This window comes from Pristiophorus japonicus, chromosome 4 (genome assembly GCF_044704955.1).
Source record: "Pristiophorus japonicus isolate sPriJap1 chromosome 4, sPriJap1.hap1, whole genome shotgun sequence".
Taxonomy (NCBI): domain Eukaryota; kingdom Metazoa; phylum Chordata; class Chondrichthyes; family Pristiophoridae; genus Pristiophorus; species Pristiophorus japonicus.
In genome coordinates, this window is record NC_091980.1 from 86,160,036 (window position 1) to 86,304,214 (window position 144,179).

Genomic DNA, 144,179 nt, shown 5'->3' on the forward strand with positions numbered 1-144,179 from the left:
CCTGTAGACCATGAGCTTGGTGGCAGATTTGAGGGCCTGGTCTTCAAATACTCTTTCCCTCAGGCAGCCGAAGGCACTGGAGGCGGTGCTGAATCTTGTCGTCAATGTCTGCTCTTGTTGATAAGAGGCTCCCGGGGTATGGGAAATGGTCCATGTTGTCCAGGGCCGTGCCGTAGATCTTGATGACTGGGGGGCAGTGCTGTGCGGCAAGGACAGGCTGGTGGAGGACCTTTGACTTACGGATGTTTAGCGTAAGGCCCATGCTTTCGTACGTCTCAGTAAATACGTTGACTATGACTTGGAGTTCAGCCTCTGTATGTGCGCAGCTAAGCCCGTGTGGTAGCTGGTGTGTAACGACCATCCCATGTTAAAAGAACTCATGCACAGGCATCTCCCCCTCCTTTAACATAGTGTAGCAGTCATCTGCTGAATGCAAATATGTGTTGCATGTTGAGAAATGGCGCACGCATCCCCAGTTGTAGTTTGGAATGATCCAGATGCATAGAATGAAAGTGCAGCTGTAACCTTCACTTCAACTGACAAAGCAGTCCTTCTGATGCTTCTAGGTTGCAGGTCTTCTTTTACTAACTCACAGATCTCAGTTACAACTTCTTTGCGTAAACGCAGCCTTCTGACACAGTCTGCATCACACAGGTGCAGGTATGAATGCCTGTCTCAATATACATGCCACAACCGAACGTTTCCAAAGCAGGCTCGAGAGTTGGATATATCCTGCCCATCACCCTACAGGCTCTGAGGTTCCTCATGAGATGATGCTGAATCAATTGTCTCCTCCGCAGCACCATCATGCAGAAGGCTTGCACAAGATATGGCATTGTCAGTATTACCCGCATGATTAAATTGTACCTTTTGCAAGAAGCTCAAAACGGCAGGCAGGACAAAATCCTTTGTTCTCTCTCCCCAAGGTTGATGCCCTTGTATGGACCACACCCAGGTCTGAGCAGGCACAATGATCGGGCTTCATTTAATGTGTGGTGTAGGCTTCTTATGTCTTCCATTCGCCTTCCACAGCCCTCCACACCCACCGCCCCCCCCCCCCCACCCCGCCCCCCTGAGCTTCATTTGATGCATAGTGTAAGGCTTCTCATGCCTTCCGTTCACCTTCCACAGCCCCTCAACTCCCCCAGGCTTCTTTTCAAGCCGAGCCCCGAGCCCGTGTGTCCGGGCGGGGACCGATTCTGCCGGCCGACACTCCGACCCTCAAGCCCGATTTGGAGAAGTTCGGCGGTGGCGTCTCAGTTTAAAAAAAATGAAAACTTCAAGAATTCCATTAAACTTCCATGTCCTGCGTTTTAAGTTTTAAAAATTTAAGCTTGATTATGGAAATTTATGTGTTCTTGATTCCCTCCAAAACTTTGCATAAAAACAATGGCATCTTTCTTCACCGATTTTTTTTTTAATGTGCACTGGTTTCTCTTAAGTGCCCAGAAAGTTTTTTGGGAGTGGTCACATACGCTGACCTAGGAGAAATTTAAATTGGCCAAACTTCCATCATTGTGAAAAACTGGCGCAGACATCAGGTTTTGCCCCCTATGATGCAAAACAAAACTAACCTAGAATAATCATAACTAACTGAGTTACGCTGGCGCACAAAGATTGGGGAAACTTGCAATTTTAAACTTAGGCCAAAAAAAGCAGCGCACGCCAAAAAAAACCAGTACGAATCACTGGGGAAAATTGAGCACCATATGGTTTTATTTCGTGTTAGATAAAAGTGCTGGTATGATAATGTTTGATGCAGGGACTCACATGGTTAACTCACAATAATCCAATAAGGTTGTGGCCTGCTACAGAGGAGGGAAGGAAGGTGGACCTTTGGTGACGGCAAGATCAGGCTTGGCTGTGATGTCCACCTCAGTTAATTAGCCTGCTGACACTCATATTGACTGACTGACTCACAATTAGACCATGGGCTGAGTCTCAAAAAAATTTTTTCCCGTAGAACCCTCATACTCACACCAAAATTAGTTTAGGAACCACTTATCACAAAAATCAATGTTCCCATTTTCAAAAAGTGAGCATTTTGAAGAAATTTTCATTAGAAAATAGGCAGAAATCTCGTCAAAACCCAGAGTGCGAGTTTCTTAAATGACCAATCACAACTGCTGTATTTGCCAGTGCTGTGAAATCAGCCAATCACGATTTCTGTGCTAGATCGATTAGAGTCAGTGATTGCATGCACTGAAACAATGGCGTGCTGCATGCACGTGGTTGCAGGAGGCAAAGGCAACATCATTTATTTTTCGACTCTAGCTGGGTAAAATTTTTCACGAGTGTTCATCAGTGGAAATTTACTGGAACGAGAGAAGCTAAAATTGCAGAGAATGCCATCGAAAGTTTAGATCTGGAGCTGGTTATTGCACCAGAAAGACTCGCAACAATCCCACATTCGATTGGAGAACATCGCAGTGCTGCATGCGTTTCACTGATAAATCCAAGATCGACAGAGCCAAGAACAAGCAAGAAAGTGAAAATCAGGACTATGAACGCGGGAACATGTGATTTTACAGTATTTCCGATAAAAACTGTGTCAGCCTACAAATGCTTATATCCAACTTTTGTTCCTTAGTTCAAAAGTTATGCCGTTTGACACGTTGTATTTCGTGGGCCTGCAATGGCCCCATTTATTTATTTCTGTGTAGACTGACTGGGGCCGAAATTGCCCCCGCCGGAAACACGGTGCACCTACCGTGTTTGCACCGTTTTCACCGCCGCGATGGATGTGGTGGCCTCTCTTTGGCTTTTTTTTTCGAGTGGGCCAGAAGTCGGTCATAATATGGACGGATGGGCGGCGGAGAGCGGAAGTTCGGTCACTAGAGTGGTGGAAGTGGGGTGGCCAGACTCTCCACTGCTGTCACTCATCAGTGTAGCGTTGATGATGTCATCATGCTGGCACATCACCACGGCTCTCCCCTTCACTTAAAGGGGAGAGCCGCTGTGAGCTCTGCATCTTTTTCAGTTAGGTCCACTGGGCCACCAGTGAGGGTTTTGGCCGGGCCAGCGGCCTGGCATCCAAGAGGAGGTGCCAGACTGCCTGTTAGCTGCCCGGCTGAACCCGGGGCCATAATTGTCGCGCCGACCTGGCAGTCAGCCGGAAAAAAAATAAGATGGCGGCCACAGCAGTGCATCCTCCCCTTTAATGGCGGCTGCATCACCATTTTACAAACACTGCAAGCACAGTGCATTGGCAGAAAAAGCTGTTGATGGCACCGAGCGGCGGCAGCAAGATTTTCTCGACGGAATTTCGCATTCAGGGGGCAACATCGGCGGTTCTCGCTCTGATGACGCATTTAGGATGAATCGTCAGAAGTGGGGGGAGCAGGCCACCACCGGGATACCACAGGAGGACAATTTTCAAAATGGCGGCCATTCCACGAAAATTCGGTGGCCCCGCAGTCGACACTTTCCAGCGGTAATGAAAGGGGCAATTACGGCCCCACTGACTCTAAACTTCTCCCTCTGGTCATAACATGCACAAACACAGCAAAAAACAGATTTATTGACCAAGGGTCATTGTCAGTGGGATTGATTAGAATATCCATTTTATCATTCCTTCGCAGCCATTGCAGAACCTGTACAGAAAGAAGAGGAGAGGAGTGAAGCCGCCAAAAAGATTAGACTGCTTCACTCAAAGATGATGGCTTCCCATCTTCTTCCAGTGCAGTGCCTTCTCTGCAAGAAGGACAAGAACATTGTGGAGAGACACAGTGGAAAGAGATGAAAAGAGAGGCTGGTACAATGTGAGACTAAAACTGCAGATAAGTTGTTCCTTGCAGCAGAAACCCACAAAGATGAAGCAATCCTGCTGCATATCCATGTACGAGATCTTGTTGCCTGCGCACATTAAGAAGCTGAACTCCAAGCCATTGTCAATATCTTCACCGAGGCATACGAAAGCATGGGCCTTACACTAAACATCAGTAAGACAAAGACTTTCCACCAATCTGACCCCACCACACAGCACTGCCTCCGGTCATCAAAATCCATGGCGCACCTTGGACAACACGGGCCACTTTCCATACCTCGGGAGCCTACTATCTCGGGAGCCTACTATCAGCAAGGGCAGACATCAACGACGAGGTCCAACACTGCCTCCAGTGCGCCAACACTGCCTTCGGTCACCTGAGGAAGAGAGTGTTCAAAGACCAGGCCCTCAAATCTGGCACCAAACTTATGGTGTGCAGGACTGTAGTGATAGCCGCCCTCCTGTATGGCTCAGAGACAAGGATCATATACAGTAGACACCTCAAATCGCTGGAGAAATACCACCAACAATGTCTCCGCAAGATCCTGCAAATCCCCTGGGAGGATAGATGCACCAACGTCTGTTCTCAGTCAGGCCAACATCCTGAGCATTGAAGGACTGAGCACACTCGACCAGCTTCATTGGGCGGGTCACATTGTTCACATGCCCAACACAAGACTCCCAAAGCAAGCGATCTACTCGAAACTCCTACACGGCAAGTGATCCCCACGTTTCAAGGACACCCTCAAAGCCTCCTTGATAAAGTGCAACATTCCCACCGGCACCTGGGAATCCCTGGACAAAGACTGCCCAAAATGGAGGAAGAACATCCGGAAGGGTGCTGAGCACCTCGAGTCTCGTCACCAAGAGCATGCGGAAATCAAGCGTAGACAATGGAAGGAGCGTACGGCAAACCAGGCTCCCCACCCACCCTTTCCTTCAATCACTGTCTGTTCTACCTGTGACAGAGACTGTAATTCCTGTATTGGACTGTACAGTCACCTGAGAACTCACTTTTAGAGTGGAGGCAAGTCTTCCTCAATTTCAAGGAACTGCCACCACGTCAGTGAGACCCCAACACTGCACGAGGTAAAAAAAGCCATAAGACAGCTTAAGAACAAAAAAGCTACGGGAGTGGATGGAATCCCTGCTGAGGCACTGAAGTATGGCGGAGAGGTACTGTTGGCACGGATACGTGACCTCATCTCTCTCATCTGCAGAGAGGAGAGCATGCTGGGAGATCTCGTGACCATCTTTAAAAAAGGGGACTTCCGACTGCGGCAACTACAGAGGAATCTCCCTGCTATCAGTCACTGGGAAAGTCGTCGCTAGTGTCCTTCTCAACCGTCTTCTCCCTATGGCCGAGTAGCTCCTCCCGGAGTCACAGTGTGGATTTCATCCCCTATGGGGCACAACGGACATGATTTTTGCACGCGACAGCTGCAGGAAAAATGCAGGGAACAAAGCCAGCCCTTATACATGGCCTTCTTCGAGCTTACAAAGGCCTTTGACACTTTCAACCGTGAGGGTCTATGGAGCATCCTCCTCTGTTTCGGATTCCCCCTAATGTCCGCCTGCTCGACGACAACATGCAGGCCGTGATCCTTACCAACAGATCCATTACAGACCCAATCCATGTGCGGACTGGGATCAAACAGGGCTGCATCATCACCCCAACCCTCTTCTCAATCTTCCTCGCTGCCATGCTCCAACTCACAGTCAACAAGTTGGAATGGAACTAAACTACAGAATCAGTGGGAACGTGTTCAACCTTCGCCGTCTCCAGGCCAGGTCCAAGACCACCCCAACCTCTGTCATCGAGCTACAGTTCACTGACGACACCTGCGTCTGCGCACATACAGAGGCTGACCTCCAGGACATAGTCAACGCCAGGACATGGGTCTTTACTCGTTGGAGTTCAGAAGGATGAGGGGTGATCTTATGGAAACATTTAAAATAATGAAAGGGATAGACAAGATAGAGACAGAGAGGTTGTTTCCACTGGTCGGGGAGACTAGAACTAGGGGGCACAGCCTCAAAATACGGGGGAGCCAATTTAAAACCGAGTTGAGAAGGAATTTCTTCTCCCAGAGCGTTGTGAATCTGTGGAATTCTCTGCCCAAGGAAGCAGTTGAGGCTAGCTCATTGAATGTATTCAAATCACAGATAGATAGATTTTTAACCAATAAGGGAATTAAGGGTTATGGAGAGCGGGCGGGTAAGTGGAACTGAGTCCACGGCCAGATCAGCCATGATCTTGTTTAATGGAGGAGCAGGCTCGAGGGGCTAGATGGCCTATTCCTGTTCCTAATTCTTATGTTCTTATGTTCTTATGTTATTTACTGATTCGTACAAAAGTATGGGTCTTACGTTAAACATCGGTAAGACAAAGGGCCTCCATCAGCCTGCCCTCACCGCACAGCATTGCCGCCTAGTCATCAAGATTCACGGCCCGACCCTGGACAACTTGGACCATTTGCCATAACTCGGGAGCCTCTTATCAACAAGAGCAGAAATTGATGCCGAAATTCAACCCCGCCTCCAGTGTGCCAGTGCATCCTTCAGCCGCCTGAGGAAAAGGGTGTTTGAAGGCCAGGCCCTCAACTCTGCCACCAAGCTCATGGTCTACAGGGCTGTAGTAATACCCGCCCTCCTGTATGGCACCTCAAGCCACTGAAGAACTACCACCAACGATGTCTCCGCAAGATCCTACAAATCCCCTGGGAGGACAGATGCAACAACATTAGCATCCTCGACCAGGCCAACATCCCCTGCATTGAAGCATTGACCACACTTGATCAGCTTCGCTGGGCAGGCCAATTGTTCGCATGATTGACACGAGACTTCCAAAGCAAGCACTCTACTCGGAACTACTTCACGGCAAATGAGCCAAAGCTGGACAGAAGAAACGTTACAAGGACACCCTCAATGCCTCCATGATGAAGTGCAACATCCCCACCGACACCTGGGAGTCCCTGGCCAAAGTCCGCCCTGAGTGGAGGAAATGCATCCGGGAGGACGCTGAGCACCTCGAGTCTCATCGCCGAGAGCATGCAGAAATCATGCGCAGGCAACGGAAAGAGCATGCGGCAAACCTGTCCCACCCACCCTTTCCCTCAACGACTATCTGTCCCACCTCTGACAGGGACTGTGGTTCTCATATCGGACTGTTCAGCCGCCTAACGACTCATAGTAAGAGTGGAAGCAAGTCTTCCTCGATTCCGAGGGACTGCCTATGATGATGGTGGTTATACATAACAAAAGATATGGACTTATTTTGCCATATTTACTGCAGTGTCCTTACACACAACTATAAACTCACAAGAAGCATATTCTGCAGACAAGGTCACTCTGTGACCTGAACCTTTATTCACAGGACCAAGAAGTGATGACCCTGCGTGGAACCTCCCTTGCAATACCTGGATGACCAGGTGAGGAGTGTCTCCCACAAGTTCACCCCCTGTGGTCAAGGTGTGCATTTCTTATGTGTATACAGTATACAGTGTTGTTATGAAGGTTACAGTTACATGAAGGTTACATACATGACATCACCTCCCCCCCAACGTTGTATGGGGTCAAAGATTAAGTCTTTCAGGTGGTCGGCGCTCTCTCGTGGACGCCGCAGTTGGGGCTCTGGTTGTTGAGCCGTGGCATGTGTCTCTGTGGTGATTCCGGCTTGTCCGGGCTGACCGCAGGGACTGTGCATGCTGCTGAATGTTCTTATTGCTCGTTCACTGGCGGTGGTGTGGGCAACATCTCATGATCTTCCTCAGGTTCCTCAGTGTCCATGCTGAACCTTTTTTTTTAACTTGGTCCAGATGCTTACAGCATATCTGTCCATTGTTAAGTCTGACCACTATGACCTTATTCCCCTCTTTGCCAATTACAGTACCCTCAAGCCACTTGGGCCCCAAAGCGTGATTAAGAACAAATACACGGTCATCGATTTCTATACATCTCGCCTTTGAGTTACGGTCATAGCACTCATTTTGGGACTGGCACTTGCCCTCAACAATGTCTGACAGGACAGGATGAATGAGGGACAGCTGAGTTTTAAGTGTACGTTTCTTGAGTAGTTCCGCGGGCAGGACTCCCGTGAGCGAATGCGGTTGGGACCTATAGGCCAGCAGGAGGCATGATAGGCGGCATTGAAGGGCGGGTCCTTGAATCCGGAGCATGCCCTGTTTTATGATTTGGACCGCATGTTCCGTCTGGCCATTGGAAGCTGGCTTGAACGGTGCCGTCCTGACATGTTTGATGCCATTACCCGACATGAACTCCTGGAATTCATAGCTAGTGAAACATGGGCCGTTGTCGCTAACCAGGATGTCCGGCAAGCTGTGGGTCGCAAAGACCACACACAGACTCTCCACAGTGGTGGATGTCGTGCACGAATTCAAAATGATGCACTCGATCCATTTCGAGCACGCATCAACAACAATGAGGAACATTTTTCCCATGAATGGGCTCGCGTAGTTTACGTGAATACGTGACCATGGCCTGGTGTGCCAGGGCCATGGGCTGAGTGGGGCCTCCCTGGGGTTATTGCTCAGCTGGACACACGTCGTGTACCTGCAAACACAGTGTTCCAGGTCTGAGTCAATTCCCGGCCACCATACATGTGACCGGGCAATGGCCTTCATTAGCACAATGCCTGGGTGCTCGCTGTGGAGTTCACTGATGAATGTTTCCCTTCCGTTCTGGGGCATAACTACCCAGATGTCCCATAGTAGAGCTCATCCATCCATCTGTGAAACGGTCTGACCTCCTCGGGGCATGCTCCATGTACGGGCGCTCAATCTCCAGTCAGGACACATTTCTTAATCAAGGATAGGAGGGGATCTCTGTTGGTCCAGATTTTGATCTGGTGGGCTGTGATGGGGGAGCCTGCGCTGTCAAAGGCATCGACAGCCATGACCATCTCAGCGTTTTGCTCCGCTGCCCCCTCAGTGGTGGCCAGTAGAAGCCTGCTGAGCGCGTTAGCGCAATTTTCGGTGCCTGGCCGGTACCGTATGGTGTAGTCATACGCAGCCAGCGTGAGAGCCCATCGCTGTATGCGAGCTGACGCATTGGCATTGACAGCTTTGCTGTCTGACAACAGGGATGTTAACGGCTTGTGGTCCGTTTCTAACACGAACCTTCTGCCAAACAGATACTGATGCATCTTTTTCACCCCGTAGACACATGCGAGTGCTTCCTTTTCAACCATCCCATATCCCCGTTCTGCTTGGGAGAGCGACCTGGAGGCATAAGCCACAGGTTGGAGTTGGCCCTCATCTTTACTCTGCTGCAACACGCACCCAACCCCATAGGATGCTGCATCACATGTCAAAACCAATTTCTTACAGGGGTTGTACAGAGTCATCAGCTTATTAGAACAAAGCAGGTTCCGCGCCTGATTGAAAGCCCATTCCTGACAGTCCCCCCAAAACCAATCGCAACCCTTACGCAGGAGCACATGTCACGGCTCCAACAATGTGCTTAAGTTCGGCAGAAAGTCCCAGAAATGTACGCAACTCCGAGGTGTTGCCGGGCCTGGGCGCATGCCGAATCGCCTCCGTTTTGGATTCGGTGGGCCGGATCCTATCTGCGGCAACCCTCCTACCCAAAAACTTGACTTCTGGGGCCAAAAACACACACTTGGACTTCTTTAGTAGCAGGCCTACCCGGTCCAGTCTGCGTAGCACCTCCTCCAGGTTGTGGAGGTGTTCCTCGGTGTCTCGACCCGTGATAAGGATGTCGTTCTGAAATACGATTGTTCCAGGGATGGATTTGAGCAGGTTTTCCATGTTCCTTTGAAAGATAGCGGCTGCTGATCGAATGCCAAACGGACACCTGTTGTAGACAAACAGCCCCTTGTGTGTGGTGATGGTGGCCAGTAGCTTGGATTCTTCAGCCAGTTCCTGGGTCATGCAGGCTGAAGTGTGGTCCAACTTGGTGAACAGCTTGCCGCCTGGCAAAAAGATCCTCCGCTCTCGGAAGCGGGTATTGGTCTTGTAGTGACACTCGGTTGATAGTGGCCTTGTAGTCGCCACAGATCCTGACCGAGCCATCTATTTTTAGGACAGGGACGATGGGGCTTGCCCAGTCGCTGAATTCAACGGGCGAAATTCTACCCTCTCTTAGCAACCTGTCCAACTCACTCTCAGTTTTCTCCCACATCACATACAGCACAGCTCTGGCTTTGTGGTGCATAGTCTGGCGTCCAGGGTGATGCGTATCACACTTTGGTACCTTTGAAAGTCCCGACACCAGGTTGAAATAGTGACTCAAATTTCTGTAGGACCTGTGAGCATGAACTTCGCTTCACAGCTGAAATGGCGTGCACATCCCCCCCATTTCCAGTTCATCTCGGCTAGCCAGCTCCTCCCCAAAAGCGCGGGACCATTTCCCGGGACAATTCAGAGTGGCAATCGTTTCTCTGATTCATTATGTGTGACCACCAACATTGTACTGCCTAGCACTGGGATGATCTATTTGGTGTACGTCCGTAATTGCGTGTCAATGTGTTCTAGTTTGGGTCTGCTAGCTCTGAGTGGCCATAGTTTCTCGAATTGTTGGACACTCATAAGAGACTGGCTGGCCCCTGTGTCCAGCTCCATGCGTACCGGGATGCCGTTTAATAGGACTTTCATCATCATAGGTGGCGTTTTGGTATATGAGCTGTGGATGTTTGCCACATGAATCCGCTGAACTTCAGCGTCCATAGCTTTGTTCTAAGCATCAACCTGCCTTGCAGACCCCTCTTCTGGTTCATCTGCCTCGTAAATTAGCCTCGCTGCAGGCTTCCTGCACATTCTGACTAAATGTCCACTGAAGTTACAATTTCTACAGATAAATTGTTGAAACCTACAGGTTTTTGCAGCATGTCTGCCCCCGCACCTCCAGCATGAGCTGTGACCGTTGTGAACAAAAGGGCTGTTATCAGGCATTCCTCTCTGATTGTCTCTTTGATTACTCTTGAGCACTCTGTTAATGGGTGTCAGTGGCCCCTCCCGGGACGCATTGTCCACCGTGATGGCGTAAATGTCCGTTCAACCTGCCATTGTCTCTGTTGAGGACCCACTCTAGGGTCTGTTGCTGCCTGGGTGGTGTCGAATTGCCCTTGACTGTCTGCGGGGTTCTGAGTCGCATTTACAATGTTAACTCCCTGATCCATCGCCACATTGGAAGCAGAGTTGCGCGCGTATATTATCTTGGTTTCCTCCTCCCCCGCCATGAAGGTCTGAGCCATCAACGCCGCCACTTCCAAGGTCAAGTCCTTGGTCTCAATTAGCTTTCTGAAAATCCCTGCATGACCAATGCCCTCAATAAAGAAATCCCTTAACATCTCCCCCCTGCAGGCGTCTGTGAACTTACAGAGGCTGTCCAAGCGCCGAAGGTCCGCAACGATGTTTGCCACAACGCAACTGCTTTGTCCTTCCCGACGTCGGTGTGTATAGAATCGGTGTCGGGACATGTATATACTGTTTGCCGGTTTGAGGTGCTCACTGATCAGTTTGCTGAGCTCTTCAAAGGTTTTGTCCGCCGTCTTCCCGGGTGCGAGCAGGTCTTTCATCAGCACGTACGTCTTAGGTCCACAGCTGGTCAGTAGATGCGCCCTTCGCTTGTCGGCCGCTGCCTCTCCCAGCCAGTCCTTCGTGACAAAGCTCTGCTGGAGCCTCTCAACGAAATCGTCCCAGTCCTCACCAACACAGTACCGTTCCTCTGTGCTACCGGTGGCCATTCTCATGAGTCGTTAATTCCCATTTCTCGTCACCAAATGTAGTGTCCTTACACACTACTATAAATTCACACGAGGCACATTCTGCAGACAAAGTCACTCTGTGACCTGAACCTTTATTCACAGGACCAAGGAGTGATGACCCTGCGTGGGACCTCCCTTTATATACCTGGATGACCAGGTGAGGAGTGTCTCCCACAAGTTCACCCCCTGTGGTCAAGGCGTGCATTTCTTAGGTGTATACAGTATGCAGTGTTGTTATGAAGGTTACAGTTACATGAAGGTTACATACATGACATTTACAAATCAAACTTAATCACTGGTTTTCTGTTTCGAAGAAGAAACTTTTATTCTTGAACAGAACCTTCCAAACATGGTTTCGAACTTAGACTCATTCTAGGCTGATCCTGAGGAGAGTTTCCTTCAAGGGATGTCCTTGATTTACATTTGAACCGTCTACAACTTCAGACTGTTTGTCTGCCTGACTCAGACTCGGACTTAAATTCTGACTTTCTCTTCGACTTGTTTCAAGTACATTTGATGTAGGATATGCTACTGGTCCTTCACTTGTAATAAGACTATCTGATGAGTCAGAAATAATCGAATCATTCCACCTTTCATCTCCTTCCACATTTGTAGGTAAAATACGATCAATGTGAACAAACCTAACCTGTCCATGATCAAACATCTTGACCAAATATGTGCGAGGACCACATATCTTCACCACTCTTCCTGGTAACCACTTTAAACATTTATGGTGATTGTTCTTCACTCTCACCTTCTGATTTAATTTCTCACTTCTCTCTTACCCTACCTCTCAAGATTCTCTTTAGATACGTCATAGTGAACTGACATGGTGCTCTCTACCAATTGGCTTTTACAGTCCTTGAATGCTGCATCACATTCTTCTGACCACTTCCAATGGATCTGGTTTTTCAGTGGGTGTAACACTGTCGCTAAATTTGGAAGGAACTTCCCATAATAGTTCAAAAGACCTAAAAGTGATCGAAGTTCAGTGACATTCTTGGGAGTGGGTGCCTTTCTGATTGCATACAGCTTTTACTTGGTTGGATGGAAACAATATTTGTCTACTCTGTGCCTTAAGTACTAGAGTGAGTTTTGAAATAACTCACACTTGCAAGCAATCACTCATACTCTGCTTCTCTAGCCATTTGAGCACTTCATTCAATATACTATTATGGATTTGCCTATTTGGTGCTGAAATTAGAATGTCATCTAAATAACATACTACCCCTTCAATGCCTTGCAAAATCTGGTTCACCACCCCTTGAAATATGGCAGGGGTGGAAGACACTCCAAATGGTAGCCTATTAAATTGATATAGGCCGAGATGAGTATTTATAGTCAAGCATGACTTAGACTCATGAGGCCTGTCAGTGAGCAGTCCGGGGAGTTCAAGGAGGCGGGAGTTCGGGAGGGGAGCGGCCTACAAGAGGCCCATCAGTGAGCAGTCCGGGGAGTTCGAGGAGGCGGGAGTTAGGGAGGGGAGCGGCCTACAAGAGGCCCGTCAGTGAGCAGTCCGGGGAGTTCGAGGAGGCGGGAGTTCGGGAGGGGAGCGGCCTACAAGAGGCCCGTCAGTGAGCAGTCCGGGGAGTTCGAGGAGGCGGGAGTTCGGGAGGGGAGCGGCCTACAAGAGGCCCGTCAGTGAGCAGTCCGGGGAGTTCGAGGAGGCGGGAGTTAGGGAGGGGAGCGGCCTACAAGAGGCTCGTCAGTGAGCAGTCCGGGGAGTTTGAGGAGGCGGGAGTTCGGGAGGCGAGCGGCTTACAAGAGGTCCATCAGTGAGCAGTCCGGGGAGTTCACTGGAGTTCGGGAGTTTGGGAGGCGAGCGGCCTACAAGAGGTCTGTCAGTGAGCAATCCGGGGAGTTCCAGGAGGCGGGAGTTCGGGACGGGTGCGGCCTGCAAGAGGTCCGTCAGTGAGCAGTCTGGGGAGTTCACTGGAGTTCGGGAGGCGAGCGGCCTACAAGAGGCCAGCCGGTGCAGTTGCAGCAGGGAGGCAAAAAAGAAGTAGAAAGAAATCAAAAGATGACGTCACAGCCAAGGGGGTAAGTGATTGGCTGGTGATTGGTAAGTAGTTTTTCTTATTCTTTTCTTTATCAGTAAGTAACATTTAGCATTGTTATTGCCAAATTAAGTTTATCTAGGGGTTATGTCATGACAGAGAGCTTGTGTTATGCTTCTCCTGTACTATGTGGGAAGTTAGGGATGCTTCCGGTGTCCCTGACGACTATGTGTGCAGGAAGTGCATCCGCCTGCAGCTCCTGACGGACCGCATTGCAGCACTGGAGCTGAGGGTGGATTCACTCTGGAGCATCAACGGCACTGAGAATGACGTGAATAGCATGTTTAGTGAGTTGGTCTTACCGCAGGTAAAGGGTACACAGCCAGATAGGGAATAGGTGATCAACAGGAAGAGCAGTGCAAGGAAGATAGTGCAGGAGTCCCCTGCGGTCATCCCCCTGCAAAACAGATACACCGCTTTGGGTACTGTTGGGGGGATGACTCATCTGGGGAGGGCAGCAGCAGCCAAGTTCATGGCGCCGTAGGTGGTTCTGCTGCACAGGAAAAAGAGTGGGAGAGCTATAGTGATAGGGGATCCTATTGTAAGGGGAATAGATAGATGTTTCTGCGGCCGCAACCGAGACTCCAGGATGGTATGGTGCAAGGGTCAGGGATGTCTCGGAGTGGGTGCAGGGCATTCTGAAAAGGGAGGGTGAACAGCCAGTTGTCGTGGTGCATATATATTTACCAACGATATAGGTAAAAAATGGGATGAGGTCCTACAAGATGAATTTAGGGAGCTAGGAGCTAAATTAAAAAGTGGGACCTCAAAAGTAGTTATCTCAGGATTGCTACCAGTGCCACGTGTTAGTCAGAGTAGGAATCGCAGGATAGCTCAGATGAATACGCGGCTTGAGGAGTGGTGCAGAAGGGAGGGATTCAAATTCCTGGGACATTGGAACTGGGACATCTGGGGGAGGTGGGACCAGTACAAACCGGACGGTCTGCACCTGGGCAGGACCGCAACCAATGTCCTAGGGGATGTGTTTGTTAGTGCTGTTGGGGAGGAGTTAAATTTATATAGCAGGGGGATGGGAACCTATGCGGGGAGACAGAGGGAAGTAGACTGGGGGCAGAAGCAAAAGATAGAAAGAAGAAAAATAAAAGTGGAGGGCAGAGAAACCTAAGGCAAAAAGCAAAAAGGGCCACATTACAGCAAAATTCTAAAGGGACAAAGTGTGTTAGAAAGACAAGCCTGAAGGGTCTGTGCCTCAAAGCGAGGAGTATTCGGAATAAGATGGACAAATTAACTGCACAGATAGCAGTTAATGGGTATGATGTAATTGGCATCATGGAGATATGGCTCCAGGGTGACCAAGGCTGGGAACTCAACATCCAGAGGTATTCAACATTTACGAAGGATAGACAGAAAGGAAAAGGAGACGGGGTGGCATTGCTGGTTAAAGAGGAAATTAATGCAATAGTAAGAAAGGATATTAGCTTGGATGATGTGGAATCGGTATGGGTGGAGCTACGGAATACCAAAGGGCAGAAAACGCTAGTGGGAGTTGTGTACAGGCCACCAAACAGTAGTAGTGAGGTTGGGGACAGCATCAAACAAGAAATTAGGGATGCTTGCAATAAAGGTACAGCAGTTATCATGGGTGACTTTAATCTGCATATTGATTGGGCTAACCAAACTGGTAGCAATGCTGTGGAGGAGGATTTCCTGGAGTGTATTAGGGATGGCTTTCTAGACCAATATGGTGAGGAACCAACTAGGGAGCTGGCCATCCTTGACTGGGTGATTTGTAATGAGAAAGGACTAATTAGCAATCTTCTTGTGCGAGGCCCCTTCGGGAAGAGTGACCATAACATGGTAGAATTCTTTATTAAGATGGAGAGTGACACAGTTAATTAGGATCCTGAACTTAAGGAAAGGTAACTTCGACGGTTTGAGGCGTGAATTGGCTTGAATAGACTGGCAAATGATACTTAAAGGGTTGATGGTGGATAGGCAATGGCAAACATTTAAAGATCACATGGATGAATTTCAAGAATTGTACATCGCGGTCTGGAGTAAAAATAAAATGGGGAAGGTGGCTCAACCATGGCTAACAAGGGAAATTAAGGATAGTGTTAAATCCAAGGAAGAGGCATATAAATTGGCCAGAAAAAGCAGCAAACCTGAGGACTGGGACAAATTTAGAATTCAGCAGAGGAGGACAAAGGGTTTAATTAAGAGGCGGAAAATAGAGTACGAGAAGAAGCTTGCCGGGAACATAAAAATTGATTGCAAAATTTTCTATAGATATGTGAAGAGAAAAAGATTAGTGAAGACAAACGTAGGTCCCTTGCAGTCGGATTCAGGTGAATTTATAATGGGGAACAAAGAAATGGCAGACCAATTGAACAAATACTTTGGTTCTGTCTTCACGAAGGAAGACACAAATAACCTTCCGGATGTACTAGGGGACCGAGGGTCTAGTGAGAAGGATGAACTGAAGGATATCTTTATTAGGCAGGAAATTGTGTTTGGGAAATTGATGGGATTGAAGGCTGATAAATCCCCGGGGTCTGATAGTCTGCATCCCAGAGTACTTATGGAAGTGGCCCTAGAAATAGTGGATGCATTGTGATCATTTTCCAACAGTCTATCGACTCTGGATCAGTTCCTATGGACTACGGGGTAGCTAATGTAACACCACTTTTTAAAAAGGGAGTGAGAGAGAAAGCAGGTAATTATAGACCGGTTAGCCTGACATCAGTAGTGGGGAAAATGTTGGAATCAATTATTAAGGATGAAATAGCATCGTATTTGGAAAGCAGTGACAGGATCGGTCCAAGTCAGCATGGATTTATGAAGTTGAAATCATGCTTGACAAATCTTCTGGAATTTTTTGAGGATGTAACTAGCAGAGTGGACAAGGGAGAACCAGTGGATGTGGTGTATTTGGACTTCAAAAGGCTTTTGACAAGGTCCCACACAAGAGATTGGTGTGTAAAATCAAAGCACATGCTATTGGGGGTAATATACTGACGTGGATAGAGAACTGGTTGGCAGACAGGAAGCAGAGAGTCGGGATAAACGGGTCCCTTTCAGAATGGCAGACAGTGACTAGTGGAGTGCCGCAGGGCTCAGTGCTGGGACTCCAGCTCATTACAATATACATCAATGATTTAGTTGAAGGAATTGAGTGTATTATCTCCAAGTTTGCAGATGACACTAAACTGAGTCGCGGTATGAGCTGTGAGGGGAACGCTAAGAGGCTGCAGGGTGACTTGGACAGGTTAGGGGAGTGGGTAAATGCATGGCAGATGCAGTATAATGTGGATAAATGTGAGGTTATGCACTTTGGGGACAAAAACGCAAAGGCAGAATATTATCTGAATGGCGGCAGATTAGGAAAGGAGGAGGTGCAACGAGACCTGGGTGTCATGGTTCATCAGTCATTGAAAGTTGGCATGCAGGTACAGCAGGCGGTGAAGAAGGCAAATGATATGTTGGCCTTCATAGCTAGGGGATTTGAGTATAGGAGCAGGGAGGTCTTACTGCTGTTGTACAGGGCCTTGGTGAGGCCTGACCTGGAATACTGTGTTCAGTTTTGGTCCCCCAATCTGAGGAAGGATGTTCTTGTTATTGAGGGAGTGCAGCGAAGGTTCACCAGACTGATTCACGGGATGGCTGGACTGACATACGAGGAGAGACTGGATCAACTGGCCTTTATACATTGGAGTTTCGAAGGATGAGAGAGGATCTCATAGAAACATATAAGATTCTGACGGGACGGGACAGGTTAGATGCGGGTAGAATATTCCCGATGTTGGGGAAGTCCAGAACCAGGGGACACAGTCTTAGGATAAGGGGTAGACCATTTAGGACTGAGATGAGGAAAAACTTCTTCACTCAGAGAGTTGTTAACCTGTGGAATTCCCTGTTGCAGAGAGTTGTTGATGCCAGTTCGTTGGATATATTCAAGAGGGAGTTAGATATGGCCCTTACGGCTAAGGGGATCAAGGGGTAGGGAGAGAAAGCAGGAAAGGGGTACTGAGGGAATGATCAGCCATGATCTTATTGAATGGTGGTGCAGGCTCGAAGGGCCGAATGGCCTACTCCTGCACCTATTTTCTATGTTTCTATGTTTCTATGATTCCTCATCTAGTTGAAGTTATAAGTAGGCATTTGTGAGATCTAATTTTGAGAAGATCTGTCCATTTGTCAGCATTGTGAACAAATCTTCTACATTTGGCAATGTATTGGGGAGATAACCTTCTAGAACTTAGTTTACGGTTACTTTATAATCACCACACAACCTTACCTTATCATCTGACTTATGGGTGTAGCCCAATTACATAGATCTATCTTAGAGATAATGTTCTCAGTCTCTAGTCTTTTGAGTTCTTACTCAACTTTCTCCTTGATTGCATATGGTACGTGACGTGGCTTGCAGTAAACTAGTCTAGCGTCCTTCTGTACCCTGCCACTCACCTTGAAGCCCTGGATCAGACTGCCTGTTTCACAGAATACCTTTGGATACTTCTTGATGACATCATCCTTCGATGCAAATCTCGTTTCAACATGAAAAATCTCATTGCAATCCAGCTTCAGTGATCCCAACCAATTTCTACCTAGTAAGGCAAGCTTGTCTCCTGCCACTACTAAGAGAGGCAGGCTCTGAAATTGATCCTTGTATTTCACCGGTATGGAGATATGACCTACCACAGGAATTTGCTCTCCTGAGTAGCCTCGCAGCTCTACTTTGGATTTCTCCAGTGGAAAATCCTGCAATTTGTCAAAATATAGCGATTCAGTATTACGCTCATGGATGTACCAGTGTCAATTTCCATAGGTATCTTGGTTTCTGCAACATCTACTTGGATGATGATACTTTTCAAATCACTGTTAGATACCTTCATGCTCCTGATGACGTGTATCTCTTCATCCTGTTGCTTTTCTTCCATGCTGTGTACTCTCTGGGGATTTCTACTTCTAGCCTTGAAAGTTGGTTTACTCTTCAGTCAGCATGCCTTCACAAGATGCCCAATTTCTATGCAGAAGAAACACTCTGCCTTCACATATGGACAACTTTGAGCTGTCCCAGACACCGATAGCATGACTTCAATGCTCAGTTACCATTGCCAGTTGCTGAGACCTTGGGGCTCAACTGCCTTTTACTTTTAACCTGCAGGCGATTCACCTCGGTTGTCTGACGACTGGAAATGGTATGAAATTCTCGGGAATATTGGTCGGCCATGTCCATCGACATAGCTGTCTGACAAGCTAAATCAAAAGTCAAGTTAGGAGTTGTCAACAACTTTCTTCTGATCGCTTCATTTTTCATCCCACAAACAAAGTGGTCACACAATGCTCGGTCCTGAAAGTTTCTGAAAGGACAGTGAATTTAATGCTACAATGTACTCACTTATACTTTTGTCAATTAACTGATCTTGTGTCCCAAAACTATAACTTCCAGCAATTTCCAGGGGCTCAAGTTTGTAGTGCTGTTCTAACTTCCTTAGAATTTCCATGTGATGTATCCTTTGGCTTGACGGAAACAAGCACATTTTTCAGGGTTTCATACACCTCGGGGCATGCTTCAGTGAGGAAAATAGCCCATTTTCTCTCCAATACCACCCAGTTACGATTTTCATCATTGGGGACTTTGATGATACTATTCGTGGTTTCTAGCCGCTCCACATACGCTCTGAAAGTTTAACGATCGCGATGGAATTCACCCAAGCACCCTATTATTCTCATAGGTGCGGCAATCTGGACTCTAGCTTGTAATTTACCTTGGATTTTTAGCTGTTCTGCAAACAAAGAATCTCTTTACTCTCTCTGTTGTTTGGCAGGAATCATCCACCAACAAAAATTTCAGCTCGGGAATCTGTTTATCCCATCCTTCATTACCAATGTGATATATTCTTTATGCCCTCACAAAAAGGCAGGACTTCACAAGATGGCTTCAACATAGGAACTTATCAGGTGACCTGTCACCTAATGCTTTTATTCTTGTAAACAGCAATGGTTACATTACCACAGTAGTCCACTTTGTGGAGCAATAGTCCATAAGGTGGAACTATATTACAGCCCTTGAAGCAAGGTATCATCTTAGCTGCTACCAGAACTACACCAGATTTCTGAGTAGAAAGGAGCAGGAAGACCCTCCAGAAGGCAACCTCTACCAGACAGGATATAGACACTTCTGTGATACAATGATAGAGGGCAGGATTGTAAAGAACCATAAAGTTCTTAGAATGACAAAGCTGAACAGTTTGTTTAAGAAATGCATTTGTGAGAAAGAGGGTATCGATGCTTCTTTTTATAAAACGTATAATCTTAAACGTAGAAATCTTATCCTTTCCTGAAATTTGTCAGATCATCACATAGTAATGAGAGTGGATTTGCAACAGATTAAGTTGTTGTGGAGGCAGTCAGAGATTTGCTTTCAGAAACAAGCACAAGTGAGAGCGACACAGACATGGATACCAGCATGGATCCTGGAGCCAAAGTTCCCATCAGAGACCTATACAACGTGTAAATTACCAGTCTGCAATTCACAAGCGATATCTTGAGAACATGCCAGAAATCCCATCTCCAAAGGACCATGGGTGGAAACTTGAAGATGATGTACTTGTCACAGACTGGATGACACTTCCTCCAGCACCAGCCAGTGTAGTGGAGCTTGCACATTGTTCATGCAAAAAGACCCAGTGTGCACAGGGAAGGTGCTCTTGTCTTCTCAACAAGCTACCTTGCACCGACATCTGCTCGTGTGTAGCTTGTGAAAATGTTGGTATCTTTGCCCGAGACTTCTAGTGCTGGTAACCAGATACCCTTGATTCTGACGATGATTCATAGATATATATTCCTTTTCAGCCTCTAACCTTTTTAAAAGATCTATTTTGTTTTTTCAGTACTTCTATCTTTAAAAGAAATCAACACAATTACTTTTGCTGCTATTATAATTATAATTATATCATCATCATCATCATAGGCAGTCCCTCAAAATCGAGGAAGACTTGCTTCCACTCTAAAAGTGAGTTCTCAGGTGACTGTACAGTCCAGTACGGGAATTACAGTCTCTGTCACAGGTGGGACAGACAGTCATTGAAGGAAAGGGTGGGTAGGGAGTCTGGTTTTCCACACGCTTCTTCCACTATCTGCGTTTGATTTCTGCATGCTCTCGGCAACGAGACTCGAGGTACTCAGCACCCTTCCGGATGCTCCTCCTCCACTTAGGGCGGTCTTGGGCCAGGGATTCCCAGGTGCCAGTGGGGATGTTGCACTTTATCAAGGAGGCTTTGAGGGTGTCCTTGAAACGTTTCCTCTGCCCACCTGGGGCCTGCTTGCCGTGTAGGAGTTCTGAGTAGAGCGCTTGCTTTGGGAGACATATATGGTTGACAAATGAGTGTGGGTGTCCGCCTGAAATGTGTATGAAGTAATGGTTGCTATGGTAGATTTCTTTGTTAGCAACGGATTTGAAAACAAAATTAGATTTATGTATAACTGCACCATTTGATGTGTCCAGACCGCAGGGGGTAGAAATTGCCCCCCCCCTCCACCCACCTGAAATGGGGTGCTCCCCCCCCCCCCCGTTGCGATGTTTTTTTACCTCAGCTGCGGTTCAGGTCGACTCTTTCGGGAAATTCCGCTCTTTGTTTTTTTTTGTTTTGATCCAGAAGTCGGTCATAATAGGGGCAGTGACAACAACTGAGGGGTGGAAGTTGGGGGCGGTGTGTATTCACCTCTGCGATGACCTCATCACGGCGCTGAATCACCACAGCTTTCCTCTTCACCTAAGAGGGGGTGCCAGGCTGCCTGTTGGTGGCCCGCTGAACTCGGGGGCATAATTGTTGGGTGGACACGGCAATCGGCCGACAAAAAAAACATGGCAGCAGTGGCAGTGCGCCCGCCCCTTTCAGGGAAGCTGCATCACCGCTGCAAAAGGCCACAGCCTCACTGGACCACCGGGGAAAAAGCTGTTTTGGCACCACCAGACGGGCCGAAAATTTTCCAAGGGAATGTCACCGTCAGGGGGGTAGATCGGTGGTGTGCACGGTGATGGCGTGCTTAACACCGATCGGCAGCAGCGGAGTGATAAGTGGGGGACCGGGGCACCACCGTGAAAACTCGGGAGGGCAACTGGGGCTACCAGTGGCCATTCCACCAAAAGTCGGCGGCCACTCCAGTCTGCAGCGTGACCACCGATTTGCGGTGGTAACAGGCCTTAAGAAAAGGGGCAATTTCGGCCCTGGGATATCCTCAGTAATACTTCTTTTTATCAATTCTTACCCTATCCATGCTTAAAATTTAGCAGTAGCATTGACATGTTACCATTGCTAGGGAAAAGAAAGTCCATGGCGAGAAAGCAGGAATGGGGTACTGAAGTTGCAGGTTCAGCCATGAACCCATTGAATGGCGGTGCAGGCTAGAAGGGCCGAATGGCCTACTCCTGCACCTATTTCCTATGTTTCTATGTTTCTATAACAACCATTTTTATGTTTTTCTTTGTTTTTGGCCATTTCTCGGTAACACTCAATTTTCAGACTTGGGAACATTTGGTTTTTGCTTCAGATACATATGTTTAATGTAGTTAGCATGATTCTAGGTACTTCCCACATGGAGACTATGGAACAAAAAATCTAGGCAAGAAAACAGGCTTCGGCCCACGGTCTAAATGGCCTCTCATTTGGGTGAGATATCAAAGGGCTAACCGATGTCTGTGGAACCACACAGTTTCAGGAAAAAAAGGCGAAAGAGGGGAAATAAACGAGCATTGCAATATTGGTTTGATTGGGGCAAAGAAAGTAGTGTGTTGAAAGTAGTGCTTTTGTACGAAGGATGTTATAATGCCAAATGAATAGTTTAGTGACAAAATATTTGATAAATAGGTCCAGTCTTTATCATGTGTTTTTCTTCTGCTCATGTCTATTGTTGTGAGCTGGAATATTTTCACACTTGAGAGAAAGAAGTAAAGTGGTGGATAGTAGCCAACTGGGCAAGGAGAGAGGGGATGAAATTGGACAGTGCCAACCCTGCTGACACGAATGAGCACAGGAAATGATCCTTGCACCAGAACGGGCAGCCCAAGGCACACTCAAGCCTCATTTAAATTAGACAAGAGAGCTACAGACACCTGCTGCGTGTCCCCAGACAGCTGGTCGGCGGAGTGGAAAGGGGTAGGGGGCAATCTGGAAGGAGGGGGTGTGATCGAGAGGGAGGGGCAATCTGGAAGGAGGGGGTGTGATCGAGAGGGAGGGGCAATCTGGAAGGATAGGGTGTGATCGATAGGGAGGGGGCAATTTGGAAGGAGAGGGTGTGATCGAAAGGGAGGGAGTGGGTGATCGGGGGGGAAGGGGGTGATTTGGGGGGTGTTCTGGAGGGTAGAGGGCGGTTGAGAGGGAGGGAGGCAGTCGGGAGGGTAGGGGGTGGTTAGGAGAGGACCGAGCGGGGGCTAGTGACGGTCTTCGGTACTTCGGTAGAGGCAGGACTCCTGGCTCTACATTCACGTAAATATATATTTTTTAACTTACCTTTTTGGTGGCGGGCTCCACCAGTTAGCTTGAACACAGCTGGCGTTATTTGTAAAATAAATGTGTGTGTAAACCAGACTAGAATAGAATCAAACTTATTTATAATAGCTAAGCAATTATGATATCTATCAACATTCAATGTCCAAGCGAAATAACCAAGGACTCATGCAAACTGATTATAGGTGCTAAAAAGTGCATTTTAATGTTGTTCTATCTCCTGTAAAAAAAACTCAGTGCTCTGCTGAGTATATTCCAAATTCATATCTGCAAATCTGCTCGGCTCTTGTGCTGGTTCCTAGCCAAGGTGGCAGACTGGTACATGAGCAAAATATTAAGCTATTTTCAACCTCCAGCTGTCTTGCTGCCTGGTGCAATTTGTTTTTATTTTGACAGCTATCGCCTGTTGTAATAAATGGCACAAACAAAGAAAATCTCTGGATGAGACCAAAATAATGCATTAAAAAAATTAAAGCTAAATGACTATTATATCAACCCAGTATTCTACGTACTTGTTCTTCATCAATTTCCTTCTTGCATCATGCATTGTGTAATGAAATTCCCTGGAGGAGGTAGAAATGACAGGAATGGTCTGCGGATGTGACATCCATGTTATTATCCAGTCCTTGCGATATTCAGCAGAGACGTATCTGTGGAATACACAAGTCAGTGGAATGGAGCATAAAAGACAAATTTTACAGAAATCTACATGGTTCTTGGAAAATTCAGCGCAAGAGCTTCTGGACTTTTACGATGACGATCTGGGAAAGCCCAGAGAACATTTTTTTTGTGTATTAGTGGCATCAGAAATGTTATAATTTTGTTTTTTTTATAGAGCTGTTTTCTTCCTGCGAGGCAGACTGTGAGGTATGGTGTATAATAAACACAGATCAGACTTTACATGCTACACTTATTTAAAGTCAAATAGAAATATCATTGATGAGAGGTCTACAAAGGTAAACAAAAAAATGCATAGATTAAGAAAAGCCTGTAAATGGGTTAATTTCCCTTCATAAGCATTATTTCTTGAGAAATGTGAGTCTTTTCCATTTTGAACAGCAAAATCCTGGTTATTGGCAGAGCAAATTCAGTAGTTTTATTTTCAAGTCTCTCTTTCAGTATCAGTACACTGTAATAGTCTCACTTAAATAGGGATTTTAAAGATTCTATCTGCTCAAATGTCAGAATTCATCAAGAATATGTGGTTTCAGTGTCTTGTTTTTGAGCATGCAATTCTCATGAAGTCATGGCTCCTGGATAACTCAACAAACCTACGAATCATCAATGTAAAAGCAACTATTATATAAATTGTTTACATGCAAAGGCCACAAGCAACAGTTTGAATAAATGCATATGCAAATAAAGCTTGAGTGGATTCACAGATACGATCAGGAGGAAATACATTTGTGTCTGCCAGAATCACTCAATAAACAGGTTTTTAGACAATCAGAATGGAGTGCCCAATAGTTCATTCAGGAAACAGAAAATTCTGTCACTTACGTCAATGTAACTATTAGAAATTTAATTTATTTTGCTGGCCTTACGGGCGCATATGAGGTACGCGCGTGCCCATAGGGAGCTGTGCAAATTCTGGGTTTAGGAAGTGCATGTGCTAAAATCCAGAACTTGCGATGTGTCAAGAATCTTCTTGACAGATCGTACGAATCCCCGGGAGAAGGGCCTCTGCGGGTGGAGAGCTGGGCTATTTGCTCAACTTCTGCTCAGCGAATGCCCGTGAAATTCTTACACCTGCTAAAAGCAGACCTTTATCAGTGCGAGACTTTTAAAGGACATAAAAATACTTTTTTTTCATTTAAACATTAAAACACATGTAAAATAGGGTAAGTTTATTTTTAGACCCATTAAAATATGTACATTTATTTTTCAAAAAATAAAACTTTTGTTTTAAATATTGAATCAAATGCCATTGTGATTCATTTTAGATATGTGATTTAAAAATATATATATATTTTAAGTGTATGTGTATTTTCGGGGGTATTCCCATTCATACTTATGGGGTTCCATACATACGGAATCCCCATAAGTATGAATGGGGATCCCCATTTTTCATTGGTTGGGCTGGCCCATGTGATCCCAAGGGCACTTGCGAACCGCATGCACCCCTGGAATATGTGGGCCTCTATGCAGGTCTACGCATAGACATCCAGGAGCACTATTGTCTGAACCTCCGGGACCATCAGGTAGGTTCGTAGATTTTTTGCAGGTCGGAGGCATCCGCTCGCCGAATGCCTCCGACGGCAATCTTAGGCATACTGAGTCCCTCTTGATCGAGGAGAGACCCTGATTTTAACTCCAAGTAGGTTTTGGTCAGATGGGGGTTGAATGGGTCGGAGGTGAATGGGTAGCAGCTGCTGGCCTGTGGAAAATCACCACCCTGCCATCATGCAGGTGGGTATGGGGGTTTCTAGGAGGGTCTCGCAGGAAGGAAGTTGGGAGTTCAGGACAGAGGAGGCCTAAACTTTCCTTCTGGGATCCAGAGGAGCACTGCGCCAAGAAAAACTTTACGTCGTGGGAAAGCCATAGTATCCAGAAGCCTGAGATAAAATTGCGGACGGCGGAATTCGGGTGGCTCTGGGTCCGGTAATTAAACCAGGGCATTTTAACTGACCAATTTCTGCCAGGTGGGTGGGGATAAAATCGTCAGACATGTTTTATATTTTGAACAGCAGTCACCTGGTGGACTTGAACTCAATCCAATATTTGTAACAAGGACATAAGAACATAAACATTACCACATCCAGTTTAGTCTGTACAACTAGATGTGTCTATAAAAAGACAGATGTCTCTTGAATTTGACCCTGGTGGTTAATGGCAGCAGAGAAAGACTATCCATGAGTGAGTTCTCATGGTTTCTCATTCCGCAGCAACCCTAGTTCATTGAATCATGGTTAACTCTCCAGATAACAGCTTCTCTATTGTCCTAGTGGTTCTGTGCCATACAGACCAGAAGATTCCAAGTTCCATCCTCGATACGTGTTCAATTAGCTTATCTCAACCGATACAGCTATTGGAGTGCTGCAATTGGCCTCAGTCTAGGGAAAGGAATAGGTCTAGGGAAAGGAAAAATCATCCAATTTTCCCACTCCTATCTAGTGATCCATGCTGGAAAATGTGGATGTGTGAAGACTGGGTGAGAACAAGTTTAAGCTAACCTGTGATGCCCTCTAATGGTTATATAGCCTGCCAACACTCACTGTCTGGATTCACACATCAAAGACAGCCATTTGGCAAAATACTGGAGGGTTGTTTGACCCTGTGGAAACGTATCCAGCAAGAGACAACTGGAAAACAAAAAGCGCTCCATCTAATCTTCCACATATGATGGATAGAGTCTCCAGGCAGGGAAAGCAACATGTAGAACTTCACTGCTGTTTTTCAATGCAGCCTTCATGGATTAATACAGAATTAGGCGCTGCAGCTGAAGCAGCTGTTGTGTGTTTTTGGCATAAACATAAAACACTGCCGTAAGCGTGAGCAGCTCTTGCAGTGCTGTTCTGATCAAAATCTAACACAAAACTAACAAGCATCGATATTTCTTAAGTACTGTAGAAGATGAATAATGACAAAGATTAGGCCATCCTCATGCAGTCTGTTAATCTGCTCTGAGCTGTATCTAGTCCAGGAGCAAGAGCTGAGCTTTATGCAGCCTGGCAAACAGAGTTATAATATTTACTCTTGAGTTAGGTATAGTCTTTGCATGATGATAAATTAATGAGACAAAACTTTCTGGAAGATCCCATTCTTCTAGATCTTTCAACGATTTTTCAACCATTTTTAACCATTTCAGCTCATTTGCTCTAGCATTGCTTACCAAGCCAAGAAGCTGAATGTGTGTAAAAGAGAACTTCAGGCCGAAAATGCAATGATCCATGACTCTGGCTAAAGTCCCAGGATGTGCCCGCTGGTAACCTCCGCTGCTGCGTCTGCTGGACTTTCCGGGGTAAGGATCTGAATTTTACAGGCATCATTGAGAGCTTGAGAACTATGGAAACATGTTATCACATTTTAATGTTCTCCACCCAAAAAAATTGGAATATTATTTGCCAGCAAAATGTGCAGAGCATTTTTTGAGTAGATGTTATAAGATGAAAATTGTACACCTTTAATAAACTGCAAAGGTATTGGGTGCCAATGGTGTTATACAGCATAAAAACAGAAAATGTCAGAAATACTCAGCAGATATTTGACGAAAGGTCATCATTTGATGAAAGGCAACTACTTTCTCAACCTGCCCTGCCACCTTCAGCGATTTATACAATGGAGGCAGCGGCAGCAGCATAAAGGGAGCTGAGTAGCGATCCAAAACAAAAACACAAGGAGTGACGTCACATGATAGCTGCTAACTGATTGGTTGGTAAAGGTCACACCGTTTTTTTTAACTTCAAGTTAGGGGTTGGGGTTAAATAGCTGGTTAGTAATAAAGAAGAAGCTTAGAAATTAGTAACTGTTAATAATGGCCCTGAAATTCTGGCCTCCCCGGGTCTGTACAGAGTTCCTACGGACCCGGGAAGGCATTGGAAATGCCAGTTTCCAGCGCGCAATGCGCATGCGCTGGAAACCGACATTTCCGATCTGTCAAGTCTGTGGCTTGACAGATGGCCGCATCTTGGGAGTGAGGACACTTGTAAGTGGAAATTTCCGATATTTACACTTACAAATGTCCTCAAAAATCTTGCACCTGAAAAAGCAAGCGCATAGCCTACTTTTACAGGCGCAAGTATTTTAAAAAACACAAAAACATATAAAAATAAAGTTATTAAAACATATTTTATCATTAAAAACCCTCCCCATAATGGTAAGTTTATTTTTAAAAACATTTTAAAAAATCGGGAAATTATTTTTTTTTAGACATTAAGAACTTTAATTTAAATGAATGTAGTGTAATCATTTTCTATTTTTTATTAGTGTTTTGGGTGTTTCGGGCTCTATCACAATCATAGTAATAGGAGTTCAGGACCCTGTGGAACTTCTATTACTATGATACTTTACCTGATTGGCTGCCCAGAGCCATGTGGCTCCAGCTCGAGGCCTGTGCACGCGTCGATGTGCACGCACTGCGAATCGCAGTCAAAGGAGGCCTCAGCATCGGAAAGTCGAACATGGGCAGCAACTTAAGGTAGGTGCATATTTTTTCTCTAAAGTGTCTGTGGGAAGGCCAAAATGGAATTTCAGGGCCACCATATTAAATTAGTAATTGTTAATATTAAATTATATTAATAACTGTTAATATTATATTAAATTAGTACCTGTAATACTATATTATATTAATAACTTGAATTAGATACATCGTAGTGTTAAGTTTCTGTAAAGTTAGTTAATAGTCGAATAAATAAAGGCATGGCAGGGCAGCTTGGTCTCGTGGACTGCACATCCTGTGCCACGTGGGAAATCGAGGACGCTTCCCGTGTCCTGGCCAACCACGTGTGCAGGAAGTGTCGTCAGCTGGAGGAGCTCGAGCTCCTGTTTCAGAGCTTGAACAGCAGCTGGCATCACTGCAGTGCATCCGCAACGCTGAGAGCTTCGTGGATAGCACGTTTCAGGAGATGGTCATCCTGCAGATAAGGAGTGTACAAGTAGAGGGAATAGATGACTGACAGACAGAAATCGAGGACCAGGCAAGTAGTGCAAGAGTCCCCTGAATGCATCTCGCTCTCTGCTCTCAGCTCTCTGCTCGCCCTCTGACTCAATTTTATCTTTCAAAAGGGAATGCAGGACATTCTGAGGGGGGAGGGTGAATATCTAGAGGTTGTGGTCCATATCAGCATCAATGACATAGGAAGAAAGAGGGATGAGGTCCTGCGAGGCTGGAGAGTTGGTCAGGATGGAGGGCTTTAAATTCCTGAGGCATTGGGACCATTTCTGGGGGAGATGGAACCTGTACAAGCTGGACGGGTTGCACTTTAACAGAGCTGGAACTAATATTCTTGCTGGGGGGTTTGCTAGTGTTGTTGGGGAGGATTTAAACTAGCTTAGCAGGGGGATGGGAACCCAAAAGCATTGTCAGAGAGGAGAGAATCCAAGCTGGAATGGGAGGCAGAATATTAGTAAGCAAGTTTGGAAGGGAGAGGAAACAAAGGCTAGAAAATGGACAACAAGGCAGTTTGGCAATGCTAGATCATATATACTTTAATGCAAGGAGTCTAGGAAATAAGGCAGATAAGCTAAGGGCATAGAAAGACACGGGATTATGATATTATAGCCATTACTGAGACATGGCTGAAAGAAGGGCAGAAATGGCAGCTCAACATTCCTGATTACAGGATTTTCAGGCGAGATAGAGAGGGGGTTAAAAAAGGAGTGGGGGGGTTTGCAATGTTGATTAATGAAGCAATTACAGCAGTAAGGAGGGATGATATGTTAGAAAGATCATCAGATGAAGCTATATTGGTGGAACTAAAGAACAAAAAGGGGCAATCACACTGCTGGGAATGTATTATAGACCACCAAACAGTCCAAGGGAGATAGAAAAGCAAATTTGTAGGCAAATTACTGACAAGTGCAAAAACAATAGGGCAGTAATAGTGGGGGATTTTAATTACCTTGATATTACCTGGGAAACTATCAGTGTAAAAGGTATAGAGGGCACAGAATTCCTAAATTGCATTCAGGAGAACTTTCTTAGCCAATATGTAGCAAGCCCAAGAAGAGGGGAGGCAGTTCTGGATTTAGTGTTCAGGAATGAAGCTGGGCAGGTGGAAGGAGTAGCAGTGGGAGAGGATTTTTGTGATCATAATTCAGTTAGTTTTAGCATAATTATGGATAAGGACAATGAAAAAATGGGAGTAAGGGTTCTAAATTGGGGGAAGGCCAATTTTACTAGGCTGAGAAGTGATTTCGCAAAAGTGGACTGGAAACAGTTACTTGAAGGTAAATCAATGCCAGAGCAATGGGAGGCATTCGAGAGGGAGGTACATAGAGTTCAGGGTAAACATGTTCCCACAAAGTAAAATGGTAGAATTGCCAAAGATAGAACCCCCTGGATGACAAGATGCATACAGGGTAAGATAAGCAAAAAAGGGAAGCCTATATCCGATATCGAGAGCTCAAAACTGCAGAAAGCCTAGAAGAGTATAGAAAGTGCAGGGGTGAAATTAAGAAGGAACTTAGGAAAGCAAAAAGAGGGCATGAAAAAATAATAGTAAGTAGAATCAAAGAAAACCCAAAGATGTTTTATAATTACATAAAGAGCAAGAGGATAACTAAGGAAAGAGAAGGGCCTATTAGGGAACAAAATGGTGATCTATGTGTGGCGGCGGAGAATGTGGGTAAGGTACTTAATGAATACTTGGCATCTATCTTCACAAAAGAGGGGGATGATGCCGACGTTGAAGTTCAAGAGGAAGTAGTGAAATATTGGACGGGATAAACATAGCAAGGATCCTTGAAAGTAGATAAATTGCCTGGACTGGATGAAATATATCCAAGGCTACTAAAAGAAGCAAGGGAGGAAATTGCGAAGGCTCTGACCATCATTTTTCAATCCTCCCTGGCTACAGGAGTTGTGCCAGAGGATTAGAGAACTGCTAATGTTGTACCATAGTTTAAAAAGGGAGGAAGGGATAAACCGGGCAATTACAGACTAGTTTGTTTAACCTCGGTGGCAGGCAAATTATTCTAATAAATTCTGAGGGACAGTATAAAGCGTCATTTAGAAAGATACAGATTAATCAAGGTCAGTCAACATGGATTTGTTAAGGGAAGGTCGTGTCTGACTAACTTGATTGCATTCTTTGAGGAGGTAACAAGGAGAGTCGATGAGGGCAATGCATTTGATGTTGTTTACATGGATTTTAGCAAGGCTTTTGACAAAGTCCCACATGGTATGCTGATCAAAAAAGTATAAGTCCATGAGATCCAAGGGAGAGTGGCAAATTGGATCCAAAATTGGCTCAGTGGCAGGAAGCAAATGGTAATGTTTGAGGGGAGCTTTTGTGACTGGAAGGCTGTTTCTAGTTCCACAGAACTCAGTACTCGGTCCCTTAGTTTTTGTAATATATAGTAATGATTTAAATTTAAATGTAGGGGACATGATAAAGAAATTTGCAGATGATACAAAAATTGGCCATGTGGTTGACAGTGAGGAGGAAAGCTCCAGATGAACTGGTCAGTTGGGCAGAAAAGTGGCAAATGGAATTCAATCTGGAAAAGTGTGAGGTAATGCATTTGGGGAGGGGCAACAAGGCAAGGAAATGCACAATAAATGGGAGGATACTAAGAGGTGTGGAGGAGCAGAGGAACCTTGGAGTATATGTCCACAGATCCTTAAAGTAGCAGGACAGGTCAATAAGGTAGTTAAAAAGGCATACGGAATGCTTTCCTTTATTCGTCGAGGCATAGAATACAAGAGTAGGGAAGTTATGTTAGAACTGTATACAACACTAGTTAGGCCACAGCTTGAGTACTGCATGCAATTCTGGTCACCACATTATAGGAAGAATGCGATTGCACTAGAAAGGGGGCAGAGGAGATTTACGAGGATGTTACCAGGACTGGAAAACTTTAGCTATGAGGAATGATTGGATAGGCTGGGTTGTTTTCCTTGGAACAAAGGAGGCTGAGGGGAGATTTAATTGAGGTGTATAAAATTCTGAGGGGCCTAGATAGAATAGATAGGAAGGATCTATTTCTCTTAGCAGAGGGGTTAATAACTAGGGGGCATAGATTTAAAGTAGTTGGTGGAAGGATTAGAGGGGAGATGAGGAAACATTTCTCCACCCAGAGGGTGTTGGGAGTCTGGAACTCACTGCCTGAAAGGGTGGTAGAGGCAGAAACCCTCATCACATTTAAAAGGTACTTGGATGTGCATTTAAAGAGCAATAGCCGACAGGGCCATGGACCTAGTACTGGAAGGTGGGATTAAGCTAGGTAACTCTTTATCAACCGGCACAGACACAATGGGCCAAATGGCCTCCTTCTGTGTCATGATTTTCTATGATCCTATGAGTTGGATAAGTATCTGAAGGAAAAAAAATTGCAAGGCCACAGGGAAAGGGCAGGGAAGTGAGACTGGCTGAGAGTCAGCATGGGCTCGACGGGCCAAATGGCTTTCTTCCATGCTGTGACCATTCTATTTTTCTATGACCTGAAATGTTAACTCTGTTTCTCTCGCCACATATGCTGCCTGACCTGCTGAGTATTTTCAGTTTTTTCTGTTTTTATTTCAGATTTCCAGCATCCGCAGTATTTTGCTTTTATTAAATGGCATTTCTTCCCCTTAATGCCGATGACTGTCAGATATTTTTTGTGTAAGAATGCCTTGTGATAACTGGAAGTGCTTCACAAACAAATTAATACCAGAGGGACTTGCTGAAAGATTCTGAAGCAAAAGACTGATAAAGAAACCAAATCCCTGATTGAACCAGGTTGCACAAGAGGTACAAAACACTGATTGTTTTTGCAGCTGTACTGATATAAAGGTTAGCAGCGAAACTCAGGGCTGAGATTCAGCTAAACCCCTGAGTGAAAGATACAACAATAAAAATGCAGAATCGTGCCAAGACACAGCAGTAGCTTCAGTTTGTCATTAAAGTTAAGACTTTAAATTTAAACAATGTATTATGTGAGAATTATTTTGTATGTGTGCACTGCCACTTATGGCAGATCATTATTGGTCACTTATGACAATGAGTGCACAGTGGAGGAATTCTAAATTCATCCAATATTTCATGCCAGTTACCAATGCAGGGGTGTTAACTTTTGTACCTTACCAAGGAATTCCAACATCCATTCTTCATCATTTAACTGTTACAAACCAAGAGCAACTATGTTAATTCCACCTTACTGGAGAAGGTCGACATTCTAGGCTTTTGAGTTATGGCAAAAATCCACGAATCTCTCAATGTGAAGAGTGGAAATTAACTACTTTGGTTACTACTTGTACTTCATCAGATAGTTTTTCTTTTCTTCCTTCAATAAATGTGTTTTCTTGTTAAACCGAGTTTAGTTAGTTGTGGAGAATAAAGAGATTTCAAATTCCTCAATTCTGTGTGGTCAGCAGTATATGTGATAATTTCCATCCATAACCAATTCTTCAGTGCATGTGCAGTGTTCCCCATACATAGAATGATATGGAACATATACATCTGCAGTAGTTGACATTTCCCCCCATTGTCTGTGAAAAGCAGGCTGGGGTGGGAGGGGTTCCATTTCAAATATTTTCTTCAAATTCTCCCATATTTTCTTTTAATGAGTAAACCATTTGGAAACAGGATCCTCCAGTGACCTTGTGGTTTAGTAGTAAGCTGTATATAGAAACATAGAACATAGAAAATAGGTGCAGGAGCAGGCCATTCGGCCCTTCGAGCATGCACCACCATTCAATAAGATCATGGCATTGATCACGTTCAATCAGCTCCGATGGACAGGCCACATTGTCCGCATGCCTGATACAAGACTCCAGAAGCAAGCACTCTACTCTGAGCTCTGCCACAGCAAGCGAGCCCCAAGAGGGCAGAGAAAACGCTTCAAAGACACCCTCAAAGCCTCCTTGAAAAAATGGAACATCCCCACCAACTCTTGGGAATCCTGGCCCAAGACCGCTCAAAGTGGGGGAGAAGCATCCGAGAACACGCCGAATACTTCAAGTCTCTTCGTCGGGAGCATGCCGAAGCCAAGTACAAACAGCCGAACGAGCGTACGACAAACCAAGCACCCCACCCACCCCCACACCCCTTCAACCACCACCTGCCCACCTGTGACATCTGTCACCTTAGAACCTATATTAGTGTGGAAGCAAGTCATCCTAAGAAGAAGAGGATGTAAAAGATCCCACGGCATTATTGGAAGAAGAGCAGGGGAGTTCTGCCTGGTGCCCTGGCTAATATTTATCTCTCAACCAACATCACTAAAAAAAAAAAAATTGTTTGGTCACTATCACAATGCTGTTTGTGAGAGCTTGCTCTGCACAAATTGGTTGCTGCGTTTCCTACATTACAACAGTGACTACACTTTTTTAAAAAAAGTACTTAATTGGCTGCGAAATGCTACGGGACATCCTGAGGACGTGAAAGGCGCAATATAAATGCAAGTCTTTCTTTCTTAAAAGATATCAGTGACCAATCTGCCCCTTGAGAGTGGATTGGTCACCACACTCTCTCTTCCCCCTCCCCCGACCGGTTTCCATTAAAAGTTGTGGACATGGGCGGGTTGGGGTCGGATTTGAAAGTTTTAAAATTTATACTTCTCATCTGACCCAAACCCAAACGTTCTTGAGGGTTAAAATTACCTCCATGGTCTCTGCTGATGCAGCGGGTCTTGGGTGTAGAAGTAGGAATACTGCACAGGAGGGTAAAATTCAAGCACGGTTCCACTCCTAACTACTATCTAATGATCCTTCCTGGACAGTTTACATGTGTAACTAATTAGAAGAGCAGAATTGCTCTCAGCTGTGACCCTCCGTGGTGAAATCGCCTGCTGATTCTCACTGTCTAGGCTCACAGAAAGATTGGAAATGAGCTGGATAAAGGTGGGCTGTTGGCACCCATGAGCCATGCATCAGTAAGGGTCAGTACTGAGGCTGATTTGCCTCTTCTGGTGCAAACACATCTAAACTGCGAAGGAGTAGTACTAATCCCAGCTGAATCTATTGTAAAAACCCAACTGGCTCATTAATGGGTAAAACAACAGAAGATCAGTGGGAGATGTTTAACAAAGAATTTAATGTGATACAGAACCAATTTATACCTCTGAGGGGCAAGAGCTCTACATGTCAAAAAAAACAGCCATGGATAACTAAAGAGGTAAGGGACAGCATAAAATTAAAGGTAAGGGCATACAAAAATGCAAAAAAATAGCACAGATCCTGTCAAATGGGAAAGATGCAAAGAACAGCAAAGGATCACAAAACAGATAGTAAAAGCTATAAAAAGGGAGTATGAAAAGAAACTTGCAAGTGATACCAAAATCAATGTGAAGAATTTTTACAATTATATTAGGAAAAGAGGGTGGTCAAGAGCAATGTTGGCCCTTAAAAACTGAAAGTGGTGATATTGTCAATGACAATGGGGAAATGGCAGACATGTTGAATAATTACTTTAGAAACATAGAAACATAGAAAATAGGTGCAGGAGTAGGCCATTCGGCCCTTTGAGCCTGCACCACCATTCAATAAGATCATGGCTGATCTTTTATTTGCTGTATTTGCTGTGGAGGAAGAGGATATCATGCTGGAAACCCATGGAAACTAATATCAAACCGGGTAAGGGACTCAATAAAATTAACATAAGTAAATTAACTGTAATGAAGAAAATAATGGCACTATAGAGTGACAAATCCCCAGGGCCAGATGGTTTCTATTCCAGAGTTTTAAAGGAAGTAGGTGAGCACATTGCCGATGCCCTAGCTATAATCTTCCAAAGTTCTCTCGATTCAGGAACCATCCCTTTAGATTGGAAAATTGTGCATGTCAATCTGCTTTTTAAGAATGGTGAGAGAGGGAAACCAGGGAATTATAGACCAGTTAGCCTAACAGCTGTTGTCAGGAAATTGCTAGAGTCTATAATTAAGGATAAGGTGACTGAACACCTCAAAACTGTTCAGTTGATCAGAGAGAGCCAGCATGGATTTATGAAAGCTAGCTCATACTTGACAAACCCGATTGAATTTTTTGAAGAGGTGACTAAAGCGGTGGACAGAATAATGACTATGGATGTTATTTATCGGGACTTCCAGAAGGCATTTGATACAGTCCCATATAAGAGACTGTTATCTCAGGTAGAAGCCAAGGAATCAAGGGAAAATTATTGAACTGGTCAGGAAATTGGTTGAGCAGCAGGAGACAGTGAGTAGGAATAACTGGTAGGTACTCAAATTGGCAGGAGCTGACTAGTGGTGTCCGCAGGGATCTGTGTTGAGGCTACAACTATTCACAATATTCATTAATGATTTAGATGATGGCATAGAAAGTCATATACCCAAATTTGCCGATGATGCAAAGATAGGCGGCATTGTAGGCAGAGTAGATGAAAGCATAAAATTACAAAGGGATATTGATAGATTAAGTGAATGGGCAAAACTGTGGCAAATGGATTTAGTGTAAGCACATGTGAGGTCATCCACTTTGGACTTAAAAAGGATAGAACAGGGTACTTTCTAAATGGTAAAAAGCTAAAAACAGTGGATGACCAAAGGGACTTGGGGGTCCAGGTACATAGGTCATTAAAATGTCATGAACAGGTACAGAAAATAATCAAAAAAGCTAATGGAATGCTGACCTTTATATCTAGAGGACTAGAATACAAGGGGGTAGAAGTTATGCTGCAGCTATACAAAATCCGGGTTAGACCACATCTGGAGTACTTGTGAGCAGTTCTGGGCACCACACCTTAGGAAGGATATATTGGCTTTGGAAGGAGTGCAGCATAGGTTTACCAGAATGATACCCAGAATTCAAGGGTTAAGTTATGAGGAGAGATTACACAAATTAGAGTTGTATTCCCTAGAATTTAGAAGGTTAAGGGGTGATCTGATTGAAGTTTTCAGGATATTAAGGGGAACAGATATGGAAGATAGAGAGAAACTGTTATGTATGTAAACCTCACCAATGTGTAAGACTTGCCACCAGGAGGCACACCTGTGGGAGACCTAAGGGTCACCTGTGCACCCTGGGCAGGCAGGTATAAAAGGTAATCTACCATGCTGCTTCCTCATTCTGGGGTCACAATAAAGAGACCAAGGTCACAACAGTTTGAGCTGAAGATGTACAGTCTTACGGAGTTATTCTAACAATTGCCGATGAGTAACAGATCACAAACTTTCACGCAGTTATGGCTGCTGTTGGTATTCTTGAGAGATTTGTTGAGGGTAATGATTGGGAAGCCTTCATTGAGCATCTTGACCAGTACTTCGTGGCCAACGAGCTGGAAAAGGAAGAAACCGTGGTCAAGCGCAGGGTGATTCTCCTCACCGTTTGCATGTTCACAATATATGGCCTCATCAAAAGTCTGCTAGCACCGACGAAACCAACGGATAAGACAATGAAGAGCTGTGCACGCTAGTTCGGGAACATCTCAAGCCGAAGGAGAGCATGTTGATGGTCAGGTATCGCTTTTATACGCACCACCGCTCCGAGGGCCAGGACGTGGCGAGCTATGTCGCCGACCTAAGACACCTTGCGGGACTGTGCGTATTTGCTGGATTTTTGGGGAAGTGTTGCGGGACTTTTTTGTGCTTGGAATCGGCCACGAGGTCATTCTTCTCAAACTGCTGTCTGCTGAATCCCTAGATCTGAGCAAGGCCATCGCGATAGCCCAGACTTTTATGTCCACGAACGATAACCCTAAACAGATATTGCAGCATCAGAACTCACCGTCAAGTACTGTGCATAAAATAATGCTTTCAGCAGGCAGAACTGGACATGGCAGGGCCTACACGTCTGCAGAGGCCAGACCTAGGATGACTCAGAGCCCACCGTGGGGCGTGAATGCGAATCCATTAGCACCATGTTGCCGCTGCGGGAGTAATCATCGAGCCCATCAATGTCGATTCAAGCACAACGTGTGCAAGGGCTGTGGAACAATGGGGCACCTCCAGCGAATGTGCAAACGTGCTGCGATTCACCACGTGGCAAAGTCGGGAGAAGGTGACCGATCCAGCAGGGATCACGCTGAACGAGCAGGAGAGGCAACTCCACCTGAGGATGAAGAGGAAGTGTATGGGATACACACCTTCGCCACCAAAAGCCTCCGATAATGTTAAATGTTAAACTTAATGGCACTCCAGTCTCCATGGAATGGGGCACGGGGGCGAGTCAATCAATTATGAGACAGAAGGCATTTGAGAGGCTGTGGGGCGACAGAGCACAACAACCCAAGCTGATCCCGATTCAGGCAAAGCTGCGCACCTACACTAAGGAACTGATACCAGTTATTGGTAGTGCAGACATAAGAGTATCCCATGAGGGAGCAGTGCACGATTTACCACTGTGGATTGTTTCAGGTGATGGGCCAACACTGCTTGGTAGAAGGTGGGTGGGGAAGATTCGATGGAACTGGGAAGACATCTGTGTACCTTCTCCGGCGAACGACGTCTCCCTTGCTCAAAGGCTGAGCAAGCCCCCACCTTTAGCTGAACCAGGCATCGAAGTGCAGATCTATTTGCAGATCCCTGTGGTACAGGCCGCTCATCACGACCACGAGGAGGTAAAGATCAACCAAGCAGCGGTACAGGCGCGGTACCCACCACCCGAAGCCGACGACCTCTTTGCAATGATGGAAGAGGCTCCAGATCAAATAAGCAGAGTGGGACTCCGGCCGAAACAATCCGAATGCGTCTTCCCGACGCCAGAGGTAAAATCCCTGGGGAGGAACATCGTGGCAGTCGGCATCACGGACACGGACGAGAGTGCGTCCAGACCACGGGACGAAAGTGTGTCCAGACCATGGGACGAGAGTGCGTCCAGACCACGGGATGTCGCCGCAACGAAACAGAGGCATATGTTGTCCAGCAAGGAAGATGACTGAGCTTGGGGCAAAGATAAAGGAGCGGCCGCTGAGAAGGCCAGGAACCCACTACGTTCCAATAAGTTGTTTGCACTGTGTAACCCATGTGAGCGCCCATTGGTGGCAAGCGATGTGTTATCACACGGGGTCGGGCATGTTGTACAGCAAGCCAAAATAGCTGGTGAACCCCAACCAGTTGTATATGTATCGAATAAAGTACTTGTAACAAGTGATGTGTTTTCACACAGGGTCGGACGTGTTATACAGCAGGCCAAAGTAGCGGGCGAACCCCAACCGGTTGCACATGTATCCAATAAGTTAACCAAGACAGTAGCCTGCATTCACGGGACAAAAGAGACGCGCCAAAGAGTGTCCCAATATTTGCTCAAGTCAGACAAGCTGCCAATCTCACAGTTTTTGGAGAACAGAGGCACCAGTATCAATGCTTTGTCTCGAATAGATCTAACACTGTGTGTGCACTATAACGTGATCCGCCACAGGCCTTGCACTGAGAACGGCGCTAATGCCCTCAGTTGGCTACCGTTGCCGACCACGGGGTGGAAACGGCGCAGCCCGCAGACCTGCTCATTATCATGGAAGTGCTAGACAGTGAGGGGTCAACTGCAACGGCTCCCCAGACTAGGACCTGGACCAGCCAGGATCTCATGTTATCACCTGCTAATGGCGAACCGCTAGACGGGGTGTTGCAGCTTATCCGTCGCAAGGATGTAATGCTCATCCCATCAGATTGGCCCCTATGGGGCAACCTTGCAACGTTGCAAAGAAAGGCAGGGAGGCTACACACAGTTGGTGGTCCTGGACCTCCATACCATGGCCCAGGATCCACGGGGACCAGGCGGCCTACCGCCACTACTGAAAGTCTCAAGGCCATATCTGTCATCCTTAACTTGCCGGACCTTAGGATCAACGACAATAGTCCGGAGCGGGCAGCCCAAATCATAAAGCCGAACACCACACGTGTCACGGTAGTCTCCCTACTGACCCAACTATCCCGGGTGCTACGTAGTCACCAGACTGAATCACTTAGAACCGGACCTTCCGTATGCTATCAGCAGAGAATGCACCATGATCGTACGGCTCCTCCACGCGACATCAGAATAAATGATGTAGACCATGATCATGGCCCCAGATGGGTTGCTAGCACTGCATTAGCCAAAGAGGGGAATGGAGTGTTTGTGATGAAAATGCAGTGTTTGTTGTGAAACCATGTAATAGGCAAACGCAGAAAGCATGTGGACCAGACTAAACTGCGAACTAATGATAACCAGGAATTACTTTGATAGGACCTGGCCCCCAGCGACTGACCAACACAATCGACCTCGCTGTCAACCACGAGGATGAACTCACCTTGCTCGACAGTCCGATCAGACCAGCCGTGCGGCCATGCAGCAATGATCCGACCAACTCACCCATGCCAGGACTTCAACTCAGGCAATCGATCCGGGAACGCAGAGCGCCAGATCACCTCAATTTGTAAACAACTTGTACATAATTCTTTTGGGGTGGGAGTGATGTTATGTATGTAAACCTCACCAATGTGTAAGACTTGCCACTGGGGGGGGCACACCTGTGGGAGACCTAAGGGTCACCTGTGCATCCTGAGCAAGCAGGTATAAAAGGTAATTTACCATGCTGCTTCCTCACTCTGGAGTCACAATAAAGAGACCAAGGTCACAATAGTTTGAGCTGAAGATGTACAGTCTTGTGGAGTTATTCTAAATGTAACCAAAACTATTTCAGCTGGTTGGGGATTCTAGGACTAGTGGGTATAGTCTAAAAATTAGAGACAGGCCTTTCAGGAGTGAAATTAGGAAACACTTCTACACACAAGGGTGGTAGAAGTTTAGAACTCTCTTCTGCAAATGCCAATTGATGTTAGATCAATTGTTAATTTTAAATCAGAGATTGATAGCTTTTTGTTAACCAAAGGCATTAAGGGGTACAGGCCAAAGAAGTATATATGGAGTTGGATCACAGATCAGCCATGACCTCATTGAATGGTGGAACAGGTTTGAGGGGCTGAATGGTCTATTCCTGTTTCTATGTTCCTAATGTCCTTCAAGGAAAGGAACCTGCTACCCCGAGCCAGTCTGGCCTACATGTAGTTCCAGTCCCACACTATGTGGTTGATTCTTAATTGCCTCAGGGCAACTAGGGATGGACAATAAATGTTCTGAAATTTGAGGGAATTCGAATCAGCAAAATTGAGTCCGGTGCTTTCAGAAGGGATGGGGTTGGGGCTAGAAATATGGTTGAACAATTCATTTGAGTGATACTGTCTTCTTTGGTTAAGACAATGCAGTCTATAGATACCAACTTGAGATATTCTGCCTTTAGCTGACTAGGAAAGCTGTGATCCTATTTTGTTAGTTTCACCTTTGTAATTTCACTCCAGTCTTGTGGATAGGGATCTACAGGACATTTAGATAACAAAAACGGTAAATAGAAATATGGAAACATAGAAAATAGGTGCAGGAGTAGGCCATTCGGCCCTTCAACCTGCACTACCATTCAATAAGATCATGGCTGATCATTCCCTCAGTACCCCTTTCCTGCTTTCTCTCCATACCCCTTGATCCCCTTAACCGTAAGTACCATATCTAACTCCCTCTTGAATATATCCAACGAACTGGCATCAACAAATCTCTGCGGCAGAGAATTCCACAGGTTAACAACTCTCTGAGTGAAGAAGCTTCTCCTCATCTCAGTCCTAAATGGCCTACCCCTTATCCTAAGACCGTGTCCCCTGGTTCTGGACTTCCCCAACATCGGGAATATTCTACACGCATCTAACCTGTCCGGTCCCGTCAGAATCTTATATGTTTCTATGAGATCCCCTCTGATCCTTCTAAACTCCAATGTATAAAGGCCAGTTGATCCAGTCTCTCTTCATATGTCAGTCCAGCCATCCCGGGAATCTGTCTGTTGAACCTTCGCTGCATTCCTTCAATAACAAGAACATCCTTCCTCAGATTGGGGGACCAAAACTGAACACAATATTCCAGGTGAGGCCTCACTAAGGCCCTGTACAATAGCAGTAAGACCTCTCTGCTCCTATACTCAAATCCCCTAGCTATGAAGGCCAACATATCATTTGCCTTCTTCACCACCTGCTGTACCTGCATGCCAACCTTCAATGACTGATGAACCATGACACCCAAGTCTCGTTGTACCTCCTCTTTTCCTAATCTGCCACCATTCAGATAATATTCTGTCTTCGCGCTTTTGCCACCAAAGTGGATAACCTCACATTTATCCACATTATACTGCATCTACCATGCATTTGCCCACTCACCTAACCTGTCCAAGTCACCCTGCAGCCTCCTAGCGTCCCCCTCACAGCTCACACCGCCACCCAGTTGAGTGTCATCTGCAAACTTGGAGATATTACACTCAATTTCTTCATCCAAATCATTGATGTATATTGTAAAGAGCTGGGGTCCCAGCACTGAACCCTGCGGCACTCCACTAGTTACTGCCTGCCATTCTGAAAAGGACCCGTTTATCCTGACTCTCTGCTTCCTGTCTGCCAATCAGTTCTCTATCCACGTCAGTATATTACCCCCAATACCATGTGCTTTGATTTTACACACCAATCTCTTGTGTGGGACCTTGGCAAAAGCCTTTTGAAAGTCCAAATACACCACATTCACTGGTTCTCCCTTGTCCACTCTACTAGTTACATCCTCAAAAAATTTCAGAAGATTTGTCAAGCATGATTTCCCCTTCATAAATCCATGCTTACTTGGACCGATCCTGTCACTGCTTTCCAAATGCGCTGCTATTTCATCCTTAATAATTGATTCCAACATTTTCCCCACTACTGATGTCAGGCTAACCAGTCCATAATTGCCCGCTTTCTCCCTCCCTTCCTTTTTAAAAAATGGTGTTACATTAGCTACCCTCCAGTCCATAGGAACTGATCCAGATAGACTGTTGAAAATGATCCTCAATGCATCCACTATTTCTCGGGCCACTTCCTTAAGTACTCTGGGATGCAGACTATCAGGCTCCGGGGATTTATCGGCCTTCAATCCCATCAATTTCCCTAATACAATTTCCCGACTAATAAGGATTTCCTTCAGTTCCTCCTTCTCACTAGACCCTCTGTCCCCTAGTACTTCCGGAAGGTTATTTGTGTCTTCCTTCATGAAGATAGAACCAAAGTATTTGTTCAATTGGTCTGCCATTTCTTTGCTTCCCATTACAAATTTGCCTGAATCCGACTGCAAGGGACCTACGTTTGTCTTCACTAATCTTTTTCTCTTCATATATCTATAGAAACTTTTGCAGTCAGTTTTTATGTTCCCGGCAAGCTTCGTCTCGTACTCTATTTTCCCCCTCCTAATTAAACCCTTTGTTCTTCTCTGCTGAATTCTAAATAGCTAATGGTTGAAAATAATAATGCTGAAGTTAGAAAATGGAGTGCAGCTGCGAATGCTTACATGCTTAAGGTTTAAAAAAGGCTTGAATTTCCTCGATGGCTCTTGGGTACATGCACTACGTAATGTGGAACTAAGTCATAACAGACCCGGAAGGTTCAATCCCTGATCTCAGCTGGTCGGTATGGCCCAGCTCCACATTGGATCATGCATTTTCCAACTGAGCAACCAAAATAGTTTAATTATACTTCTGTAGATAGGATATCAGCTGGGGAACACTTTGATATTCGACTTATGAGGCTGACTTGTACATTTTACTCATAACCCTGTCACTCGTCAGCATGAGGTCAGTCTTTCTCTTGTAATAATACTCTTGTTTTCCAGGCAGTCTTACTATGTTTTTGTGGGGGTCAATGAAAGGCCAATTTATAATTGTTAATTGTATCTATAAAAAATTTAGGAAATTTGTAAAAATGGATTATCATTTTGGAATTCTGTGTTGATTTGTTTTATATTATGTCAGTTAATGTAACGTACTGACTACGTTGCTAGACTTGGATATTCAGTGCACACATACAAGGATAAAGAATTAGCAGTATATCATAAGACTATTACTGAATGCTTGTAGTATTCAACAACTTTATAAAAGGATGTTTTGTAGAAGTAAATTCAGCCTCAGGATATATTGTGGGGGAGGGAATGAGGAGGGGTCACAGATCCTGTGAATAAGGTTAAATTATTGGCAGGAGGCAAGAGAGCATAATCTCAGCCAGAGTTTCATTAACACAGCTTAATGCGATAGTTTTAATTGAGAAAATGTGAGTAATTGCCTGGATCTCCTGCTGTGTGGGCTGTTGAAATCAAGTTGTCAAGGCATGATTGAAGTCTTCATCAGCCATTGCATTTCCACACCCAAAAAAACAAGTCAAAAGTTATTTTGCTCTCCCTCTTTGATAATCAGTAATTTCCACGCTCTACTGCTCTGGCAAAGCCACTGCTTCGAATGTTGAGTAATGTCGCAGTGGCAGCGGGAGGTTCCTGTGGCTAGGATGGAAACAATGCCAATTTATGCTGCTTTAGCACAGCTCCTCTCGAAGACCAAACATTTGCACATAGTGTACCTGGAGTGGGACTTGAGAGAAATTAAAAAGCCTAAACCACCCAAATGGAACTTATTCATTGCTGTCTGATTTAAAATGGTCATGGTGGGAGGGTTGTCTTTTAGCAACGTAAACTCAGTGAGAATATCGTAGCCGGATTCCAGGTAAGTTTGACAGCCATGAGTTCCACTTGGGTGGATGCCTCAAACCTGGGGTACTGGTGTGCCAGCTCCAATGAAACACATGGACCTAACATAGAATAGTAGGTGAAGCAGATACCCAGCCAGAGTAGTAAATGCTGTGTTGAATAATTCCTTTAGAAAACAATTGATAAATGCCTGGTCAGGAATGGAATTGAAGGTTATGGGGATAATTCTAGGTATAGATAACCAAATACGCTAAAGGATATGATAGGATGATTTTTTTGTTCCAGGCACTAAAACAGCACAACTGGAGTACAGCAAGCTTTACGTTCCCTGTTTTGCCACATGTCAACTTCACTGAATTTCCTCTGGTTGCCTTGCTTCATTTATGCAGTTGGGCCCTCAAACCATACTGAGGTTCACACCCGGAGTTTGTAGGAGAGGGAGTGTGGCGCAGCAAATCACATTGTGGGAAAATTAAATGGAAAAGATAAATGGCAGATTATGTGGGAACATAAATTGGAAAACCCTTTTTATCTTTCTGCCCCAGACATCGGGAAAATCTTTATAAAGACTGTATGGGTAATAAAAACAAGTGGCTGTCAAAATATATATGGAGGCAGGTAATGGAGTCTCTGGGCACGTTTTAGAGAAGTCCAGCAGCTGACCTCTAGCTTGATGGCTGGTTAGGTGGATTAGCTGCTGCATGGCGGAGACATAACAAAGCTCTGGTTGCTTTTCCAGGACAGTATTGTAAAATGGATGGCAGGAGGTGATGCCTAGGCTCAAGTTTGTATGCACAACGCACAAGACCAGGAAACAGAAGCAGAAGAAGATGGGAAGACCTTAGGTAAGCCTACCCAACACTCCTGGATACCAGGCTCAAGTATGCACAGTAAAGGGGGCTGCAGGCAACCTGGTGCACATTTATTGCCCTTTTTTTATACTTCGAGAAATGCAGAAGTAAAATGACTGATATCCAGGCCCCCACCCCAAACAGGCAGCAGTCAATGAATCACGCTGGCTGCATACCTGACTCATGATAATAAGTAGGCAGCACAAACATTACTTGTTGCCTGGGACAACACTAAGAGGTGCGTGATATACATGCCCCTCTCCCTGCGTGCATGTTTTGGGGTTCAATCAAATGTCTAGGCCATGGTTTCAATTCTCTTTTGTTATGTTAATAATGACAAACATGGACAATGAATGAAATATCACAGGAAAGGCAATCATTTTCCAAAAGGCATAATTTGAATACCTTTCTTCTCCTATCATAGAAATCATAAAATTCTGGCACTCAAAGAGGCCATTCAGCTGATTGTGCCCGTGCTGATGATAGCTCTTCACCGCGAACTGTCTGCTCTAATCCCTTTTCACTTCCTTTTCCCCATATCTTTTATTTTCTTCCTTTTCAAATATTTATCTACATCCCTTTTAAATTATATTATAGCCTCTGCCCGAATAACCACATCTGCTAAAGTATTCCATGTTCCACTAAACGTCTGTGAAAAAATTCTTTTAACTTCTCCCTTCCTTCCAATGATAATCCTGAGTCTATGGCTCCTTGTTACTTAGTCACCAACCAGTGGAAAGAATCTTTCAATATTTACCTTCTCAAAACCTTTCATAATTTTGAAAACCTCTATTAGATCCTCCTGCAATATCCTCCTTTCAGATTTATTTCTGGCATGAATCAACAAATCACAACTTGTGGAAGGCTGGTTCAAATTATTTGAAAGGATATTGAAAAGTTAAATAAATGTTACTATTTCCCAGCTTCCACTGAGTTTCGGACTGTCTCTAGTGAATTATCTACGGTGGTTTGAGTGGAGCTCTTCCATTTGTACAGCCATCTCTCAGCAGTACATTTCCACAACTGTCAATTTTATTTACTATTTTTGCACATGCACCTATAGAGCAAAGGTGCTATCTATACACCAAAGGTGTGTGCATGTAAAAATAAAAATTAATATGTCATTCATTTAGTATACACAATGGAAAATGGAGTAGATCTAATGTGGCAGATGTGATGGTGAATCTATTGGCAACACCAGTGTCTATTTTTATTGGTGTTATTTCCTCATTACATGAAACCTAACCTGGCGCAAGAAAGACTTGCATTTATATAGCACCTTTCACGACCAACAGACATGCCAAAGTGCTTTACAGCCAATTAAGTACTTTTTGAAGTGTAGTCACTGTTGTAATGTAGGAAACGCGGCAACCAATTTGCACACAGCAAGCTTCCACAAACAGCAATGTGATAATGAGCAGATAATCTGTTTTTGTTATGTTGATTGAGGGACAAATATTGGCGAGGACCCCAGGGATAATTCCCCAGCCCTTCTTCGAAATAGTGCCATGGGATCTTTTACATCCACCTGAGAGAGCAGACAGGGCTTCAGTTTAACTTCTCATCCAAAAGACGCACCTCCAGCAGTGCAGCACTCCCTCAGCACTGCACTGCAGGGTTTTTCTTTTGCTGGAAATGGTTTGGTAATCATCATCATCTTAGGCGATCCCTCGAATGAGGATGACTTGCTTCCACTTGAGTTTACAGATGTTTCTATCATGTATGTAACCTCTATGTAACACCACTGCAATATTGTATATACTTAAGCAATGCACACCTTGACCTCAGGGGGTGAACTTGTGGGAGATACTCCTTACCTGGTCATCCAGGTATATAAAGGGAGGTCCCATGCAGGGTCATCACTTCTTGGTCCTGTGAATAAAGGTTCAGATCATAGAGTGACTTTGTCCAAAGAATGTACCTCATGTGGGTTTTGTGCCTTTGAGGAAAGATATTACAGTGGCGATGAGAAACGGGAATCAACGACCCACGAGAATGGCCACCGGAAGCACAGAGGAACGGTACTGTGTTGGTGAGGACTGGGACAATTTCATTGAGAGGCTCCAGCAAAGCTTTGTCATGAAAGAATGGCTGGGAGATGCAGCGGCCGACAAGCGAAGAGCCCATCCGCTGACCAGCTGCGGACCTAAGACGTACGCGCTCATGAGGGACCTACTAGCACCCGAAAAGCCGGCGGACAAAACCTTTGAAGAGCTCAGCAAACTAATCGGTGAGCACCTCAAACCAGCGAGCAGCATACACATGGCCCGACACAGATTCTACCCACCGACATCGTGAAGGACAAAGCATACCGGACTTCGTTGCGGATCTCCGGCGTTTGGCCAGCCTCTGTAAGTTCACAGATGCCTGCAGGGGGGAGATGTTAAGGGATTTCTTTATTGAGGGCATCGGTCATGCCGGGATTTTCCGAAAGTTAATTGAGACCAAGGACTTGACTTTGGAAGTGGCGGCGTTGATGGCTCAGACTTTCATGGCGGGGGAGGAAGAAACCAAAATAATATACGCGCGCAATTCTGCCTCCAACTCGGTGGAGGATCAGGGATTCAATATCATAAACGTGACACACAGCCCCGCAGGCAGGCAAGGGCAGTTCGACACACCTCAGGCAGCAATAGACCCAAGAGTAGGTTTTCAACAGAGACAATGGCAGGCTGAATGGACATTTACGCCATCACAGTGGACAATGCGGTCCGGGATGGAGCCATTGACACCCACTAACAGGGTACTCAAGAGCAGTCAAAGGGACAATCAGTGAGGAATGCCAGGTCACAGCTCCTTTGTTCACAACAATGGGAATCTCAGCTCATGCTGGAGGTGTGGGGGCAAACATTCTGCCAGGACTTGCAGGTTTCAACAATTTGTCTGCAGAAATGCAACCTCAGTGGCCATTTAGCTCGAATGTGCAGGAAGCCTGTAACCAGGCTAATTTACGAGGCGGATGGACCAGAAGAGGGGTCTGTGAGGCAGGATGACTCTTAGGGCAAATCAATGGACGTTGAAGCTCAGCGGATTCATATGGCAAGCATTCACAGCTCATATACCAAAACGCCACCAATGATGATGAAGGTTTTATTAAACGGCATCCCTGTATGCATGGAGCTGAACACGGGGGCCAGCCAGTCACTCATGAGCATTCAACAATTCGAAAAGCAATGGCCACTCAAAGCCAGTAGACCCAAACTAGAATGCATTGAGACACAACTACGGACGTATACCAAAGAAATCATTCCAATACTAGGCAGTGCAATGTTGGCGGTCACACACAATGGATCAGTGAACCGGCTGCCGCTCTGGATTGTCCCGGGCAATGGTCCCGCACTGTTGGGGAGGAGCTGGATAGCTTAGATGAACTGGAAATGGGGGGGATGTGCACGCAATGTCATCTGTGGAGCGAAGTTCGTGCTCACAAGTCCTACAACAATTTGAGTCACTATTCCAACCTGGCGTCGGGATGTTCAAAGGTACCAAAGTAGTGATACGCATCACCCCGGACGCCAGACCAGTGCACCACAAAGCCAGAGTGGTGCCGTATGTGATGCGGGAGAAAATTGAGAGCGAATTGGACCGTTTGCTGAGAGAGGGCATCATCTCGCCCGTTGAATTCAGTGACTGGGCGAGCCCCATCGTTCCCATCCTAAAAGCGGATGGTTCTGTCAGGATCTGTGGCGACGACAAGGCCACTATCAATCAGGTGTCCCTACAAGACCAATACCCGCTCCCGAGAGCGGAGGATCTTTTCGCCACGCTGGCAGGCGGCAAGCTGTTTACCAACTTGTATCTCACTTCAGCCTACATGACCCAAGAACTGGCCGACGAATCTAAACTACTGACCACCATCACTACACACAAGGGACTGTTTGTTTACAACAGGTGCCCGTTTAGCATTCGCTCAGCGACCGCAATTTTTCAAAGTAACATGGAAAGCCTGCTCAAATCCATTCCTGGAATAATCGTATTTCAGGACGACATCCTCATCATGGGTCGTGACACCGAGAAACACCTCCACAACCTGGAGGTGCTACGCCGACTTGGACCAGGTAGGCCTGCGACTCAAGAAGTTTAAATGTGTGTTTTTGGCTCCTGAGGTTGAGTTCCTGGACAGGAGGGTTGCTGCAGATGGGATTCGGCCCACCGAATCCAAAACAGAGGCGATTTGACGAGTGCCCAGGCCCGGCAACACATCGGAGTTGGGTTCATTTCTGGGACTCTTGAACTATTTCGGGAACTTTCTGCCGAACTTAAGCACGTTGTTGGAGCCACTTCACATGCTCCTGCGTAAGGGTTGTGATTGGTTTTGGGGGACTGTAAAGAACGGGCTTTCAATCGGGCGCGGAACCTACTTTGTTCAAATAAGTTATTGACCCTGTACGACCCCTGCTGACATGTGATGCATCGTCCTATGGGATTGGGCGCGTGTTGCAGCAGCGTAATGCTGAGGGCCAACTACAACCTGTGGCTTATGCTTCCAGGTCACTCTCTCAAGCAGAATGGGGATATGGGATGGTCAAGAAGGAGGCACTTGCATGTGTCTATGGTGTAAAAAAAATGCATCAGTACCTTTTTGGCAGGAGGTTCGAATTAGAAATGGACAACAAGCCGTTAACATCCCTGTTGTCAGACAGCAAGGCTATCAATGCCAACGCGTCAGCCTGCATACAGCGATGTGCTCTCAAGCTGGCTGCATATGACAACTCCATCCGGCACTGGCCTGGCACCGAAAATTGCGCTGACGCGCTCAGCAGGCTTCCACTGGCCACCACCGAGGGGGCAGCGGAACAAGCGCTGAGATGGTCATGGCTGTTGAAGCCTTTGACAGCGCAGGCTCCCCCATCACAGCCCGCCAGATCAAAATCTGGACAAACAGATCCTCTCCTATCTCTCATTAAGCAATGTGTCCTGACTGGGGATTGGGCGCCCGCACACAGAGCATGCCCTGAGGAGGTCAGACCGTTTCACAGGTGGATGGATGAGCTCTCCATCCAAGCTGACTGCCTACTATGGGGCAGCCGGGTAGTCATGCCCCAGAAGGGCAAGGAGGCATTCATCTGGGAACTCCACAGCGAGCATCCAGGCATCGTGATGATGAAGGTCATTGCCCGGTCACATATTTGGTGGCCGGGGATTGATTCAGACATGGAACACTGTGTTCGCAGGTGCATGACATTGAGGAAGGATAGAATAAAAGGAAAAGGAGGTGGGGTAGCATTGCTGGTTAAAGAGGAGATTAATGCAATAGTTAGGAAAGACATTAGCTTGGATGATGTGGAATCTATATGGGTAGAGCTGCAGAACACTAAAGGGCAAAAAACGTTAGTGGGAGTTGTGTACAGACCTCCAAACAGTAGTAGTGATGTTGGGGAGGGCATCAAACAGGAAATTAGGAGTGCATGCAATAAAGGTGCAGCAGTTATAATGAGTGACTTTAATATGCACATAGATTGGGCTAGCCAAACTGGAAGCAATACAGTGGAGGAGGATTTCCTGGAGTGCATAAGGGATGGTTTTCTAGACCAATATGTCGAGGAACCAACGAGGGGGGAGGCCATCTTAGACTGGGTGTTGTGTAATGAGAGAGGATTAATTAGCAATCTCATTGTGCGAGGCCCCTTGGGGAAGAGTGACCATAATATGGTGGAATTCTGCATTAGGATGGAGAATGAAACAGTTAATTCAGAGACCATGATCCAGAACTTAAAGATGGGTAACTTTGAAGGTATGAGGCGTGAATTGGCTAAGATAGATTGGCGAATGATACTTAAGGGGTTGACTGTGGATGGGCAATGGCAGACATTTAGAGACCGCATGGATGAATTACAACAATTGTACATTCCTGTCTGGCGTAAAAATAAAAAAGGGAAGGTGGCTCAACCGTGGCTATCAAGGGAAATCAGGGATAGTATTAAAGCCAAGGAAGTGGCATACAAATTGGCCAGAAATAGCAGCGAACCTGGGGACTGGGAGAAATTTAGAACGCAGCAGAGGAGGACAAAGGGTTTGATTAGGGCAGGGAAAATGGAGTACGAGAAGAAGCTTGCAGGGAACATTAAGGCGGATTGCAAAAGTTTCTATAGGTATATAAAGAGAAAAAGGTTAGTAAAGACAAACGTAGGTCCCCTGCAGTCAGAATCAGGGGAAGTCATAACGGGGAACAAAGAAATGGCACACCAATTGAACAAGTACTTTGGTTCAGTATTCACTAAGGAGGACACAAACAACCTTCCGGATATAAAAGGGGTCAGAGGGTCTAGTAAGGAGGAGGAACTGAGGGAAATCTTTATTAGTCGGGAAATTGTGTTGGGGAAATTGATGGGATTGAAGGCCGATAAATCCCCAGGGCCTGATGGACTGCATCCCAGAGTACTTAAGGAGGTGGCCTTGGGAATAGCGGATGCATTGACAGTCATTTTCCAACATTCCATTGACTCTGGATCAGTTCCTATCGAGTGGAGGGTAGCCAATGTAACCCCACTTTTTAAAAAAGGAGGGAGAGAGAAAACAGGGAATTATAGGCCGGTCAGCCTGACCTCAGTAGTGGGTAAAATGATGGAATCAATTATTAAGGATGTCATAGCAGCGCATTTGGAAAATGGTGACATGATAGGTCCAAGTCAGCATGGATTTGTGAAAGGGAGATCATGCTTGACAAATCTTCTGGAATTTTTTGAGGATGTTTCCAGTAAAGTGGACAAAGGAGAACCAGTTGATGTGATATATTTCGACTTTCAGAAGGCTTTCGACAAGGTCCCACACAGGAGATTAATGTGCAAAGTTAAAGCACATGGGATTGGGGGTAGTGTGCTGACGTGGATTGAGAACTGGTTGTCAGACAGGAAGCAAAGAGTAGGAGTAAATGGGTACTTTTCAGAATGGCAGGCAGTGACTAGTGGGGTACCGCAAGGTTCTGTGCTGGGGCCCCAGCTGTTTACATTATACATTAATGATTTAGAAGAGGGGATTAAATGTAGTATCTCCAAATTTGCGGATGACACTAAGTTGGGTGGCAGTGTGAGCTGCGAGGAGGATGCTATGAGGCTGCAGAGTGACTTGGATAGGTTAGGTGAGTGGGCAAATGCGTGGCAGATGAAGTATAATGTGGATAAATGTGAGGTTATCCACTTTGGTGGTAAAAACAGAGAGACAGACTATTATCTGAATGGTGACAGATTAGGAAAAGGGAAGGTGCAACGAGACCTAGGTGTCATGGTACATCAGTCATTGAAGGTTGACATGCAGGTACAGCAAGCGGTTAAGAAAGCAAATGGCATGTTGGCCTTCATAGCGAGGGGATTTGAGTACAGGGGCAGGGAGGTGTTGCTACAGTTGTACAGGGCATTGGTGAGGCCACACCTGGAGTATTGTGTACAGTTTTGGTCTCCTAACTTGAGGAAGGACATTCTTGCTATTGAGGGAGTGCAGCGAAGATTCACCAGACTGATTCCTGGGATGGTGGGACTGACCTATCAAGAAAGACTGGATCAACTGGGCTTGTATTCACTGGCGTTCAGAAGAGTGAGAGGGGACCTCATAGAAACGTTTAAAATTCTGACGGGTTTGGACAGGTTGGATGCAGGAAGAATGTTCCCAATGTTGGGGAAGTCCAGAACCAGGGGTCACAGTCTAAGGATAAGGGGTAAGCCATTTAGGACCGAGATGAGGAGAAACTTCTTCACCCAGAGAGTGGTGAACCTGTGGAATTCTCTGCCACAGAAAGTAGTTGAGGCCAATTCACTAAATATATTCAAAAGGGAGTTAGATGAAGTCCTTACTACTCGGGGGATCAAGGGGTATGGCGTGAAAGCAGGAAGAGGGTACTGAAGTTTCATGTTCAGCCATGAACTCATTGAATGGCGGTGCAGGCTAGAAGGGCTGAATGGCCTGCTCCTGCACCTATTTGCTATGTTTCTATGTTTCTATGACGTGTGCCCAGCTGGGTAATGCTCCCAGGGAGGCCCCGCTCAACCCGTGGCCCTGGCCCACCAGGCCATGGTCACATATTCATGTAGACTACGCGGGCCCGTTCATGGGAAAAATTTTTCTCATTGTGGTAGATGCGTACTCGAAATGGATCGAGTGCATCATTTTGAATTCGTGCACGACATCCACCACTGTGGAGAGTCTACGTGCGGTCTTTGCAACCCACGGCTTGCCGGACATCCTTGTTAGCGATAATGGCCCATGTTTCACAAGCTATGAATTCCGGGAGTTCATGTTGGGCAATGGCATCAACCATGTCAGGACAGCACCGTTCAAGCCGGCCTCCAATGGCCAGGCGGAACGTGCGGTCCAAATCATTAAACAAAGCATGCTCAGGATTCAAGGACCCTCCCTTCAATGCCGCCTATCACGCCTCCTGCTGGCCTATAGATCCCGATCGCATTCGCTCACGGGGGTCCCGCCCACTGAGCTACTTATGAAACGAACACTCAAAACTCGGTTGTCCCTCATTCACCCTGTCTTGACCAACATAGTTGAGGGCAAGCGCCAGTCCCAAAATGAGTACCATGACTGAAATTCAAGGGGGAATTGTATAGAAATAAATTACCCCATATTTGTCCTCAGTCACGCCGTGGTGCCCAAATGGCTTGAGGGTACTGTAATAGACAAAGAGGGGAACAGGGTCATCGTGGTTAAACTTAACAATGGGCCGATATGCCGTAAGCATCTGGATCAAGTAAAAAAAAGGTTCAGCATGGACACTGAGGAACCCGAGGAAGATCATGAGATGTTGCTCACACCACCGCCAGTGAACGAGCAACAAGAAAATTCAGCAGCATGCACAGTCCCGGCGGTCAGCCCGGACAGGCCAGAATCACCACAGGTGACAGACACTCACGCCAAGGCTCAACAATCAGAGCCCCAACTGCGGCGCTCCACGAGGGAGCGTAGACCACCTGAAAGACTTAACCTATGATCCCAATAAGATGTTGAGGGGGAGGTGATGTCATGTATGTAACCTTAATGTAACAACACTGCAATACTGTATATACGTAAGAAATGCACACCTTGACCCAGGGGGTTAACTTGTGGGAGACACTCCTCACCTGGTCATCCAGGTATATAAAAGGAGGTCCCACGCAGGGTCATCACTTCTTGGTCCTGTGAATAAAGGTTCAGGTCATAGAGTGTCCTTGTCCATAGAATGTGCCTTGTGTGGGTTTTGTGCCATTCAGTAAGAATATTACAGTTTCAATGAAGGACCCGATGTTCCAGTCCTGAACTCCAATTGAAGGGGTGGCAGATGCCTGTGCGTGGATTGTTTTAAATTGTGGTGACCATTGCACATCAGCCACCACACGGGCCTTTATTCAGTGGCAAGGGTTAACCAGGTTGATTGGAGACCTGCTCTGCTGCATGGACCTAGTGCGCACCCATATGCAGTCTGGGCTAGCCTGTGCTGTCCCTGGGCCCTTGACTCTTCTGGGCCCCATATCCTCATTTGTCGCATCTCCGCCACGATCTCACGCCACTCCTCTGACACAAACATTCGCAGCACCTCTGCCACGATCTCTCAGCGCTCCTCTGCCAGAAAACATTTGCCGTATCTCTGCCTCGATCACTCACCGCAACCTCCACCACGTCCTTCCCGCTCCTCTGCTTTACCAGGGCCCCATCGATGCTCCTGCCCATGCTCCAAACAGCGACCTGGGTCCTGATGACATCACCCAATCACCCACCTTGAAGCTGTCGCACACTTGGAGCAGCTCACGCTGGAAGTTGTAGTGGTATGCTGCTCCAGCTCTTATACTTCCCGACTTGCAGAGGTGTTCTCTCGCAAGTCGGGGAGCCAGTTTGGTAGTAAATGTGTATCAACAACATATATTGTAACATATGACAATTTACTGCCACAGATAAATTAAAACAACAAATCAGATCATGGTTTTAATAATTGATTTTACAAGCCAGAATGAGGCAGTTCCCTCCTATAAGAAAATAAGAACATAAGAAATAGGAGCAGGAGCAGGCCATAAGGCCTCTCGAACCTGTTCCGCCATTCAATAAGATCATGGCTGATCTGATCATGCATTCAGCTGCACTTCCCCGCCCGCTCCCCATAACCCCTTATCATTTAAGAAACTGTCTATTTCTGTCTTAAATTTATTCAATGTCCCAGCTTCCACAGCTCTCTGAGGCAGCGAATTTCACAGATTTACAACCCTCTGAGAGAAGAAATTTCTACTCATCTCAGTTTTAAATGGGCGGCCCCTTATTCAAAGATTATGCCCTCTAGTTCTAGTCTTCCCCATCAGTGGAAACATCCTCTCTGCATCCACCTTGTCAAGCCCCCTCATAATCTTATACGTTTCGATAAGATCACCTCTCATTCTTCTGAATTCCAATGAGTAGAGGCCCAACCTGCTCAACCTTTCCTCATAAGTCAACCCCTTCATCTCCGGAATCAACCTGGTGAATCTTCTCTGAACTGCCTCCAAAGCAAGCATATCCTTTCGTAAATATGGAAACCAAAACTGCATGCAGTATTCCAGTTATGGCCTCACCAATACCCTGTATAGCTGTAGCAAGACTTACCTGCTTTTATACTCCATCCCCTTTGCAATAAAGGCCAACATTTCATTGGCCTTCCTGATCCCTTGCTGTACCTGCATACTATCCTTATGTGTTTCATGCACAAGTACCTCCAGGTTCCGCTGTACTGCAGCACTTTGCAATCTTTCTCCATTTAAATAATAACTTGCTCTTTGATTTTTTTTCTGCCAAAGTGCATGACCTCACACTTTCCAACATTATACTCCATCTGCCAAATGTTTGGGCACTCACTTAGCCTGTCTATGTCGTTTTGAAGATTTTTTGTGTCCTCCTCACACATTGCTTTTCCTCCCATCTTTATATCGTCATGCGCCAACATATCATGATCACTGGAAACATTCAGAAAAGGAAATCAAGATTTATCAGAATGTAGGTAGATCTTACTGTAAATGAGATGTTTAAGAGCACATCGAGGAAATCTGGCAGTCCCCTCAATTCCAGCAAAGCAATGCATTGGATGAGATTACTGAAGGTTTTGTAAGTCTGCAGATCTGCTGCAAGGAAAGATAAGCTATTTTTCGGATGGATACTGAATTGATTGTATTCATGTAAGCAGTGTGGTAGCAGTGTGGGATCCAGTTCCTAGTTGAGTCCCACAGGGATCCATGTTAGGACCATTGCTTTTCACCATCTTTATCAATTCTTAAATTTTCTGATCTTCTTCTTCTTCTTCCTTTTTAGGCAGTCCCCCGGAGTCGAGGATGACTTGTTTCCACACTAAAATGAGTTCTAAGGTGACTGATGAGACCAATGCGGGATCTACAGTCTCTGTCACAGGTGAGGCAGATGGTGTTGGAGGGATGGGTGGGTGGGGTGATTGATTTGTCGTACGCTCCTTCTGCTGTTTGTATTTGGCTTCTATGTGCATCCGGCGAAGAGACTCGAATTGTTCGGCGCCTTGTCGGATACTTCTCCTCCACTTTGAGTGGTCTTGGGCCAGGGATTCCCAAGAGTCGGTGGGGATGTTACATTTTTTCAAAGAGGCTTTGAGGCTGGCCTTGAAGCATTTTCTCTGCCCTCCTGGGGCTTGTCTACTGTGACGTAGCTCCAGGTGGAGTGCTTGTTTCGGGAGTCTAGTATCGGGCATGCGGATAATGTGGCTTTCCATCGGAGCTGATTGAGCATGGTCAATGCCTCGATGCTGGGGATGTTGGCCTGAGAAAGAAGTCTGACGTTTGTGTGCCTATCCTGCCAATGAATTTGCAGGATTTTGCGGAGGCAGCGTTGGTGGTACTTCTCTAGTGCTTTGAGGTGCCTACTGTACATAGTCCATTTGCTGATAATACAAAGATATGTGGACAATTAGGACTTTAGATTAAATCAATACAATGCAGGCTAATACATTAGGGGTATGGACCCATATTTGGCATATAACCTACAATGTGGATAAATGCAGCATAAAACATTCTGAGCTGGGATAATAATAAAATGCAGAGTTGCCTGTCGGAGAGGGACCTGAGGGTCATAGTTCATGAAACATTGAAGGTCCAAAACGAGTGTAGTGAGGCTGTAGAGAATACAAATGGGGTATTGTAGTTTAGAGCTAGAACAATTAAATATAAAACTAGAAGAAATATACTTAACATACACACGGCCACATCTAGAATACTGTGGCTAGTTCTGCACCCTTCAAATGGTGCAGGATATAGAGGCCTGAGAGAAGGTCCAGAGGAGACCTACCAAAATGATACCAAGGGGTAGAAATTGGTATGCATTCAACCATTTTTCAGGTATAAAACAGGCACAAAGCATTTCAATTTAGCAGTAGAACTGACTGTGCCCACTCTGCGCAGGCATTGGTCCAACTGCTAAATTTGTGGTGCCCTTTTTATAGGCGCCCCAGGTAGATGCCTAACAAGCATTAGGCCCCTTTAATATGTTAAATGAGATAGCCTTACTCCTGTTGAAGGGCCCTTGCTGAAATTAGTCACTGATGAGCGGGGCAGGCATTGGGCCTGTCCCACTTAAGATTCATCAATGGTCGCTGAAGGCAGGGGAGCAGGGGTGATTTCCGACTCCAAAGAAGTGTGATCAGCCCCCCTTTGTAGCCCACTGTAATGCCCTCTCCCGGGACTTACCTGAAGACTGCCGCTAAAGAGGCCGGCAGCCCAACGTTGATCTCTTTGCTCGGGCGAGCTTCCTGTGGCCTTCAGTGCCCTTAGACCAGGAAGGACAAATATCTGCCAGGGTTCCTCTGCTAATTGCTAATCAGTTACACCTGCTGCAGATTATGTGTTTGTGGATGTCAGCTGAGCAAAGGTTTGAACTTGTCTGCAGGGCCCTCCATGTTCAAATAGTTTGTCTGGCCAGGTTCGCACGAGACGAGTAGTCACTTGCACTGAAGGTCTATCTGAACCTATGGAACCTTTCTCCAGCAAGAATTAGTGGGGTGGACTTTCCCCCAGGGTGGATCGCACAATCTGGCTGCTCAGTAGTCTTGCCCGGAAGCCATTCTGAGGAACGGGCTTCATTTGCATTGGGCCGGAGGGTTGTGGCCGAAAACCAAGCATCCTGAGGGAGGTAGATTCCTGGAGCACAGGGGTTGCTGAGAGCGGGAGTGATGGTGGTTCAGCCTGGTTTATTGGAGCCTGAAGCATTACTGTTCCTCCCTGGCCTCACAAAAATGAAAAGGAACTCGCCTTCCGGGTCCTCTTTGGCCCAGCTGCCAGCTGATTCCGGCTAGAAGGTGCAAGGCGTAAACTCTGCCAATTCAGCCCAGAAATGGCATCGGGTTCCTATTGATGCATAGAATCCTGACTTTACTATTTCAGGCAGAGAGGTGCCCTCTTTGGGTGCCTACTTTAAGGACCCTAGCAACATGCTGACAGTCACCGCGATGGCTGCAATGGAGCAGTACATTTTTACACTCTATTTTCAGGTCACCACTGTCCTGTTTCCGCCAGACAGTTGCCGTAAAAATTCAGCCCAGTGGCTTCCAAGACAGGAGGGGGAGATCAAAGACAGGTATTTTAAGAAACTTCTGATAAAAATTGAATTTTACTGTGGCAGAAGACAACCAAAAAGAAAAATCGCTATGGATGGTATTTTGTTCTGTATCTGCACTGGGTGAATTACCTACATACAGATTTAGTTAAGAAAATAAGGAATGTTCAGAATCTACAGGTCAATAGAGAGAGAGATGTTCAGTTAATAACTTATTGAAGTAGGACAAGCCATCCTTCAGCAATTAAAGGGTTAACATTGCACCTTACATACTACGGACTTCCACTTAATTAATTCTTAGAAATATAATGAGGACTCACACACACCAGTTCAGAGTGACAAACAACACATGACCCGCATCACAGCCAAAAAACAATGGATGTGATCAGACATGATTACACTTAAATTGATTACACTTAAAAACTGCTGAATGTTGTTAACCGTAACTGTCACCCGCACCTGGTGTGTATTTTAAGTTGATCAAGTAAATGTATAAATATGTTGATAAAATGTTGTTCAGAGAGAGTGGGTGTTGGACTGAGTTGGGAACTCAGGCGTGAACTGCTCTCCCTTGCAAGTAAAAATAAACGGCTTTTAATTTGTACCAAATGGGCTTGTGTGTCAAGTGTTGCATAAACATTCCACTTCAATTTGGCATAGTCGGCAGGATTCGCCCAGAGGAAAGACCACTGACTGTGACAGACCATCACTGAGTGAATATATTATTATACCACTCGCAAAATCCGATGCAATCTGATGCGTTACGTGTCAGTCAACCGGGGAATTTGAGCAAGGTAAAAAGTCAGTGGGAAAAAAAAGTTGTTATAAGGTAAGAGAGTGGGACTATAGTTATTATAGGCTAGTGAGTGGGCAAAAATTTGGCAGACGGAGTATTATGTGGGAAAATGTGAGATTATCCACTTTGGCAGAAATAATAGAAAAGCAAATTATAATTTAAATGGAGAAAAATTGCTAAGTGCTGCAGTACAGAGGGACCGGGGGGGGTCTTTGTGCATGAAACACAAAATGTTAGTATGCAGGTACAGCAGGTAGTCAGGAAGGCAAACGGAATGTTGGCCTTTATTGCAAGGGGATAGAGTATAAAAGCATAGAAGTCCTGCTACAACTGTACAGGGTATTGGTGAGGCCACATCCCCTGGAGTACTGCGTACAGTTTTGGTTTCCGTATTTAAGGAGGAATATACTTGCATTGATGGCTGTTCAGTGAAGGTTCACTAGGTTGATTCCGGAGATGAGCGGGGTTGACTTATGAGGATAGTTTGAGTAGGTAGGGCCTATACACATTGGAGTTCTGAAGAATGTGAGGTGATCTTATTGAAACATAAGATAATGAGGGGGCTCGACAAGGTGGATGCAGAGAGGATATTTCTACTCATAGGGGAAACTAAAACGAGGGGACATGGGACTAGAGTTTCCTCATTTTTTGCATGCTTAACGCCCACTTAACATCCAATTTACTGCTGAAATGATGTATAGCATCCATATATCGGCCATTTAGCCACAAAATGGAAACTGACGGACATTTTTCGGAAACTTATCGCCGAGCGTTACTTTCCCCATGTGCGTAAAGCTGGGAAAACATAATACCGCCCGCCCATTATTTTTAATCATAAATAGCACATTTGGCGAAAATAATGCCCAGTATATCGCCCACCGTCACTTTCACCACTTCGCACACATATCGCCCACAATATAGCGCGCCCAAAAAACTGCCCAGAAAATGTGGAACTGTTCTGAACTAAAGCCAGCGGTGTGGCCGCTATTTCTAAAATCGCAGTTTGCTTCATTCAAAAGGCTGCTTCAACTTCGGGGGAGTTTAAATTGCTTCTGGAGTTCTTCTCAGGTGAAGTGACCATCTCAACAGACATATTTTCAGACTCTGGACTAGTGGGGGCTTAGTTTAGGTGTATTTTAGTGAGCAAATTATTGCTTCTGATCAATTGTTATTATACTTTCATTGCAATGGGACCAGCCATTTCTCATCCTGCATCGATTAATACGCAGATGCTGCAGAGTGCAAATGTGTGATGCACATAATTGTGTCTCCAATTTATGCAAGAATGAGGAGGAGGGCCAGACCATACACACCCCGCAGGAACAGGGAAAAGAGGTGTCCGCCCACACCTGCCTTTGCAGACTGTGCTTCCACAAGGTGGTGATCAGTGAAATATGTGAGCTCATCAGGCCACATATGCAGCCTGCCATCAGGACATCAGTGTCAGTCGAGGTCAAGGTCACCTCGGCACTGTTTTTCTACGCATCCGATTCCTTTCGGGCCTCCGCGGTCGAGATTTTCCCTCTGTCTCACCATGCAACCCATCGCTGCATTAGACAGGTCACGGAGGCCATGTACGCGAGAAGGATGGACTTCATTAGCTTCCCCATGATCACGGAGGCTCAGACTGACGCATTATACCCCATTCCTAAGTTTTCCAGGGTGCAGAGAGCTATACACTGCACTCACATTGCCATGTGGCCACCTTCTCAGGACCCGGAGCGTTTTCGTAAGAGAAAAGAATTTCACTCCCTGAAGGTCCAACTAGTTGTCGACCACAACCAGATCATCATGGCAGTGAATGCCAAATGTCCAGGCACCTTCGACGAGGCTCACATCCTGCGTGAGAGTGCTGTCTCTGACATCTTTAAGAGTCAGCCACAAGGACTGTTGTGTTTCTGTAAAGCATGCACTCCCATGTTCCGCCACCAGGGTGCACATCCCCTGAAGTCCCAAGGGATCCCAGCATCCCTTGGGAGCACTGTATATAAGCCGGCCCATAAAGCCTGTTCCTCACTCTGGAGTGTCTTAATAAAGACTGAGGTCACTGTTACTTTAACCTCCCTGTGTGCAATCTCATCTGTGTTAGGAACACAATAAGGACAATGCTGGATGCTTGGTGATAACCGATATAGCCTAGCCACCTGGCTGATGATTCCCCTGCGTGACACCCACACCGAGACCGAAAAGCGATACAACCAGAGCCACAGAGACACAGGCAATGTGGTCCAGAAAACAATAACTGTGCTTTAGCAGCACTTTAGATATCTGGATCACTCAGGAGGGGAGCTACAACCCTGAACAAGTAGGTAAATTTGTGGTCATGTGCTCCATGCTGCACAACCTGGCTATCAGGAGGGGCCAAGAATTGCCAGAAGGGACTGATGCGCCACCTCAGGAAAGAGAGGAAGAGGACGACGAGGGGCTGGATGCTGACTTAGGGCCAGACAATCAGGCTGGCTATGCAACCATGCCCACGACCCCCTCCAGACTGCAGGAAAGGGCCCGTGGTGGCTACATAGCTGCAAGACTCTTATGTGAGGAGCTGATATCTGAACGATTTGCCTAAAAGAACATTGCTGTGAGTGACAACGCTGACACACTGCTGTGTGTGTGCAGCTCAGGCATCAATGGTGCCCATTACCTTGGTGCCAGTTAAAGTTTACGTTGATTGAAGTTAAATTTTATTTAATCCTTTCATGTTAAGGAATCACCAGTGTGTAACGGTCCAGCTATCTGAGACAATGCGCAACAAGGTTATGTTCAATAACAAAAAATTTATACCAACATTGGTCTGAAATCATAAGTATCACAGGCAAAAACACCCAAACTCCGCTCACACCCCACTTTTTCCACCATTGACATCAATCAAATGTTCAACATGTCCAGCAACACAGAATACAAGGCAAAGCAGGAGTGTGGTGCCCAGCCCCCATACATTACAACAAATTGCATACACCCAGATGGAGATATAACACAGCCATCACCTACGGACATGCACCTCACTGTCCTTCCCCCTCCCCTTCTTCTCCCCACCTCTACCCCTTCTCCTCCTCACTCCATGGCGCCTGGCCAAGGGGCTCCTCAGCCGGTGCCTCATTGTGGGGGAGATGAAGGCAGAGGCGGTGGTTGCACGGGTACTGGAGCAGGGGGTGCCGAGGGGACAACATTCCCTGATGCAGAAGCGGAACTTGGTCCTTGCTCTCATCTGTCGTTCGCAGTGGTGGTGCGGAACCTAAGGGTGGAGTGCCGTGCTCAGGGACCACTGGGAGGCCTGTGCCAGCAGTGTTCCTGGCTATCGCATCCAGGACCTCTGCCATCCGCGGAATGTACTCAGTCATGGTGGCCTGCTGTCGGGATATGCCCCCCAATGCTTCGATGAGCTGGTCACCAATGTCTACAGCCCTCTTGGACAACTGTACCATCTCTCCGCTCTCCTGCTGCGCTTGTGGACTAGACCTGCCACGTCCACGAGGTCTCCGCAGGGTTGGCGCCATCCTGGGGACAAATGGGGTGCCCTGTGGCGAGGTGCTTGGGGCCGGTATCTCCAGAGTGGAGGCGGGAATGACCGGAGGACCACTAGATGGCCTTGGGGTGGAATGGCTTCTGGAGCATGGTGATGCAGGTTCCTCGAAGTCCGTGCAATCATCCATCAAGAACAGACCAAGTGGATTGACAGGTGAGAATCGGAGCTCCTCAGCACCAGATGTAGGATCCTCCGGAGAGTCGGGTCCCACGCCCCCACCTTCTGGCCTCTGTGGTCTTGCCTGGGGCCGCACTGAGCTGCAAAACACAAATGAGGTTATTATTAGAGGAGAAGAGGAGTGCTAGGGTCATAAGGTGAGTCCAGCGCTACACACAGCATATGCACGACAAAGGCACCACCGCTATCAAAATCATCGCAGACATCACATTTCATGACCATCAACACATTTGCATTGCAATGATTTTCAATAGGCCAGCATTATCTCTAGGACAATTTTACAAATCATCTATCATATATTATTGCTCGGATATGAGTGGGTGTGCCATCTATTGATTTACATCACGCAATGGTGTAAACTTTACTCACGTTGCTTCACTTCAGGGTCTGCAGATGCTTCCATGGCTGTCCGGGTGTGCTTCCCCACAAGTGCGAGCACCCGCTCCTCCATCTCAGTGATGTCGCTGGGGACTGGTAGCCCCCCACCCATTCACCTCTGCACAGACTTCATCGGCGATAGCTTCTTCTGTAAAAGGTGACAGGATGACATGGCATGAGATCATTGCATGATATCATTGCTAGGTACTGTCACAGAGACTGATACAACACATAACCTGTTATTTAACCCCTTGTAACCTTGTAACCTGCATCACACATATCCATCACAGCACCCACCCAGGCATCGTGATGATGAAAGCCATAGCCAGATCCCATGTGTGGTGGCCAGGCATCGACCCAGAGAGGCACCGCTAAGTTTATGGTCCTGGCCATCCAAATCGTGGTCAAGGATACATGAGGACTATGCAGACCTATTCCTAGGCAAAATGTTTTTGGTTGTCGTGGATGCTTATTCAAAGAAGATTGAGTGTGCAATAATGTCTGGAAGCATGTCCACGGCCACCATTGAAAGTCTAAGAGCCATGTTTGCCATACACGGCCTGCCCGATGTCCTAGTCAGTAACAATGGACCGTGCTTCACAAGTGCCGAATTCAAAGAGTTCATGACCCGCAATGGGATCAAACATTTCACATCTGTGCCATTCAAGCCCACATCCAACGGCCAGGCAGAACGGGCAGTCCAGACCATCAAGCAAAGCTTGAAACGGGTGTCGGAAGGCTCCCTGCAGACCCAGTTGTCCCGAGTACTGCTCAGCTACCGCACCAGACCCCACACACTCACAGGGATCCCCCCATACGAGCTGCTCATGGAAAGGGCGCTTAAAACAAGGCTCTCTCTGGTCCACCCTGATCTACATGATCACGTGGAGGACAAGCTACATCAACTGAGTGTGTACCATGACCGCGCAAACTTGTCACGCGATATTGAAATCAATGATCCTGTGTTTGTGCTCAGTTATGGACATGGTCCCAATGGCTCGCTGGCACGGTCACAGCCAAAGAGGGGAGTAGGGTGTTTCAGGTCAAACTGACCAATGGACAAATGCACAGAAAACACTTGGACCAAATTAAACTGTGGTTCACCATCAGCTACACACAACCTGAAGAGGGCACCACCAACTTTGACCTTCCAACATACACAATTGGCAACTGACATCACAGTTGACCACGAAACAGAACTCATCATCCCCAGCAGCCCGGCAAGGCCGGCTGCCCAACCGCCCAATGAAGCACTGACCAACCCAACCACACCAACATTTGTCCCGAGACGATCGACAAGGGAGCGCAACGCCCCAGATCATCTCATCTTGTAAATAAGTGTACTGTTGACTTCACGGGGGAATGATGTTATGTATTTAACCCCTTGTAACCTTGTAACCTGCATCACACCTGTCCACCAGAGGGCCTCCCAGCATCCCTTGGGAGTAGAGTATATAAGCAGGCCACCCACAAGGTACCTGCACTCTGGAACTACAATAAAGGAGCTAAGGTCACACTTGCTCATTACATACAGTACTCGGTCTGACCATTTATTTTGAGTATAACAATTGGCGACGAGGTAACAAACCGCGCAAAAATGCAAAGAACATTCGGCATCCTGGAGAAATTCTCGGAGGGGGACGATTGGGAGGCCTTCGTGGAGAGACTCGACCAATACTTCGTAGCCAACGAGCTGGAAGGGGACGATATCGCCGACCAAACAAAGGGCGATCTTCCTAACTGTCTGTGGGGCCACTACCTATAACCTCATGAAGAATCTCCTGGCCCCGGCTAAACCAACAGAGAAATCCTATGGAGAACTTTGTACGCTGGTCCGGGAGCACCTTATTCCTAATGGTGAGAAATCGGTGCTACACATGTCAACGATCGGAGGGCCAGGAAGTGGCGAGCTACGTCGCCGAATTAAGGTGCCTTGCAGGACATTGTGAGTTTGAGGGATTCCTAGAACAAATGGTCAGAGACTTTTTTGTCCTGGGCATCGGACATGAGACAATCCTTTGCTAACTGTTGACTGTAGAAACTCCGAATCTGAGTAAAGCCATAACAATAGCCCAAGCATTTATGTCCACCAGCGTCAACACCAAGTAGATTTCGCAGAACAAAGATGTTTCGGCCAGTACTGTGCATAAAGTAACGTTGGTTTTGAGCAGAAATGTACAGGGCAGAAAGTACACGCCGGCTGCTGTGACCCGACCTCACTTGATCAAGAGTCCGGCATCATCTGTTAATACGAGGCAGTTAACACCCTGTTGGCGCTGCGGGGGTGATCATCGGCCCCATCAATGCTGCTTTAAGCACTATATGTGCAATGGCTGCAGATAAATGGGACACCTCCAACGAATGTGCAAGCAAGCTGCAAACCCTGCAAACCACCACGTTGCAGAGGAAGATCCACAGTGGATCAGACGGAATTGGAAACTTGTACGGAGGAGACTGAGGGTGTACGGGGTGCACACGTTCACAACGAAATGCCCACCAATAATCTTGAAAGTTGAAGTGAACGGTATTCCAGTGTCTATGGAGCTGGACATGGGGCAAGGGGAAAAAATCACACAGGCCCAAGCTCAGCCCCCTTCACACGAAGCTAAGGACTTATACAAAAGGAACTAATCCCGGTAATTGGCAATGCTGAAGTCAAAGTCTCCTATGATGGAGCAGTACACGTACTCCCGCTGTGGATTGTGCCAGGGGATGGCCCCACATTATTTGGCAGAAGCTGGCTGGCGAAAATCCGCTGGAACTGGGACGACATCCAAGCGCTTTCGTCAGTTGACGATACCGCATGCACCCAGGTTCTAAGCAAGTTCCCATCATTATTCAAGTCAGGCATTGGAAGTTTCTTAGGGGCAAAAGTGCAGATCCATTTGGTTCCCGGTACATGCCCCATCTACTACAAGGCTCGGGCAGTACCATACATGATGCGTGAAAAACTGGAAATCAAGCTAGACAGGCTGCAACGTGAAGGCATCATCGCGCCGGTGGAGTTCAGCGACTGGGCCAGGCCGATTGTTCCGGGACTCAAGGAGGACGGCACGGTTAGAATTTTCGGTGACTATAAAGTAACAATTTACCGTTTTTCACTGCAGGATCAGTACCTACTACCCAAGGCAGAGGACGTATTTGCAACCCTGGCTGGATTGACGTTGACCAAGCTGGATCTGACCTTGGCCTACATGACGCAGGAGCTGAAGGAGTCTTCGAAAGGCCTCACCTACATCAACACGCACAAAGGTCCGTTCGGAATTCGGTCGGCTGCAGCGATCTTCCAGCGAAATATGGAAAGCCTGCTAAAGTCGGTCCCTTGTACAGTGGTCTTCCAGGACGACATATATGTTACAGGTCGGGACATCATGGAGCACTTGAAGAACCTGGAGGAGGTTTTTAGTTGGTTGGATCACGTAGGGCTCAGGTTGAAACGCTTGAAGTGTGTTTCCCTGGCACAGGACGTCGAATTCTTAGGAAGGAGAATCGCCGCAGATGGCATCAGACCCACCAACGCCAAGACGGAGGCCATCAAGAACACGCCACGACCACGGAATGTGACGGAGCTGCGGTCGTTTCTGGGACTCCTTAACTACTTTGGTAATTTCCTACCTGGGTTAAGCACCCTGCTAGAACCCCTACATGTGTTACTGCGCGTGGTCGGTGAGATGAGTGTCCGGGTCGGAGGCCTATAAATGCCGCATGAGGCAGCGGGTGTTCGTGGTCGGTGAGGCGAGAGTCCGGGTCGGAGGCCAATAAAGGCAGCGAGAGGCAGCGGGTGTTCGTTGTCGGTGAGGCGAGAGTCCGGGTCGGAGGCCTATAAAGGCCAACTGGTGCAGCTGCAGGGAGAAGGCAAAAAAGAAGTAGAAAGAAAGCGAAAGATGACGTCACAGCCAAGGGGGTAAGTGATTGGTTGGTGATTGATAAGTAGTTTTTCGTTCTCTTTTCTTTATCAGTAAGTAACCTTTAGCATTGTTGTTGCCAAATTAAGTTTATCTAAGGGTAAGTCATGGCAGGACAGCTCGGACACATGTTATGCTCCTTCTGTGCTATGTGGGAACTCAAGGACGCTTCCGGTGTCCCTGACGACCACATGTGCGGGAGGTGTATCCACCTGCAGATCCTGACAGACCGCATTGCGGCACTGGAGCTGATGGGTGGATTCACTCTGGAGCATGCACGATGCTGAGAATGACATAAATAGCACATTTAGCGAGTTGGTCTTACCGCAGGTAAAGGGTACACAGCCAGGTAGGGATTGGGTGAACAAAAGAAAGAGCAGTGCAAGGAAGGTAGTGCAGGGGTCCCCTGCCGTCATCCCCCTGCAAAACAGATACAGCGCTTTGGGTACTGTTGAGCGAGATGACTCATCAGGGAAGGGCAGCAGCAGCCAAGTTCATGGCACCGTGGGTGGCTCGGCAGCACAGGAGGGCAGGAAAAAGAGTGGGACAGTTATAGTGATAGGGGATTTGATTGCAAGGGGAATAGATAGGCATTTCTGTGGCTGCAACCGAGACTCCAGGATGGTATGTTGCCTCCCTTGTGCAAAGATCAAGGGTGTCTCGGAGCGGGTGCAGGACATTCTGAAAAGGGAGGGTGAACAGCCAGTTGTCGTGGTGCACATAGCTACCAACAATACAGGTAAAAAATGGGATGAGGTCCTACGAGACGAATTTAGGGAGCTAGGAGCTAAATTAAAAAGTAGGACCTCAAAAGTAGTTATCACAGGATTGCAACCAGTGCTACTTGCAAATCAGAATAGGAATCGCAGGATAGCTCAGATGAATACGTAGCTTGAGGAGTGGTGCAGAAGGGAGGGATTCAAATTCCTGGGGCATTGGAACCGGTTCTGGGGGAGGTGGGACCAGTACAAACCGGACGGTCTGCACCTGGGTAGGACCGGAACCAATGTCCTGGGGGGAGTGTTTGCTAGTGCTGTTGGGGAGGATTTAAACTAATATGGCAGGGGGATGGGAACCAATGCAGGGAGGCAGAGGGAAATAAAAGGGAGACAGAGGCAAAAGATAGAAAGGAGAATAGTAAAAGTGGAGGGCAGGGAATCCCAAGGCAAAAAACAAAAAGGGCCACATTACAGCAAAATTCTAAAGGGGCAAAGTGTGTTAAAAAGACAAGCCTGAAGGCTCTGTGCCTCAATGCGAGGAGTATTTGGAATAAGGTGGACGAATTAATGGCGCAGATAGCAGTTAATGGATATGATGTAATTGGCATCACAGAGACATGGCTCCAGGGTGACCAAGGCTGGGAACTCAACATCCAGGGGTATTCAACATTTAGGAAGGATAGACAGAGAGGAAAAGGAGGTGGGGTGGTGTTGCTGGTTAAAGAGGAAGTTAATGTAATAGTAAGGAAGGACCTTGGCTTGGATGATGTGGAATCGGTATGGGTGGAGCTGCGGAATACCAAAGGGCAGAAAATGCTGGTGGGAATTGTGTGCAGACCACTAAACAGTAGTAGTGAGGTTGGGGACAGCATCACACAAGAAATAAGGGATGTGTACAATAAAGGTACAGCAGTTATCATGGGTGACTTTAATTTAAATATAGATTGGGCTAAACAAACTGGTAAACTGGTAGCAATGCGGTAGAGGAGGATTTCCTGGAGTGCATTAGGGATGGTTTTCTTGACCATTATGTCGAGGAACCAACTCGCGAGCTGGCCATCCTAGACTGGGTGATGTATAATGAGAAGGGACTAATTAGCAATCTTGTTGTGCGAGGCCCCTTGGGGAAGAGTGACAAAAATATGGTAGAATTCTTTATTAAGATGGAGAGTGACACAGTAAATTTAGAAACTAGAGTCCTAAACTTAAGGAAAGCTAACTTCGACGGCATGAGGCGTGAATAAGCCAGAATAGACTGGCAAATGATACTTAAAGAGTTGACGGTGGATAGGCAATGGCAAACATTTATAGATCACATGGATGAACTTCAACAGTTGTACATCCCTGTCTGGAGTTAAAAATAAAACAGTGAAGGTGGCTCAACCATGGCTAACAAGGGAAATTAAGGATAGTGTTAGATCCAAGGAAGAGGCATATAAATTGGCCAGAAAAAATGGAAACCTGAGGACTGGGAGAAATTTAGAATTCAGCAGAGGAGGAAAAAGGGTTTAATTAGGAGGGAGAAAATAGAGTACGAGAGGAAGCTTGCCGGGAACATAAAAACTGACTGCAAAAGTTTCTATAGATATGTGAAGAGAAAAAGATTAGTGAAGACAAACGTAGGTCCCTTGCAGTCAGACTCAGGTGAATTAATAATGGGGAACAAAGAAATGGCAGACCAATTGAACAAATTTTATTCTGTCTTCACGAAGCAAGACACAAATGACCTTCCGGATATACTAGAGGACCGAGGGTCTAGTGAGAAGGAGGAACTGAAGGATATCCTTATTAGGCAGGAAATTGTGTTGGGGAAATTGATGGGATTGAAGGCCAACAAATCCCCAGGGCCTGATTGTCTGCATCCCAGAGTACTTAAGGGGGTGGCCCTAGAAATAGTGGATGCATTGGAGATCATTTTCCAACAGTCTATCGACTCTGGATCAGTTCCTATGGACTGGAGGGCAGCTAATGTAACAGCACTTTTTAAAAAAGGAGGGAAAAAAGAAAACGGGAAATTATAGACCGGTTAGCCTGACATCAGTAGGGGGGAAAATGTTGGAATCAATCATTAAGGATGAAAGAGCAGCGCATTTGGAAAGCAGTGACAGGATCGGTCCAAGTCAGCATGGATTTGTGAAAGGGAAATCATGCTTGACAAATCTTCTGGAATTTTTTGAGGATGTAACTAGTAGAGTGGACAAGGGAGAACCAGTGGATGTGGTGTATTTGGACTTTCAAAAGGCCTTTGACAAGGTCCCACATAAGAGATTGGTGTGCAAAATCAAAGCACATGGTATTGGGGGTAATGTACTGGCATGGAGAAAATTGGTTGGCAGACAGGAAGCAGAGAGTCGGGATTAACAGGTCCTTTTCGAAATGGGAGGCAGTGACTAGTGGAGTGCCGCAGGGTTCAGTGCTAGGACCCCAGCTATTTACAATATATATTAATGATTTGGATGAAGGAATTGAGTGTAATATCTCCAAATTTGCAGATGACACTAAACTGGGTGGCGGTGTGAGCTGTGAGGAGGATGCTAAGAGGCTGCAGGGTGACTTGGACAGGTTAGCTAAGTGGGCAAATGCATGGCAGATGCAGTATAATGTGGATAAATGTGAGGTTATCCACTTTGGTGGCAAAAACACGAAGGCAGAATATTATCTGAATGGTGGCAGATTAGGAAAAGGGGAGGTGCAACGAGACCTGGGTGTCATGGTTCATCGGTCATTGAAAGTTGGCATGCAGGTACAGCAGGCAGTGAAGATGGCAAATGGCATTTGGCCTTCATAGCTAGGGGATTTTAGTAGGAGCAGGGAGGTCGTACTGCAATTGTACAGGGCCTTGGTGAGGCCTCACCTGGAATTTTGTGTTCAGTTTTGGTCTCCCAATCTGAGGAAGGATGTTCTTGTTATTGAGGGAGTGCAGCGAAGGTTCACCAGACTGATTCCCGGGATGGCTGGACTGACATACGAGGAGAGACTGGATCAACTGGCCTTTATACACTGGAGTTTAGAAGGATGAGAGGGGATCTCATAGAAACATATAAGATTCTGACGGGATGGGACAGGTTCGATGCGGGAAGAATGTTCCCGATGTTGGGGAAGTCCAGAACCAGGGGACACAGTCTTAGGATAAGGGGTAAGCCATTTAGGACTGAGATGAGGAGAAACTTCTTCACTCAGAGAGTTGTTAACCTGTGGAATTCCCTGCCGCAAAGAGTCGTTGATGCTAGTTCATTGGATATATTCAAGAGGGAGTTAGATATGGCCCTTACGGCTAAAGGGATCAAGGGGTATGCAGAGAAAGCGGGAAAGGGGTACTGAGGAGAATGATCAGCCATGATCATATTGAATGGTGGTGCAGGCTCGAAGGGCCGAATGGCCTACTCCTGCACCTATTTTCTATGTTTCTATGAGACGACTGGGTATGGGGGAACTCACAAGTGGATGCCTTTAAGAAAGCCAGAAATTTACTGTGTTCTAACAAACTGCCTGTCCTGTATAACCCATGTAAACGACTAGTATTAGTTTGCGATGCGTCGTCATATGGGGTCGTGTGTGTGTTACAACAGGCTAATGAATTGGGAATTTTGCAACCAGTTGCATTATGCATTCAGGAGTTTGTCCAAGGCCGAAAGGGCCGACAGCATGGTTGAAAAAGAGGCTCTGGCATGCGTTTATGGGGTAAAAAAAATGCACCAGTACTTTTTTGGTCTCAAGTTCGAGCTTGAAACAGACCACAAGCTATTCTCGGAGAGCAAAGGGATCAATACCAATGCCTCTGCCCGCCTCCAAAGATGGGCGCTCACGCTGTCAGCATACAACTATGTAATTTGCCACAGACCGGGCACAGAGAACTGCGCAGATGCTCTCAGTCGGCTACCATTGCCTTCTATAGGGGTGTAAATGGCACAGCCAGCGGACTTGCTTATGGTCATGGAGGCATTTGAGAATGAGAAATCCCGCCATACGGCCCGCCAGATCAGGACCTGGATCAGCCAGGATCCTTTACTGTCCCTGGTAAAAAAACTATGTCCTCCATGGGAGCTGGTCCAGAGTCCCAGTGGAGATGCAGGAAGCGATTAAGCCATTCCACAGACGCAAAGATGAGCTGTCCCTGCAGGCCGGCTGTCTCTTGTGGGGCAATCATATGGTCTTGCCCAAGAAAGGCAGAGACACATTTATTGAGGAACTACACAGCATCCACCCAGGCATCCTGATGATGAAAGCCATAGCCAGATTCCACGTGTGGTGGCCAGGCATCAACTCAGATTTAGAGTCATGAGTACGTCAGTGCAACGCTTGCTCTCAGTTGAGCAATGCACCCAGAGAGGCACCGCTAAGTTTAGGGTCCTGGCCATCCAAAACGTGGTCAAGGATCCATGTAGACTATGCAGGCCCATTCCGAGGCAAAATGTTTTTGGTTGTCGTGGATGCTTACTCAAAGTGGATTGAGTGTGCAATAATGTCTGGAAGCACGTCCACAGCCACCATTGAAAGTCTAAGAGCCATGTTTGCCACGCACGGCCTGCCCGATATCCTAGTCAGCGACAATGGACCGTGCTTCACAAGTGCCGAATTCAAAGAGTTCATGACCCGCTACGGGATCAAACAAGTCATAACTGCGCTGTTCAAGCCCACATCCAACAGCCAGGCAGAACGGGCAGTCCAGACCATCAAGCAAAGCTTGAAACGTGTGTCGGAAGGCTCCCTGCAGATCCAGTTGTCCCGAGTACTACTCAGCTACCACACCAGACCCCACACACTCACAGGGATTCCCCCAGCTGAGCTGCTCATGAAAAGAGCGCTTAAAACAAGGCTCTCTCTGGTCCACCCTGATCTACATGATCACGTAGAGGACAAGCGGCATCAACAGAGTGTGTACCATGACCGCGTAAACTTGTCACGCGATATTGAAATCAATGATCCTGTGTTTGTGCTCAGTTATGGACATGGTCCCAAATGGTTCGCTGGCACGGTCACAGGCAAAGAGGGGAGTAGGGTGTTTCAGGTCAAACCGACCAATGGACAACTGCACAGAAAACACTTGGACCAAATTAAACTGCGGTTCACCAACAGCTACGCTTAACCTGAAGAGGGCACCACCAACTTTGATCTTCCAACACACACGCAATTAGCAACTGACATCACAGTTGACCACGAAACAGAACTCATCATCCCCAGCCGCCCGGCAAGGCCGGCTGTCCAACAGCCCAATGAAGAACTGACCAACCAAACCACACCAACATTTGTACTGAGACGATCGACAAGGAAGCGCAAAGCCCCAGATCGTCTCATCTTGTAAATAACTGTATTGTTGACTTCACAGGGAAGTGATGTTATGTATTTAACCCCATGTAACCTTGTAACCTGCATCACACCTATCCACCAGAGGGCCTACCTGTTGGAGTCCTAAGGGATCCCAGCATCCCTTGGGAGTAGAATATATAAGCAGGCCACCCACGAGGTACCTGCACTCTGGAACTACAATAAAGGAGCTAATGTCACACTTGCTCATTACACACAGTACTCGGTCTGACCATTTATTATGAGTGTAACATAACCGACAGATGTAATCATGATTATTATGATAATTATCACTCTTTACCTAAAGACGTGTACCGTGACCTCAGGCTTTGAGTAAAACATTTCCGGTAAAAGTGAAAGACCTCACATCTGCTGATAGTCACTCATGACTGTTACAAATCAAATTATATAAATACATAAATACATGTAAATAAATGTAATACTCTTGCGGATCCCACAAGGTCGTTCCATCGTTTGCGGCACTGGTTGCCCTCACGCACATCGTAGGTCACCGACAAGACCACCTCTGCTATCTTGGTCCATATCTTCTGGTCAGCCTTTGGGGTGGGCTTCCCACGCCCTCCCTGTGTCAAATCACCCCAGCGTATCTCGACCTCCTGCAGGAGGGAGGCATATGCCTTGTCGGAGAACCTCCTCACTTGTTTGCGCCCTCTAATGTGCTCCTCTCCCACCTCACTGCGCTCAGCTGCATCAGTCTCCACAGCGTGCTGTGATGTCTCCTCCTCTCCCTCCATTATAGGCCAAATTCGGGCAAATATGTGGCTGGTAACAGCTAATTTTTGTTTCCCTATTTGCTGTAAAGCTCTAAACTCTCCCTCCTTCCTCCCAAAGCAGCCACACCACACCCACACACGCCTTCACTCCCTCTCAGCTCCCTCTCTCTCTCTGTCTCCTCTTCTGCATATGTCATGATGCACCTTGACCTCCTGAATTGCGGGAATCGAGCGTTGCCATGCCGCTGTTAAGGACAGCGACATTTTACGGCAAAAGGTCAATGAGATTTAATGCTACCGCCCATTTCATATCGCTCACGGTAACGCTCAATTTCAAAAATGGAGACTAGCTGCTTTGAGAATGGGCAACAAGCCAGCGATCTGAAAACCCATTTTTACTGCCTACACCGGAAACAACGCACATTTTTGGGCGATAAGCACAAAAGTGTAAAATCTAGCCCATTGTCTGAGGATAAGAGGCCGCCCATTTAAAACTGAGATGAGGAGAAATTTCTTCTCTCAAAGGGTTGTAAATCTGTGGAATTCTCTGCCCCAGAGAACTGTGGAGGTTGGGTCATTGAATATATTTAAGGCAGAGATAGACAGATTTTTGAGCGATAAGGGAGTAAAAGGTTATGGGGAGCGGGCAGGGAAGTGGAGCTGAGTCAATGTTCAGATCAGCCATGATTTAATTAAATGGCGGAGCAGGCTCAAGGGGCCAAATGGCATACACCTGCTCCTATTTCTTATGTTCTTATGTTCTTATTATTAGGTAAGACATAGTGGGACTATAGTTGTTATAAGGTAAGACGTAGTAGGACTATAGTTGTTATAAGGTAAGACGTAGTAGGACTATAGTTGTTATCAGGTAAGACATAGTGGGACTATAGTTGTTATAAGGTAAGACGTAGTAGGACTATGGTTGTTATAAGGTAAGACGTAGTAGGACTATGGTTGTTATAAGGTAAGACGTAGTAGGACTATAGTTGTTATAAGGTAAGATATAGTGGGACTATAGTTGTTATAAGGTAAGACGTAGTAGGACTATAGTTGTTATAAGGTAAGACATAGTGGGACTATAGTTGTTATAAGGTAAGACGTAGTAGGACTATAGTTGTTATAAGGTAAGACGTAGTAGGACTATAGTTGTTATAAGGTAAGACGTAGTAGGACTATAGTTGTTATAAGGTAAGACGTAGTAGGACTATGGTTGTTATAAGGTAAGACGTAGTAGGACTATAGTTGTTATAAGGTAAGACGTAGTACGACTATGGTTGTTATAAGGTAAGACGTAGTAGGACTATAGTTGTTATAAGGTAAGACGTAGTAGGACTATGGTTGTTATAAGGTAAGACGTAGTAGGACTATAGTTGTTATAAGGTAAGACGTAGCAGGACTATGGTTGTTATAAGGTAAGACGTAGTGGGACTATAGTTGTTATAAGGTAAGACGTAGTAGGACTATGGTTGTTATAAGGTAAGACGTAGTAGGACTATAGTTGTTATAAGGTAAGATGTAGTAGGACTATGGTTGTTATAAGGTAAGACGTAGTGGGACTATAGTTGTTATAAGGTAAGACGTAGTAGGACTATGGTGAACTCCGGGAAATGATTGGTCACTGACCAAATTTTTTGCAGATAAACATAAGAAATTAATTCTCAAAATGAAAGAAGATGGGTGGGACCCATCAGTCGAACCTGTCAAACAAAGGGTTTGGTGCGAAAAGCAAACTAAAGAGGAAATAAAGCTGGTGTTCTAATTATCTGGTAGTGTCTGAGATTTAGTGAAAGATGAAACCTAAATTAGAAGAGTTGACCAGTCTAAGACAGACAAAGAGACAGGCGACTATGTTTGGACCGATTGACGATCCAACAGATAAAGGACAGGGTGAGTTAGGGGACGGCCCACCGCCCTATGCCACAGCGAGCGCCCTAGACTTAGAAGGAGAAGTGATTCCTATTGTGTTCCTAACACAGATGAGACTGCACACAGGGAGGTTAAAGTAACAGTGATCTCAGTCTTTATTAAGAGACTCCAGAGTGAGGAACAGGCCTTAGAGACCGGCTTAAATACTGTGCTCCCAAGGGATGCTGTGATCCCTTGGGACTTCAGGGGATGCGCTCCCTGGTGGTGGAATATGGGAGTGCATGCGTTACAGATACACAACATCACTCCCCCCAAAAGTCAAGGTGAAAACTATTTACAAGGCATTTCTTTCCCTGGTGGACCGCCTCGGTACAAATGTCTGTTCTGGTGTGTTAGCTGTGCCCTCGCTGGGCTGGCGTATTGTTGGCCCTGCAGGGCTGCTGGGTGAGCCTGGCCTTGCTGAGCTGTTGGGCATGATGGGTTTGATTTCCTGGTCCAGGGTGGTGTCGTTGATCCTTTGGGTGTGTGTTGTGGGCTCGAAAAAGGTGGTGTCTGCTGTAGGTTGTTCAGGGCAGTCTGTGAACCGCAGCCTCGTTTGGTCCAGGTGCTTTCTGCAAATTTGTCCATTGTCTAGTTTGACTACAAACACCCTACTCCCTTCTTTAGCTATCACAATGCCCGCGATCCACTTGGGACCATGTCCATAGTTTAGCACATACACAGGGTCATTCAGATCAATTTCCCGTGACACAGTGGAGCGACCATCATTTACATTTTGTTGCTGCCGCCTGCTCTCTACCTGATCATGCAGGTTGGGGTGAACCAGTGAGAGTCTGGTTTTAAGTGTCCTTTTCATGAGTAGCTCAGCCGGGGGCACACCTGTGAGCGAGTGGGGTCTCGTGCGGTAGCTGAGCAGTACTCGGGACAGGCGGGTTTGGAGTGAGCCTTCTGTGACTCTTTTCAGGCTCTGTTTGATGGTTTGTACTGCCCGCTCTGCCTGCCCATTGAAGGTTGGTTTAAACGGGGCCGAGGTGACATGCTTGATCCCATTGCGGGTCATGAATTCTTTAAATTCGGCACTGGTGAAACCTGGCCCGTTGTCACTGACCAGTATGTCAGGCAGACCGTGGGTGGCAAACATGGCCCTCAGGCTTTCAATGGTGGCGGTGGCGGTGCTTCCTGACATTATTTCACATTCAATCCATTTTGAAAAAGCACCACCACCACTAGGAACATTTTACCGAGTAACGGGCCTGTATAGTCGACATGGATCCTCGACCATGATCTGGAGGGCCTGGACCACAAACTTAGTGGTGCCTCTCTGGGCGCGTTGCTCATCTGAGCACACACGCTGCATTGCCGTACACAGGACTCTAAGTCAGAGTCGATACCGGACCACCACACGTGGGATCTGGCTATTGCTTTCATCATTACTATACCCAGGTGTGTGCTGTGGAGATCCGAGATGACGTCTCCCTGCCCTTTTTGGGTAGCACTACGCGGTTACCCCACAACAGGAAGTCTGCCTGAATGGACAGCTCATCCTTTCGCCGCTGGAACGGCTTGATTAGCTCTTGCATTTCAGCGGGGATGCTGGCCCAGCTCCCATGCAGTACAGTTTTTTTACTAGGGACAGCAGAGGATCTTGGCTCGTCCAAGTCCTAATCTGGTGGGCCGTGACAGGTGATTTATCATTTTCAAAAGCTTCCATGACCATCAACAAGTCTGAGGGCTGCGCCACCATCAACAAGTTTGCAGGCTGCACCATTTCCACCCCCGTGGTGGGAATGGTAGCCGACTGAGAGCATCCGCACAGTTCTTGGTGCCTGGCCTGTGACGGATGGTATAGTTATACGCTGATAGTGCGAATGCCCACCTTTGTATGTGGGCTGAGGCATTAGTATTTATCCCCTTGTTTTCAGCGAACAGGGATGTGAGGGGCTTGTGATCGGTTTCCAGCTCAATTTTGCGGCCAAACAGGTACTGATGCATTTTTTTTACCCTGAACACACATGCTAATGCCTCTTTCTCAATCATGCTGTAGGTCCTCTCGGCCTTAGACAAGCTCCTGGAGGCATAGGCTACAGGTTGCAACTTTCCCGCAATGTTAGCTTGTTGTAATACACAACCGACTCCGTACGACGACGCATCACATGCTAGCACAAGTCTTTTACACGGGTTATACAATACAAGCAGCTTGTTGGAGCATAAAATGTTTCTGGCTTTCTCAAAAGCAATGACTTGGTTTTTTCCCCAAACCCAGTTCTCACCTTTACACAATAACACATGTAGGGGCTCTAAGAGGGTGCTTAACCCCGGTAGGAAGTTACCAAAATAGTTGAGGAGTCCCAGGAACGACCGCAGCTCCGTGATGTTCTGTGGCCTGGGCGCATTCCTGATATCCTCTGTCTTGGCGTATGTGGGCCGAATGCCGTCCGCCGTGATCTTTCTCCCCAAAAACTCCACTTCTGTTGCCATGAAGACGCATTTCGACCTCTTCAGCTGCAGCCCTTCACGATCCATTCGCTGGAGGACCTCCTCCAGGTTTTGTAGGTGCTCGACGGTGTCCCGACCCATGATCAATATGTCGTCCTGAAAAACCACCGTGCATGGTACCGACTTGAGTCGGCTCTCCATGTTCTCTGGAAGTTCGCTGCAGCCGACCGAATTCCAAACGGGCATCTGTTGTAGATGAACAGTCCCTTGTGCGTGTTGATGCAGGTGAGGCCCTTCGAAGACTCCTCCAGCTCCTGCGTCAAGTAGGCTGAAGTCATGTTGAGCTTGGTAAACGTCTTGCCTCCTGCCAGTGTCGCAAATAGGTCGTCTGCCTTAGGTAGCAGGTATCGGTCCTGTAGTGAGAAACGATTAATAGTTACTTTATAATCACTGCAAATCCTGACCGTGCCATCACTTTTGAGTACTGGAACAATCGGGCTGGCCCACTCGCTGAATTCCACTGGGGAGATGATGCCCTCGCGTTGTAGCCTGCCCAGCTCGATTTCCACTCTCTCCCTTATCATGTGAGGTCCCACTCACGCCTTGTGGTGAATGGGTCGTGCCTCTGGGACCAAGTGGATCCGCACCTTCACCCCAGAAAAGTCATAAAAACAATGGCCACTGAATGAAGCCATAGGCCCCCCATGAGGACTGACAATGATCCCAAAATTCACGTCACTGTGTTGTTAGGGGGCCGGCAGTGTGACATGTTAGATGACACGGGAGCGTCAGTCTTGATAACAGATATACCTCTGCCAACTATTAGGCGATCACTATTGATACAGGGAGTAGGTGAAACCACGACCCGGGTACTACAAAGTGAAGTGATGGTCCCAGAGGTGGCAGGGATATTAATCCCAGCCCAGTTCTAGGTGTGTAATAATCCTGAAGGAACTATTTTAGGAATCAACCTATTAGACCAACTGAGGGCACTAATAGACCCCAGGGAAAGAAAGATAACGTGGAAAGATTGTTCGGGTGGAGAAAGGATGACCTTGTGGGGCTGTAACAAGCTAGAGAATCATGCTCACGTTGGCAGCATACAGTCCTTCACCTGGGACTGGTCTAAAGAAAGGAGATGGGAATGATTTGCTCATATCTCGGGGAGGTATGGGCAACATCAAAACAGGACTGTGGACTCGTGGACCCTTGTGCGTGTTGATGTAGGTGAGGTCCTTCGAAGACTCCTCCAGCTCCTGCGTCAAGTAGGCTGAAGTCAGATTGAGCTTGGTAAACGTCTTGCCTCCAGAACAAAAGGTGCATAAACCGTATCCCATATGACCCAAGGCCCGCGAGGTGGTTGCCCGGATCATCCGGGACCTGGTGGCCGACGGAGTACTAAGGGAAACGGTGGTCACAACTAACTCGCCAGTGTGGCCCATCAAGAAGCCAGACAGATCAGACCGACTGACTATTGACTACACTGCGCTGAATAAGATCACGTCACGGGAACACCCCATAGTAGCCGGTCCAACGACCATTTTTAATGGTCTAAAACCCGAACATAAAATCTTTACCGTATTAGACATAGCCAATGGATTCTAGTTAGTAGCCCTTTCCCGAGAATCAGAAAATAAGTTTGCCTTCACCTTAGGAGAACAGCAGTACACGTGGACCAGGGTACCACAGCGATTCCATAACAGACCGGCCATATTCCACTGGACTGTGAGCCGATGTTGGAGAATGTAGACCTGACTCCCTGCAAGAGTACTGTCCTACAATATGTAGATGACTTATTGATAGCCTCCGAAAGCACAAAAGGACACACCGGGGCACTCGTAGAAGTCCCAGAGGTGCTCCGGAGATCCGGGTTTAAAGTGAACCCAAAGAAAGTCCTCATGTCCGCCCCGGTTCTAGGACTGCCCAACATGGAGCTACCATTCCATATTTACTGTGATTACCAGGGAAGTTTCTGTGGAGCCATGGTCACCTAAGCCCACGGTGACCGGCAAAGACCCGTCACCTACTATTCAGCCCAAGAGTCGTTGGTGGCGGTGGGACTGTCCAGATGTGTAGCAGCACTAAATTGCGCAACATGGGCAGTGAAAGTTAGTGCACCCGTAGTAATGACCAGAGATATCGTGTTACATATGAAACACATTCTAGTAGAAATGTTAAACACGGGAAAACTCCGAGCCGTCTCCAACGTCCGGAGGGCGAAATGGGAAGCCGTTCTGTTATCCCGGGATGACTCGGTAAAGATAGTGAGGGACACCGGTTAGAACTCAGCAGAAAGAATTCTGGCCACGGGGGAACCACATGGGTGCCATCCACTCGACTGGGAAGATACCCCGGGGAACATAGGTGAGGTACCCTTAGACGATCCCGATCTGGTGTTGTATGTAGACAGGTCCTGAAAATATATAGATGGAGTCCCCCATACCTGATGGGCTGTAGTAAATCAGAGCCTAGAGGCCATATTGAATGGAGCTTTAGAGGGAGGACTATTGGCACAGGTGGCAGAATTGACCGCACTGACCGAAGCCCTCAAACAAGCCGAGGGAAAACGGGTCAATATCTATTTGGATAGCCGCTACGCCTTTGGCATGGTACATGACTACATGACCGCCTGGGGAAGATGAGGGTTCGTCACCTCAGGGGGCGAGGCCATCAAGCAATGGAGCCGTATTTAGGCTGCTATTAGATGCTGCTAGTAAACCTGCCCAAGCGGCAGTGATAAAGGTGAAGGTTCACCAACAAATAGTGGATGAGATACAAAAAGGAAATGAGGCAGTGGACCACGCAGCCCGACGGGCCGCAGAGTCCAAAGCCCTCGACCCAGAACCCATAAGCACCCTGGCACTTGGGGAAGACGGTTATAGATGTAACGAAACTACAGGAAGATACAAGTGAAAAAGAGGAGTGGAAGGACACGGGCAGGGCCCGTGGTTCAGACTCCATATGGAGGCGAGATGGTTGCAAGATTGCACCTGAATGCATTTGACATATGTTGATGGAACTGCATCACGAGATCAATCACCACGGATGTAATGCTGTAACTATTAGTATTGATCGGGATTGGTGGTGGCCGGCCATGGCCAATGGGTAGCCAAATACTGTCAACAATGTATTACATGCGCCCAACACAACCCTGGAAAGGCTGTAAAGATCTGGATGGCCCATCAGCCCCGCCCTCAGGGACCATGGGAAAATCTGCAAATTGCTTTTACAGGGCCACTACCAAACTCTCGAGGAAGGAAATATTTTCTAGTAATAATAGATCAATTCACACGGTGGGTGGAAGCATTCACAGTTCGCAACTGTACTGCGACCACAGTCATGCCAATACTGGCTGAGGAGGTGATTCCGCGTTGAGGAATACCCGCACAGATTGACTCAGACCAGGGAACTCATTTCACCGGGAAAGTAATAAAGGTAGTCTGTAAGACTCTGGGCATTAAACAAAAGTTCCACATTCTGAGCCAGCCCTAAAGTTTAGGGATGGTAGAGAGAATGAATCGGACTCTTAAAACTTTACTGGCCAAGGCCATACAGGAAACCAGGCAATCCTGACTGGAATTGTTACCCACAATATTAATTAGATTGCACGCAACCCCAAATTGGACTACAGGGCTAACACCCTACGAGCTGATGACAGGACGTGCCATGAAAATACCTGAGGGTATAATTTCGGGAGGACCGGATCTGGGACTATTATGGGACCGAATCAGACAGTACGTAATGGAATTAAGCAAATAATTAAAAGATATGAGACAGGAAGTCAGGGAGCAAGAGGAATGTAGGGATCATGATGAGGACTTTGAATCCCCGGCAGACGTGCAGCAAGTCGGAGAACAGGCACACCAACATCAGTCCCTGGGAGGACAGGCGCACCAACATCAGTGTCCTCGACCAGGCTAACATCCCCAGTATTGAAGCACTGACCACACTCGATCAGCTTCGCGGGGCAGGCCACATAATTCGCATGTCAGACACGAGACTCCCTAAGCAAATGCCTTATGCAGAGCTCCTTCATGGTCAACAAGCCAAAGGAGGACAGCGGAAACGTTATAAGGACACCCTCAAAGTTCTTTGATGTTCAGCCATCAAAGAACTCACTTTGGGAGTGAAAGCAGGTCTTCCTCGTTTCCGAGGGACTGCCTGTAATGATGAGGAGAAAAGGTAATGGCCAAGGGACTACCAGGACGAACAGGGTTCACTCCTCGGTGGATCGGGCCATACCAAATCTTGAAAGTGATGAAACCTGCGCATGCGTGGATATGGGAGGATAAGGGCATTGGAAACATTGGTCCCAGCTGAAACCAACTGATCTGTAGTGGACAGCCTCAGGGCATACACCCTTTGTCTTTACAAGATGGCGTAATAGAAACTCTTTTGGAGTTTATCTGCAAAAACAAAAGACATTAAACCGTGCCACCCTACCTGGGTGACACACCAGACATTTACAAGGCCCTTTTTTTTCCTTTTTTTTTGTGTTTTTCTTTTTTTTTTTGGTTTTTTTTTGGGCACTAAAATCACAATTTTTCCCCAGTGCCCCCTATAAAAGGGAAGGGGGACACTAAAAGCACCGACAATTAAAAAATTAAACTTTAAAACGTAAAATCAAATTAAAATTTGGTTGCCGGGCGTGATGATGCACTCCAGTCCCTCCGGTGCCCACCTCTCGCGGAAGGCCGCGAGCGTACCGGTGGACACCGCGTGCTCCATCTCCAAGGACACCCTGGACCGGATGTAAGAGCGGAAGAGAGACAGGCAGTCAGGTTGAACGACCACCTCGACCGCCCACTGCCTGGACCGGCTAATGGCACCCTTGGCCGTGCCCAGGAGCAGTCCTACGAGGAGGCCTTCGGACCTACCTGCTCCCCTCCGCACAGAGTGCCCAAAGATCAGGAGAGTGGGACTGAAGTGCAGCCAGAATTTCAGGAGCAGCCCCTTCAAATAATGGAACAGGGGCTGCAACCTCGTGCACTCAATAAAAACATGGAACACGGACTCCTCCAGACCGCAGAAATTGCAGGCGGCCTGGGAGTCCGTGAACCGGCTTAAAAATTTGTTGCACGGCACTGCTCCGTGCACCACCCTCCAGGCCAAGTCCCCGATGAATAGTGGGAGGACCCCTGCGTAGAGGGCCCTCCATCGGGGACCCCCGCCTCCTCCGGACGGCAAGATGGTACGCCATGGCGTGTCCGGACGGTAGGCGAGGATGGCAAAGTTGAGAGTGTGCAGGAGCAGCCCGTACAAGAAACCCCTCCGCGCGGAACTGAAAGGCACGGAGGGGATTTCCCCGAGGCGGCTCAAGTTGTGAGGCGCCGGCCCCCGAGGGAGGTTCCGGGGTTTGGCGCCGATGAGGAATTCCGTCCGGACGGGGGTCAGTTCGGACGGGATCTCCCCACGTGCTTGAGCCTCCTCGATGCACCTAACGGAGTCAGGGCCCAGAGCTGTTTTTAGCGACTCGATGGCATCGGCTGCGTGGCGGACGTTGGCAGAATTTAGGCGCCGCGCCAGCGTGTCTGGCGCCATCCAGCCCGCTCCTCCGCCATCGAGCAGGTCCCTGACCCTGGTCACCTCACCTGCCACAGCCCTCTCTTCCGACCGCCACATAAAACCTCGGTCGTGGAGGTACGGATTCCCGAGCAACGGCTCCTGCAGGACGGCCGCCACTCCAGCCGGCGGAGAGCTGCGCTTGGTGGAGACTTTGTTCCAGACCCTGATGAGTTCCCTGTAAAAGACAGGCAGCTCCCGGAGGGCGGTTCTGACACCCCCCAAGTTCACAAACAGGAGCTGCGTGTCATAATTGAGGTTGCGCTGCTGGCGGAAGAAATACCTCGCCAGAGCACACCACCTAGGAGGGGGCTCGACGTAAAGGTATCTCTACAGGGTCTGAAGACGGAAAGTCGCGAGCTGGGCGCTGACGCACGCCAACGACTGACCGCCCTCCTCAAGCGGGAGACTCAAGACCGCAGCAGAGACCCAGTGCTTCCTGTTGTTCCAGAAGAAGTCCGCCAGCTTCTTCTGTATCTTGGCGACAAACGCAGGGGGAGGGGTCAAAGTGACCAGCCGGTACCACAACATTGCGGCCACCAGCTGGTTTATGACTAGCGCTCGACCCCTGTAGGACAGCACTCGGAGCAGTCCTGTCCAGCGCCCTAGGCGAGCGGCGACCTTGACCTCCAGTTCGCCGGCCAGGCTCCCTCGTCGGGGCTAAGGTAGACTCCCAGATAGAGGAGATGGGTCGTGCTCCAGGCAAAAGGCCTGAGCTCCTCCGGCAGGGAGTCCACCCGCCACTGACCCACCAGGAGTCCGGAACATTTCTCCCAGTTGATCCTGGCGGAGGACGCGGCCGAGTAAATCTCCTGGCACTCACGCATCCTCCGCAGGTCAGCGGGATCCTCTACCGCGAGGAGCACGTCATCGGCGTAAGCCGAGAGGACGACCTCCACGCCCGGCCCTTGCAGAGCCAGTCCCGTCAACCTCGTCCGCAAGAGGCGCAGGAAAGGCTCCACGCAAACGGCGTATAACTGGCCAAGCATGGGGCATCCCTGGCGCACCCCTCTCCTAAAGCGAAGGGGCGCCGTCAAGGACCCGTTAACCTTAATCAGACACTCCGCGGCGGCGTACAACAGTCGGATCCGGGCGATGAAATGCGTCCCGAACCCGAAAGCGCGCAGAGTTCCGAGCAGATAGTCGTGATCCACCCTGTCGAACGCCTTCTCTTGGTCGAGGGATAGGAGGCGTAATAGAAAATGCTACTGCTGCTAGGCCAGGTGTATGCGGATGACGGTGAAGACCCAAATGACCCGGACTACAGCCGACACATAGGCCCCAACAAAGTCAGAATATACATGATCTTCCAGCCCGGGCAGACAGGATGGCTGCCAAACTACGATGGTGCTTCAATACATGGATGTGGAAGACCTAGTCAAAATCTGATGGATATATTTGTACTGAAAAACTGAACCATATGTATGTATTGTCCTTTGCACAGTATACGAATGAGAGAGCCATTCTTGCTAAAGTATATGAAAGACTTTATGGACCCATTTAAGCTACCGCACAATGCTTTCCAAGCAGTCACAATATGTGTATGGTCAAGAAAGATAAGGGTCCGATTTATCTCTAACTGTGAAAACGAAGATGGGTCTTGTCCGCCCCCGTGTTAAGAGTGAAGTGGGTCGACGTGTGGCTAGCAACTACCGCCCCGCCCGTCACCACTCCACCCGAGCTGTTACATTACCGTGAATTGATGCCAGGTTCCCCGAGTGGAATAGTCTTAAGGGCAGAGGGTACGGAATTGTATGACAATGTACATGACAAGATTGTGCCTGTTATAGTAAACTTAACAGAGTTAGGATTACCAAGTAAGACTGCGTAAGCTGTATGAGAAATTATTATTCACGGTGCTGAGGGAAGCCACAGATGCCACAGGGGCATCCCGCTTCAGGGGATACTCAGAGGAACTCCATCAACATAAGTGAGGACTAGTCAACGACATTCTAACCGGAGTAAACACAGGGGCATCTCTTGTCAATGCCCTCGACATACAGGGTGTCCAGGCCAGGGCAGAGCACTTGAAAGGGGTGTTGAAAACCCTGCTACAAAAGGACAACCAGGCCACCCAAACTGGGGTGGAGCTTGGGGAACGGACAGTCCAGGATTTATTAATGGGGATCACGGTAATAGAAGGACACGAGGCCACCATCAACCGGTTGATTGACCGAGAGTATGATGACACTCCTATAGTAACTGGATGATCGGGCAAGTAAGACACAACCTGGATCAGATCCAAAGGGGCAAGGTGCCCAACTGGATAAACAGTACCCACCTTCATGACATTGCACAGCTGCCTGGGGCTTTAGATACATGTACACTGAAAGGACTGACAAGGTTATATCCTGTGGTCCAAGGGTGTGTGAACTCGCACTGACAGCTAGTGGCCATGATTCTCTTGATCCCAGCATTAGCCAAGGACGTGATCCCCTACCCACAATACGAGATCCAGAATCTGGGGCTGATCTGGGGGGATGAGTACCTTCAATAATTTCCCATAGATCAGTATGCCATTCGTAGAAATGGGACTATAAAGGGGGTCGCCCTAATCGGTTGCCGTTGCAAAGATAGCCTCAGCATCTGCCCTCGCCCAGTAGGAACCGCGGGCAAAGATGGGTGTTGGTTCAACCAAACAGATGGGTGTGTGCTGGAAGTGTCTCATGTAGACCATCAGCAGACTCGCTCCGCTTACCGAGGAAAAGGGGAATACTGTGTGGTTATAACCGAAATCACCTATGACTATGCTGGGTTAGAATGTAACATAACCATGCTCAACTTCTGCTTTAAAGCCCGAATCCCAGTAAACATTGGACATGGCCGAATGGTATATATCCACCCCAGGGAACAAGTTGTCGTGTATGTAGACCATGTATACTAACTGTATAGTCACATAAGGTGTGCCACCAGAGGGCACTGCGGTGGGAGACCTGAGGGTCACCTGCATAGGGCCCAATATAAGAGGCTGCCCACCATGCTTGTGCCTCACTCTGGAATTACAATAAATGGGACTAAGGTCACAACAGCTCAAGTACAATACTAGACCTCGTGGAGTCATTCATAAGATTATTAAAGATATAAGAACTGGCGACGAGATTACGAACTTGCACACAAAAATGACTAACGGTGCATTAGAAAAGTTTTCAGGTGAAGATTGGGAAGCCTTTACGGAGTGGCTCGACCAATATTTCATAGTAAACAGCCTGGTAGGCCACGCTGGCAGATAAGCGCAGAGCTATCTTGTTGACCAGTTGTGGGCCCGCGGTCTATAGCTTCGTCAGGGACTTGCTTGCACCAGAGAAAACAACAACCAAGTCATACGAGGAGCTGAAAGTGCTAATTCGGGACTAACTCAAACTGAAGGAGAGCATCCTCATGGCCAGGCATCGATTTTATTCACACCGCCGCCCCGAGCGCGAAGTACGCTGCCGAAGGGCTCGAAGGGCCGAATGGCATACTCCTGCACCTATTTTCTATGACCTCAGGAGGCTGGCAGGACCGTGTGAATTCGGTACATCCCTCGCCGATGTGTTGCGGGACGTCTTCATAATTGGCATCGGTCATGAGGCCTTTCTTCAGGCTACTGTCTGCCGAAACCACTGTCACTCTGCAGAAAGCCATCAGCATCAGCCAGGCGTTCATGACCTAAAGCTGCAGCTCCAAGCAGATGATGACTCACTCTCAGGACTCAAACCCGGCAAGTAATGTAAATAAAATGGCGCCTTTCACAGGCAGAACTGTTGAATGTGAATCTGCCCAGGCCAGAGCATACAGGCTCCCGAGTCCTTTAACTCAGAGTCTGCCGAGGGGTGCAAACGTAAGCCAAGTAGCACCATGCTGGCATTGTGGGGGTAATCACAGGGCTCATCAGTGTCAGTTCAGAGACGATGTGTGGAAAGGCTGCAGCACAAAGGGCCACCTCCAGCGAGTGTGCAAAAGAGCTGTGAAGCAGATCCACGCAGCCCCGAGGCACAGACCGCTCATCGCGATTGCGTGGCGATGATCCGGCGGAGACGACCCAAACGCACCTTCCTGGTTTCAGTGGCAGGACTCCTAGGGAGGAAGATTGGATCCAAGGGCGCCTTCCCAGCTTCAGTGGCAGAATCCCTGGGAAAGAAGATCACGGCAGTCGACATCATGGACAGGGAAAAGATGGCGTCCAAACCACGAGGTGCAGCGCTAATGGAGCAACGACACGTGGTTGCATGCGAGGAAGATGATTGGGGTAAAAGTAGTAAGGCCATTTTAAAGGAGGCCAGCAACCTGTCAATTTTGAATGAACTGCTTGAAATTGGTAACCAATGTAAAAGTCCAGCTGTAACGAGCAAAATGTTGTTGAGCGATGTCGGGTGCAAATTGCAATCAGCCAATGTAGCGAGCGAACACCGAACGGTCGTATACAGGCCCAGCGGGTTACCCAATGCTGTAGCGTGCATCCCCGGGACCAGAACGATGTATCATAAAGTGTCCCCACAGCTGACAGAAGTAGACAAGCCGCAGAGTAAACGATCCCCGGAGAGCAGAGACACCGATAGCGATACACTGCCTTAGATCGGTTTAACATTGCAGGCACCCAATGGCATGAACCGCCACAGGCCAGAAACAGTAAACTGCGCCTATGCTCACAGTCAGCTACCGTCGCCCACCACCCGGGTGGAAAAGGCGCAGCCCACAAACCCACTCGCCACCACGGAATGCCCAAGAGCGAAGGGTCACCAGCAACGGCTCCTCCGAACGGGACCTGTATCAGCCAGGATCCCAAACTAGAGAGTGCTCACAATGGTGCCCTCAACGAAAGCGAGTCAGCAGTCTCCTGCAAACTGCTAGACAAGACGAGGCAGCCCCACCGTCGCTTAGACGAAACGCTCACTCGCTCAGACCGCTTCCCGGGAGCAGCAGTGACACTGTGCAAGGGAAAAGGACAGGGAGGTCACAGACACATCAGCTGTCTTTGGGTCTGCCTGACACTAGGAGTAATGGCAAGAACCCTGAGCTCCGACAACTCGAGCCAAATGAGCTCCACTCGCCCACAGACCCACTAGCATGGGGCGCTGCGCCGCCACCAGACGACCCAGATCTCATCCGGCCGTGCTGGGACTAGACTGTCCTTGTGTACCTGTACTAAGATACCTGTACTGATCATGTAAATGTACCACACAAAAAGAAACGCAACTGTAATCCACCCAACAAATGTACCAAGATGTAAATGTAAAACCCATGTGATGAACTTAGAAACACAGAAACATAGAAAATCGGTGCAGGAGTAGGCTATTCGGCCCTTCGAGCCTGCACTGCCATTCAATGAGTTCATGGCTGAACATGTAACTTCAGTACCCCATTCCTGCTTTCTCGCCAGACCCCTTGATTCCCCTAGTAGAAAGGACTACATCTAACTCCATTTTGAATATATTTAGTGAATTGGCCTCAACAACTTTCACCAAGACCCTGTACAACTGTAGTAACATCTCCCTGCCCCTGTACTCAAATCCCCTCGCTATGAAGGCCAATATGCCATTTGCTTTCTTAACCGCCTGCTGTACCTGCATGCCAACCTTCAATGACTGATGTACCATGACACTCAGGTCTCGTTGCACCTCCCCTTTTCCTAATCTGTCACCATTCAGATAATAGTCTGTCTCTCTGTTTTTACCACCAAAGTGGATAACCTCACATTTATCCACATTATACTTCATCTGCCATGCAATTGCCCACTCACCTAACCCATCCAAGTCACTCTGCAGCCTCATAGCATCCTCCTCGCAGCTCACACTGCCACCCAACTTAGTGTCATCCGCAAATTTGGAGATACTACATTTAATCCCCTCGTCTAAATCATTAATGTACAATGTAAACAGCTAGGGCCCCAGCACAGAACCTTGCGATACCCCACTAGTCACTGCCTGCCATTCTGAAAAGTACCCATTTACTCCTACTCTTTGCTTCCTGTCTGCCAACCAGTTCTCAATCCACGTCAGCACACTACCCCCAATCCCATGTGCTTTAACTTTGCACATTAATCTCTTGTGCGGGACCTTGTCGAAAGCCTTCTGAAAGTCCAAATATACCACATCAACTGGTTCTCCTTTGTCCACTCTACTGGAAACATCCTCAAAAAATTCCAGAAGATTTGTCAAGCATGATTTCCCTTTCACAAATCCATGCTGACTTGGACCTATCATGTCACCTCTTTCCAAATGCGCTGCTATGACATCTTTAATAATTGATTCCATCATTTTACCCACTACCGATGTCAGGCTGACTGGTCTATAATTCCCTATTTTCTCTCTCCCTCCTTTTTTAAAAAGTGGGATTACATTGGCTACCCTCCACTCCATAGGAACTGATCCAGAGTCTATGGAATGTTGGAAAATGACTGTCAATGCATCCGCTATTTCCAAGGCCACCTCCTTAAGTACTCTGGGATGCAGTCCATCAGGCCCTGGGGATTTATCGGCCTTCAATCCCATCAATTTCCCCAACACAATTTCCCGATTAATAAGGATTTCCCTCAGTTCCTCCTTCTTACTAGACCCTCTGACCCCTTTTAACATCCAGAAGGTTGTTTGTGTCCTCCTTAGTGAATACTGAATCAAAGTACTTGTTCAATTGGTCTGCCATTTCTTTGTTCCCCATTATGACTTCCCCTGATTCTGACTCCAGAGGACCTACGTTTGTCTTCACTAACCTTTTTCTCTTTACATATCTATAGAAGCTTTTGCAGTCCGTTTTAATGTTCCCTGCAAGCTTCCTCTCGTACTCTATTTTCCCTGCCCTTATCAAACCCTTTGTCCTCCTCTGCTGAGTTCTAAATTTCTCCCAATCCCCGGGTTCGCTGCTATTTCTGGCCAATTTGTATGCCACTTCCTTGGCTTTAATACTATACCTGATTTCCCTTGATAGCCATGGTTGAGCCACCTTCCCTTTTGCATTTTTATGCCAGACAGGAATGTACAATTGTTGTCGTTCATCCATGCGGTCTCTAAATGTCTGCCATTGCCCATCCACTGTCAACCCCTTAAGTATCATTCGCCAATCTATCCTAGCCAATTCACGCCTCATACCTTCAAAGTTACCCTTCTTTAAGTTCTGGACCATAGTCTCTGAATTAACTGTTTCATTCTCCATCCTAATGTAGAATTCCACTATATTATGGTCACTCTTCCCCAAGGGGCCTCGCACAACGAGATTGCTAATTAATCCTCTCTCATTACACAACACCCAGTCTAAGATGGCCTCCCCCCGAGTTGGTTCCTCGACATATTGGTCTAGAAAACCATCCCTTATGCACTCCAGGAAATCCTCCTCCACCGTATTGCTTCCAGTTTGGTTAGCCCAATCTATATGCATATTAAAGTCACCCATGATAACTGCTGCACCTTGATTGTATGCACCCCTAATTTCCTGTTTTATGCCCTCCCCAACATCACTACAACTGTTTGGAGGTCTGTACACAACTCCCACTTTTGCCCTTTGGTGTTCTGCAGCTCTACCCATATAGATTCCACATCATCCAAGCTAATGTCCTTCCTAACTATTGCATTAATCTCCTCTTTAACCCACCTCCTTTTCCTTTTATTCTATCCTTCCTGAATGTTGAATACCCTTGGATGTTGAGTTCCAAGCCCTGATCATCCTGGAGCCATGTCTCTGTAATCCCAATCACATCATATCTGTTAACATCTATATGCACAGTTAATTCATCCACCTTATTACGGATACTCCTTGCATTAAGACACAAAGCCTTCAGGCTTGTTTTTTTAAACACCCTTTGTCCTTTTAGAATTATGATGTAGTGTGGCCCTTTTTGTTTCTTGCCATTATTTACTCGGCCTTCCACTATTGCTTTTTACCTTTCTACCATCTGTTTCTGACTCCATATTACTTTGCCCTGTCTCGCTGCATATGTTCCCATCCCCCTGCCATATTAGTTTAAACACTCCCAAACTGCATTAGCAAATGTTACCTCCAGGACATCAGTTCCAGTCCTGCCTTGAATGCAACGTGCATGTAATGGGCCATTAGCATGATCTCTGTGTGGGGGGGAGAATGGAGTAGTCATGGACTCACATCCACAAACCATTGGGACCTCCACTTGCAAGAGATCTCACTACCAACCCACCCAAGCTAGAAGCGACCCTCCAATGGTCAACCAGGAAGAGCAAAGCCCAGGTCATCGTCAATGTATGAGTCAATTTGCATTAAAGACTTGGGGGAAAGTGATGTCGTGTATGTAGACCATGTATACTAACTATATAGTTACATAAGGTATGCCACCAGAGGGCACTGCGGTGGGAAACCTGAAGGTCACCTGCATAGGTGTGCAGGGCCCAGTGTAAAAGGCTCCCCACCATGCTTGTGTCTCACTCTGGAGTTACAATAAATGGGACTAAGGTCACAACAGCTCAAATACAATTCTAGACCTCGTGGAGTCATTCATAAGAGTATTAAAGACATAACACAGGTGGCCCTAAACATCACTGACAGGCTCAGAGAAGAATTACAACAGCATGGGGAACCGGTAGGGGCTCCAATTCCCCACCTGCCAGAAGACCTGAAAGAGATTAAGGAAAATCTTCGGTAGACCCTTAACCGGTATCATGTCCTAGAACATGATCTGGCCGTGCCAGGCAAGGAGATAGATAAGGAACTTCGAGAAACACCATGTTACCTCCGAGCATGGAACTGGGGGCTGAATGTGAACATTCAGACTTGGATTCATATAATCTCTCAGATCCTAGTGGCTGTGCAGCTGTTGCTAGCACTGAGCTCCCTTATCATGGCATGCGCCTCTTGCAGGAGACACAGAAACCGGAGAATGGTGAAAGCCATCAGAGAGCAGCAGGGAAAGCTGCTTGGGAAGAGTATGCAAGACTCAGGGATTATTTAGCTATAGATGCACTATGCATCCCTAACCTAGCGGCTGATCACCGCAATTAGGGTGGGACTTAATAATAGTTGGTAGCCTTGGGTGGGGTAGCCAAGGACCAAAAGGGGGGGCTGAAGTGGGACAAACCATCCTTCAGCAATTAAGGTATTAACATTGCACCTTACACGCTACAGACTTCTACTTAATCAATTCTTAGAAATATAATTAGGACACACATGCACACATCAGTCCAGAGTGACAAACAACACATGACACGCGTCACAGCCGAAAAACAATGGATGTGATCAGACGTGATTACACTTAAATTGATTACACTTAAAACCTGCTGAATGTTGTTAACCATAACTGTCACCCGCACCTGGTGTGTATTTTAAGTTGATCAAGTAAATGTATAAATATGTTGACAAAATGTTGTTCGGAGAGAGTGGGTGTTGGACTGAGTTGGGAACTCAGGTGTGAACTGCTCTCCCTTGTAAGTAAAAATAAACGGCCTTTAATTTCTACTAAATGGACTTGTGTGTTGAGTTTTGCATAAACATTCCACTTTACTTATTGACAGACTGTAGTGATTAGAAAAGTAGGACATTGCATGGTGCATGAAATAGATGTGCAGCCTCCCTGAGGATATAAATGGGCTTCAGTAAGCATGTAACATCCGGTACATGTTTTCCACTGCAGAAGTGCCACTTGTAAGTTAATGAAGTGCACCAGTCTCTTTCGAATGTAGTTAGGTAATCCTTTACCTTTTTTTTAAAATTACAATTTCATTGACCTCAATATTTATGGAGAGGTGGTTAGGGAGTGGGGCGGAAGGGTACGGGGCGGTCGTAGTAGTCGGGAAACCCAGAAATGCGGATGTCCTGCCGAACTAATTTTGAATCATTTTTTCTCCATTTCCTGGATTGAGAGGCTGGATGGCTGTCGGGTGAAAAGACCTGCGTGGGAAGGCCCGAGCTGGGGAGCAGAGAGGAGATAGGGAGAGATTGTGGTGGGGGGGGGGGGGAAGCTGAAAAGATCGCAGGATGTGGCGGGAGATTGTGGGCTGAGAGAGATCATAGGGGCTTCCCGGAGGGGGAAACAGGTTTGTTTGAGGGGCCAGCGGTATCACTCCAACTCCTGCTGGCCCATCAGCAGTACTGGAAAAGCACTTACCTGCTAGGTCCAGCTGTTCTCACCTCCCTTCAGCTGCCAGGCTTCCCGAACCCCAGGAAACCCGGCCTGTTAAAATTTGAGGCATACAGCCTCATTAGCATATTTAAATAACTGACCCACCTCTCGAGAGCAGATTAGTCCCACCACCCCAACCTGGCTCCGTTAAAACCAGAAGTGGGCGTGTTCGAGGTAGATTGGGGTTGGGTTGCAGATTTTTGAAATTTTAACCTACCGACCTGCTCTGCTCCCACCCTTCATGTGGGGTTAAATTTCCCCCCATTGTTTCTGTAACTTTTTGCTGAGTTTCGTTCTTATGGGCACAAGGAAGGGAAAAATAGTAATTCATCACAAGTGGGAAAAGTCTACTGAAAAAGCCTGATCCTGATCTGGAATTACTGCAAGATTCTGGGGAAGCCCAGGTGGAGAGGAGGAATGGTGTCAGAGTAGGGGGTAGAGGGTCTAAAAATGCCTAACCTGGGAACTTGGGAAGGACTAGAGCAAGGATACTACCTAGGGTGCCATCGGTTGTTTTGCAGCATTTGGTGCAATTTGTTGAGTTTTGTGAAAATTTCAAAATGTAAACTAGGGACCAAAAGCCTGTTGTTTTTTCAAAAATAGAAGTGCTGCCCAGTCCCTGCCCCCCCACCCACTCTCACAAATTTGATTATATTAAAGTTCTGAATACAATTTTGGCAGCAGCGAAGTAAACATCAGTACTCAATTCCTCCCCAAATGCCCTGTCTATTTTAGACTGGCAAAAGGTGGTGGTTCTAACATCAGGTGCATCTAGTAGTGGCTCCAACAATTTTCAAATAGCATCAAAATCACAAAATATTATGTTAGAGTATTGGTTGAACTTCAGATTTATCTGTGATTCTGTTACCCATTTATTGTTCATAAAGCAAAGTGGAGCTGAGACCACTGATATGCAGAATTATAGAACTGTGTAATCTTTGACAGTATATGTTGCAGGATTGATTTTGAAATGTAAACCAAGTACAAACCAAGTCATTACCAGTAATATGTCAATCATGGTTTATATTCATGTAAACTAATGCATCGCATACTTTATCTTATATAACTACTATAAATATAATAATTTAAGTAAATTTATATTTCTAGTGAGTCAAATGTTGCCGATATAAAAAAAATTGCCATAATTCAGTCAATATGTGATATAATGATGACCATTTTGGTACTGTATAGCTGTAATGGTTGTCATAGTAACGGTTCTTTCTTTACTGGAAACAGGTTGCACCGGGGCAGCTGGGAACAAGGCCTAATCAAAAAACAGTGGCCAACCAGCAAATTGTGGAGACCAACCTCCTCATTGTAAGTTTTTATAAAAATAATTTTAACTCCTATTTTGTTTTAAAACAAGCACACGGCTGTGACGAATACTAGAATAGAATAAAGCAGCCTCAGGAAACCCATGAATATATTACAAAGATTAACAGAGACTGAAGCACATTAAAATACCACATTTTATAGTTCAGATGACATTGATAAATCATTTGGACTTAGCTGCTATAGTTTATGACAGAATCTGAATTTTTGCAATACTTTACTGTTTTATAACAAACTCTAGTTATATATTTTCCTATCTGTAAATAGGAATTCTACAAAGAAATTCATTGAAATTGAAAACAGAATTCATTACGCATTTCCTATCTTTTTTAAATACTTTCAGGTTCTCAGATAGAGAATCAGAGACTCACTTGAACACTGGAAGACCAGGGGGCAGAGAGCTGGAGACATAGACCGTCATAGACAGAAGGCTCACTACTTACCTGGTTTTCACTGTTTTCCTATATATTACCTCAGCATTTGATCTTTATGGAGCATTGCCAGGTTAGATATTTGTAAGTCCTTCAAATGCTTTCTGGAATTAAAACCAGTAACGGTGGTATGTTAATAATCCGTCAAACCAAAGTCATTTAAAAACGCCCGTTTACTTTCTGGAATGCACTGATTCTTTTGGAAATGGGGCCTGCAAACTTATTTCTCACAGTTTATGTTCCTTTCTCTGTCAATAAATGATTTTGAATTAAAAGTGTAAAACAGAATCTGTCCTCTCCGTTTTCTCTTAATTTAAAAAAAAAAGTATTCTCTCTCATCGGTTTTGTCGCAGTAAGTCCTTTTAAACAGCTAATTAACTTTTATTGTCCTTATGTATGTAAAGAGATTATTGAATTTCAATATCCAGCAGCCTCTTTGTTTTATTGCTGCTGATTGTTTGGTCCATGACTGGCTTGGCAGCAATTAGAGTTTCCATAGGAACCATGACGGCCACTGCAGAATATGAATGCTTTATTTTACTTGAATAAAGCATACAGCTTACCCATAATAAATGTGCTGCACATTAGTGGGGAATTCAATATGTAGAAATATAATTAAATCTTTGAGAAAATTAATTCTAACTAGCTTTAGTATTTAAAATAATAATTAAATCCTATATGTAAATGTTTTAATATATAAAATCAGAAAATGCCAGAAATGCATAGTAGGTTGGTCAGTATCTGAAAGAGTTTCAAGAAGGGCCCTTTAAATTCACAGGCTGGCATACAAATGTCCCTATTCTGCCAAAGAAAGGAAATACATCCCAAGAATCAAATTTCACCCCCTCACCTCATGCACCAGGGGTTTAGATCCCTTCAAGTCAACAAAGAATAGAAATAAATGTTAAAATATTGTCTGCAGAAGCTGGTCATTCACCACCCAGCATGATGGTGGGAAACTATAGTGGGATTCACACAATGTTACTCTGGATGTACAATGGGACATAATGTTCTGTTGTGTCGCACACAAATGTTGCAAGGCATGGGATCATTGTACACCCAAGGGTAGAGCGATAATGTTTCCAAATCTAAAATCTACCTAAAACTTAAATTGATGTAATCCAAACTGGGCAACTTTAATCTTCTTGAGAGATTTTGAAATGGTACCAGTTTAGATCTAAAATGAGGTTTAGTGCTTACCCCTTATAAATACCTTGGGCTAATAATGGTTGCACTTGGACCCATTGTACTCGCATGTATATAGTTCTACTACATTGTAAATTATGTATGGATAATAAGGACAGAAGATGCTACAAAAAGGTGCTTTAGCTTGCTTATTTTCAGCAACTTGAAAAAAGTATAAGTAGAAATAAAAGTTCCATTTACAGCAAAAAAAAACAATTTTTGATCTCAGAATCTCTCCAGTTATTTAAACCACTTCACGTGACACCATTTATCCAAAAATTATGGCATTTTCTGAAAAAGGGTAATTTTGAACGAAGAAACAACTTCCATTTATATAATGCCTTAACATGCCAATCAGACCCATCTCAAAGTGAATTACTTTGAAGTGCAGTGAAACTGATAGTTAGAAAATGGAATAGCAAGATCCCATAAGCAGCAATTGGATGAATGAAAAGTGAAACTCTTTTTGATGGTGTTTGTTGAAGGACACATGTAAGCCAGGGCATGAGGAGAATCCCTGCTCTTTTGCCATGAATTGTAATATTCCAGTGAAGTCATAAGAAAATACATGTGACATACTTCCTGGAAATTGCAACCATTCGGTTTGTCAATTTTCCACGCAACCCTTCTAAAATTGAGTTCACAATTTGCATTATTTCAATCTAAGTTATATATTTTCAAAATAGCCTGGTGCTACACAACTATTAGCATTGCTCCACTTTCTCTGACATTCCATCTCCATTCTACTTTCATTTAAGAATATAAGAATTAGGAGCAGGAGTAGGCCATTCGGCCCCTCGAGTCTGCTCCGCCATTCAATGAGATCATGGCTGATCTTCTACCTCAACTCCACTTTCCTGTACTATTCCCATATCCCTGGATTCCCTTAATATCCAAAAATCTATTGATCTCAGTCTTGAATATACTCAAAGACTGAACCTCCACAGCCTTCTGGGGTAGAGAATTCCAGAGATTCACCACCCTCTGAGTAAAGAAGTTTCTCGGTGGGGTCTCGTGCGGTAGCTGAGTAGTACTCGGGACAGGCGGGTTTGGAGTGAGCCTTCTGTGACTCTTTTCAGGCTCTGTTTGATGGTTTGTACTGCCCGCTCTGCTTGCCCATTGGAGGCTGGTTTAAACAAGGCTGAGGTGACATGTTTGATCCCATTGCAGGTCATGAGTTCTTTAAATTCGGCACTGGTGAAACATGGCCCGTTGTCACTGACCAGTGTGTCAGACAGGCCGTGGGTGGCAAACATGGCCCTCAGGCTTTCAATGATGGCAGTGGCGGTGCTTCCCGACATTATTTCACATTCAATCCATTTTGAAAAAGCATCCACCACCACCAGGAACATTTTACCGAGTAACGGGCCCGCATAGTCAACATGGATCCTTGACCATGGTCTGGAGGGCCAGGACCACAAACTTAGTGGTGCCTCTCTGGGCGCGTTGCTCAACTGAGCACATACGCTGCATTGACGTACAGAGGACTCGAAGTCAGAGTCAATACTGGGCCACCACACGTGCGATCTGGCTATCGCTTTCATCATTACAATACCCGGGTGTGTGCTGTGGAGCTCCAAGATGAACGTCTCCCTGCCCATTTTGGGTAGCACTACGCGGTTACCCCACAACAGGCAGTCTGCCTGAATGGACAGCTCGTCCTTTCGCCGCTGGAATGGCTTGATGGCTCTTGCATTTCAACGGGGATGCTGGCCCAGCTCCCATGCAGTACAGCTTTTTACTAGGGACAGCAGAGGATCTAGGCTGGTCCAAGTCCTAATCTGGCGGGCCGTGACAGGTGATTTATCATTTTCAAATGCTTCCATGATCATCAACAAGTCTGCAGGCTGCGCCACCATCAACAAGTTTGCAGGCTGCGCTATTTCCACCCCCGTGGTGGACAATGGTAACCGACTGAGAGCATCCGCACAGTTCTCGGTGCCTGGCCTGTGACGGATGGTATAGTTATACGCTGATAGCGCGAGTGCCCACCTTTGTATGTGGGCTGAGGCATTAGTATTTATCCCCTTGTTTTCAGCGAACAGGAATGTGAGGGGCTTGTGATCAGTTTCCAGCTCAAATTTGAGGCCAAACAGGCTTGGCGTTTGTGGGCTGAATGCCGTCCGCTGCGATCTTTCTCCCCAAATACTCCACTTATTACCATGAATACACATTTCGTCCTCTTCAGCCGCAGCCCTACGCGATCCAGTCGCTGGAGGACCTCCTCCAGATTTTGTAGGTGCTCGGCGGTGTCCCGACCCGTGACCAATATGTCGTCCTGAAAGACAACAGTGCGTGGTGCCGACTTGAGTAAGCTCTCCATGTTTCTCTGGAAGATCGCTGCGGCCGACCGAATTCCAAATGGGCATCTGTTGTAGATGAACAGTCCCTTGTGCGTGTTGATGCAGGTGAGGCCCTTCGAAGACTCCTCCAGCTCCTGCGTCATGCAGGCCGAAGTCAGGTTGGGTTTGGTGAACGTCTTGCCTCCTGTCAGCATCGCAAATAGGTCGTCTGCTTTAGGTAGCGGGTATTGGTCCTGTAGCGAGAAACGATTAATAGTTACTTTATAATCGCTGCAAATCCTGACTGTGCCATCACTTTTGAGTACTGGAACAATCGGGCTGGCCCACTTGCTGAATTCCACTGGGGAGATGACGCCCTCGCGTTGCCTGTCCAGCTCGATTTCCACTCTCTCCCTCATCATGTGAGGTACCACTCGCACCTTGTGGTGAATGGGTCGTGCCTCTGGGACCAAGTGGATCCGCACCTTCGCCCCGGAAAAGTTTCCAATGCCTGGCTCAAAAAGGGAAGGAAATTTGTTAAGAACCTGGGTACATGAGACCTCATCGACATGTGATAGCTCTCAGATGTCATCCCAGTTCCAGAGGATTTTGCCCAGCCAGCTCCCTCCCAAGCAGTGTGGGGCCATCGCCTGGGACAATCCAGATGGCAGTTCATGCACCGTACCCTCGTAGGTGACTTTGACCATGGCGCTGCCCAGGACAGTGATAAGCTCTTTGGTGTACGTTCTCAGTTTCGTGTTGTTGGGGTTCAGGGTTGGTTTGAATGCCTTGTTACACCACAGTCTCTCAAACAGTCTTTTTACTCATGATGGATTGGCTAGCGCCGGTGTCCAGTTCCATGGCTATGGGTAAGCCATTCAATTTTACGTTTAGCATTATAGGTGGACATTTCATCAAAAATGTGTGCACCCCATGTACTTCAGCATCTGCCTCCTCTCTCTGAGGCTCGAAATTGCGTTGATCCACCATGGACCGATCTTCCTCTGCCACGTGGTGGTTAGCAGGTTTTGCAGAACTTGCAGCTCGTTTGCAAGCTCGTTGGAGGTGCCCCATTGTTCCACAGCTCTTGCAAACATACCCTTTGAAGCGGCATGAATAGGCTGAATGGAAGCCTCCACAGCGCCAACAAGGTGTGAATTGCTTTGCATTCATCCTTTGTTGGGGACTCCGAGTCATCTGGGTCACCTGAGGCCTGCTGGCAGTTGCAGACTCATGGGTTCTGCCCTGTCCATTTCAGCTTGCAAACACAGTTCTAGTTAATTTATGAACATTGCTAGCACTTGTGTGCTGAGAGATTTGTTTGGTGTTATCACTGGTGGACATAAACGCCTGTGCTATCACAATGGCCTTACCGAGGGTCGGTGTCTCTACAGTCAAAAGTTTTCATAGGATGGTCTCGTGGCCAATGCCCAGTACAAAAAAGTCCCTGAGCATTTGTTCCAGGTAGCCATCAAACTCACATTGTCCTGCAAGCCGCCTTAGCTCAGCGACATAGCTCGCCACTTCCTGACCTTCAGATCGCTGGCACGTGTAGAACCGATACCTCGCCATCAGCACGCTCTCCCTCGGGTTAAGATGCTCCCGAACCAGTGTACACAGCTCCTCATACGACTTATCTGTGGATTTCACCAGAGCCAGAAGATTCTTCATGAGGTTGTATGTCGGTGCCCCACAGACTGTGAGGAGGACCACTTTCCTTTTTGCAGCACTTCCTTCTCCATCCAGCTCATTGGCTACAAAGTACTGGTCTAGTCGTTCGACATAGGCTTCCCAGTCCTCACCTTCCGAGAACTTCTCCAGGATGCCCACAGTTTGCTGCATCTTTGCGTTGGATTCGTATTCTCGTCGCCAATTATTGTGTTCCTAACACAGATGAGGCTGCACACAGGGAGGGTAAAGTAACAGTGACCTCAGTCTTTAATAAGACACTCCAGAGTGAGGAACAGGCCTTAGAGACCGGCTTATATACTGTGCTCCCAAGGGATGCTGGGATCCCTTGGGACTTCAGGGGATGAGCTCCCTGGTGGCGGAACATGGGAGTGCATGCTTTACAGATACACAAGGGCGATAAAAAAATCAGAGGGTGAATCAGTTTAAGCTGATGGGGCACCTTCTAACAACTGGTTACAAACTGGCATTGATGGGAACTAGATTGCTTGCCTGCTTGACTGAGCAATTGTAGCAATGTGTCAGTTTGATTCAGTTGGTAGCACTCTCGCCTCTGGCTCAGATGATTGTGGGTGTCAGTTCCACATCAAGACTTGGGCTCGTAATCTAGGTTGATACTCTAGATGCAAGCCTACATCTCCCATCAGACCCAAACAGACTACGTGAGAGCAGGCAAGATGGATGACATGGATGTCAAATGTCAAAAACTAATGAACAACCAGACTGTCCGTGCTGATCATATTTGAATAATAAAATTAATCAAGAACAATAAATTGCATTTCTATAGTATCTTTAATATAGAAGAACATTCAGACAAAAATCATTACTAAGCTGAAGAATGAGATATTAAAAGGGGTAACTAAAAGCTTAGTCATAAAGGTACGTTTTAAGGAAGGCCTAAAAAGAGGAGAGGAAGATGGAGAGGTGTAGGGAGGGAATTCCAGAACTTGGGCCCAAGGTGGCTGAACATAGTGTCGCCAATGGTGGTGCAAAGGGATTTTGGGATGCACAAGAGCCAGTATTGGAGGAACACAGAGTTCTGAGGGGGCTGTAGGGGGTTAGAGAGATTTTATATACAGAATAATACTAGCTTATTTTTAACTTGAAATGACAGGAATTACTGACAGTTATACTGTCATATCTAAGGATACGACTGCTGCCAATGCACCAGAAGTAGTTGCGCATGCACAGTTCCAGTGGGTTTTTTTGTTTGTTGTCGCCGGACTTCCAAAAATTAGGAATAAAGAAGTGGATTTAGAAAATTCTGTTTGAAACGTTAATGTTAAATAAAATTAGAACTGTGAGTTTATTTTGAAAAGTGGTTTGTCCTTCGAGACAGCAGTTCTTAAACTGGAAAAATCATCAGTAACATTAACCCAACCTAGTAACATTAATGAAACAAATTTAAATTCATCTAACCATAGTAACATTAATGAAACTTTATTAGTGATGCGCTTCAATACTTCTCAGATCCTCCATCTATTGTGATGAACGTTATTTGTTAAAATTTTGGGCCTGACAGTTATGCGCAGAATACTTCTGCACAGCTTCCGGTTCATTGGCAGGAGTCACTCCACATACCCAAAAGGTGGAGCTAATGTTGCTGAAAAAGCGATTAATTGATGGGCTAAGAATAGCTGAGTCAAAGCTGCACTGTTATCTTAAAGTTCAAATAATGGTTACAAAGCCATTGAGCTTCACTCTTGCAGTTTATTACATCATCAGCACCTTTCAATGAAATAATTTATTTATAGTTTCTCCCAGCCAATCATTATTTTCAATATAAAATCATCCAGGAATTTAGATGATTCCTAAATGCATAACACCATTGTCTTCTTAGATCCTATGGTACAAATTACTAACCCTGTAGCATACACAGAAAATGTTTTCAAGCCTGATATCAATAATACCTAGAGGCCTGCTATCTCAGAGAATTTAAAACATTGGAAAAAAACATTGTATTAAATAACAATATAGTATGATTATTGTACAACTATGAACAATCAGCTTTTGTTGAACATGCAACATGTGAGTTCAGAGGATACAATATTTTTAGAAGTTCCTGGTAGAGACTATGAGAAGACAGAGTAATTACAGATAGAAAAGGCCCCATATTCACACAGAGCTCCATGTGTACATAATACAACATTTGAGTGATCCTGTTGTAATTTGCTACAGTGGCTGTCCTATTAGTATTCACCCTGCCTGGCAGCACATAATGTTCCTGGCCAGAACTACCTCTTCCAAACATCCATTCAATAATGGATGGTGTAGTAAAGCTGTTATAATCAGCAGTGAATAACTGACTTTTAAATCTCAGTTTACGGTTGCCTGGACATTGCTATATAGACTGCCAACTATTCAGCTGGTAAATACGTGCTGTATAAAAATTTATCTGAGAAGATGCTGTTAGCTGGTTTCTGTCTCTCTTTTTAAAAAATCTCCATTGCTTCTCTCAGTACTCACTGGGAAAGCCAGTACTTGAAAATCAGTATTTCTTTCACTCCTTATGAAAATAGGTTATCTATATTTCTGATGTCATTTTTTTTTAACTCTTGATGCTCATGGGATAAGCTAGTTGTGTTCTACTAATAACGCGTTTCTATATACTGTAACACTGATGGCTTATTATGCAATTGCACCATGTGGTGAGATACTGATTTAAACAGACCAGGAAGATCCCAGATTTGATTCCTGTTCTGTGAGGAATCAGCTGGTGCGATACAATTGGCCTCAGACTAAAATAAGGTCAGTTAGCCAAGCTTCACTCCCTGGAACATTCTCTAGTAAACGCTGCTGGAAGTGGGTACGTGTGCAGACGTTGGATGAGGGCGGAATTGGATTTAGCTGTGATGATTTTGTCCATCATGATTGAATAGCATGCTGGTTCTCACTGCATATACTTTCGCATAAAGCTTGGTTATTTGGTAAACATGTGCAGGAGGGATTCAGGCATCCATACTTCAACATTAATCAGATACTTGTAGAGAAATGGGGACAAAACTGTTACAACACTGCCCTTTCACTGTTGGGAGTTCGGTTTGAAACCAGTCTAGCTTAATGGGGTGAAAGTCCATTTTTTCTGATGTTTGTAGGGTTCCTAACCTACCTGTATTATCCAGGAATTAAAGATTAATCTCCAGGACACTACTGTAAACAATCGAGGAGAGAAATCATAAAGACATCAAATAAATTTTGAAAAAACACATTTTTTAAACACTTTTGTTTATTGGATCACATCATCACAGCTAAAATATTGGAATTGGGGAAAGTTGGCTGTTAAACTAGACGAGACTGTTGGAAGCAGGATATCATATGATGAAGGATTATGTCCAACGGGTCCTATATGCCAACCCAGATTTTAACGGTTATGAGTCCAAAGCACAAAAATGTCCATAACAAGTTATTAAATTGGCAGTGTCACATTACAAGGCCACAAGGACAGCAGGTGTGGGAAATTAAACCTACCACTTGCACAGTAAGGGGCACTCATCTGTTGCCGCAGACTAGGGAGAGTCTTGCTCTACATTTAATCTGGTTTGAATCACTCACCTTGATCGTCATGACCACAGATAGAAATAGAAATGTACTCATAATGTTGACAGACTTGGATATTGTTTTGATTTCAGTTAACTTTATTTAATCAAAGTGCCAGGGATAAATAAAGATTGATTCATAGGCCCAGACTGACTTTGGTAGTTTCTTTGTATTTCAAGCATCAAGCAGTTAAACAGGATATATAAGTGTCTGTCAATAAGCTGAAAACAGAAGATAATCTGCTGCCACCAAGTGGGCAACTAAGTGAACATTTTGAATGTGTCTTGCAGGTCTTCTCAGAATTTAAGCATAGTCATCTAATAAAATACAGTAAGAGAAAAAAACTTGCATTTCTATAGTGCCTTTCACGATCTCAGGACATCCGAAAGCGCTTTACAGCCAATGGCTTTTGAGGGACGAGCTACCACTTGCACAGTAAGGGGCACTCATCTATTGGCGCATACTTTTGAAGTGGTCACTGTTGTAATGTAGAAAATGGGGCAGCCAATTTGTACACAACAAGCTCCCACAAACAGCAATGTGATAATGACCAGATAATCTGTTTTTTCATTATGTTGATTGAGGGTAAGTGTTGGCCAGGACACCAGGGATAGCTCCCCTGCTCGTTGAAATAGTGCTGTGGGATATTTTACGTCCACCTGAGAGCAGATGGGGCCTCGGTTTAACTTCTCAAAGTTGCAATGAATCACAACCTTTTACCATAAATTATGTACTTTATTGAGTAGCTTTTCTACAATTAGAGAATTAAAAAAGAAATGAATACAGGTACCAGCTCAGTATAACAACAACAACTTGTATTTATATAAATGCAAAATACCGTGGGTGCTGGAATCTGAAATAAAAATAGAAAATGCTGGAAATACTCAGCAGGTCTGGCAGCATTCTGTGGAGAGAATTTATATAGCGCCTTTAATGTAGTGAAACGTCCCAAGGCGTTTCACGGGAGTATTAGGAGACAAAAAATTGACACTGAGCCACGTAAGGAGAAATTAGGGCAGGTGACCAAAAACTTGATCAAAGTTTTAAGGAGTGTCTTGAAGGAGGAAAGAGAGGGAGAGAGGCACAGAATTCCAGAGCTTAGGGCCTAGGCAACAGAAGGTACGGTCACCAATGGTTGAGTGATTGGTAAATATGCCACCTCAGCAATGAAATAAAATCAGTCTCTCCCGCAAATGATTTACCCCAAATCCAAGCATAGTTGTAAATCTGCACCACATGAAAAAAATATATATATTTATATTGTGAGAGTTTAAATAAGGATTATTTTGTTTTGAGTCTTTTCTAACATCTTACACCAGATTATTTCAGCTCTCATATCTTAGTTCATTCTCATAAGTGGTTACTAACACCACAAACCTTTGAGAGCGCTTATCCTTGAGATCAAGGTAAGCTTTCAGTACCATGCCCAAGGCACAGTAACCACAAACCCGGTTTGGTTATTGCTTTTAGCTACTGAACTATCTCATGTCTCCATAAGATCATACTTCAGTCTATGAAAATGTGACAAAAGCATCATGAGATCTAATTTAAAGTATAAAATATGAAACATTTATGAAAGAATTAATAAACAAGTGAATAATTTAACAGTTAATATATACTTAAATATATTAGCCATCCTCCTCCAACACCTCTCCTCTATTGTCCAGCTCAGGACTGCCATTGCTTAGTTTCATTTTTACACATACGATCATCGTCAGAGCATCTCCAACAAAGGCTTCCCTTTACACCCCTGTCCCGTTAGCTCCAGGGTCCCCCAATGATCAATCCTTGGCTCCCACATCTTTATCTACACGCCACACAATCTTGCCAATCCTCTGACTCTTTACTTCACCTCACCATTGGCGGTCATGTGTTCAACCACTCTGCCCAACACTCTGGAATTCCCAGCCTAAGACCCTCTGCCTTTTCAACTCCTTCTCATTCTTTTTTTAAAACCCTCCACAAAATCTACCTCTTTGACCAAGCTTTTGCTCATCCCTAATATCGCCTTCTTAGGCTCGGTATCCATTTATTTCTGATTATTCCTCTCCTTGGGATGTTTTTCTACACTAAAGGCACTATAAAAATGTTGCAGATGAAGCTTGCCTATTTGGTTACTTGGAGCAATGGTTTTATAGCGAAATGAGTAACACAGTAAGTGCTGTGAATGTGGCGCATTCAGTACATTTTTGCTGCTTCTGTTGCCAGTCTGCAGGGTGCACTTTGTATGAGATGTTGTGGATAGTTCTTGTTGCTCAATGAAGATACATCTACATCAAAGCCTTTTTGTTCTATCTTTAAGAGCTTCAAAACTCCTATAACTGATCGTTTTCACAGGTAAAACTGACACCGCTACAAACTGAATTGTGGAATTATGATGCCAAAGCACAAATAAGAAATTCAACGCAGTAACTTATGCAGTCAGTTATGCCTGACCTGCTGAGTATTTCCAGTATGTTGTTTCAATTTCAGATTCCAACATCCGCAATATTCTGCTATTGAACTTACGCAGTCACTGGACACTGATCCTTATTGATAGGGCTGTTTTCCAATTGTATATTTTCGAAGCGGTTTGTGAACTTTATTGCTTGGGGTGATTATATGCGGTCACTGAAAATGAGTGGGTGTTGGCAAGTCTATTTTTCATTTCAAAGAATTTTGTCCGCATTTTGCGAGTAGTGGCAACTACCAATCGGTACGCACCCATGTTATCGAATAGAAATGTTGGCAAAACTTCACCTTTCCATCTGCAAAATAATACTCATGCGCACGCGCGGAGAGAAGCCGGTCACGCCCGATTGTTCGCATGGCCATCTGGGAGTTGTAGTTTCCCGGCGCCGCACTTTTTGAGAAACAAACTACACTTCCCAGAAAGCACCGCGCCGTCGCTCACACGCGCGTGTCTGCTGCTTCCTTGTTACTGCGACAGTGCGGAAGGAGCGACACCACGAAGCGAATCAGAGCGGCGTTTACAAATAGTTCCCCGTCCCAACTTTAGTTTTCTTTAAAATCTGTGTTTCTCGTCACCCGCCCGCCCGCAATGGCTAAGAACCTGCCGCCCGAAGACCCTAACTTAATCGCCATGATCGTGGATCACTTGAAGAGCCGCGGCCTGTTCGACGAGTTCCGCAGAGACTGTCTGGCCGATGTCGACACCAAGGTGAGAGCGGGGAGGCGGCGGATTAATGCGGCCGGCCGGGCAAGGCGTTCTCCGCCCTGCTCATTTAGTTCCGCGGTAACGATACACCGGGCCGACCTCAATCCATCTCCAGGGCTGTCTGGAGGGAGCTATGTGACGAGCGGGAGCCCCGTGTTTTAGATCAATATAATAGCTGAAGGCCCTGGCTTTTAAACCGCCGGAAGTGACGCCCGCTCTGAATGAACGGCACGCGGCAATTAAAGCTTTCTCCGCGGCCCCAGCGCGAGCCCGGGCCGCCACCCTGTCGCTCCGGAGCCCAACCAATCACACGTCGCCGCTCCGAAGCCCAACCAATCACGCCCTCCCGCTCCGGAGCCCAACCAATCCGGAGCACAGCCAATCACACTTGCCCGCTCCACCCGTAGTCCAACCAATCACACCCTCCAACTCCAAAACTCAACCAACAACACCCTGGAGCCCAACCAATCACATCCTCCTGCCCCGGAGCCCAACCAACCACACCCTTCTGCCCTCCCCATCTTCCACTCTGGTCCCTTCTTGCGTCTTCTCCCAGACCTCTCCTCCTGCACTAACCCAGACCCCGCTTTCAACTTCCGCCTCGGACCCACCTCCTACCCCGGTGTCTGCACCAACCCACCGGCCGCTCTGCCCCAGACCCTGCTCCCAACTCCCACCTTGGACCCTCTTCCCCACCAACCGAACCAGACTGCCCGCTTCAACCACACCCTCCTCCCCAGAGCCCACTCCCACTCCACAGCAAGCTCCATCCTAGAGCCTGCACATCAACACTGCCCACAGGATGGTGATGGTCCGGCTCTCCCTGCCCCCTGCCCCCTCCCCCTCGTCCAGCCGGCTCCCCTCGTCCAGCCCTCCCCCCCCCCCCCCCCGTCCAGCCCGCCCTCCTCGTCCAGCCCCCTCCCCCAGCCCCCCCTCGTCCATCCGCCCCCCCCCCTTCACACTGCCCCTCTCCACTCCGCACGCCTCTCGCCTCCTCTCTCTTCTGCACCTCTCCCCTCCAGCCACCACAACTGATCACATGCAGGTGGTGCGTGAGCAGGGAGTTATGAAAAAAAAAGTTGAAGTATCTACTCAGTCACACACAGCTTGTGATATTAAACTGACAGCCGTTGATGCTGTTTGTTTAAACTTCACTGTTTAAATATAAATAGTATTGGACTGCTGTCAGTGAATTGGAATGTCGTAATCCAATAGGGAGTTCAGCTGACAGATATAAACTGTTTTGAGCTTTGCTCTTATGGTTTATCATCCTCCAAGCTACTGAGTTGCATTACTATGTTGCAATTTGCTGACAGCCATCGAGTATCCTCTGTACGTGTCTGACACACTTCAAATATTGAGTCCAATAGTTCTATCTGTAACAAATGTGAATGTAAATAGTGTTTCCTCAGCGAATACTGCAAAATCTTTTGCAGAACTGAAGTGCTCGACATGGAGCTTTTTTTATCATAGAATAGAACACATGAAAACTTGTTTTGAAAACTTTTAAAGGACATTGACTTCTCAGAGGGTTAACTATATTGTGATTTTTTTTGTAACAGTAAATTGACTTTGTAAGTGCAGCCCATAGATTTAAATAAAGGGTGTCAAGGATGATTATGGGGGGTTGCTGTGTGTGTTTATGAAGGATATAACAGATGGTAGACAGTATGTAACCAGCAGTAATTCAACTGAACAATTTGGACCACTTTATAAACTGTTCGAGCAAAGCTCAAGTGGTCTATGAGTGTCAGCAAAACCTAGAGATTAGAATACTAGCTTAAATTTACTGCCAGCTGATCCTTTTACTTTGCTTCCACATTCAACAAAAATATTCAAACAATCCATGAGAATGACTGAACATAGAGATGGTGGGAAGCAGGTGAAAGCTAACTTCAATCGAGCTGCCCAGTATATTAGTTTTCTTTGGATTCAGGATTGGATGTAGGTTAGTGAGAAATAATAGTATTTCATTTGCTTAATATTAAAAATTCAACATTTCTACAATAGACTGACTTGCCAATTCTAATAAGTTGCAGCCAGCAGCACAAGATGAGATATTTATTGTGTTGCATTCCCTCCACAGTGTTTTATTTATCACTGTTTGTGACAGTCTCGATGTGTATATATAACCATCGAATGATTTTGGAGCCATTGCACAAGCAGGCAAATCTATCAAATGTAGACTAATTCTGTCTGTATTTATCTACAGTTGAGTTCACTGCCTGGCCTTTGTGTCAAGCATGTATAAAGGTTACTGGATGATGACTAGTGAATTCACTGGGAAAATCGGGTGGCCAGATATAAATTATGAGAACAAAACTCCTGTCTGGAATCCAATTTTATATTTATTAAATCGTATTCTGCTCTTCACCAATTCCAGGAATGTAGTCTGAAATCAGCAAGTGAGTTTGGACAGTTTAAATAAGGCTTAATTTAAAACAGTCCAAGGAACACTCCATGAACATATTTGCAGAGTGGATGATGTACAGTACACCAAATCCATCCGTTGTGTTCTGCCGTCGGGCAGGTCATAACAAGTCTCTCATGACTCAGAGGGCCACTTACTAGGGAAGAGTAGCTGAGGTAGTTTCCTGGTGCCGCCTTCACAGTTTTTATCTTCGGGTACCTTCTTTTGGATGGGCTACAGCTGAGACTAAAGAGTCCCACCTGCCCTTTATGATGGGGGCAGCCACCCGCACCCAGCAGACTCAAGTATTCCCGCTGGATGTCAACCCAGTATTCATAGCCAGAGTTCCGTTCACCACTCATTGGGGATATCTAAAGTGTTGCCTGAACCCAAACCTTCTGACTCGGGCATGAATACTACTACTGAGTCAGTGGTCGCTGCGTCTGAATGTGAGTGTCCTGCTGGATGTCAGCCCAGTATATAGAGACCATTTTGTAGTTTTCACTCACCGGGGCTTTCTGGAATGGGGCTCGAAGCTTTCATCTTCTGGCTCAGAAGCGGGAATGCTGCAACGATACCAAAGGCTCACTCCACACTTCAAGTACTGGTGGCCAGAAGTTTTAGGTATTTTGTTCACTTTGCACTTCAATTACTGTCCACATAAAATCCACCTGGGGTAATGGAGAATTTCGATACCTAAGACCTTATGAAGGACTTGAACATTAATGAAAAAAAGGTTCATGTTATCTTTTGAAATCTAACCTACAGTATATGCCATACTTACACATATTTATCCTTGAATATCTAAAAAATATAACCACGTAAGTCTGTGCACATCTTTGGAAATGTTGCAGAGGTAATAGTCTTGAACAGGAAGCTTCAGGATGAGTTTATAACAGTTGTTTTTTTTGGGATAAGATGATTGTAGGCTGTTCTAAAACTTTCCTTTTTATTTTCAATGTTCTTCTGCACTACGCTCCCTTGTGCCTAAGAGGGTGCCCAGGTTACTTGCTTTTGGGCATCTTCCACCTCACGATTGTCTCCGAGATGGTATGCGATAAGATTGCCCCTCTTTTTTGTTAAGGTTATGTGACCCAGCTAAGATAGTTAGCTTAGAGGGGGAGCAAATATCTGTGGGTCAGTGGTTTATTGTGCACAGGCTCTAACTCAATGTGCTAATCTAAGAACGTGCTATTGACATGAAGTAAACATAAATAGGATTTTGGTTCTGTGTTCAGTGTAGGAAAGATACTATACATGTACTTTTAAACTCTTAACATTTATTTGACTTGTTTTAATCCATTTCTGTTAACCTGTGCAGCCAGCCTATCAGAATCTCAGACAGAGAGTTGATAATTTTGTGTCCAATCACTTGGCTAATCATGAGTGGAATCCAAGCCTTAACAAAAATCAGCTGCGTAATGAGCTTCGACAGAGGGTCTATAAGTGAGTACACTTTTGTTTAAATCTTTTTACAGCTTCCAGGGTTTTATTCCTTGTTAGTTTGGCTCCTTTCATGCTATCTGACTTGTGCCTCTAACTAAAACCGCCTATTTCCACATCCATAACATTGCCCGCCTCCATACACTCCTGGCCTCCCACATTCTACACTATGTAAATTTGAGGTCATCTAAAACTCGGTAGCCCATGTCCTAACTCGCACTAAGTCACGATCACCACTGTGCTTGCTGACCTACATTGGCTCCCGGTTAAACAACGCCTCGATTTCAAAATTCTTATTCCTGTTTACAAATCCCTCTATGGCCTTGCCCCTCCCGAACTCTCTAATCTATTTCAGCATCACAACCCCACAAGATGTCTGCGCTCCTCAAATTCTGCCCTCTTGAGCATTCCTGATTATAACTGCTCAACCATCGGTGGCCGTGTCTTCAGCTGCTTGGCCCCTAAGCTCTGGAACTCCCTCCCTAAACCTCTCCGCCTCTCTACCTCTCTTTCCTCCTTTAAGACGCTCCTTAAAACCTACATCTTTAACCAAGCTTTGGTCATCTGTCGTAATTTCTTTTTGTGTGGCTCAGTGTCAAATGTATTTGTTTTGTCTTGTTAACACTGCTGTGAAGCGCCTTGGGATGTTTTACTACATTAAAGACACTATATAAATAAAAGTTGTTGTTACTCTCCTTTACTCAAGGTGCTGATTCCTGCTGGCATACAGTTCCATGAACTATAGTAACCATTAGTCAGCTTCATTGGCAAGACTTTAAAAAAATCTAAAGCCAGCATTGATTGCCCATTCCTAATTGCCCTGCTTGATACAATGAATGGCATGCTAGGCTTCAAAGAGTTGGTGTGGGAGTGAAGTCACATAGGTAAAACTGGGGAAGGATGGCAGATTTCTTTTCCTAGTGAATCAGTTGGGTTTTTACAACAATCTGACAGCTTTATAATCACTTCTACTGATTGTAATTTTTTATTTCTGGATTTTTAAAAAACTGGTCAGACCCCATCTGGATTACTGTGTTCAGTTTTGAGCAATGCACCTCAGGAAGGATATGCTTTGGAGGGGGTGCAGCACAGATTCACCAGAAAGATTTTGGAATTCAGACTGTTGAATTATGAGGCTAGGTTGCATAAACATAGCTTATATTCCCTTTGTGTAGAAGATTGAGGGCTGATCTGATCGAGGTATTTAAAATATTAAAAGGATTCGATTGGTTAGGTGCGGAGAAGCAACTTCCTCTGGTTAATGAGTTAAAATATAAAACCTACTTATTGCTAGAGCATACAAAACTAGAACTTCTATAATTGGAAACTATAAATATGAATGCATTTTAGTATTTTTGATGTCTACAGTTGCCATTGTTAAAGTGTTACTGTTATTTACTGCTTGCTTGTGAGTCCTCGTAAGGCTGAGAACAAGTTATTTTAGACAACAGCTTCCAGATTGTCTATAATCTACCTTTTTTATAGAATTCTTTTTTTAAGCTCACAGAGTAAAATGTTCTGATCAGTTTTGTAAATAAGGGCAGTAAAAAGGTACATGGAAATATTATTGAGTATAACACGCAAACCAGATGGCTAGAATGCCATCCATTGTTACATTTCTCTTAAGGGCTCAATAAAAACTGTTGACGAACTGAAAAGAAGGAGGGTAGTACTTTGCACTGAGTACCAAGAAAATAATTTTGATCTAATAGTTTGGTGTTCATTATTAGTATGTAAATCTTTGTTTTGTAATTGTTTTTGAAAAGTAATTAATTCCACACCCCTTCCAAAAAAAGCCAGCAGTGTCAAAAGGGACAACATCTTTCTCTAAAATTTCACTGAACCTTTTGACGGTTATTCTGAAAATGTTGCTGTTGTTACTTGTGGACTAGTAGAAGTGTTTGTTATGCAGCCTATATTTCAATTGCTCTGTTCAGGTATTTGAATTTGCTAATTATCTTAATTAAAGCGCTGTAAAAATTGTACATCCAAAGTGATATGTAAAAAGTATTGTAACCTCAAAAACAAATTTAGTATTTTTACTTTCTTTCTGATTATAAACATGTGAGGAACCATTTGTGCATTTTATAATCTTTCTCTTTAGCCCATTTTGTAATCTTTTAATTAGTATTCAAGTAATGAATCATCTAAAAACAACTTATAAAAAAAGATTTGAGTTTGCCAAACTGAATATAATTTTCTCTCATCTGACCCTAAGTGTTTCCAACATGAACCACACATTTTCTGCCTCTAGAACATTTTTGCTAAAATTATTTCTACAGTTTCTCTATATAATGCTATTCACAGGAATGTTTTTGTAACTGTTATTCTCAATTCTACTTTTAGAATGAGGTGACAATGTTAGATACTTTTATTAGATGCATGTAGTTATCCTTGTAGTCTCTTTAATGCAGTATGGAAAATTAATATAGCTGTGGTCTAAGCAATTGATGCTGCAGAAAGGCTTACCTGTAAAATCACTAAATAATTACATTTATGTACCCCAGATCAGGCATGTTGGAATCGGGCGTGGACAGAATTATTTCTCAGGTCGTGGATCCGAAACTGTATCATATATTCAAACCACAGATAGAAAAGGCGATTCATGAATTTATGGCTACAGAAATGAATGAGGATGTTGTGCCAAATCCACCTCCAGAGCCTGAGAAACAGGAGCTCTCTGCTCCAGCATCAGGTACACCCTGAGGTCTCGTATCATCTTTTTATTTTTCAATTTTTGCATTCATTTGTCGTGTTTCTTTTTTGATCCATCACTTTCACATTGGAAAAAAGTAATAATTGCAACCCATTTAAGATCATCGTGCATAATAATAAAAATGGTAGGCTTATATTTTCTTCTAGTTGTTCATGAGGTTATATAAACAAAGGGACATGTAATTCACAGAGAATAAAACTGCCTAGATTTGCAATACACTTCAGGCACCCAGTGCAGCATCAGGCACACCCAGTCAAATACAGAAGAGCCAATTGCAGAGTAAAGCCTGAAGAGTAACAATTTCAGGCAGGAGAAGACCATCTGCCTATCTAATCCACTTATCCACAGGATATTCGAATAACCTGTAACATCTGAGTGATTTTGCCAATTAGTACCAAATTAGGGGCAGTTTTCTTTTGGATTGAGACTGGCCAATCTCCTTTCACATCCAGCAGACTGGAGACTTTCATCCCAGCGGGCTTGGCTGGATTTGAATGCCCTAACATTTCCACCATGCCAAAATTTTGATTCTTAATTCCAGATGGTCTTGTGTTTGACTGCAGATTTATTACCAAAAGCTATCTCTTTGCATTTAGTCCCAATCGCCTGACGTATCATGGTGCTTCTGCAGTTTTTTCTTTTTATTTGTGCATTCTTCCTACTTTCTTCATTCTCCATAAGTAAAGTTAGTATCAACAATCTAAAAGTTGTTTTTGTATAGACATTGCGTCCCACATTCCTTCAAATTAATTGATACGCGTTGCCATAATTGGGATCACTGTGCTGATCATGTCCTTACCAAGAGGTAGAACAAGCTTTAATCTAAACTACTTCTAATGTGGAATTAACATTTTCTTATAGAAAACATATGTGAGTTTTCTAAATTGTGTTTAATATTTTACTTTATATGATGCACAGTTGTTTGCACCTTTACAGTTTCCCAATGCAATATATTTTAAATGATGCTAAAGTGCTAGTATTGAGAGTTTTTAATGACCGTGCATTTTTGTTTGCATTATCTCTACATATAAACATGGATATTGAAAGGTTTATTACACGTGCAGCAATTATAATGGGTGACTTTAATATGCACATAGATTGGGCTAGCCAAACTGGAAGCAATACAGTGGAGGAGGATTTCCTGGAGTGCATAAGGGATGGTTTTCTAGACCAATATGTCGAGGAACCAACTAGGGGGGAGGCCATCTTAGACTGGGTGTTGTGTAATGAGAGAGGATTAATTAGCAATCTCATTGTGCGAGGTCCCTTGGGGAAGAGTGACCATAATATGGTGGAATTCTGCATTAGGATGGAGAATGAAACAGTTAATTCAGAGACCATGGTCCAGAACTTAAAGAAGGGTAACTTTGAAGGTATGAGGCGTGAATTGGCTAGGATAGATTGGCGAATGATACTTAAGGGGTTGACTGTGGATGGGCAATGGCAGACATTTAGAGACGCATGGATGAATTACAACAATTGTACATTCCTGTCTGGTGTAAAAATAAAAAAGGGAAGGTGGCTCAACCGTGGCTATCTCGGGAAATCAGGGATAATATTAAAGCCAAGGAAGTGGCATACAAATTGACCAGAAATAGCAGCGAACCCGGGGACTGGGAGAAATTTAGAACTCAGCAGAGGAGGACAAAGGGTTTGATTAGGGCAGGGAAAATGGAGTACGAGAAGAAGCTTGCAGGGAACATTAAGGCGGATTGCAAAAGTTTCTATAGGTATGTAAAGAGAAAAAGGTTAGTAAAGACAAACGTAGGTCCCCTGCAGTCCGAATCAGGGGAAGTCATAACGGGGAACAAAGAAATGGCAGACCAATTGAACAAGTACTTTGGTTCGGTATTCACTAAGGAGGACACAAACAACCTTCCAGATATAAAAGGGGTCAGAGGGTCGAGTAAGGAGGAGGAACTGAGGGAAATCTTTATTAGTCGGGAAATTGTGTTGGGGAAATTGATGGGATTGAAGGCCGATAAATCCCCAGGGCCTGATGGACTGCATCCCAGTGTACTTAAGGAGGTGGCCTTGGAAATAGCGGATGCATTGACAGTAATTTTCCAACATTCCATTGACTCTGGATCAGTTCCTATCGAGTGGAGGGTAGCCAATGTAACCCCACTTTTTAAAAAAGGAGGGAGAGAGAAAACAGGGAATTATAGACCGGTCAGCCTGACCTCAGTAGTGGGTAAAATGATGGAATCAATTATTAAGATGTCATAGCAGCGCATTTGGAAAATGGTGATAGGTCCAAGTCAGCATGGATTTGTGAAAGGGAAATCATGCTTGACATTTCTTCTGGAATTTTTTGGGGATGTTTCCAGTAAAGTGGACAAAGGAGAACCAGTTGATGTGGTATATTTGGACTTTCAGAAGGCTTTCGACAAGGTCCCACACAAGAGATTAATGTGCAAAGTTAAAGCACATGGGATTGGGGGTAGTGTGCTGACGTGGATTGAGAATTGGTTGTCAGACAGGAAGCAAAGAGTAGGAGTAAATGGGTACTTTTCAGAATGGCAGGCAGTGACTAGTGGGGTACCGCAAGGTTCTGTGCTGGGGCCCCAGCTGTTTACATTGTACATTAATGATTTAGACGAGGGGATTAAATGTAGTATCTCCAAATTTGCGGATGACACTAAGTTGGGTGGCAGTGTGAGCTGCGAGGAGGATGCTATGAGGCTGCAGAGTGACTTGGATAGGTTAGGTGAGTGGGCAAATGAATGGCAGATGAAGTATAATGTGGATAAATGTGAGGTTATCCACTTTGGTGGTAAAAACAGAGAGACAGACTATTATCTGAATGGTGACAGATTAGGAAAAGGGAAGGTGCAACGAGACCTGGGTGTCATGGTACAGCAATCATTGAAGGTTGGCATGCAGGTACAGCAGGCGGTTAAGAAAGCAAATGGCATGTTGGCCTTCATAGCGAGGGGATTTGAGTACAGGGGCAGGGAGGTGTTGCTACAGTTGTACAGGGCCTTGGTGAGGCCACACCTGGAGTATTGTGTACAGTTTTGGTCTCCTAACTTGAGGAAGGACATTCTTGCTATTGAGGGAGTGCAGCGAAGATTCACCAGACTGATTCCCGGGATGGTGGGACTGACCTATCAAGAAAGACTGGATCAACTGGGCTTGTATTCACTGGAGTTCAGAAGAATGAGAGGGGACCTCATAGAAACGTTTAAAATTCTGATGGGTTTAGACAGGTTAGATGCAGGAAGAATGTTCCCAATGTTGGGAAAGTCCAGAACCAGAGGTCACAGTCTAAGGATAAGGGGTAAGCCATTTAGGACCGAGATGAGGAGAAACTTCTTCACCCAGAGAGTGGTGAACCTGTGGAATTCTCTACCACAGAAAGTAGTTGAGGCCAATTCATTAAATATATTCAAAAGGGAGTTAGATGAAGTCCTTGCTACTCGGGGGATCAAGGGGTATGGCGAGAAAGCAGGAAGGGGGTACTGAAGTTTCATGTTCAGCCATGAACTCATTGAATGGCGGTGCAGGCTAGAAGGGCTGAATGGCCTGCTCCTGCACCTATTTTCTATGTTTCTATGTGTAGTGGCAAAATCTTGCATTGGCAGATGCCTGGAATTTGGGGTCGGGATGACGGCGAACTGGTAGTGTTTGCCGTCATTCCGCCTTTGAAACTGACCACGACTTTGGGATTTGACGCATGCGGAAATACCGAAGTTGCGGTCTGTCATTGACGACTCCGAAAAAGGCTGTGCTGTGCTGCCTCCCACCCCCCCACAAACAGATCCGGCAATCTGTTGTAAACAGCCAAGTCATTGAAATTGACCAAAACTTTGGCTCTTGCGCAGTAATTACACTCTTAAATTCCCCACTAAAAGTTAGACCCAACGGGATTAGGTGTAGCTGGAGTTTTGACAGCGTTATTACTGCTAAACAAATGTTAAGGACCTTGAAAACTAGTTTCAATTTTGTTCAGTGTGAAATTTATGCATTTTAATAAAAACTAAAAATTTAGGAAACTTTTCCCCCCCAAAAATTAACGTTTGCCCATCTTTATTTCAGGTTTAAACATAGAAAATGCTGGAAATCTCAGTGGGTCAGGCAGCATCTGTGGAGAGAGAAACAGAGTTGACATTTCAGATGCCCCTTTGTCAGAACTGGCAAATGCACAACTTCGAAATGATCAAATTCTTAAGGAGCACTGAAAGGGGGAGGGGAGGAAAGAACAAAAGGGAAGGTCTGTGATCGGGTGGAAGACAGGAGAGATTAGAGAGACAAAAGGGATGATGGGCCGACGTGAGATGGTAATGGCAAAAGTTAGAAAAAGATTTGTCTAGATAGGGTGTGAATGGCGGAATAATTACCAGCTGCCATGGGAAACAGAAAAAAATTACATAAGATCGGCGGGGGGGGAGGGGGAGTTTAAAAAAAGGAGGAAAGGGAGCAAAATTAGGGCAGGGGTTATGGTCTGAAATTGTTGAACTCGAAAGATGAAGTGCTTATCCTTGAGCTTGAATTGACCTTCATTGGAACAGTGTGGGAGGCCGATGTCGGAGTAGGAGTGGAGTGGGGGATTAAAAAAGGAGGGAGAGAGAAAACAGGGAATTATAGACCGGTCAGCCTGACATCGGTAGTGGGTAAAATGATGGAATCAATTATTAAGGATGTCATAGCAGTGCATTTGGAAAGAGGTGACATGATAGGTCCAAGTCAGCATGGATTTGTGAAAGGGAAATCATGCTTGACAAATCTTCTGGAATTTTTTGAGGATGTTTCCAGTAGAGTGGATAAGGGAGAACCAGTTGATGTGGTATATTTGGATTTTCAGAAGGCGTTCGACAAGGTCCCACACAAGAGATTGATGTGCAAAGTTAGAGCACATGGGATTGGGGGTAGTGTACTGACATGGATTGAGAACTGGTTGTCAGACAGGAAGCAAAGAGTAGGAGTAAATGGGTACTTTTCAGAATGGCAGGCAGTGACTAGTGGGGTACCGCAAGGTTCTGTGCTGGGGCCCCAGCTGTTTACACTGTACATTAATGATTTAGATGAGGGGATTAAATGTAGTATCTCCAAATTTGCGGATGACACTAAGTTGGGTGGCAGTGTGAGCTGCGAGGAGGATGCTGTGAGGCTGCAGAGCGACTTGGATAGGTTAGGTGAGTGGGCAAATGCATGGCAGATGAAGTATAATGTGGATAAATGTGAGGTTATCCACTTTGGTGGTAAAAACAGAGAGACAGACTATTATCTGAATGGTGACAGATTAGGAAAAGGGGAGGTGCAAAGAGACCTGGGTGTCATGGTACATCAGTCATTGAAGGTTGGCATGCAGGTGCAGCAGGCGGTTAAGAAAGCAAATGGCATGTTGGCCTTCATAGCAAGGGGATTTGAGTACAGGGGCAGGGAGGTGTTGCTACAGTTGTACAGGGCATTGGTGAGGCCACACCTGGAGTATTGTGTACAGTTTTGGTCTCCTAACCTGAGGAAGGACATTCTTGCTATTGAGGGAGTGCAGCGAAGGTTCACCAGACTGATTCCCGGGATGGCGGGACTGACCTATCAAGAAAGACTGGATCAACTGGGCTTGTATTCACTGGAGTTCAGAAGAATGAGAGGGGACCTCATAGAAACATATAAAATTCTGACGGGGTTAGACAGGTTAGATGCAGGAAGAATGTTCCCAATGTTGGGGAAGTCCAGAACCAGGGGTCACAGTCTAAGGATAAGGGGTAAGCCATTTAGGACCGAGATGCGGAGGAACTTCTTCACCCAGAGAGTGGTGAACCTGTGGAATTCTCTACCACAGAAAGTTGTTGAGGCCAATTCACTAAATATATTCAAAAAGGAGTTAGATGAGGTCCTTACTGCTAGGGGGATCAAGGGGTATGGCGAGAAAGCAGGAATGGGGTACTGAAGTTGAATGTTCAGCCATGAACTCATTGAATGGCGGTGCAGGCTAGAAGGGCCGAATGGCCTACTCCTGCACCTATTTTCTATGTTTGTATGTAAAGTGGCAGGTGACCGGAAGCTCGGGGTCACGCTTACTGACTGAACGGAGGTGTTCTGCAAAGCGGTCACCCAATCTGCGTTTGGTTTCCCCAATATAAGGGAGACCACATCATGAGCAGCGAATACAGTATACTAAATTGAAAGAAATACATATAAATCACTGTTTCACCTGGAAGGAGTATTTGGGGCCCTGGACAGTGGGAAGGGTGGAGGTAAACGGGCATGTGTTGCATCTCCTGTGCTTGCACGGTAAGGTGCCGTGGGAAGGGGAGGGGGTGACTACGGAATGGACCAGGATGTCGCGGAGAGAGCGGTCCCTTCAGAATACAGAGGGGAGGGGAGGGGAAGATGTGATTGGTGGTGGGATCATGCCGGAGGTGGTGGAAATGACAGAGGATGATCCACAGATGCTGCCTGACCTGCTAAGATTTCCAGGATTTTCTGTTCTTATTTCAGATTCAGCATCTGCAGTATTTTGCTTTTTTATTTCAGTTTGCCTTTTCTCCTTTTGAGAGCCCCAATCTTTCTTTTGTTTTCTAAATAGTTAGAATTTTAAGAGCTTACTCACTTCCTTGTTAGCTGTCTGAGAAATCTTGAGAATTCAAAGCTTTTGCTTCGCTGCTGACCGCAAATTCCACGCAGTTGTGTCTTTATCATAGGAAACTTCCTAAAATTGCTTTCCATAAAGAAAAGGAATAGTATTAAAAGGAATAAAGCCACAAACTGAGCCATGGTGTGAGAATTAGGATGGGGGGAACAAAAACTTGGTGGAAAAGATGGATTTTGAGTGTTTTACAGGTGGAGAAAAACATGGTGAGTTAGAAGAATTTAAACAGTGGTTTCTAGAAAGGAGGACTTAGGCAGCCGAAGGCCAATTCAGGACAACGTTTAACTATTGGGATACTGGGATAGAATCAGTGTAAAAGGTATACAGGGCACAGAATTCTTGAAATGCGTTCAGGAGAACTTTTCTAGTCAGTACGTAGCAAGCCCTACAAGAGAGGGGTGGTTCTGGACTTTGTTTTAGGGAATGAAGCTGGGCAGGTGGAAGGGGCATCAGTGGGAGAGCATTTTTCTGGTAGTGATTATAATTTAGTTAGATTTAGCGTAGTTATGGAAAGGACAAAAATAGACCAAGAGTAAAACTTCTCGATTGGGGAAAGGCTAATTTTACTAAGCTGAAATGTGATTTAGCAAAAGTTGACTGGAAACAGCTACTTGAAGGTAAATCAGTGTCAGAGCAATGGGCATTCAAGGAGGAGATAGTGAGAGTTCAGAGAAAATATGTTCCCACAAAGGAAAAGGGTGGGACTCCCAAATCTAGAGCCCCCTGTATATCATGGGGCATACAGGGTAGGCTAAGGCAAAAAAGGGAAGCTTATGTCAGATACCAAGAGTTCAATACTGCAGAAAGCCGAGAGGAGTATAGAAAGTGCAGGGGTGAAATTAAAAAAGGAAATTTGGAAAGCAGAGAGGGTATGAAAAAATATTGGGAACTAAAATCAGGGAAAACACAAAGATGTTTTATACATACATAAAGAGCAAGAGGAAACTAAAGAAAGAGTATTGCCCATTAGAGACCAAAAAGGTAACCTGTGTGTGGAGGTGGAAGATGTGGGTATGGTTCTTAATGAATACTTCACAAAAGAGGAACGATGCAGACATTGTAGTTAAGGAGGAAGAGTGTGAAATATTAGATGGGATAAACAAAGAACGAGAGGACGTATCAAGGGATTTAGCATCTTTGAAAGTAGATAAATCGCCAGACCCAGATGAAATGTATCCCAAGCTGTTGAGAGGCAAGGAAGGAAATAGAAGAGGGTGTGGTACCGGAGGACTGGGAATGTAATACCGTTGCTTAAAAAGGGAGAAAGGGATAGACCGAGTAATTACAGGCCAGTCAGCCTAACCTCGGTGGTGGGCAAATTATTGGAAACATTTCTAAGGTCAGTGTTAATCGTCATTTAGAAAGGCACGGATTAATCAATGACAGTCAGTATGGATTTGTTAATGGAAGGTTGTGTCTGCCTAACTTGATTGAATTTTTTGAGGAGGTTGTTGAGGGTAGTGTGTTTGATCTAGTTTACATGGATTTTAGCAAGGCTTTTGACAAGGTCCCACATGGCAGACTGGTCAGAAAAAGAAAAGCTCATGGTATCTAAGGGAAAGTGGCAAGTTGAATCCAAAATTGGCTCAGTGGCAGGAAGTAAAGGGTAATGGTCGACGGGTGTTTTTGTGACTGGCTGGGTTTCCAGTGGGGTTCCACAGAACTCAGAACACTGTTCCATGCTTTTTGTGATATATATCAATGATTTAGACTTTAATGTAGGGGGCACGATTAAAAAGTTTGCAGATTATACAAAAATTGGCCATGTGGTTAATAGTGAGGAAGAAAGCTATAGACTGCAAGAAGATATTGGGTCTGAAATTCCAATCGATGTCTTCCCGCGGGCAAACGAGTGAAAAAGGGAATAAAGATGCGCACTTAGCTGTTGCTGCTGCTGTTCAAACTTCCGAGCCTGAGGCCTCTCGTGACTGCGCATCACAGTGCGTGCACGTCGGGACGTGTGCAGGCCGGAAGCTGGAGACACATGGCTCTGAGCAGCCAATCAGGTGCAGTATATTCTCATTCATAGTAATAGGAGTTCCGTAAGTCTGGAACTCATTACTATGAATGAGATCCCCCCCCCCCCCCCCCCCCCCCACCAAACATCCAAAACAAAATAAAAAATAGAAAATACACTACATATTTAAGATTCATTTAAATTAAAGTTCTTATTAAAAAAAATATATATATATTTTCCCGACTTTTTAAAATGTTTTAAATTATGCCTTAAAATAAACTTACCATAGTGGGGAGGGTTTTTAACAATAAAATGTGTTTTTATAACTTTTTATTTTAAAATGTTTTTGTATATTTTTAAACACTTGCGCCTGTAAAAGTAGGCTATACGCCTGCTTTTTCAGGTGCAAGATTTTTGAGGACATTTGCTGGGCAAGATATCCGTAAATATCAGAAATCTTGCCCTGCAAGTGTCCTCGCTCCCGATCTGCGGATGATCTGTCAAGCCAGAAACTTGACAGATCGGAAAAGTCGGTTTTCAGCGCATGCGCATTGCGCGCTGGAAACCAGCTTTTCTGATGCCTTCCCGGGTCTGTAGAAACTTCGTATGAACCCAGGACATCAGAATTTCAGCCCCAATAATGGACTGGTCAAGTGGCCAGAAAAGTGGCAAATGGAATTCAATCCAGAGAAGTGTGACGTAATGCATTTGGGGAGGGCTAACAAGGCAAGAGAATATACAATAAACGCGAGGATACTGAGAAGTGTAGAGGATAGAGGGACCCTGAAGTGCATGTCCACAGATCCCTGAAAGTAGCAGGACAGGTAGATAAGATGGTTAAGAAGGCATCTGGGATGCTTTCCTTTATTTGCCGAGAGAAAGAATATAAGAGCAGGGAGATTATTCTTTAACTGTATAAAACAGTAGTTAGGCCACAGCTCGAGTTCTGGTCACCGTATTACAGGAAAGATGTGATCACATTGGAGAGGGTACAGAGGAGATTTACGAAGATGTTGCCAGGACTGGTGAATTTTAGCTACGAGGAAAGATTGGATAGGCTGGGGTTGATTTCTTTGGATCAGAGGAGGCTGAAGGAGACTTAATTGAGGTGTATAAAATTATGAGGGGCCTAGATAGCATGGGTAGGAAAGACCTATTTCCCCTAGCAGATAGCTCAAAAACCAGGGTGCGTAGATTTAAAGTAGTTGGTAGAAGGATTAGAAGGGAGTTGAGGAGAACTTTTTACACCCAGAGGGCGGTGAGGGTCTGGAACTCACTGCCTGAAAGGGTGGTATAGGCAGAAACCCTCATCACATTTAAAAAGTACTTGGAAGTGCTGTAATCGACAGGGCTATGGACCAACAGTTGGAAAGTCGGATTTGGTCTGGAAAGCTCTTTTTCGGCCGGCACAGACACGATGGACCGCATGGCCTCCTTCTGTGCCATAAATTTCTATGATTCTAAAGGGAATGGGGAATGCACAAAAGACCTTAGCCAGAGAAGTGAAAGGTGTAGGATGGATGCAAGACTAGAAGAGGCTGCAGAGATAGGATGGGGCAAGCCCATAGAGGCATTTGAAGACCATGAAATGGATTTTAAATGTAATAAACTGGGGGACCGGAAGCTAGTGTAGCTCATTGAGAATGGAGTGATGGGTAAGCAGGGCTTAATGTGGTACAGGCAGCTCAGCTCTGACTAATTTGAAACAATTAATGCTGTATATGTTTAACCTAAATGTCATTCACTTGGATCTATTGAAATATATAAAGTTCATATTTAAAATCTGTCTGAATATTAGTATTGAAAAATATTTTTTCTTACAGGTAACACTTCAAATGCCCTAGCACCAGCATAACAATGACTGTTTTCTACCTTCAGTATCTCCTTCAGCTGTAGTTGCACGATCAGTCAAGAATAAATTTGACTATGGGGCAAAGATACTTATCTAGGATAAACCAAGTTGAAAACTGTCTACTGTTTACAGCAGCATTGCTGCATCATCATGTTGAATAGAGGAAGTGATGGGAACTGGACACTGAAGAAACAATGGTATTTAATGGATCTCAAATACAGACAAAGAATTTGGGGACTTTGGACTTTATGAACAGATGCTGTGATGCTTTGGGCAACATTTCAAACTTTGAAGAGAAATTAAGACAATTAGAGTAAATAAAGAAAAAGTTCTATTATAACTGGACAAATTGTGACTTCCATTGAAAGAGGACGTATACTGAAGAGATGGAATCTTTTTTTTAATTTCCAGGGTTTTTTTTCATGAAAGGTAGCAACCAACCTACCCAAAAGGTAATTCCTTTTTCTAAAAAAGAGTGAATATAATTGTGCAGTTAACCCTTTGAGGACTAAATAGCTTTTTTGCACCAAAATGCAACCAGCTTAATTTTTTTCTGGGTTCAGAGAATGCTGTAAATAAACATAATTTCTATTCTGTGCTTTTGTCGTCATCTTTAAAACATTCTGTACTCAATTTTTTGTGAGGTTCCAGTTTGTAGACCCTGTATGTCAGTAATTTAAAATCTATTCTAGTACTGCAAGGGTTAAATAGTGTATTTTCTGTGAAACCCTTAGTTAAAATGTTACTTTAGAAATTTTACATTCAAAGCTTCCATTTGTTCTAAAGGATTTATGCAGCTGAATTTATAGCTTTTCTCTTGTGTTACAATTAAACCAGATCTCTGTACACTGAAAACTACGGTAATTACTCAGCTGCATGTTTTATCCAGTTTTACAGTTGCAGTTTTGTTCTCATACAGTCTTTTCTTGTGTTGGGGAGGGAACAAGAGTTGCTATCTTATTACTCCTAGACTTTCTTTTCCCCTTTTTGGTGTTGCTAAAAGCCAACTATTGCAAGATTAAATATAATAGGAACTTAATTGTTGCATTATTTGAGGCTACTAAAATGTTACTTGCATGCAAGCTATCTGGTAGTATCGAAGCAGTGCTGGATATTTCTCCATCTTTCATTCTGTGTCTTGGGATAGGTGCTGTCTCCCAATTACTAGCTATATGTATGAGCAATTCAAACTTTCTCAGTGTGGCTGTGCATGAGGATTTCTAACCAAGAAAATCCTGCCTGGAGAGTTTGTTCATTTTGTTTTGATAACTTTTTAAAAACTACACGAGTCCCTCCCAATGCAGGCCAGTTTACACTGCTGCATTTGCATTGATGCAAAATGGCTTTGTGTACACATCAATGCAAAACAGGTAATATAATTCCAAAGTCAGGTCCATGATCTGAATGCAGCTGCACTTTAGGCAAGAAGTGATGGACCAGATCTGTGAAGCAATCTTGCACTACTTGGGCTTTGTACTGATTGCACTATAGCTGCAATGCAGTGCAAAGCACAAGTGTGCACAGCTCCTTTGGGTAAGAGATGTGGGAGATGGGACTGTATCACATTTTTACCACTTATATTGGCAATCATTTAGTTCCAATTCTATGAGCCAGGCATTTGAGTCATTCAGATTCCTTTTCTCAGTGGCACAATAGTAAATACATTTCTTTACGGATCTACAATTCTGGTGCCAGGATAAGGCAGCTAAAAGGTTACAAATTCAATCTCTGGTCTGTGCTAACTTAGGGAATCTTCACCAGGATGGTGCACTACAGCTGGCTTCAGAGACCCAGGGATAAATAAGCCAGGGTCCCTGCCCCTGATTGTAATTGCTATTGTAAGTGCATGCTTGTAGACATCGGATGAGAGGACAGGTTCAGGGCTCAACAGTGGTGCCTCCCACAATTGAATATGCTGCCTCATTTTCCAGACCTATTGAATTGTTTGGTTTCATGGTCATTGGCTTTCCATACACCAGTATGAATTTGGGTCTTAAAGTGATCTGGAAATGGAGGAAGATATAAATTAGGACAAATTAAAAGCCCGACTGTTTGTACATTTTTTTTTAAACTAACTCTTTTTGTTTTGGTTTGTTTTCCAGGATAGTTTTGAAGACTAATCTTGAAAACTTCCCTAGACAGAACAGTTTTTTCCCCCTTTCCACAGGTAATGAAATGTATCTTATTTTGCAAATTTACCGGATGATTCTGTATTTTCATTTTACAATAATATCTGGGTTCTCCTTGAGAAAATATCTGTCTGAAAGGAGGTGGGAATGACAGTACCGCATGGCTGTGGCACCCATTCACTGCTGGTTATTGGTTTGAATTTCAGAGAGAATAATCTTCATTTTGTACAGTGCTTACCTGAAATGACACCGAAGAACATAAGAAATAGGAGCAGGAGTAGGCCATCCTGTCCCCTCGAGCCTGCATTCTGGTGATACGGATCCTGGGGCTGTGAAGCTTCTGAAATTTAGGATTCAGATTTTTGCCTTAATTCTGAGATTCTGCTTTGGTTTGAACAGAATTCAGGTGACTGGAATCTGAAGCCAAGGTGTGGATCATTAGAAATCTGCAATAATTCAGCATTGAGCATCAAACGGCAAAGAACTGAATATGTAACCCTAGTTATTTAAAATAGGAAGAACTCCCCTGATAACTTGTGAAAGGGTATGGCCTGGTTTAGTACTAAGCTACGCAGGAGCATGCCCACCCCTATCTTGAATACCCTACGAGCTCTCCACTTTGTAAGCTCGAATGTGCAAAATGGCCCCTTGAGCAACTCAGTTCTTTCAGGAGAGATGAGAAGAAAATTGGCAAATAAATTAATTGGTATTATAGGTTAAGGTTGAACCAGCAGGAATGGTTCTGGCCAAAACTTGGGGAGAACCCAAATATATGTTACATTCTGGACGTGCATAGTTATCACTCCATATTGTATCGACCATATCATTTTGAGGACTTAATTTTGTAATATTCAGACACAGATCTCTAGATAATCTCTCCTTGTGCTGGAACATTTAATGTGAAGTAAAATATGGGAGAGTAAAATCTCAAAATGCTCAGGGTTTTCTAAATTCATTTTTACTGTGTATTTGTTTTATGTGGCCCATTTAAGTCATTTGAGCAATTTATGTTATATAGAGATCCTTAAAGACGAAGGTATTTGCCTCCTTGAAAACTAAGTGGGTTAATTGTATTAAAAGGGATCGTACTTCGCCAAGTATCAACGTGACTGAGTTAGCAACCTTTAGTGCTTCCAATATTTTTATACGGCTCCCAAATTTTAGTTAAATCACTGGATCATCAAGACTCTGCTTTCAGGGAACTCTGTGCACAGTAGACCTTTATATTACTGGAAGCCATAAATATCTTTTTGTCTAGACTGAGAGTCAACAGGGTACCATTTATAAATGTTGCGAATGATGTAGAATTGCTGGTTCTGTGAACTAATTGCAGGGCTGGTCCCTTGCAAATGCATGGTTACACATATCTTTAGTGTTATAAAAGGTGCACAGAAGCACTCATTGTTCTGGCATTCAGTGACTAAGCTTAAATTGTAGCAGAATCCAAAATTGAGTTGTTCACTAGGTCTGGTTGACCTATATAATAATTTTTATTGTCACTAAACCTATATACTAGCTCTTTGATATCTTGAATATCTTGTGACCTTGGTGTAATAGCTTACCTCCATTATTTTTATAAATTCGCTGCTAAAATTGTTAAAAGCCATGTTTCTGAGTTAAGTTCACTTCACTTTGAGTGGGTATGCCACAAGAAATCCAGTTCCAGGTTTACTGGTCCCACCAGGCATTGGATTCAGTGGTTACAGCCTAGTTTTGGTAATTGTGAATTAACAGTTCTACAATGCTGGAAGTTACACAAGTCTTTTTTTTTACATGTTCTCTACTGTTTTACTCTTCCATTAAAAGTTACGATATCCTTTCCTAATCTTGTGTCTTAACTAAAATCAAAAAATGGAATTAGTACTGGCTATGAAATGGAAGACTGAAATTCAATTTTGCTGTTTTTAATTTAAAAAAAAATGATTTGAAGCTAGATCAGAGAAACCTAATCAATATTTTCATGAGTTGTGCAAAAGACTTTTGATTAATGTTCTACTTATAAACTGCAAATGCAGCTTTTGGTTAAGTTCAATAAAATCAAACATTGTAAATTTTTCCTTTCGACCAAAATAAAAGTTTACTGCAAGATCTGAGAATTTGTGTATTTATTTTCTTTTTAGTCATGATCGGATATATTTATACAAAAGTCATAAGTTTTTTGAACTGGTTTCATACAACTGAGTGGCTTGATGGGCCATTTCAGAGGGCAGTTAAGAGTCAACCACATTGTTGTGGGTCTGGAGCTACATATAGGCCAGACCGGGTAAGGGCACCAGATTTCCTTCCCTAAAGGATATTAGTGAACCAGATGGGTTTTTAACAACAATCCGAAAGTTTCATGGTCACTATTAATTAAATTTATCAGGTACCACGGTGGGATTTGAACTCGTGTCTCTGGATCATTAGTCCAGTAACATAACCACTATGCTACGGTACCCAAAAAGTGCATATTCATGATTGGTTAATATATCCCAATGGTTAAATCTGAATTTAATAGATTCACAGCTTGTCTTGAAAAAAAGTGTGCATGTGAGTTGCATCATGGGAATTGTGGTTATCATCCTCTAGAATTATAATCACCAGAGTGCCCCTCAAACATACAATCTCATGACAACCAAGCAGAACATTTATGAATGGTGAGAGACTTGAGTAGCAGGAAAAGAAGTACCAAAAATAAAGTAATTTTTTTCAGCAATTTGCAGTTTAATCTGTTAAATAAAAATTCTGAGCAAACTGAATATTTCAATCACGAGTTTATTTTTGATATCTTAATGGACTTAAAAAAAAATCTCACTTCAAATGAATGTTAGCATCATATTTTGTCAGTTTTTAAATTAAAGAAAAATCAAACAGTGCATACTGATATTCTTGTGTTGTTGATGAATATGCTGATGGGGGCAGCATGCTGGGGTTACTCTGGTAGGATTGTGCTGAAGTATCCTTGCTAAAGACACAATAATAAACCCAAAGAAAATACAGCATCAATCCTGTGTTAATCCAGCTTTCTCATTATCTGACTGGGTGGCCAGACCCCAAATGATATTATTAACACTTCCTGTTTTGACAAAAGTATTTAAAATAATGTAGTGGGCCATGATTGTAATGTAAAATGTGTCCTGATGCTATAAGCATAATTCATGTGTAGTTGACTCTGCTGTTTAACATGGTACTCCGATCTAGATCCTGAGGTTTTGTTTTCCCGCTGCTGATCTGGTTTCTTTGTGGGGTCCTGGCCGAGATCGCTCAGCCCGGCACCCTGCTTCAGTGTCGGGCTGATCATGCGGCACCCCTACTCCCCGGTGGTCCAGGTAAGTCCCCTTTTTCTTCTGCAGAGTTGGCAGCGTGGGCCCTTCCCTTTAAGTGATGGAAGGGCCCCTCAGATGTGGCAGTGCTGCTGAGGCGTCCGCCCCGTTAGAGCCCCAGGAGGGAAGTATCGAAGGACCGCCTATGATGATGATTAACATGGTTCACATGTTGGCCTGGAGTTAACATTTGATGATGCATTTTATCTCTATGTTTTATGCAGATGAATTACTTGCCGTACCTGTGTTTATCGAGCTCCTGGCATCCAAAATGCTGTATTTTAATAAGATGACTTCATAGATCATCAAATTTTGAATAAAATAACATTTTGCAATTCCCACCTCCCCACAAGAAATTGTATACTCACCATTTCTCTCAGACCTGTAATATAACTTATAAATAATTACCAAAATCAACATTCACTTCCTGTGGAAAAATAAATCACTATGCATAAATGAATGTGCCAATTGTCTGACTTTAAATTAATGTCTTGGGGCACTACGTAGCCCTTTCAACATGCTGCAGCACAGATTGGCTGGATATAATTCACATCTGCAGCTCCTCAGACAGTATGATCCTCATCTAAACCTCCCCATCAAGGGGAGGTAATGGGTGGAGAGCAGACACCTTTGGCATGACCAAAGGCCTAGATGAAAGTTGACTGGGGATTAGTCCTTGACGTGGGAACTAAGAGAAGGGGAAGAAAAACAGGATGGGTTGTCAAAGTGGTGCAGTGAAGATTCACTAGATTGATCCCTGGGATATGAGAGTTGTCCTATGAGAAGAGATTGAATAGATTGGCGCTATACTCTCTGGAGTTTAGAAGAATGAGAGGTGATCTCATTGAAACATAAAATACTGAGGGGTATTGACAGGATAGATGCTGAGAGGTTGTTTCCCCTGGCTGGAGAGTCTAGAATAGGGGGCATAGTATCAGGATAAGGTCGGCCATTTCATGCTGAGCTGAGGAGGAATTTCTTCCACTCAGGGTCTTGAACCACAGTAGTCCATGTGGTAAATGGACTCCCACATTGCAGTTAGGTAGGGAGTTCCAAGATTTTGATCCAGTGACTACATCCATATAACGGCGATAAAATTCCATGTCGGGAAGTTGTGTAACTTAAAGGTTGTGGTGTTTCCATGCATCTGCAGCCCTTGTCCTTCTAGGTGGTGAAGGTGACTAGGTTGGGAGATGCTGTCGAAGAATCCTTGGTGAGTTGCTGTGGTGCATCCTATTGATTGTGCACACTGCAGGCACTGTGCTGGTGGTGGATGGAGAAGATGTTTGTAAGGTAGTGGATGGGATACCGATTAAGCAGATTGCTGGATGGTGTTGAGCTTCTTGAGTGTTGTTCCAGTTGTACACATCCAGGCAAGTGACTTGGGCCTTGTAGATGGTGGAGAGGTTTTGGGGAATCAGGAGGTGAGCTACTCGCTGCAGAATAGTCAGCCTCTGACGTGCTAAAGTAGCTGCGGTATTTATGCTGCTGATCCAATTGTGTTTCCAGTCAATGGTGACCCGTAGGATGTTGATGGTGGGGGGATTTGGCGATGATAATGCCATTGAATGTCAAAGGGAGTTTATTGAGAGATTTGCTGAATTGTTACTTTAGATGGTAATCTGGAGAAAAATTCCTGCTATATTCTGTCCACTAATGCCCTACAACATATTTTGAAAAGGTTGCTCACTTTTAACTGGATTGCAATAGAAAAATTGACAATGGAGGCAGGAGGCACTACTGGAACAGGAAAGGCAAAGTAAAATGAAACCCAACAGAAACAAGCTCCTGAGGTTTAAAAAAAAAAGAGACATCTGAAATAAAAGCAATGACTGCCCCAAAATAAACCAATCTTCATCTGAAAGAAAAAGATAGGTTTAACTTTTGGGTATGAACCTTGATCAGAAAAAGCCTTAAGGCAGGCTATATTTACTTGAACTATTCTGTGATATGTGTTAAAACTCTTCAGGCTGTATTTTGATCAGCCTTTCCATTGCGTTTTTCGGTGATATTCCTCTTTTCCGTTGAAAAACTACCCGGTGGTAATTTCATCAAAGTGTTCTGGTGGTTTCGAAATACCGCTGGGGAGCAGATCGCCGGCGTGCAACACTGAAAAAAATGCTTCCACCCGAGTTTGGTGTAGCGGTGATTTGTAGTTGAGGGGGGAAAAAACGGCGAGGAGAAACTAGCCGGAGCAGCCCTTCGATCGGTGGTAGACATGAAACCCTGCAAAAAAAGGTAAGTTAAAAAAAATTTTTAATTCTTTTGCAGCGATTCACTGGAAAAAGGTTCTGTGACTGTTTTCCGATTATTTTATTTTTTTGTTTTTTGAAAAATATTTTTTGTGTTTTTCCCCCCTCCCTAGGTCCAATTCATAGCCTCGGACTAAATATGACTAAATTTGACCAGGTTTGCGTTTTCCACCGAGAATCCATGTGGAACACCGCCTTTTCCCACCGGGTGGATTTTTTCCATTTTTTGATTATTCAGTTAAGTTTGGTGGAAAATTAATCAATAAGAAAAGTAAAAGTGGAGGGCAGAGAAACCCAAAGCAAAAAGGGCCACATTACAGCAAAATCCTAAAGGGGCAAAGGATGTTAAAAAGACAAGCCTGAAGGCTCTATGCCTCAATGCGAGGAGTATTCGGAATAAGGTGAACGAATTAACTGCGTAGATAGCAGTTAATGGATATGATGTAATTGGCATCACGGAGACATGGCTCCAGGGTGACCAAGGCTGGGAACTCAACATCCAGGGGTATTCAACATTTAGGAAGGATAGACAGAAAGGAAAAGGAGGTGGGGTGATGTTGCTGGTTAAAGAGGAAATTAATGCAATAGTAAGGAAGGACATTAGCTTGGATGATGTGGAATCGGTACGGGTGGAGCTACGGAATACCAAAGGGCAGAAAACGCGAGTGGGAGTTGTGTACAGACCACCAAACAGTAGTAATAAGGATGGGGACAGCATCAAACAATAAATTAAGGATACATACATGCAATAAAGGTATAGCAGTTATCATGGGTGACTTTAATCTACATATTGACTGGGCTAACCAAACTGGTAGCAATGCGGTGGAGGAGGATTTCCTGGAGTGTATTAGGGATGGTTTTCTAGACCAATATGTCGAGGAACCAACTAGAGGCTGGCCATCCTAGACTGGGTGATGTGTAATGAGAAAGGACTAATTAACAATTTTGTTGTGCGAGGCCCCTTGGAAGAGTGACCATAATATGGTAGAATTCTTTATTAAGATGGAGAGTGACACAGTTAATTCAGTGACTAGTGTCCTGAACTTGGGAAAAGGTAACTTCGATGGTATGAGACGTGAATTGGCTAGATAGTTAAAGGGTTGATGGTGGATAGGCTATGGCAAACATTTAAAGATCACATGGATGAACTTCAACAATTGTACATCCCTGTCTAGAGTAAAAATAAAATGGGGAAGTGGCTCAATCGCGGCTAACAAGGGAAATTAAGGATAGTGTTAAATCCAAGGACGAGACATATAAATTGGCCAGAAAAAGCAGCAAACCTGAGAACTGGGAGAATTTTGTAATACAGTACAGGAGGACAAAGGGTTTAATTAGGAGGGGGAAAATAGAGTATGAGAAGAAGCTTGCTGGGAACATAAAAACTGACTGCAAAAGCTTCTATAGATGTGTGAAGAGAAAAAGATTAGTGAAATCAAATGTTAGGTCCCTTGCAGTCATATTCAGGTGAATTTATAATGGGGAACAAAGAAATGGTGGACCAGTTAAACAAAAACTTTGGTTCTGTTTTCACAAAGGAAGACACAAATAACCTTCCGGAAATACTAGAGGACCGAGGGTCTAGTGAGAAGGAGGAACTGAAGGATATCCTTATAAAGCGGGAAATTGTGTTAGGGAAATTGATGGGATTGAAGGCCGATAAATCCTCGGGCCTGATTGTCTGCATCCCAGAATACTTAAGGAAGTGGCCCTAGAAATAGTGGATGCATTGGTGATCATTTTCCAACAGTCTATCGACTCTGGATCAGTTACCATGGACTGGAGGGTAGCTAATGTAACACCACTTTTTAAAAAAAGGAGGGAGAGAGAAAACGGGTAATTATAGACCGGTTAGCCTGACATCAGTAGTGGGGAAAAGGTTGGAATCAGTTATTAAAGATGAAATAGCAGCGCATTTGGAAACCAGTGACGGGACCGATCCAAGTCACCATGGATTTATGAAAGGGAAATGTATGACAAATCTTCTGGAATTTTTTTGAGGATGTAACGAGTAGAGTGGACAAGAGAGAACCAGTGGATGTGGTGTATTTGGACTTTCAAAATGCTTCTGTCAAGGTCCCACACAGGAGATTGGTGTGCAAAATCAAAGCACATGGTATTGGGGGTAATGTACTGACGTGGATAGAGAACTGGTTGGCAGACAGGAAACAGAGAGTCGGGATAAACTAGTCCTTTTCAGAATGGCAGGCAGTGACTACTGGAGTGCCGCAGGGCTCAGTGCTGGGACCCCAGCTCTTTACAATATACATTAATGATTTAGATGAAGGAATTGAGTGTAATATCTCCAAGTTTGCAGATGACACTAAACTAGGAGGATGCTAAAAGGCTGCAGGGTGACTTGGACAGGTTAGGTGAGTGAGCAAATGCATGGAAGATGCAGTATAATGTGGATAAATGTGACGTTATCCACTTTGGGGGCAAAAACACGAAGGCAGAATATTATCTGAATGGCGGATTAGGAAAGGGGCAGGTGCAACAAGACCTGGGTGTCATGGTTCATCAGTCATTGAAAGTTGGCATGCAGGTACAGCAGGCGGTGAAGAAGGCAAATGATATGTTGGCCTTCATAGCGAGGTGATTTGAGTATAGGAGCAGGGAGGTCTTACTGCAGTTGTACAGGGCCTTGGTGAGGCCTCACCTGGAATATTGTGTTCAGTTTTGGTCTCCTAATCTGAGGAAGGACATTCTTCCTATTGAGGGAGTGCAGCGAAGATTCACCAGACTGATTCCCGGGATGGCGGGACCGACATATGAGAAGAGACTGGATCAACTGGGCCTTTATACACTGGAGTTTAGAAGGATGAGAGGGGATCTCATAGAAACTTACAAGATTCTGATGGGCCTGGACAGGTTAGATGCAGGAAGAATGTTCTCGATGATGGGGAAGTCCAGAACCAGGGGACACAATCTTATGATAAAGGGCAGGCCATTTAGGACTGAGATGAGGAGAAACTTCTTCACTCAGAGTTGTTAACCTGTGGAATTCCCTACCGCAGAGAGTTGTTGATGCCAGTTCATTAGATATATTCAAGAGGGAGTGAGATATGGCCCTTACAGCTAAAGGGATCAAGGGGTATGGAGAGAAAGCAGGAAAGGGATACTGAGGTGAATGATCAGCCATGATCTTATTGAATGGTGGTGCAGGCTCAAAGGGCCGAATGGCCTACTCCTGCACCTATTTTCTGTGTTTCTGTTTCTTTGGGTCGTAATCCGGTGGTGGCGGTTTTTGATCAAAATCCAGCCCTTAGAGGCGGATTTTCAGCTCCTTTCCGCTCCGTTTTCCGCCCCAAATCGGGGACAATGGCAGTGGTGAGGTATTCTGGCCAGTTGGTCAGCCTCCAGCGCCCCGCAGCGATCCTCCGATCCGGTTTAGCGGCGGCGCTAGCAGCACTGCCCCAAAAGCAGCGCCCGGTGTGCAACATCCTTGGTTGCGACACGGCGTGAGTTATGACTCTTGCCTGACCCGTAGGCCCCAAAGCGTGCCCCGCAGTGAACACCTGGGAGATCTGGCAGTCCACAATACCGACAGTGGCGAGCTAAGTAATCAACTCCTAAGGTAAGTGTGATTTGTTTTTTCTTTTAATTTATTTTGCGATTTGTCTTGTGGCATAGGCAATGTTTTGGGAATATTTCCCCACCTCCTCCCCCCGCAGGCATCTCTTGGAGCGCTCCCGGCCTGGCTCTTTAGCTCAGGAGTTTTCCATTCTAACACCCTAAACGACAGGTGTACAATGCCTACCTTAGCGCTGACTCGGCCCAGCTGCCCAATTTTGCTCCCGGGCGCAAACTTTACCGCCCCAAAAACATCAAAGCCGAAAATCCAGCCCTTAATGTATTCAAAACAGTTATTTATGTTGCACAGAGTTAAACTATACATTCAGATTAGTAGCACAAAATGTCTGCTTGGATCTGTGAAAGTGAACACAAAAAATAATTGGTAGGATTGGGTTAATTAAACAGCCATCTCCACTTTTTTTATATATTAAATATCAATAAAAATGTGCAAAATATGACAAAAGTGCTCAAATATATTGACCTGACAATGTGAATGAACAAAAACTACTGGTAACCTTCTCAATCCAGCAAGTGAATTACAACGTTGATATTCATCACTGATATTTTGTATTTACACTGTTTTGATTGTACCCCGGGGTTTTAACTCAGTTTTTAGTCACGTTTTGTGCTGACAGCTGTCGAAGGGCGTTTACACAAAAGGATTAACTATAATTACTGCAGATTTATCAAGCGATAACCCTCAGTTAATTGCTGGAAAATTCTATGTCCAGTATATATTACAAAAAATTAAGACTACAATACCTCACTTCTTCAGGAATGCAAGATACACCCACATAATTGCATATCATTTATTTTAATATAAATTTCTGAACCAAGCCTCCAGCTGTAACCTGCTCCATCCAGTATTCTATGATCTCTTTCTCCTTTCTCTCCTCTCCCAAGTGAACTGTGGAGTCAGGTTAAATGAAGCCTTGGCAGTAAATGTAATGTATCTGGTGGCTGCGTGCCATTCAAATCCACTTGCCACAGTTGTAACACATTTTTGTAAGCTCATGATCAGTTATTAGATAACCTGGAGGGTGGTAAACTGCTGAGGATTCTTAAAGTAGGGCAAGAAAAAAAAATCTGATCAGCTCATCTGGCCAATCGTGGAAAGGTTCTTAGGAAAGACATCCTGCTCTCAGAACTGAAGGAAGGATATTGAGGGGAAAGCATGTAAGGAAAAAAATGGATGAACAAATGACAGCTATATTGCCTGATATTTACCAGGGATCATAATTGACAACAGTAAGTATGTATTAAACAAAAGATATGCCCTGTAAATATATATATATTTTTAATTCTATCGGATGCATTTAATAGACGAGCAGTGGTTTATGAAAATAGTATGCCCTTCATATGCATCTCAACCTTGACAACATGTAAAACACTACCCCCCATTGTTTAGCTAGCTGAAAACAGGTAGAAGATAATGTAAATAATGGCCAGCTTTTTATCAAATTGTACAAAACACCATCCTTCATTTCGTTAAGATAATGATGAGCTTGATTCTGTAGGTCCGTGCATCGGAAACCTGAAAAAAAATCCAACTAAAGCTTTTGCTTTATATTCTACCCCAGAATAGAGACTAGACTAGGAGTTTTATAGCTCAACTGATCAGTCTTAAAATAGAATTCAACCACATTTGGAAAGTGCTAAATGTCAATAGTTTACTCACCAGTACAGCTCCAGCTTGTAAAGTTACATTTCATCAGCACATCCAAGTTTATATTCCATCTTTAATGTTGCAATTAATTTTTACTAGGATGATATAATATTATGTTAACTTTTTCTAAGAGCTGTCATGTACAACTTTTCCAAAGAATGATGCTTAATTGAGTGCATGATGGGTATGCAGACCTATTCTGGAATCAGAACGGAACTGTTTGCTGGTGCTTCTTTTAAGTGAGGTCTGCGAATATCAGTGAAGTGGCTCCCAAGTTAGGGGGAGATCTGAAATGATGGAGCTCCATGAGTTGAAAATGACAAACTTATACATGTTTCCTACAAGGTAGGAATTTTTAAGCTTTTTATTTCGATAACTCCTGGAGAGATGGAATGTAAGTAACTCACGTGCGCACACACACATCCCTTCTATAAATAGTGGGCTCAGGCCAAAGGTTTTGTTTATATTCATGCAATATAAATGTGATTTTTGATCTTTTTTTTTGTAATATTGTATTTTGAAGGGATTCCATTCACATATATATGTAATGAAGCAATTGTACATTTTGATAGTGCAGTGTTTTTGTGAGACATGCATTGACACTATAAGGTTTCTTTTGAGGGTATATGTGGAGATTGGGAAACAAAGCTCCAACTTCACTAACCATCAACCCAACCGACAATAATTTTAAGCTATAGTAGAGGCCAATTTTGGTGTGCATAACAAGTAAATAATATATATATTATGGTACTTTCCAGTAACCCAGTGTTGATTGTCACCAGATAAACTCAATAATTATTACAATTGTTAATCTTTTGGAATGCCTGCCATTACACATCGACTAATTGAAATATCCTAGCTTGTGATGGCCTTCACGATTTCTGTCACTGACTAAAATAATAGAAAACATAATGCAACCATCTCCACAGGCTCCACTGTTTGCAAGTGTGTGTTATGTTTTGGTATTTGTTTTTGACTTTTTTACAGAAAGGATTTGGAAAAAGTTGCTTTTAATGTTGGGTTTTTAATGCAAAGTCTATTCTCCCAAGTTTGAAAAGACATTTCTGGATGAAAGGTGGTTACTAATAAAAGTTTTTTTTTCTCTAATACGATGGTAAACAATAATACTCAACATGCACCTCTGACCCATTGTGTTGAAATGTCTTTTTATTCCTTTCCAGCTGCGGCCAGAGGATTGGGAAATTTTTAGAAACCAGCAAAGAATGACAAAATAGATTGAGAGTAAACTATCAAGAAATATAAAAACAGACAGTAAGCATTTCTACAATTACATAAAAAGGAAGAAAGTAGCTAAAGTAAATGTTGGTCCCTTAGAGGATGAGACTGGGGAATTAATAATGGGAAGCAAGGAAATGGCAGAGGCTTTGAACAAATATTTTGTATCTGTTATCACGGAAGAAGACACTAAAAGCATCCCAATAATAGTAGATAATCAAGGAGCAAAAGGGAGGGAGGAACTTAAAACTATCACTAGAGAAAAAGTACTAGGCAAACTAATGGGATTAAAGGCTGACAAGACCCCTGGACCTGATGGCCTGCATCCTAGAGTCGTAAAAGAAGTGGCTGCAGAGATAGTGGATGCATTGGTTGTAATCTTCCAAAATTCCGTAGAATTCTGGAACGGTCCCAGCGGATTGGAAAACCGGAAATGTAACGCACCTATTCGAGAACGGAGGGAGACAGAAAGCGGGAAACTATAGGCCAGTTAGCCTAACATCTGACATTGGGAAAATGCTGGTATCCATTATTAAAGTACATTTAGAAAATCAAGCAGAGTCAACATGATTTTATGAAAGGGAAATTGTATTTGACAAATTTATTAAAGTTCTTTGAGGATGTAATGAGCAGGGTGGATAAAGGGGAACGAGTAGCTGTAGTGTTAATTTAGATTTCCAAAAGGCATTCGATAAGATGCCTTATAAAAGGTTACTGCATAAGATAAGAACTCACGGTGTTGGGGGTAATATTTAGCATGGATAGAGAATTGACTAACTAACAGAAAACAGAGAGTCAGGATAAATGGGTCATTTTCAGGTTGGCAAACTAAGTAGTGGGGTGCTACAGGGATCAGTACTGGGGCCTCAACTATTTACAATCTATATTAATGACTTGGATGAAGGGACCAAGTATACAGGCAGTCAGATTTTCAAGAGAAAGCTGTGAAGGTTTTCGCCGAGACAAAGAAAGACTTTCATTTATATACTAACTTTTACTACCTCAGGATGTTCCAACGTGCTTTACAGGCAGTGAAGTACTTTTGCAATCTAGTCATTATTATAATGTAGGAAATGCAGCAGCCAACTTTCTGCACAGCACGATCCCACAAAAAACAATGTGATAATGACCAAATAATCTATTTTAGTGATGTTGATTAAGGGATAAATATTGGCCAGGACACTGGGCAGAACACCCCTGCTCTTCTTCAAAATAGTGCCATGGGATCTTTTACGCCCACCTGAGATGGCAGAGAGTTTAATGTCTCATCCGAAAGACAGGACTTCCGACAGTGTAGCGCTCTCTCAGTACTGCACTTATTGTGGTTAGAAATGTTAGAGGACATTTAGAAGTCATCTTGTTCAAGTCAAGTAATATGACTAACTGATGTGGGAACGCATGATGTCTTCTTTGATTTGTATTATATAAAGTTTGGTTGTACTGGTTTGAATTAAATGAGTGCGATTTTAATGGTAGTTCTGTATGTTTACTTCACTGTGAAATAAAGCAGCATATTGATTCATATCTGGCCACAAAATCTGCCTTTGAAGAGATTGAAGAAGCACATGTGCAAAAGATATGAATATCTGGTTCAGGTCACAAGGAGGTACTTTGTTTTGTCCCCAAATTACATTATTATACAATAGATTATAGAGCAATGTGAGACAACTCCCATAAAAGTAAGATGCTCAGATTGCTAATATGAGTGACTAACACCACTAAACCTGAGAAGAGCTCTACAGCAGCCCTGAATTTGTGAACATGTCTGTCTGCACATACATGCGTAGTGGATGCTTGAAAGAGATCTCTTGTTGGAAGGGAGGTGCAGATATGAATGAAAGTCAGCATGGATTTGTTAAAGGCAAATTGTGTTTGACTAACTTGAGTTCTTTGAAGTAACTGAATGGGTTGATATGGGTAATGTGGTTTATAATGTGTATATGGACTTTCAAAAGGCATTTGACAAAGTACCGCATAATAGACTTGTTAGCAATATTAAAGTCCATGGAATTAAGGGACTGGGGCAGTATGGATGCAAAGTTGGCTAAGGGACAGAACGCAGAGAGTAGTGGTGAACAGTTGTTTATTCAGAGGGAAGTATACAAGGGTCAGTATTAGGACCACTGCTCTTGCTATATATTAAAGATCTCAACTTGGGTATGCAGGGGTATAATTTCAAAGTTTGCAGATGATACGAATCTCAGAAATGTAGTAAACAATGAGGAGGATAGTAACAGACCATGAGGACATAGGCAGACTGGTAAAATGGGCAGACACATGGCAGATGAAATTTAATGCAGAGCAGTGCGAAGTGATTCATTTAGGTAGGAAGAATGAGAAGAGGCAATATAAACTAATTTATACAATTTTAAAGGGGGTGCAGGAAAAGGGAAATCTGGGGGTGTATTTAAATAAGTCATTGAAGGTGGCAGGACAAGTTGAAAAGGTGTTAAAAAGTATGTGGGATCCTCGGCTTTATTAATAGATAAATGGAATGCAAAAGCAAGGAAGTTATGCTAAATGTTTATAAAACACTGGGAGACCTCAGCTGGAGTATTGTGGGCACCACACTTTGGGAAGGATGTCGAGTTCTCCGAGGGTGCAGAAGAAATTTACTAGAATGGTAATGGGGATGGGGGACCTCCGTTATGTGGAGAAGCTGGCGTTGTTCTCAGAGCAGAGAAGATGAGGAAGAGATTTGATAAAGATGTTCAAAATCATGAATGGCTTTGATAGAATAAATATGGATAATCTGTATCCAGTGGCAGAAGGATCAGTACCCAGAGGATACAGATTTAAGGTGATTGGCAAATGAACCAGAGATGACATGAGGAAAAATTTTTTTTTGCACAGCAAGTTGTTGTGATCTGGAATGCACTGCCTGAAAAGGTGCTGGAACTATAGTAACACTCAAAAAAAGCATTGGATAATTACTGGAAGGAAAAACATTATCGGACTATGGGGAATAGAGCAGGGGAGTGAGATTAATTGGATAGCTCTACCAAAAAGCCGGCACAAGCACGATTGTCCAAATGGCCATGTCCTATGCAGTATAATTCCATGATTCTAAATGATTCAACTTTTGAAACTGGCCGAATGTCTCAGCAATTTATGTCTTTGTAATTACTCTAGAATTTTCATTATTTTCCATGAAATTTATCACCTTCTGGATGAGTTCTTTACAGAATTTGCAGCACACACCAAAATCTCAAGTTCTGGAAAATTTGCACCAAGCAATATGTTAAACATTTATTTTCATAAAAAATTGTAATAATTCCAAGAATGCAGCAGGGGTGATTAAAAATAGAGCACCTGTTGATATATTCTGTTTTAATGGTTGGTTTGGGGTGATAATGCAAGTATTTCATAGAACCATTGGGCCAAACATCGCAGTCTCTACGGGCACGTACGATGTGCACACGCACCCGTAGAGGCCTCAAATGCCAGTTCTTGGCGTGCAATGCGCATGCGCCAAAATCCAGCACTTGCAAACTATCAAAATTTCTTTTGACAGTTCCAATGCATTCCCGGGAGAAGGACCTTCGCAGGTGGAGATTTGGGCTATTTGCTCAACTCTTGCCCAGTGAATATCCTTCAAACTCTTACGCCTGGTAAAAGCAAGCGTGCGGCGTGCTTTTACCAGTGTAAGAGTTTAAAAAGATATAAAAACCCTATCCATTAAGGCAAGTTTATTTTTACCTCTATTAAAACATTAAAACAACATGTTTTTTTGTCTAAAGCATTTATTTAAATTCAATTTCAATTAATTTTAGATATGTGAAACGTTTTTCTTATTTATTTAAAATGTTTGTGTTTTGGGGGTATCCCCATTCACAGAAATGGTGATCTCCGTACAAACGGAACTCATCATTACTGTGAATGGGGATGCACCATTTTCATTGGTTGGTCTGGCCCACGTGATTTCAGGCTGCACATTTGCTCCTGGAATACGTGGGCCTCTACGCTGGACTGCGCAGCTAGGCCTCAGAGCGCAAGTCTACGTTCCCCTGGGATCACCAGGTATTTTTGTTAAAAAAATTTTGGTGGGAGGTATCCGCCCGCAGGAAGTCTCCAACTGCAATTTTTGGCCCATTAACACTAAAGTTTTTTATTACTGTAATTACACCGCATCTCCTTCCCGTACTTCTGTCGTCCCAAAGTTATTGCTGGTCTTTACATATCCATCTTTAGTTGAATGTGAAGGGGAGGAAGGTGGTCAAAACTGAAGACTCCATAACTCATATTCTTTAGCTGTAAGAATGTAGGGGGTAATAACACAAGAGTCCTGTTATTATAAACTGCCTCAGGTGTGTACCCGATCTCTCTCATTCCCACCTTGGATAAGTACAAGAGTTGACTTCCTGTATTACCTGCATGACATCCGACAGTGGCGCCCTCTGGTGTCTGGTGACCCCAAGCATAAATACATTCCAACATCTCCATTCAAGATCTTAGTATCAATCAATTTACAATACAAGACGATCTGGGGCTTTCCGCTCACTAGTTGATCGTCTCAGTTCAACATTAGTTCCAGGTGATGGTTCGAAGTCAGTTGTGATTGGAGGTTGAGTAACAGTTCTGTTGGGAGTGGTAATAACAACATCAGAGACTGAAGGTCCGGGTTCAGGAATGACAACAGAGGATTCTGGTGAATGAATGATAGTTGGTGGGTCACTGATTGGATCTTCCTCAAACGGTTCCAGTTCATCTGTGTGCCGCAGTTTTACCTGGTCAACATGTTTTCTGCATGTTTGGCCATTCTTGAGCACAACAATGAACACTCTGTTACCCTTCTTAGCTGTAACAGTACCAGCGATCCATTTTGGACCTCGACCATAGTTCAGTACAAACACTGGATGATTGACAGATTTCTCATGACACAGCAGTACAATCATGATACAATTGCTGACTTTGACATCTGTTTTCAACACTCATTCAAATCAGGATGAACAAGTGAAAGCTTGGTCTTGAGATTTCTCCATCAGTAGTTCAGCAGGGCAAACACCAGTAACAGTATGAGGTCTTGTCCTATAGCTGAGCAATATACACGACAAACGAGTTTGAAGTGAACCCTGAGTAACACGTTTCAGAGAAACATAGAAAATAGGTGCAGGAGCAGGCCATTCAGCTCTTCTAGCCTGCACCGCCATTCAATGAGTTCATGGCTGAACATGAAACTTCAGTACCCCCTTCCTGCTTTCTCGCCATACCCCTTGATCCCCCGAGTAGTAAGGACTTCATCTAACTCCCTTTTGAATATATTTAATGAATTGGCCTCAACTACTTTCTGTGGTAGAGAATTCCACAGGTTCACCACTCTCTGGGTGAAGAAGTTTCTCCTCATCTCGGTCCTAAATGGCTTACCCCTTATCCTTAGACTGTGACCCCTGGTTCTGGACTTCCCCAAAAATTGGGAACATTCTTCCTGCATCTAACCTGTCTAAACCCATCAGGATT

General features: G+C 45.1%; 1 protein-coding gene and 2 long non-coding RNA genes across 6 annotated transcripts; 2 read left to right on the forward strand and 1 right to left on the reverse strand.

Annotated features, from left to right (window-relative positions):
- Positions 1-23,258: 23,258 nt before the first annotated feature.
- LOC139262110 (uncharacterized) lies at positions 23,259-27,419 on the reverse strand. Its single transcript, XR_011592902.1, has 3 exons — positions 26,876-27,419; positions 23,556-23,693; positions 23,259-23,446 (listed from the first exon to the last, which is right to left on the reverse strand). It is a non-coding gene; the product is annotated as an uncharacterized lncRNA (long non-coding RNA).
- A 394-nt stretch (positions 27,420-27,813) lies between these two features.
- On the forward strand, positions 27,814-95,942 carry LOC139262111 (uncharacterized). The gene is made up of 6 exons (XR_011592903.1): positions 27,814-27,859; positions 27,970-28,180; positions 32,229-32,438; positions 44,892-44,997; positions 95,209-95,289; positions 95,648-95,942. It is a non-coding gene; the product is annotated as an uncharacterized lncRNA (long non-coding RNA).
- An 11,373-nt stretch (positions 95,943-107,315) lies between these two features.
- LOC139262986 (biorientation of chromosomes in cell division protein 1-like) lies at positions 107,316-130,234 on the forward strand. Of its 4 annotated transcripts, XR_011593018.1 has the most exons (6): positions 107,316-107,588; positions 111,317-111,441; positions 113,946-114,133; positions 124,533-125,013; positions 126,664-126,728; positions 130,217-130,234. XR_011593018.1 is itself a non-coding variant. In XM_070878404.1 (4 exons), the coding sequence occupies exons 1-4, from the start codon at positions 107,469-107,471 to the stop codon at positions 124,562-124,564; spliced, it is 465 nt and encodes a 154-aa protein (XP_070734505.1). In that variant the 5' UTR covers positions 107,316-107,468; the 3' UTR covers positions 124,565-126,646. The 4 variants fall into 4 exon arrangements, 1 of the variants encoding a protein (XP_070734505.1); XR_011593017.1 differs by lacking the exon at positions 130,217-130,234 and having other exon boundaries at positions 126,664-128,749; XR_011593019.1 differs by lacking the exon at positions 130,217-130,234 and having other exon boundaries at positions 107,319-107,588; positions 113,946-114,145; positions 126,664-128,749.
- Positions 130,235-144,179: the final 13,945 nt, after the last annotated feature.

Excerpts from the sequence above, each read along its gene's own strand:
- LOC139262986 (XM_070878404.1), top strand. The coding sequence starts at position 107,469 with ATGGCTAAGAACCTGCCGCCCGAAGACCCTAACTTAATCGCCATGATC. Across the intron at positions 111,442-113,945 it reads CTTCGACAGAGGGTCTATAA|ATCAGGCATGTTGGAATCGG; the intron begins GTGAGTACACTT and ends TATGTACCCCAG. Across the intron at positions 114,134-124,532 it reads GCTCTCTGCTCCAGCATCAG|GTAACACTTCAAATGCCCTA; the intron begins GTACACCCTGAG and ends TTTTTCTTACAG.